The sequence below is a fragment of the Cricetulus griseus genome, chromosome 3 (genome assembly GCF_003668045.3).
Source record: "Cricetulus griseus strain 17A/GY chromosome 3, alternate assembly CriGri-PICRH-1.0, whole genome shotgun sequence".
Lineage (NCBI taxonomy): Eukaryota > Metazoa > Chordata > Mammalia > Rodentia > Cricetidae > Cricetulus > Cricetulus griseus.
Genome location: NC_048596.1, coordinates 187,181,912 through 187,323,466, shown reverse-complemented (window position 1 = coordinate 187,323,466; position 141,555 = coordinate 187,181,912). Strand labels below are relative to the sequence as shown.

The 141,555-nt window shown below is 43.9% G+C and overlaps 3 protein-coding genes and 2 non-coding genes across 7 annotated transcripts; 4 read left to right on the top strand and 1 right to left on the bottom strand.

Moving 5' to 3' along the window:
• Nucleotides 1–23,465: 23,465 nt before the first annotated feature.
• Fcsk (fucose kinase) lies at nucleotides 23,466–43,613 on the top strand. 3 transcript variants are annotated; one of them, XM_027406002.2, is made up of 24 exons: nucleotides 23,466–23,566; nucleotides 26,741–26,852; nucleotides 27,400–27,551; nucleotides 28,750–28,800; nucleotides 30,127–30,252; nucleotides 30,732–30,804; nucleotides 31,334–31,431; nucleotides 31,798–31,878; nucleotides 32,372–32,491; nucleotides 32,664–32,835; nucleotides 33,747–33,859; nucleotides 34,624–34,725; nucleotides 34,841–35,011; nucleotides 35,435–35,499; nucleotides 35,852–36,222; nucleotides 37,207–37,417; nucleotides 37,583–37,749; nucleotides 37,831–38,052; nucleotides 38,543–38,686; nucleotides 38,841–38,960; nucleotides 41,826–42,013; nucleotides 42,104–42,203; nucleotides 42,613–42,836; nucleotides 42,983–43,613. In XM_027406002.2, the coding sequence occupies exons 2-24, from the start codon at nucleotides 26,771–26,773 to the stop codon at nucleotides 43,100–43,102; spliced, it is 3,273 nt and encodes a 1,090-aa protein (XP_027261803.1). In that variant the 5' UTR covers nucleotides 23,466–23,566; nucleotides 26,741–26,770; the 3' UTR covers nucleotides 43,103–43,613. The 3 variants fall into 3 exon arrangements, with proteins under 3 accessions (XP_027261803.1, XP_027261804.1, XP_027261805.1); XM_027406003.2 differs by lacking the exons at nucleotides 23,466–23,566; nucleotides 26,741–26,852 and having other exon boundaries at nucleotides 27,483–27,551; nucleotides 30,057–30,252; nucleotides 42,983–43,125; XM_027406004.2 differs by lacking the exons at nucleotides 23,466–23,566; nucleotides 26,741–26,852; nucleotides 27,400–27,551; nucleotides 30,732–30,804 and having other exon boundaries at nucleotides 28,747–28,800; nucleotides 42,983–43,125.
• A 259-nt stretch (nucleotides 43,614–43,872) lies between these two features.
• Nucleotides 43,873–79,971, bottom strand: Cog4 (component of oligomeric golgi complex 4). The gene is made up of 19 exons (XM_027406010.2): nucleotides 79,783–79,971; nucleotides 77,338–77,420; nucleotides 75,610–75,724; nucleotides 74,759–74,933; nucleotides 72,970–73,163; nucleotides 68,885–68,990; nucleotides 68,229–68,386; nucleotides 66,766–66,824; nucleotides 63,481–63,614; nucleotides 58,160–58,278; nucleotides 57,516–57,682; nucleotides 55,977–56,142; nucleotides 48,874–48,936; nucleotides 46,903–47,019; nucleotides 46,317–46,409; nucleotides 45,463–45,546; nucleotides 45,163–45,264; nucleotides 44,599–44,727; nucleotides 43,873–44,393 (listed from the first exon to the last, which is right to left on the bottom strand). The coding sequence occupies exons 1-19, from the start codon at nucleotides 79,939–79,941 to the stop codon at nucleotides 44,259–44,261; spliced, it is 2,358 nt and encodes a 785-aa protein (XP_027261811.1). The 5' UTR covers nucleotides 79,942–79,971; the 3' UTR covers nucleotides 43,873–44,258.
• A 209-nt stretch (nucleotides 79,972–80,180) lies between these two features.
• Sf3b3 (splicing factor 3b subunit 3) lies at nucleotides 80,181–117,786 on the top strand. Its single transcript, XM_027406001.1, has 26 exons — nucleotides 80,181–80,425; nucleotides 82,813–82,949; nucleotides 84,014–84,340; nucleotides 84,993–85,165; nucleotides 85,885–86,026; nucleotides 88,673–88,785; nucleotides 90,511–90,648; nucleotides 91,598–91,701; nucleotides 93,483–93,648; nucleotides 94,622–94,717; nucleotides 96,930–97,002; nucleotides 103,071–103,222; nucleotides 103,664–103,819; nucleotides 105,562–105,717; nucleotides 106,479–106,622; nucleotides 108,052–108,174; nucleotides 109,066–109,220; nucleotides 109,835–110,009; nucleotides 111,066–111,271; nucleotides 111,368–111,524; nucleotides 112,932–113,057; nucleotides 113,936–114,148; nucleotides 114,809–114,907; nucleotides 116,138–116,281; nucleotides 116,720–116,824; nucleotides 117,202–117,786. Exons 2-26 carry the CDS (start codon nucleotides 82,880–82,882, stop codon nucleotides 117,340–117,342), a joined length of 3,654 nt encoding a protein of 1,217 aa, XP_027261802.1. The 5' UTR covers nucleotides 80,181–80,425; nucleotides 82,813–82,879; the 3' UTR covers nucleotides 117,343–117,786.
• On the top strand, nucleotides 84,603–84,681 carry LOC113834714. The gene has a single exon (XR_003483448.1). It is a non-coding gene; the product is annotated as a small nucleolar RNA SNORD111 (small nucleolar RNA).
• Nucleotides 90,209–90,296, top strand: LOC113834713. The gene has a single exon (XR_003483447.1). It is a non-coding gene; the product is annotated as a small nucleolar RNA SNORD111 (small nucleolar RNA).
• Nucleotides 117,787–141,555: the final 23,769 nt, after the last annotated feature.

The following is a 141,555-nucleotide window of genomic DNA, read 5'->3' as shown; positions in this document are numbered from 1 at the left end:
GAATGGGGTTTGTCCTCATTTAGACTGTATACCCCACCTGCGAAGTGTATTATAGGCGACCTATGGGCTCTCATCCACTAGGGCATCTCCTCACTTCAGACTTCAGTCTCTTAGATGCCCTTAGCTTCCTATTCTCTAGGGTAAAGTGCACACATTTTAAATATTCATCCACATCAGTCTGAGCCAGTTCTTTCTTCAACTTTCAAACCTAGCTTCAAACTATTAGGAAGTTCCTAACTGATGGCACATCTACCCTTCAAACCCCTGTGTGTTGGAATCTCTGTGAACAGCCTGATCAAGCAGACTTCTGGTCCTAACCAGAAGTTTCTGATTCATTAGCTCTGAGCCCCTAGAATCTTCCTGTCTTTCTCTTATTATGTAACCCAAGGTGGCCTTAAATTCACTTTAGTTGGATCCTTCTGCCTTATCCTCCTGTGGGTTGGGATTATAGACATGAGCCACCTCACCCGGCAATGCACTTTGAAAACAATTTATGTGTATGATGCTGCGGTGGTTTGGATAGGAATGGCCCCCATAGATTCATGTGTTTGAATGCTTGATTCACAGGCAGTGGCATTATTAGGAGGTGTGGCCTTGTTGAAGGAAGTGTGTCACTGGGATGGATGCCCACTGTGGCAGTCTTGCCCTACTGCCTGCTAATCAAGATGTAGAACTCTCAGCTCCTTCTCCAGCACCATGTCTGTCTGCATGTTACCATGCTTCCTGCCATTACAAGAATGGATTGGACCTCCAAAATCGTAAGCAAGTCACCCCCAATTAAACGTTTTTCTTTATAAGAGTTGCCATGGACATGGTGTCTCTTCACAGCAATAAAACCCAAACTAAGACAGGTGCTTTGGCCAGGCAGTGGTGGCACACGTCTTTAAGCCCAGCACTCAGGAGGCAAAGGCAGATGGATCTCTGTGATTTCCAGGTAAGCCTGTTCTACAAAACTAGTTCCAACAGCTAGGGCTGTTACACAGAGGGGGTGGGGGAAAGAAACAGGTGCTTCTACATCTATGTGACTAGTGCCAGGAGTGGCATTGGATTCTCTAAAACTGGAGTTACAGACAGTTGTAAGCCTCCATGTAGGTGCTGGGAATCAAACCTCTGAAAAAGCAGCAAGTACTCTTGACCTCTGAGCCACCTCTCCAGCCCCTGGTTGTTCCCTTTGTTTTGTTTTGTTTTGTTTGTTTGTTTAAGATTTATTTATTATGTATACAGTATTCTGCCTGCATGTGTGCCTGTAGACCTGAAGAGGGCACCAGATCTCATTACAGATGGTTGTGAGCCATCATGTGGTTGCTGGGAATTGAGCTCAGGACCCTCTGGAAGAGCAGCCAGTGCTCTTAATTACTGAGCCACCTCTCCAGCCCTGTTTGTTTTTGAGACAGAATTTCTCTGTGTAACAGTCATGGCTGTTCTGGAACTAGCGCTGTAGACCAGGCTGGCCTTGAACTCACAGAGACCTGCCTGACTCTGGTTCCCAAGTGCTAGCATTAAAGGTGTGAGCCACCACCTCACCCAGCTGTTCTGTTTTGTTTCACCATAAGATCATCCATCCTTCAGGGGGCTGGAGAGTTGCCTCAGTGGTTAAGAGCACTTGTAGTTTTTACAAAGGTCCCTTCACTAGTGAAGAGCATTCGCTACTCTTGGAGAGGACAGGATTTGGTTCCTAGCTCCCATATGGCAGCTCACAACTACCTGTAACTCCAGTTCTAAGGAATCGTAGACCCTCATCTGGCTTCCAGGGGTACCAACACCCACATGTGCACATACTTACACATGTCTGCCTTTCTTGGAGGGCTTACCCAAGGGTTTATAATTGTGACTCTTATCCTTTGAGATGTATGAGATATTTAAATCTTCTACAACTCAGAAGAATCTCGAAGATCAAAAATCCACATATTTATAATGCAATCATCAGGAAGGGATAGGCATTCTGTCTCCTAGTCTTTGTGGGAGGTTAAATTCTAACTTCATTAATAGCCAACAGATACAGGAAGCCCAACTTGATTGACTCCTACCCCCCCACACCTCCTTTTAAAGCACCTCCATACAAATCCAAACTGAGTTATTTTCTTCCTAAATGCTTATTCAGGCAGTGGTGGTGCACACCTTTAGCCCCAACACTCAGGAGGCAGAGCCAGGTGGATCTTTGTGAATTCAAGGATCCAGAGCCACACAGAGAAACACTGTCTCGAAAAAAAAAAAAAAAATCTTATTCCAGCAATTTGTTACTGATTGAAATCCACCCTTACTACTTTAACTAGTCCCTGACTTCATTTTTTAAAAAATCTGATAAATATCTACTTTGAGTCCTAGGGGTCAGTCTCTAGCCTCCCCATCCCAGCCTACCCCACTCCATTCACCTAGGAGTGAAGGGTAAGTTCTCACTGTTATTGTTTTGTTTAAAAAGAAGAAAAGAGAAATATTGTTGAGACAGACATAAGATTATAAGTTTATTATAAGGACTGGCAGAATGGGTAGACTAAGAAGAGTAACAGGGTAATGGCTGACCGCCATGGCCGGTCGCCATAGAGAGACAGAGCGGGGAAACAGAGAGAGGGGACAGAGAGCAGGAACAGGGGGAGAGAGAGAGAGAGCGGGAACAGACAGAGAGAGAGAGAGAAAGGTGCAGGGGCCTATCTTTTAAAGGGGTCCTCTGCACCTGCGTGCAGACTTCTTTCCCATGGAACCTTGGGCTGACCAGGGTATTGCCTGAGTGGATTCCACCAGGTAACAGGGGCAGGCCAGCATAATGCCTGAACCTTTCACTCACTTTGTTGTGGGCAAGCAGCCAAGTGACTAACAGAGGCATTGAACCCTGACTAAAATTGACTCAGGAATGTTCTCTGCTTTGTTTACATCTGTGTCTCTGTCACAGGCTATGGGGAGAAAGGGGGGATGGAGGGATGGGAAGGGACTAGTTAATACCTGGACAGCCCAAGTCTCTACCCATAAAATGAGCCACCAAGACCTTTTGCAAAGATTTTCCCCTCTGCATTGCAGTAATTTCAATGGCAACAACTTTCACAGGCAGATGTAAAGTGTCCTCATGCTTTTTCTCACCCATCTCTCAATTAAAAAAAAAAAAAAAAAAAAAAGGATGCTGGGAACGGAACTCGGAGCCTGAGTAATCCTCCCAACCCTTGGTTTTCTGTTAGCAGATTATTCAGGAAGAATCCAGGGCTCTTCCCCTCATAGGACATCTCTCTGTCCCATGGCTCCATCATCACTCTACTTCCCAACTACTGTCAAGAAAATTCTCCCTTAGGTGTCTGATGTCAGTTTGGGGTTTTGTTTGTTTTTTGTTTTTTTTTTTTTAAGGCAGGGTTTCTCTTTGTAGTCCTGGCTATCCTGGAACTCACTCTGAAGACCATGCTGGCCTCGAACTCACAGAGATCTGCCTGCCTCTGCCCCTTAGTGCTGGGATTAAAGGTGTGGGCCACCATGCCCGGCTGGGTTTTTTTCTTAAGAAGGTTATTTCCATTGGTCTCAGCCTAGCTTTATTATTTTATTTTATTTTTGAGACAAGGTCTTCCTATGTAGCTCTGGCTGTCCTGGAACTCCCTCTGTAGAGACTGACTGGGCTGTAATTCACAGAGAGCCACCTACCTCTGCCTCCCCAGTGCTGAAATTAAAGATGAGATCTACTATGCCCCACTAGGCTTCTTTTCATTTAAAGTTTTTTATTAAAATTTTTTTAAATTCCTGTTTTAGTTAGCTTTTTTGTTTTGTTTTGTTTTGGTTTTGGTTTTTTGAGACAGGGTTTCTCTGTGACTTTGGAGGCTGTCCTGGAACTAGCTCTTGTAGACCAGGCTGGCCTTGAACTCACAGAGATCTGCCTGCCTCTGCCTCCCGAGTGCTGGGATTAAAGACATGCGCCACCAACACCCGGCTTAGTTAGCTTTCTATTGCTGTGATAAACACCATGAAAACTATCAACTTGGACAGGAAGTAGCTTAATTCATTTTACAGCTTACAGTCCCTCATGAAGGGAAGTCAGGGCAGGAACTTCAAGGCAGGAGCTGAAGCAGAAGCCCTAGTGAATGCTGCTTACTGGCTTGCTCAGCCTGCTTTCTTACAGATCCCAGGATCTCCCTCCCCCGCCTCCTATCCTTGTACTGCCTATAGGAGGTAAACCCTCTTATATCAATTAACAGTTAAGAAAATAGGGGGGGTGGGGATTTAGCTCAGTGATAGAATGCTTACCTAGCAAACCCAAGGTCCTGTGTTCAGACGTCAGCTCCAGGAAGAAAAGAAAAAACAGTTAAGAAAATGTCCCCACAGACTTGCACAAATACCAAACCAAAGGAAAGGAGGCACTTAACCGAGGTTCCTTCTTCCCAGGTGTGTTAAGTTGACACCTGAAACTAAGCATGACACTTTTCTCTTTTTTTCTTTCAGTATGTGCCTATAAGGCTGAGTGAGATGGTGCATGTCTTTAATCCCAGCACTCAGGAGGCAAAGGCTGGCAGATCTCTGAGTTTGAGTCCAGCCTGGTCAACAAAATAAGTTTCAGGTCAACCAGGACTATATGAGGAGACCCTGCCTCAAAAATAAATGTAGTATTTGTTTTAAATAGTATGTAGTGTGTGTGTGTGTGTGTGTGTGTGTGTGTGTGTGTGTGTGTGTATGGATGGGGGGGTGTGGTCAGAGCAGGTTCTCCGCTTTCACCTTCATGTGGGTTCTGTGGAGTGAATGCAGGTTGCCAGGCTTGCAAGGTAAGCTCACTAGTTTTGTCTGGACTTTATTTTGAGAAAGGCTCTCATGTAACCTAGACTGACCTGAAACTTGTTATGTAGCTGAGGATGACCTTAAACTCCTGATACTCCTGCCTCCACCTCCAAGTACTAGATTACAAATGTGATTGGGGTGGTGGTAGCACACACCTTTAATCTAAGCACTTGGGATGCAGAGGCAAATGTCTAAGTGTGAGGCCAGCCTGTTCAACAGAGCAAGTTCCAGGACAGCCAGAACTACATACACAGAGAAAATTTGTCTTAAAAAACAAAACAAAAAAACCCAAAAAAACAACAACAAAAAAGAGGATAAGCCACTCTCAAAACTACCTGTAACTCCAGCTCCAGAGCACCCAGCCCCCTCTTCTGGATTCCTCAGATACCTGCTCTCACATATGCATATGCCCACCTACCCCAAACATATACACATAATTAAAAACCTTAAAGTGGAAAGTGATCAAAGAAGACACTTAGCATTCACCTTTACACATGCATGTGGTACACACCTGACTTTCCTTTTTTTATTGTGATAAATTACACAACAGAGTTTACCAACATAACCATAGTAGCCATTTTTCAGTGATGGCATGCAGTCTATTTATATTGCATAATTATCACTGCCATCCATCTCTGTAATTCTTATCATAATCTTTTTTTTTTTTTTTTTTTTTTTTTTTTTTTGGTTTTTCGAGACAGGGTCTCTCTGTGGCTTTGGAGACTGTCCTGGAACTAGCTCTTGTAGACCAGGCTAGTCTCGAACTCACAGAGATCCACCTGCCTCTGCCTCCTGAGTGCTGGGACTAAAGGCATATGCCACTATCTCCCGGTTTCTTATCATACTCTTACCAAACCACTAATTCCCACTCTGCCTCCTTCCTAGCCCTGACAACTACCATAATACCTCCTCCCCAGCCCAGTACTGAGGGCCGAACACAGAACCTTGATCTTGATCTCAGCATGTACTCTGCCAACTCAGCTATATCCTCAATACTCTACTTTCTGTTTCTATGAATCAGACAACTTTCCAACACATGTAAATAGGAGGCTTCATCAGAAGAGAACAAATGTATAATTCCCCCACTTCATCAGAATTACGTAGTGTTCTGTTGTTGTTCTTTTTGTGAGTGGCTTATTTTACTCAGTATAATGTCCTCAGGGTTCATCCATACTGAAGCATATGTCAGAATTTCCTTCATTTTTAAGGCTGAATAATATCCAATTGTAGGCATATACCACATTTTCTTTATCCATTCACCAGTGATGAACTGCTTCCATCTCTTGGCTGTTGTAATACTGTTATAAACATACAAACATCTCTTTGAGTCCCTGTTTTCAATTCATTTATTGTTTGGTTAGTTTTTATGTGCATATATGTGTGCTAAGTGTGTGTAGAAGTGGATGCTGAGAATCTTTTGCAATCACTCTCCATCTTATTTTTATTTTTGTTTATTTATTTATTTGTGTGTGTGTGTGTGTGTGTGTGTGTGTGTGTGTGTGTGTGTGTGCTATGTGTGTATATGCCTGTACATGGCATTTGTGTGGAAGTCAGAGGATGACTTATGGGTTGTCTCTTTCTACCATGTAGAGCCTGGGAATCAAACTCGGGTCATCAGGTTGACAGTAATTGCCTTTACCCTGTGAAGGTTTTCCCTCACCCTCTATCCTATTTCTTGAGACAAAGCTTCTTATTCGAACCAGGACTCTGATTCAGCCATACCTTAGCAAGCCTCAGAAATTCTGAAACCTCTCCATCACCACCCTCTGCTGTAACCCTGACCATACCTGGAACACAAGTTTGCAAGTTTTCTTGGCAAGTACTTAATGGCTGGGCCACCTCCCTTCTTGAAATTCATTTTTGAGGCACAGTTTGACTTTTTAACCCAGGAAGGCTTGAATGTAGTGCAATGCCTCTGCTTCATCAGTCACAAAGTTTAAAGCTATAGATGTGAGCCACTGTACCCATTGGCTCACTTTGTCCAAACACCTGCACTGTGTCCAAACTGTGGCCTGTCTGAGTTTGACTACATCTACTCTGCCCTTACCCTGCTATACCTTATCTCACTTGTCAAAAGAGAGAAATAAAAGAAAAAGGGTGGGTATTCTCGATTATGATATTTTGGGGTGCTAACTTCAGCTCGATTCCAGGAGCTCGAATCTCACATTGTCTTTTAGATGGCGGCTGGTTACCACTGGATGGCTTGGCCTCAGTGGAGAATGTCTCCTAGTTTGCATAACAACAGACCTAAGCCCTGGGTGGGCCCACACCTATTCCGAGGGCTTGTATTCATGCCTCAGGACTGGTGAGAGACTGGTGAGGACATGCAGTTTTAGGGTGCCTCTAGGATTAAATGAAATATTTTATATCAACTTTATGCATGATAATAGATGTCTTCTGATATCACCCCCACGGTTGGAAAGCTATTTAAGAGGATGCTTGAAGCCGGGTGGTAGTGGTGCCCTCCTTTAATCCCAGCACTTGGGAGGCAGAGGCAGGTGGATCTCTGTGAGTTTGAGGCCAGCCTGGTCTACATAGTGAGTTCCAGGACAGCCTCCAAAGCTACAGAGAAACCCTGTCTTGAAAAACAAAAAAATAAAAAAAACAAAAAAATAAAGAAAAGAAAAACCAAACAAACAAACAAAAAAAGAGGATGCTTGAAAAAACCGTGGACTCCAGGTTCCAGCATGGACTGAGATCCCTCCTGAGAAGACAAGATGTGTCTGTCTCCTCCTTAACGCCGAGGGGTAGCTAGGAGTTTCCCCATCCACATTCTCCTACTCAGGGATGGACCTGATTACAGCCCCAAAGACACCAGTCTGGAATTGATGGCCTCTGTAGCGTGGGACTGATACAGTCAGAACCCCGGCATATTTTAAGAAATCTTTTGAGACATAACTGAGAGGTACCAAATGATATATATGACTAATACTAAAATAATTGGTCGATTACTCTCTGTGATGGCTATTCTTGGTTGTCAACTTGACTATATCTGGAATGAACTATAATCCAGAAATGGAAGGCACAATTGTGATTCATATCTTGAAGCAAGGAGACTACATGCCTTTAATCCAGATCTTGAGTCTGGGGCACACCTTTAATCTGGGCCACACCTTCTGCTGGAAGCCTACATAAGGACAATGAAAGAAGGAAGTGTTCATTCTTTGTCTGCTTGCCCTCGCCTTCTTGGCACATCCATGCTTTCTTCAAAAGGGAAGAACCAGGGCACTGTCACAATCTGAACCAAGTAAAACCAATTCCAACAGCACAAATAACTCAATATCCAATTATCTGGGATTCACTCATGATGTTCTGAGCTCCTCCAAAGGGCTTGGATCGCTTCTCCAGCTCTGCCCTCTCAGTATACACAACAATTTATCTTCTAGACACTAGCTGGCTCCATACTACTGTTCTTGTGGTCATCCCATGATACTGGCATCTCTGAAATTCTGAGGTCCCTTGCTCCAACTGGGCTGCACCTTCACCAATAGCCTCTCACAGACTCTCTTCATGGTGCCAAGCCTCAACTTCTTTGCATGACCCCTTCAGTCCTGGCCTTCAAGTGCCACTGAGGCGGCACCTTCACCAATGGCCTTTGTTGGTGCTTCACAGTGCCAAGCCACAGCTGTTCTCCATGGCCCCTTCATGCCTTCAAAACCAATACATACCACCTGAGTCACGCTTACACATTACCAAGTCTGGCTGCTAGCACAAAGTACAACCTTGGCTGCCTCTGAACACAGCTTCTCTGTGCTCTCAGCAAGCACTCCCAGAAGATTTCACCTCCGAGACACTAGTTTCTTTTTTTTCTTTTTGGTTTTTTGAGACAGGGTTTCTCTGTGTAGCTTTGGAGCCAATCTTGGCACTCGCTCTGGAGACCAGGCTGGCCTCGAACTCACAGAGATCCACCTGCCTCTGCCTCCCGAGTGCTGGGATTAAAGGCGTGTGCCAGGGCTGGAGAGATGGCTCAGAGGTTAAGAGCACTGACTGCTCTTCCAGAGGTCCTGAGTTCAATTCCCAGCAACCACATGGTGGCTCACAACCATCCATTATGAGATCCGGTGCCCTCTTCTGGTGTGCAGATATACATAGAAGTACAATGTTGTATACATAATAAAAAAAAAAAAAAGAAAGAAAGAAAAGGCGTGCGTCACCAGCGCCCAGCGACACTAGTTTCTTTTAATCAATGGCAATTTCTTAGCTCCAGCTGACCAGCATCAATTGTCCCAGTGATGTAAAGATTTCACTTCAGTAGTTCTGGTATCTTGTTAATCACACCTGATTCTTCGGCCCCTGCTAACCAGAGTCATAGAATCTTAAAATAGTGAAAAGCCATGGCAGAGTCAGTCTTTAAACTTATCTCAGAAACTTCACAAGCCAGGCCTCCATCCCTTGTACTGCTCTCAACACTCTTATCTTCCAAGTTCCCACAGAGCTCTCAACACTCAATGGGCTCTTCTAGCCCCAAGTTCCAAAGTCCTTTCACAATCCTCCCAAAAGCATGGTCAGGTTTGTCACAGCGATCCCCCACTATGCTGCTACCAATTTGTCTTAGGTTTCTATTGCTGCGATGAAACACTATGACCAAAAGGCAAGTTGGGGAGGAAAGGGTTTATTTGGTTTACACTTCAACTTGGCTGTTCACAGGAAGGACAAGAACTCAAATGGGGCAGGAGCTGGTTACTGGCTTGCTTCCCATGGAGTGCTCGGACCACCTACCTCTTTTATAGAACTTAGGACCAAGCAGCCCAGGGATAGCACCACTCACCATGGACTGGGCCCTCCCCCATTGATCACTAAATGAGAAAGTATCTTACAGCTGGATCTCATAGAGGCATTTCCTCAGCTGAGGCTCCTTCCTTTGATGACTCTAGTTTGTGTCAAGTTGGCACACAAAATCTGCCAGTACAACTGACCCTTGAGCCTGTATATCCACACTTGGATGCATTTTACTTTCTGTGACTCCTTTTTTTGTTTGTTTTGTTTTGTTTTTCGAGACAGGGTTTCTCTGTATTGCTTTGGAGGTTGTTCTGGAGCTCGATCTGAAGACCAGACTGGCCTCAAAACTCACAGTGATCTGCCTGCCTCTGCCTCCCGAGTGCTGGGATTAAAGGCTTGCGCCACCAACGGCCAGCTTCTGTGACTCCTCTTTGAGAAGCCTATACTCATATTCTTATTTTCTTCTAAGGGCCTCTCTTTTGTTTAACTCTTGTGCTTAAACCCATATTAAAATTTTATTAATAAAATCTCCACTTCTGCCTCACCATAAACTGGCTACTCCTGAAATTCTTTTTAACATTAATGCCAAGAATCCCTAGTCAACCTGAGTTGTGTTCCTTAAATGCCTAGGGGAACACCTCAGACTGCTGAAGGTGGCAGTATGGAGCTGCATTCCTGTCCTCCAGCTGCAGTGGCACAGGCCTATATATAATCCCAGCCCTAAACCAGTATAGGTTTAAAGAGAAATCTAGCACTAGGGAAATGTCCAGAGAGCTACAAGGATGACCCCAACTAAAAATCTAAGCAATTGCCGGGCGGTGGTGGCACAAGCCTTTATCCGTGCACTTGGAATTCAGAGGCAGGCGGATCTTTGTGAGTTTGAGACCAGCCTGGTCTACAAGAGCTAGTTCCAGGACAGTCTCTAAAGCCACAGAGAAACCCTGTCTCTAAAAACCAACAAAACAAAACAAACAAACAAGCAAAAAGAATCTAAGCAATAGTAGAGAGGCTACCTTATATGTCCTTTCCCTATAATGAGATTGACGACTACCTTTTATGCCTGATGGAAGCAGAAGCAGAGACCCACAGCTGAACCCTGAGCCAAACTCCTGGAATCCAGTTGTAGAGAGGGAGGAGTGATGAGCAAAGGGATCAAGACCAGGCTGAGGAAACCCTCAGAAACAGCTGACCTGAACAAAAGGAAGCTCATGAACCCCAGATTGATAGCTGAGAAACCAGCATAGGACAGAACCAGACCCCCTGAACTCGGGTGTCAGTTAGGAGGCCTGGGCAGTCTATGGGGTCTCTGGTAGTGGATCAGTATTTATCCCTAGTGCATGAATGGGCTTTGGGAGCCCATTTCACATAGAGGGATACTCTCTCAGCCTAGGCGCACGGAGGAAGGCCTAGGCCCTCCCTGCTCCAAATGATATGACAGACTTTGATGATCCCCCATGGAAGGCCTTACCCTCCCTGGGGAGCAGAAAGGGGATGGGATGGGGGGGATTGGTGGGGAGTATGGGAGGATGGGAGGGAGTGGGAACTGGGATTGATATGTAAAATAAGATTGTTTCTAATTTAAATAAAAAATGAAAGCAAAAAATAATAATCCCAGCCCTAGGAAGGCAGATAAAGGTTCCCAGGCTATCCTAATTTATTTACATAGTGAGTACCAGACTAGCCAGGGTTACATAGAAAATACAGAATATCTAAATGTTAATGATACAAAATAAATCTTAAAAAAGTAAATTAAATTGTAATAAAATTAAAATGATAAATGCTTGAGGAACTGGAAATGCTTATTCTGATCGTGTGTGTGTGTGTGTGTGTGTGTGTGTGTGTGTGTGTGTGCACGCGTGCGTGTGTGAGAGCGCACAAGTGCTGGATATTGAACCCAGAGTTTATTTACATGTGCAAACATGAGCTTTACTTCTGGGTTACACTGGCAGGCCCTACACTGATTTGATCATTATATATTATATACATGTGTCAAATCATTTTACTAACATAATAAATATGTACAAATACATGTTGACTTTAAAACTACTCTGAGAAGTGGGGGAATAGTTTCCCTGAAAGCCTGAGGAACCAGAACCCACATAAAAGTTGGTCAAATCCCAGCACCCAGGAGGCAGACACAGGGATCCCAGTGGCTGGGCTTTCTGGATAGATACCTAGACTAGCCAGAATTAGCCAGCTCTAGCTCAGAGAGAGAGAGACTCTGCCTCAAAAAATAAAGTGGACAGCTATTGAAGAAGATACCTGATATCCACTTCAGGCCTCAACACAAATAAGCAGGTCCGCATGCACTTGCACCACTTGCACGCAAACACACACACACACACACACACACACACACACACACACACACGCGCGCGCGCGCGCGCTTATATTGGTTAGTTATACAAAAACTAGTTCTGGGAAGAGGAAACCTCAAACTGAGAAACTGCCTCTATCACATTAGCCTGTGGCATTTTGTGGGTTTTTATTTTATTTTATTTTTATGTTTTTTTTTCCAAGATAGGGTTTCTCTGTGTAACAGTCCTGACTGACCTGGAACTCACTTTGTAGACCAGGTTGGCCTCGAACTTACTGAGATCCAACTGCCTCTGCCTCCCAAGTGCTGGGACTAAAGATGGGCACTACCACCACTTGGCATGGGGTATTTTCTTTTTCTTTCTTTTTGTTGGGGGTGGTGGTTGTTTCCAGACAGGGCTTCTCTGTATAGCTTTGATATCTGTCCTAGAACTTGATGGGTAGACCAGGCTGGCCTGGTACTCACAGAGATCTGCCTGCCTCTGCCTCTCAAGTGCTGGCATTAAAGGCTTGTGCCACCACTGTGTGACGCATTTTCTTGATTGCTAATTCACAGAGGAGGATCCAGCTCATTGCTGGACAGTCTCCTACCTGGGTGAGTGGTTCTGGGTTGTATAAGAACTCTGGCTGAAAAAAAAAAAAAAAAAAAAAAAAAGAACTCTGGCTGAGGCTGGGCATGGTGGTGCATAATGTTAATCCCAGCACTAGGGAGGGAGAGACAGACAGATCTCTGAGAGTTCAAGGTCAGCCTGGTCTACAGAGTGAGTTCCAGGACAGCCAGGACTGTAACACAGAGAAACCCTGTCTTGAAAAACCATGAAAAACAAAACAAAAACAAAAACAAAACAACAAACAAACAAACAAACAAACAAACAAAAAACCCAACCACTCTGACTGATCTGGCTGATTATTGCCCAGAGAGAGCAAGCCAAGAGGAAACAGCAGCATCCCTTCATGGTTTTCTGCTTCCATTCCTACCCTGACTTTCTTCAAAGAGGGATTTTGACCTTAAAATATAAACCAAAGAAATCTTTTCTTCCCCAAGTTGCTTTTGACCAGACTGTTTTATCACCGCCACAGAAAAGCAAATTAGGACAGTACTTCCTTCAAAAAGAATACTGTCTGAGGCCGGGCAGTGGTGGTGTACAACTTTAATCCCTGCATTCGGGAGGCAGAGGCAGGTGGATCTCTGTGAGTTCGAGGCCAGCCTGGTCTACAAGAGCTAGTTCCAGGACAACCCCCGAAAGCCACAGAGAAACCCTGTCTCAAAAAAACCAAAAAAAAAAAAAAAAGAATACTGTCTGAAATCCGGTTTCTTTCCTGTCTCAGGTGTCATGTACTCGTGGCTGGCCTTAAAGTCTTGAATTATTATTGATCCTCCTGCCTCCACCTCCCAAGTGCTGGGATTACAGGTATGCACTACCATACCCATCTTAAGACAGGCTTCTGTTACATAGCCCTGGTTGCCCTAGTACTCATTGTGTAAGGTCAGCTGGCCTTGAACTCACAGTGAGTCACCAGCTTTGGGATTACAAGTTTGTGCCATCAGGCCTAGCTTTCTTTTTATTGTCCTATCAATTATGTCATTGTAGACTTGTTCCACTCTGTACAGATTCAGGTAAACCAATCTGTCTATCTGTCTACATATCCTTTTGCTGTGTGCATAGTGTATGTGATATGTGCACGTGTGTAGGCAAGAATTCGTACAGAGGTAAGAAGTCAATATTAGGATCTTCTTCAATCTCTCTCCTCATTTTATTTACTATTGTGGGGTTTTTGTTTTTGTTTTTTTAGAGACAAGTCTCAGTGCATCCCCAGGCTGGTTCACTATGTAGACCAAATGGGCTTTGAATTAATGATTCATCTGCCTCTGCCTCCCTATTGCTGGGCTACCACACTTGCCCTCCCCCCCCATAGAGTTTCTTTATGTAATAGCATTGGCTGTCCTGGAACTCACTCTGTAGACCAGACTGACCTCTTATTCACAGAGATCCACCTGCCCCTGCCTCCTGAGTGCTGGGATTAAAGGTGTGCACCACCATGCCTGGCTTTTTTTTTTTTTTTTTTTTTTTAGGTAGGGTTTCCCATTTGTCTTAGGTTTCTGTTGCTGCAATGAAACACCATGACTAAAAAGCAAGTTGGGGGAGGAAAGGGTTTATTTCAGCATTGCTATTCATCACTGAAGGAAGTCAGGACAGGAACTCAAACAGAGCAGGATTTCAGGGGGCAGGAGCAGATGCAGAAGTCTTGAGGAGAGCTGTTTACTGGCTTGCTTCCCAAGACCTGCTCAGCTGGTTTTTCCTATAGAGCCCAGGACCACCAGCCCACCCACTATGGGCTGGGCCCTCCCCTATTGATCACTAAATGAGAAAATGCCTTACAGCTGGATCTCTTAGAGGCATTTGCTCAGCTGAGGCTCCTTCCTCTGATGACTCTAGCTTGTGTCAAGTTGACACAAACCCAGCCAGTACACCACTGAATCTGAAAGCAACTCATTGATTTATCTAACCTGGCTGGCCAAGGACCTCCTGTTTCTGCTCTTCAGCACTAGGACCACAGATGTACTGATATGGCTGACAGAGATCCCCCATTCAGGTCCTCCTACCCAACTGTAGAGCACTTTACCAGCTGAGCCTTCCCCCTAGCCCTAGCCCTTTTGGAGTCAGGCTCTCGACAGACAGTGGTGGTGCATGCTTTTGATCCCAGCACTCAGGAGTCTGAGACAAAGTTCAAGGCCAGCCTGGTCTACAGAGGGAGTTCCAGAACGGCCAGGGCTACACAGTGAGACCCTGTCTCAAAAAAAAAAAAAAAAAAACAGGCCAACAAACAAAGAGACAGGATTTCATATAATCCAAACTAGTCCCAAATTCACTGTGTTATTGAGATTGGCTTTGGACTCCTGAGCCTTCTGTCTCTAACCTGAGTGCTGCAATTACAGGCATGTGACATAAACCTATAAGAACTTCCTTTTGTTAATGAAATAGTAAAGAGATTTAGGCTATGCCTTGTTTGGGTTTCCAGGTTAGGGAGGAGGGCAGGTAAGGGCATAGTCAAAAGCCACATGCATTTGGGTTTTCAGCCATCGTTGTCCATTTGTTTTCTTTTTTAAAATTTATTTTCATTTAGGTGCCTGAGTGTTTGCCTGCTTATGTCTGTGTACTGCATGTGTGCCTGATGCCTGTGGAGGTCAGATCCCATGAACCAGAGTTACAGATTGTAGGAAGCCGGTTCCTGCATTATCCATTACTATAATAGGTGCCGGAAGACACCAAGTTGTAAATTACTTCACAGGCGCTGGGTAATCTCCATTCCTTTGATCTCTGCCTATCCCGTGGCTCATTTTTGCCTGAGGAGCTGAAGCCATTCATAGGATAACACGTCCCAGGCGGCTGGCCAGCCTTTATATAGGGATGGTTTTCTTGGTTCAATGTCTCTGCTCTGGGAAGCTTATGCTCTCCTCTCAAGATGCATTAAAGCTTGTCTGCAGAAGGATCCGAGTGTCCCGTGTATGATTTCTTGCTGGCGAGAAATACAGAGCACGCGCGGGACATATGGTGCCGAAACCCGGGAACATATGAACATCTCCAGCACCGCGGAGACCCCTTGGCTACAGGGCGGATTCAGAACTGCAGGATGGTAAATTCGGAGAGGTATGATTTTTCTGGACTTTGGCTTGGGACAATCTTAAAGAAGTCCAGAATTACATATCAGAAACCGAATGTAATGAGAGAAATTCGGAGAGGTATGATTTTTCTGGACTTTGGCTTGGGAATGTTGCTATTTTGGGAGGTTAATATAGAGGCTTACTAGGAACTATTTTGACTTTTCTCACTGTTGTAACAATCTTAAAGAAGTCCAGAATTACATATCAGAAACCGAATGTAATGAGAGAAATTCGGAGAGGTATGATTTTTCTGGACTTTGGCTTGGGAATGTTGCTATTGTGGGAGGTTAATATAGAGGCTTCTATGCTTTTACTAGGAGCTATTTTGACTTTTCTCACTGTTGTAGCAATCTTAAAGAAGTCCAGAATTACATATCAGAAACCGAATGTAGTGAGAGATGGGGCGCGCCTAACAATAAAATATAAGAAAAAAGGACCTCCCGGGATGTCTAGTGACAAGGGAGTGTGTACAGCAACAAATAAGAAAAAAGGACCTCCTGGAATGTCTACTGACAAGGGAGTGTGTAAAGCTTTAAATCTTAATAGCTCTGATAACTCTAAAAGCTCAAGAGATAAAGTTTTAAAAGGAACAGCTCAGCTGGATGAGGGAGAGACAGAGAAGGAGGGAGAAAGAATGGGGAATGGCCGGTCACACCCCGGTAAATTTAGGAGAGATGAGGACTCGGAACCTAGCCTCTGCCCTGCAACGAAACTGGAAGCCTTGGAGCTGAGCAGCTCAGACTCTGAGATTTTAGACTCTAACAAGGAAGCAGAGCTAGAGGAGGAGCTGCCAAAAGTAAAAACAAATATGAGGCCATCGCCTGTTAATTCAGCGGGTGTACTTCTATCAGCACACCCACTATTTGGAACCGACTCCTTCTTACCATCAGAGGAGCGGAGAAAATTGCAGATGGCTTTCCCAGTCTTTGATAGGGGAAAAGGCCATGCCTGCTATTCAACACTTCTTAAAGGCCTGGAATGCCTGGGGCTTTAAAGCCTCATTAACATTGACACTCGGGCCAAGCGTCTCACCTCAAAACCTAAAAAACCAAAAGGAAATGGTAAAATGAAAAGATATCTTAACTGATCTTTGGAGAAGCCCGGATCCTATTCTCATAAGATCCAGGGGAGCGATATTGTGTTTTCTCACAGGATGAAGAGAATCCCCTGTGGATCCCAGAAAGATTCAACCTAAAGAGCCTCTCCAGACCTTCAAAAGTCGGAACTCCACCCTCCCCCCGGGAATTGAGAGCCGCTATTGTTATCCAGATTAACTCCTGCCCTTGGCGGAGAGATTGTCACTGCTTAAGGGGTGGGGGTGTTATTGTTTGATGCAGCCGTTTGCGGATTGCTGTTATTTTTGGCTGGTCTATGAGAAAAGGGGTGGGGGTGTAATTGTTTGATGCAGCCGCTTGCGGATTGCTGTTACTTTTGACTGGCATGTAAGCTCCAGGGCTCAAACCAAGAGATCACCCAAGCGCTTATATTTTGGCTAAGCAATAGGCCGCCGGCCAGACAGCTCTTGCACACCCGGAGCCTAGGTTCATTGCACAGGGTAGAATGTCTGGTCTGGGCAGCCCAAAGAGGGATGCTGAGCATAGGCATCGCACAGAGTTGCCTATTATACAGGCTTCTCTGGGAGGTACGTTGACCTGCATAAGGGTTACCTGCCCTGAAAATTCCCTTTCCCAGAAAAACGGCAGAGGACAGGTCGAGAGTACTTCGGGTCAAGCTAACAGCCTGATGGTGACTCCCGTACACAGTCTTAATGTTTGATTTTGGGAAGGTTCAGCCTCTACCTCTATCCCTTAACATTTGGGTGACCTATTTGCTTATAAAAATATATAAAGCCTTTTCATTAATTAATAAAAAAAGGGGGATATGTAGGAAGCCGGTTCCTGCATTATCCATTACTATAATAGGTGCCGGAAGACACCAAGTTGTAAATTACTTCACAGGCGCTGGGTAATCTCCATTCCTTTGATCTCTGCCTATCCCGTGGCTCATTTTTGCCTGAGGAGCTGAAGCCATTCATAGGATAACACGTCCCAGGCGGCTGGCCAGCCTTTATATAGGGATGGTTTTCTTGGTTCAATGTCTCTGCTCTGGGAAGCTTATGCTCTCCTCTCAAGATGCATTAAAGCTTGTCTGCAGAAGGATCCGAGTGTCCCGTGTATGATTTCTTGCTGGCGAGAAATACAGAGCACGCGCGGGACAACAGATGGTTGTAGCCATCATGTGAGTGCTGGGAATCCAACTCATGTACTTCGCAAGAGCAGCCAGTACTCTTAGCCACTGAGCTGTCTCTACAGCCTGCCCCCAATTCGTTTTCTTTTTTCTTAATTACATTTATTTATGTCTTTCAAGACAGGGTTTCTCTGTGTAGTCCTGGCTGTCCTGGAACTCACTCTGTAGGAACTTACTGTCTTTAAACTCAGAGATCTGCCTCCCTAGTGCTGGGATTAAAGGCCTTGTGCCATCATGCCTGGCTTATTTATTATTCTTAATTAAGAGCATGCACCCCCAAGGTCCCTATGGACATGGAGTTACCCGGGGGGTTCTGAGCCAGCTGTCATGGATGCTGAGAGTCACACTCAGGTCCTCTGGAAAGGCAAGTGCTTTAAGATTTATTAATATGTTCTGCCTGCATATATGTCTGCAGGCCAGAAGAGGGCACCAGATCTCATTACAGATGTTTGTGAGCCACCATGTAGTTGCTGGGAATTGATCTCAGGACCTTTGGAAGAGCAGCCAGGGCTCTGAGCCATCTCTTCAGCCCCCAATTCGTTTTCTTAACACTCTTGAAAGGGATCTCTCAGAATTATTCCGGTCACTGTAGGCATTCTTCGCTGATTTTGTCAATTGTAGTGAAGCTCTTGCTTTCAGCCAGCAGGAAATGTAGACTGTATTGTGTGGGGTGAGACTTCTTGTCTTTTCCACATCCCTGTTCAGGGGGAAACCCTGAAGTCTGGCACAGGCTAGGCAAGGGCTGTGCCACAGAGATAATCCCTAAACCCAAGTGTTTTCTTTCTTTTTAAAAAAGGATTTTATTTTTATTTATATGTATGTGTTGTAGTGGTTTGAATGAGATTGGCCCCCATAGGCTCATATATTTGTATGTTTTGTCCTCAGTTGATGACTGTTTATGAAGAATCCAGGTGGTGTGGCTTTGCTGGAGGAAGTGTCACTGGGAGTGGGCTGTGGGGTTTCAAAAGCTCATGCTAGGGGAGATCTCTCTCTCTCTCTCTCTCTCTCTCTCTCTCTCTCTCTCTTTCTCTGCCTGCCGCTTGAGGAGCACCATGTTTGACTGCAATCTACCTTGCTCCCTGGTATGAACACTAAGACATACGTGTATGTCTGTGTGAGTGTATGCCACAACTGTGTGAGTGTCCAAGAAGGCCAATTGGGTGTGTCGGTCCCCTGGAGCTGGAATTGTTGTGACGAACTGATATGGATCTGGGAATTGAACTCAGGTCCTCTGGAAGAGCAGCAAGTGCTCTTAACTTCTGAGCCATCTCTCCAGCCCTGCTGTTTTTCATATATATGTATTTCATGTATATATATTTAATTTTTAATTATATGTAGATGTATGTGTCTCTGATCATGCGTGTGGGTGGCTGCAAAGTCCAGAAAAGGGCATTGGATCCCCTGGAGCTGAAATTACAGTTCTGAACTGCCAGATGTGGGGGCTGGGAACTGAACTAGGTCCTTAGAAGAACATGAGGTGCTCTGAACTACTAGGTTATTTTTTCAGCCCTTTCTTTTTCCCCCTTTAAGGAAAGATCTTGTAGTAGAGCCCTGGCTGGACTGGAATTCGGGATTCTTAACCCTCCTACCTCAGTCTCTCAAGTCTTGTGATTGCAGCCCCAAGCCACAACCATGCCAAATGAAATCAAGGAATTCTTCCTTTCTTTTTATTTATTATGTACACTGTGTTCTGCCTGCATATATACATGCAGGCCAGAAGAGGGCACCAGATCTCATTACGATGGTTGCTGAGAATTGAACTCAGGACCTGTGAGGCATCTCTCCAGCTCAAATTCTTTCTTTCTTTCTTTCTTTCTTTCTTTCTTTCTTTCTTTCTTTCTTTCTTTCTCCCCCCCCCCCGAGACAGGGTTTCTCTGTATTGTTTTGGAGGCTGCCCTGGAACTCGCTTTGTAGACCAGGCTGTCCTCAACCTCACAGAGATCCTCACAGAGATCTGCTTGCCTCTGCCTCCTGAGTGCTGGGATTAAAGGTGTTCGACACCAACACCTGGCCCAAATTATTTCTTTTTTTCTTGCCTTCCTTTTTTTTTTTTTTGACAGGGTTTTTTCTGTGCAACAGTTCTGGCTTTCCTGGAACTAGCTCTGTAGACCAGGCTGGCCTCGAACTCACAGAGATCCACCTGCCTATGCCTCCCAAGTGCTGGGATTAAAGGCATGCACTACCACCACCCAGCTGCCCTCAACACCACACACAAATTATTTGCTTTTAAGCAGGATCTACTGATTTACTTATATAGACCATACTGGCCTTGAACTTTGGGTGACCCTCCTGCCTCTCTTCTGCCTTCTGAATGCTAAGATTATAGGCCAGCTATGAGCTACCACATCTGTCCAGGGATGGACTTCCACCTAAGGAAACCTTCCTTGAGTAGCTTTGCTTCTTTGGCTGGAAAGTGCTAGAACAAGTCTGGCATCACTGTCCTCAAACCGTGCATGCTTCAGGATCTGAGTGGAGCCCTTTGTTTCTGAGCTCTTTGGGAACACATTCTGTTTTACAGAGCCACTGCCAAAACTGCAGCAGCAGGCATTTCTGCTTCCCACTCCACTGCAGAGCCTGGGATCTGCATTGCTGAAACAGCAGCAAGAAGAGGTAGGTACCTCATCACTTGAGAGAGGTTTCCTGTGTTCATAGAAGAAACAGGCACTGGAGACAGATGAGGGAGACTGGGGTCCAGTGAAGAGAAGGAATGACTTTCGTGGGAGCTGGGAGGAAGATGCTTTTCATTCTTTCACTCAACTGTTTCTAACCACTTAACATCATCCTAGGCACTGTCCTAGAGCCTGAAGATGCAGCAGTGAACAAACCAAAAATCGTGCTTTAATAGAGCAGCAAGAGTGTGGCCACAATAATAATGGCTGTTTTTTGTTTGTTTTCCTTACTGTTTATTATGGAATCAAACCTACCCAACCATCAGAGGCCTTGGGAACTATGGTTAACTCATTTTACAGATGGAGAGAGGCAGACACAGCTGTGTGACTGACCAAGAATACACAGAATTACAGAACAGTCTCTATCTCTAATGAGACTGACCTCATGACCTCTCAGGCTCCTGATGTGGGCTGTCCTTCTGTATATATGTTTCTCTTATTTGTGGATGAATAAAACACTGTTTGGCCAATAGAGGCAGGAAGATAGATGGGACTAGGAGACGAGGAAAATTCTGGGAAAGGTAGGCAGACAGGCACCTCGAGGAGTAACAGATCTGGGCATTCTCTGGTAAGCCAAGACCATGTGGAAATACATAGATTATAGAAATGGGTTAATAATTAAGACAGAGATAGCCAATAAGAAGCCCTGGCTATTGGCCAACAGTTTCATAATTAATATAGCATCTGTGGGTTTATTTGGGGCTAAAGCAGATGTGGGACCAAGCCAGACAAGAAACTCCAGCAACAGGCTCCTTTGTAAAGGACACCAAATTTGGAAAGCAAATTCTTGTAAGAAAAACTCAAATACTCGGGCATTGGTGGCACACACCTTTAATCCCAGCACTTGGGAGGCAGAGGCAGGTGGGTGGATCTCTGTGAGTTTGAGGCTAGCCTGGTCTACAGAGAGAGTGCCAGGATAGGTTCCAAAGCTATACAGAGAAACCTTGTCTCGAAAAACCAAAAACCAAAACCAAACAAACAAACAAAAAATCCCAAACCAACCAACCAACCAACCAACAACAAAAGAAAAACTCAAATACAGATAAAGCTCACCTTGCCCATCCTCACCTATACCTTGTACCTTGCTCTGCCCCAAGACAGGTTTGCTGCAAGTCTTGTTCCTTTACATATTTTAGGGATGTTTAGGACCTCAGGACCACTTGCATGCTAAGCAAGTGCTCTACCACTGAGCTACACCATCAAAACTATAATATATTTCTTTCCACTTTTCTGAGGAGGTTCTCAAATTTGGGATGTAGCATGGTTGCCCTTCAATTCCTGATTCTGCCTCCACCTCCCATAAAGCAGTATTTAAAAATATTTCTAATAGCTGGGTGGTGGTAGCGCACATCTTTAATGAAGTACTTGGGAGGCAGAGGCAGGTAGATCTCTGAATTCAAGGCCAGCCTGGTGTAGACAGCGAGTTCCAGGACAGCCAGGCCTACACAGAAAAATCCTGTCTTGAGAGACCAAAACCAACAACAACAAAAAATGTGTGTGTGTGTGTGTGTGTGTGTGTGTGTGTGTGTGTGTGTGTGTTTTCTGTTTTGAAGAGACATCATGACCATGGCAACTCTTATAAAGGAAAGCATTTAATTGGGGGTTTGCTTACAGTTTCAGGGGCTTAGTCCATTATCATGATGGGGGGGGGGAGCACGGTGACACACAGGCCCAAAGCTGAGAGCTTTACATCCTGATCCCCAGGCAGAGAGAGGGACACTGGGCCTGGCATGGGCTATTGAAACCTCAAAGCTCATCCCCAGGGACACACTTCCACCAACAAGGCTACACTTCTTCATCCTTCTACTCCTCTCAAACAATTCCACTCCCTGGTGACTAAGCATTCTAATATATGAACCTATAGGGGCCATTTTCTTTCAAGTCAACACATTCCACTCCCTGGCCCCCATAGACTTGTAGCCATATCATAGTGCAAAATGCATTCAATCCAACTTCAAAAGTTCCCATAATCTTTTCTAGTCTTAACACTGTTTAAAGTCCAAAGTCTTTTCTGAGACTCCAGGAAATCTTTTAGCTGTGATCCCCTTGCAAAATCTAAATCAAAGAACAGATTTCATACTTCCAGCATACACGGTATCTACATCACCATTCTGAAAGGGAGTTAAGGGAGAATAGTGAGGAAATACTGGACCAAAGCAAGACTGAAAGTTGTTTTGGCCTGGTCAAAGGACAACATTGTTGAGTTGGTTGTTTTCCCACTTTTACCTGGGTTATATAGCTGAGGATGACCTTGACTTATAGGCCTGTGCCACCCCATCCTGCCTAACAAAATGTCTTGAAGGTAGTTCACTATTGTGCATATTTATCAGCCATATTCTAGTTAAAACCTGCAAAGGACATAGAACACTAGACAGGGGCACTCGGGTTATTTTCCAGTTTTCTGCAGTGACAAACAATGCTGCCATCCACAAATTTTGCAAAGCTTTGATGGTCCTCTTTCCATTGCAGAGTTGCCAGTCCACCTTTAGCTGCATAGGTTCCCTCAACAACAACAATGGTGAACCCCCTACTTCCACACAGCTCTGGAGAATAATAGTGGTTGTGGGTTTCTGCCAGGACAAAGAGACAAAAATTTTTTAAAGAAAAGAAAAAGGGAAAGAAAAAAAAGAGAAGAGTATGGTGTAAATGCACATAGTCCCAGCACTCTGGAGACTGAAGCAAGAGTTTTACTTAGGGCTAGCCTGGGAGACCCTATCTGGAAAAAAAAAAAAAAAAAAAAAAAAAAAAAAAAAAAAAAAAAAAGGCTGAAGAGATGGAGCAGCAGATGGCTGCTCCTCAATGATCTTTAACTTCAGTTTCTGGGGATCCAATGCCGCCTTCTGACATCCTCTTCTGGCATGCATGTGGTGCAGGCAAAACACTCATGTACATACAATGATGATAATGAAGGTAATGATAAAAATAAAAAAAAAATTAAAAGTGTTTTTTAAAAGTCAAAATAACACCTTTAGCTGGTATCCCGAGTTCCCAAAATGGGCCTGTGTCTTTAAGACTCCCTGTCCTCTCTGGGGGTTGTAGTTCTAGAAGTTGGTGGTGCATTCCTTCTAAGTTTAAGAACTCTCTCCCTTCAAAAAGGTGGGGCTGAGAGCAGGCACCCGCGACTCCAAAGGAACTCCATTTCCCAGGGTGCACTGCGCTAAGCGCGCAGCCGTGTTAAAGAGCCGGCTCTGCGAGCGACAGGCCGACGCAGGTATGTGGGTCCGTGGGGGTCTTCAGTTCTGCTCCGGTTTGGGGCACCTTCCCGCGGGTCTTCGGTATCTCTACTGTCGCTCCCAGCGATAGCTAGCTGCAGGGGACCTCTGCAGTACAGCTTTCTCTTGATCTAGGATTTTTAGAGGGAGCCCCGCGTCTTGCGGACACACAGCACACAGAGGGGTATTCCCTTGAGCCGGTGGAGCTCCGGGTGTGCCAGCACTGCCCTAATTTTTATTTGAGTCTTTTCCCTGACTCAGTTTACCCCACTAGGTACACATTTCATGAACGTGGTGGTGTTTACAGCCTGGTTTTACTCCCAGCCAACTTCTTTCTATCTCTTGTTCTTCAGAAAGCTGCAGATTGGAGTTTTTCAGGGCCCGTTACACACACACACACACACACACACACACACACACACACACACACACACACGCACACTTTTTAAAAAGTTTTTTTTTTGTTGTTGTTCGTTTGTTTGTTTTGTTTTGTTTTTTGACACAGGGTTTCTCTCTTTGGAGCCTGTCCTGGAACTCGCACTGTAGACCAGGATGGCCTCGAACTCACAGAGACCTGCCTGCCTCTGTCTCCCAAGGGCTGGAATTCAAGGCAAGCACCACCACTGCCCGGCACTTTTTGTTTGCTTTTTTTTTTTTTTTCGAGACAGGGTTTCTCTGTGTAGCTTTGGAGCCTGGCCTCGAACTCACAGAGATCCTCCTGCCTCTGCCTCCCGAATACTGGGATTAAAGGCTTGTGCTACTTTTAAAGTTTTTTTTTTTTTTTTTTTTAAGATTTTGTTTATTATGTGTGCAACATTCTGCTTCCATGTATATCTGCACACCAGAAGAGGGCACCATATCTCATAACGGATGGTTGTGAGCCTCCATGTAGTTGCTGGGAATTGAACTCAGGACCTCTGGAAGAGTAGCCGGTGCTCTTAACCTCTGAGCCATCTCTCCAGCCCTTAAAGTTTTTTTTTTAAATGCTTAAATATTCAGAGAGACAGAGAGAGAGGGGGGGAGGGGAGGAGGGAGGGGAGGGGGGAGGAGGGAGGGGAGGGAGGAGAGGTAGAGATAGAGAGAGGAGATTTAACTTTTTAAGTTTTTTAAATGTTGAAATGTTCACAGTCCTTGCCTATTCCATAAGCTGAGCACAATAAACCCAGTATTAGGAAGTGGAGGCAGGAGGATGAAAGTTTGAGGCCAGCTAGGCTTACAAAGTGAGAGCGCATCTCAAAACTATGTCCGTGTGTGTGTGTGTGTGTGTGTGTGTGTGTGTGTGTGTGTGTGTGTGTGTGTGTATTTTATTGTCTTTGGATATATGCACTATCCTATAATTTTGTTGAGGATTCCTAGCACTAGAAAACAAAACCAAAAATCCAAACAAGCAAACAAAAAACTTTCCTAGGTGAGTTGGCACAAGCCTTTACAGTACACAGGAGATGGAGGCAGGAGGATCAGAAGTTTGAGGTGAATTAGAGACCAGTGCAGGATTCACAAGACCCTGTTTTAACTCAAAAAAAAAAAAAAAAAAAAAAAAAAAGAAAAAAGAAAAAAAGAAAAGAAAAAAGAAAAAGCCCAATCCAAGTATTCCAACTTGGATTGGGCAAATGAAGTTCTGTTAAAAATGGGCAAAGTGTTGGAATAATTAACTTTCTGTATTCTAAGATCACTGTGCAAATGCCACATGTGACACGGAACTGTAACTGAGAGGACAAACACTGTGACACACCCAGCTGCTTGTTCTAACTCTACCTGACCTTAGGCAGCCTGCTTACTCTTTAAACCCAGGTTCTTTATCCACACACTGTGATAAGATCAACTGTTGGGGCTGGTGTGTGGCTCCTATGAGCTTACGCTATAATGCCTTTGGCATGTTGCCTAAGAACACTGCCTAAGTATTACTTGGGGTATTAAATACTCTTTTGGCTGATCTGGCCAGGAATACTCTTCAGCCTTGCTTGATTTCTTAAGGTTTTCCCTGATTTTTTTACCCCGTTAGTATTCAGGGTTGCCTTTCTATTGCTGTGATAAAACTCTACCAAAAGCAACCTGGAGAGAAAAGGGAAGGTGTATTTGTCTTACACTTCCAGGTGACAGTCCATCACTTAGGGAGGTCAGGGCGGGAACTCCAGGCAGGTATTTGCAGCAGGAAGGCAGGCTGCTTGCTCAGCTGGTTCTTTATATGACCCAGTCCACCTGCCTCGGGATAGGGCCTTCCACATTAGTTATCAGTCAGAGCAGTTTCTCAAAGACATACCCACAGGCAGTGTGAATGAGGCAGTTCAATTGTGGTTCTTTCTTCCCAGCTGACTCTGTTCTATCAATAAAAAAACCAACCGGGACTGGGACCTTTGACCCAGAGACTATTTCAGAGCCTTCATTCCCTCCTAAACAGGGTCAAGTTAAAACTCTATTACTTCCTTTGTCACCCTGGAAAGATCTGTCATTCACTCAGCCGCTTTCAGATGCCACATACTGTTTTGGGGAGGGGGACATTTAAAATCATACCTTTTATTTTACAAATGCAGTGAACAAAGTTATGTATAAGGAGGGGCTGGAGAGATGCTCATTGGTTAACAACATTTGCTACTCCCCCCTTCAGGGGGGTCTCTGTGTAGTTCTGGTTGTCCTGGAACTCGCTCTGTAGACCAGGCTGACCTTGAACTCAGAGATCCACCTGCCTCTGCCTCCTGAGTCCCGAGATTAAAGGAGTGAGCCACCACTTGCTACTCTCGAAGAGGACCTAAGTTTGATTCCCAGCACTACATGATGGCTCACAACCATCTGCAACTCCAGTCCCAGGGTAACTGATACCCTCTTCTGACCTCTGAAGGCACCAGACACTCATGTCATACAATATGTACATGCAGGCAAAACACTCATACACATAAAATAATAAAATTAAAAATTAAAAAGAATCTTACGCTTTTAGTCCCAACACTCGGGAGGCAGAGGCAGGTGGATCTCTGTGAGTTGGAGGCCAGCCTGGTCTCCAGAGCGAGTGCCAGGATAGGCTCCAAAGCTACACAGAGAAACCCTGTCTCAGAAACAAAACAAAACAAAACAACAACAACAAAAAACTATTATTGTGTTAAAATTCATAAAACTGTATACTGGAAAAAGTTAATTTTAATGTCTGACTTTTAAAAATATTCATATATATCATCCAGGAAGCTCCTCACCCCTCCATTTTAGCCAGAATGGATCACCCAAGAGGGGTTGATTGGACAGTGATCATCCTGACATGCCAGTACAAGGACAGTGTCCAGGTTTTTCAGAGAGGTAGGTGACATGCCCTTCCACCTTTACCTTAAATTGGAACTCTCCAACCCTCTCACTTACCAGACTTCTGCTGCACTGGGAGCCTTGTAGACCTGGGTTGAAACAGACTTCTCCCTAGTCTTGTAACTTGATACACATGTCACTTCATTGGCCTTTAGGTTTTTTTTTTTGTTTTGTTTTGGGACTGTTTTTTAAAAATTTATTTATTTTATATTCATTGGTGCTTTTGCCTGCATGTATATGTGAGGGTGCCAGATCTTAGAGTTACAAACAGTTGTTAGCTGTCATGTGTGTGCTGGGAATTGAACCTAGGTCCTCTGGGTGAGTAGCAAGTGCTCCTAACTGCTGAGCCATCTCTCCAGCCCCAGCCTTTAGTTTTTCTTATTTGTAAAATGAGTGTAACAGTACTTACCTCCCAAGAGTCTGGGAAGGATCTAGTTATCTACTGTATGAAAAGCTAAGTCAATGTAATCGAACGACTATTAACAGGCTTGCTGGGTCAGGTGGGGGGTGACTGTGTGTGTCCCAGCATGTATTTTGATCACAGAACTGGAGGTACGGCAGAAGCGGGAGCAGATTCCTGCTGGGACACTGTTACTGGCTGTGGAGGACCCCCAGACTCGAGTAGGCAGTGGAGGAGCCACCCTCAATGCGCTGCTGGTGGCTGCTGAACACCTGAGTGCTCGTGCAGGCTTCACGGTGAGTGTTTCTGAGCTGCTGCCCCTCTGGCCCATGTCCCTGTTGAATTCAGTAGTTTCCATGAGCTTCTAGTTTGTTCAGGATTTGGCGTGTGTAAGTTGGACAAACTCATCTCTGCAATGCCATCCAGGTAAGGGCAAAAGGCAGAGCCAGTCTATGGAGTATTTTTAGAGAGGAGCCAGAAACCAGTCATGGTAACACTCAGAAGGCTGAGGAAGAGGATTGCCACAAGCTTAAGGCCAACCTGGACCACATAGTAAAATAAAAACTTGTCTCAAGAAGTTTGGAGCCAGTATCTCAGTATTCAGTAGGATGCTTTCCAGCTTGCTTTTCTTGGAAAAGTTCAAAGATCGTGCTGGGTGTGATCGCACATGCCTGTTATCTCTCCACACTTTGGTAGCAGAGGCAGTGAATCTCTGTGGGTTGAAGGCCAGGGTAGTCCACAGTGAGTTTCTGCCAGCTGGGGCTACATAGTGAGACTTTGTCTCCAAAACAAAATGAAAGCATTCATAGATCTTGCCACTTTATACTCTTGTCCCCTTAAGGCACCTGTTCAGTGGAACTGATGTGTGTGTGGCCTCCCTTTGAGAAGAATGTGTGTCAGTGTTTCTCACAGGCTCTGTCCCCTGGCTATTTTACTCAGTCACCTTGCTTGCGTAGCACAAAGGTGTGGAGGACGGTGGTCCTAGTCATAGGCATTCCCCAGCCATGGAGGCGGAATTGGCAAGGGGATGGGAGTACTGTAGTTGCTATTGGAGTTGATACCTCCCAAGGCATTCATCTGGTCTCAAATTGCTGCCTGTTGTCTCTCCTTCAAATAAGTCTAGGAAGTGTTCCCAAGTGGATGGCTGCCTGTCAGGCTGTTCCTTGCCTAACTGTGCTTATCGGTTTTGTTTGTTTGTTTGTTTGTTTGTTTTTTAATTTATATATTTATTGAGACAGTGTCTCTCTGTGTAGCCCTGGCTGTCCTGGAACTCACCATGTAGAACAGGCTGGCCTTGAACTCACAGAAATTTTCCTGTCTTTGTCCCTTGAGTGCCAGGCGTGAACCACCATGCTCCACATGCTCATTGGTCTTGATCTTGCCTTTTTTTTCTTTTGATACCTGTGTTGGAAACCCTCCTTGGACAGGAGGGTATCATCCTTAGATGCCATTTGCCCAAGGCCTATGTCAACAGGGCTCTCCTGCTCTTGACAGGTGGTCACATCTGATGTCCTGCACTCAGCCTGGATCCTCATCTTGCACATGGTAAGTGAAAACAGAGTATGGGCTGTGCAGAGGGTCGGAATCTTGGTTCTAGCAATGGGATGGTTCTAGGAATTTAGGAGTATTCTACCGTTGTGTGTATGCAAGCTGTTCATTGTGTAAATCCCTGGAAACTGGGAGTTAGTTAGGTCTGTATTTTAGATGAAGGTTCATCTGGAGATGGAGAGAAGGCTCAGTGGGTAAGAATATTTACTGTGTAACTATGAAGACCTGAGTTCAAATCCCCAACACCCACGTAAAAGCTGGGCATGGCTTTGTGTTCTCATAATCCCAGGATTTGATGCCCTCTTTTGGCCTCTGCAGGCACCTGCATGTACATGATGCACATACAGACAAGCAGGCACGCACATATATGCATTTAAAAAAATTAAAAAATAAAGGCAGAGCCTCAGGTACCCTTGCCTTGCTTCAGACTTGCTGTGAAGCTGAGAACAGACTTAACTTCTGATTCTCCACATCTCAAGCACAGGCTGTGTCACCCTGTGCAGTTTATATGATGTCAGGGTTTACACCTAGGACTTCATGTGTGTTAGGCAAGCATACCACTGACCGAGTCACTTCTCTGGTTTACTGAGCTTATGCTTCTTTGTTTGTTTTTGAGGTAGGGTTTTACTGTATAGCCCTGAATGGCCTGGAGCTCACTCTATAGACCAGGCTGGCCTCAGAGATCCACCTGCCTTTGCTCCTCAAGTGCTGGGATCGATGGCATGTGCTACCATGCCTGACCAGCTTACGTTTGTTAAAAAACAAAATTTAGAGAAAGGATGAGTGATAGGCTGTTTGAGTTGGCTTGGGGTAAAGGCACCTTCTGCCAAACCAAGACCCATGTAGTAGAAGCAGAGACCAGACTCCTTTTGTTCTTTTTTGTTTTGTTTTGTATTTCAAGACAGGGTTTCTCTGTGGCTTTGGAGGCTGTCCTGGAACTCTTGTAGACCAGGCTGGTCTCAAACTCACAGAGATTTGCCTGCCTCTGCCTCCCGAGTGCTGGGATTAAAGGTGTGCACCACCAACGCCCGGCTCCTTTTGTTCTTTGACCTCCATTGTATTACTGAAAATCTGGTAGGATATATCTCACAATGAGGGCAGTACTTAGTGTTCCTCAGGATGTTTTTTCCTTTTGCATGTATACATTTTCTAATTTTGCACATTAATCATGTTAATTATAAAAATTAAAAGAAGAACCATTAATATAACACTTTTTTAAATACCTCTCCTTAATGCCCACCACCCTTGTACAGTGTTCCGGCTGTGGTGCCCAGCTTCTCTGCATCAAGGACTGGCTCTTATGAGGTTCTGCTTGCCCCATAGGGCCGAGACTTCCCTTTCGATGACTGTGGCAGGGCCTTCACTTGCCTCCCTGTGGAGAATCCGCAGGCCCCTGTCGAGGCCTTGGTATGCAACCTGGACTGCCTGTTGGACATCATGACCCACCGGGTAAGGCCAGATAGCTGACAAGGGTGGCCCATCCCAGATAGAGCCAGTTTGCACATTCTGAGGGTCTGTGTGTCTCAAATGGGAAAGGAACCCCAGAAAAAATGGTCTGCAGTGAGCACAGCTAGAACTTCAAGCAGTTAGTTTTAGGGCCAGGTGTGGTGATGCACGCCTTTGATCTCAGCACTCAGGAGCAGAGTCAAGTGGAGCTCTTAAGTTCCAGTCCAGCCAGGCCTACATAGTGAGACCCTGTCCCCCCAAAACAAACAGGAAGTACAGCTTGGGGTTGAGAGGGAAGGGGGTCAACATTGATGTCATGGCTCTTGAGAGGTCCTGATACTTCAGCAGAGACTCCTCTGAGATTAACTGGCTGGGAGAGCATACAGAAAAGCCAACACAGGGATGAAAGAGTAGAGGAAGGGTTGGGCCCGGCATCTAGCTAAGTTTTCTCTTTTCTCTCTCTTCCCCCTGGTCCCCTGCAGCTGGGTCCAGGTTCCCCACCAGGTGTGTGGGTCTGCAGCACCGACATGCTTCTGTCTGTTCCTCCAAACCCCGGTGAGCCTGGGATGGCCTAGGACCACTTTCCCTCTCCACACCTACGGCTGGCTCTACCTCTCTAGCCCACTCTGTTTCAGCAGCCTATTTATAAAGAAAGCATAGGCCAGACCAAGAGGCTAGCATTGCTCTGTTGAGCCTCAGTCTGCCCATCTGTAGACTTAGTAGCTGGTTGTGGTGCCTCATGTCTATAATTCTAGCTACTCAGGAGGAGGAGGAGGGGAGGCAGGAAGATTGCAGCAAGTTCAATCTATAATGAGTTCTCAAACAACTTAATCACACCCCCACCAGAAAAAAAACAAAAACAAAAAAACACCCAAATAGGAATGGCCAAAATTGCCCCACTCCTTTGGCCCACGATTCTTTGTGGTAGAACTTTAGCGGGGGAGGGGCTGTAATTTTCCCAGAGTCCACTTGGCCTTGGAAACTATATTTCCCTTTTAGAGCTGTCCAGATGCCCCATCTCTGAGCCCTTGCTTCCTCATGGTTGGGCTCCTTACCTTGCCTCCCTGATTGTGCCACCCCATAGGGATCAATTGGGATGGCTTCCGGGGAACCAGAGTGATCGCCTTCCCTGGGAGCCTGACCTACGCTCTCAACCATGGTGTCTACCTCACTGACTCACAGGTATTACTCCTGGGTATAGCTGAGCTGCCCTGGGGCAGGGGTATGTTTCCAGACCCAGAACCTGTTGTCCTTGGTATTCCATGTGGCCTCGAGCCTGAGGAGTTTTCCTGTGTGGTACAGCTCTGGTGCTCACTCGCCTCTGCATACCAGGCTGTGTTCAGGTACTGAGAGAGTGTGACAGCCATTAAAGCCGGCCCTCAGCCTTCTACAGGTAGAAGTCTGTGACTCTTGTGGCCCCACAAATACATTGGTACCTGCCAGATTAGTGTCTTGTCACATGGGGCCATCTACTGACACTCGCAGCTGTACCCTCTTTCTGGTCCTCCCTTGCTCCTGTCCCTAATTCTGTTCTTCCTCTCCCCACAGGGCTTTGTTTTGGACATTTACTACCAGGGCACTAAGGCAGAGCTACAACGTTGTGTCGGGCCTGACGGGCTGGTACCGCTGGTATGGTTGCTGGGCTTGAGATGAGGGATCTTGGGGACTTTTTGGAATGGGGGGGCAGTTTCCCTTTCTTTCTGGGGAAAAGCCCCACTCTTTTTATATGATTCCGGGCTAAGCTAGAACCAGAAGCTAACGAGACATTCAGGTGAGCAGATGGAGCCAGAGTCCATGGAGCAGGCAGACTTGGAAGTTCAGGGTCTCATCCTGTGCCAGAAAGCAACCCAATTTGAGTGTGTTAGGGAATGTGGTTGAAAGAGATGCAGAAGCAGCCCAGGATGGGTGGTGTGGGTGGGAGGGTTGGGAAAGGTGCGGAACTGACTTTGGCAGGAGGCCTGAAGGTTGAGGGGGTTCTGTCAGGTGCTTTGGTAGAAGCTGCCCATCTGGGGACTGGGTGGTCCAAAAAGTCCATACCTGTGGCTCATCACATGTGCCTCCTCAACTCATGCCTGAGCTTGGCTTCAGGATCCCCCCACTCGAGCCTTGTGTATCCCTCCAGGTCTCCGGGGTTGTCTTCTTTTCTGTGGAGACTGCTGAGCACCTCCTGGCTACCCACGTGAGCCCACCTCTGGATGCCTGCACCTACATGGGCTTGGACTCTGGAGCCCAGCCTGTGCAGGTGACTGAAGAAAGGCAACTGGGGTCACCTGGCTGGGGGTGAGATGCCGTGTGCCAGCCCTTTCCCCTTTGTGGGTCAGCATCTCTGCAGTTGGGACTGTCCCAGCCCAGGCTTGGGATTGCAGGACCCTGCTGCTGCCCTGCCAACAGCTGTGCTTCTCACCCTCACCCAGCTGTCTCTGTTTTTCGACATCCTGCTCTGCATGGCTCGGAATGTGAACAGGGAGAACTTCCTAGCTGGACGGCCCCCAGAAATGGGGCAAGGTGACGCAGACGTAGCAGCTTACCTTAAGGGAGCCCGAGCCCAGCTGTGGAGGGAGCTTCGAGATCAGCCCCTCACTATGGGTGGGTATTGCTTTTTTTGTATGTATTTGGTTTTGTTTTTTGAGACAGGGTTTCTCTGTGTAGCTCCAGCTGTCCTGGAACTCCCTCTGGAGACCAGGCTGGCCTTGAACTCACAGAGACCAACCTGCCTCTGCCTCCCGAGTGCATATGCCATCATGCCCACTGGGTGAGTATTTCTTACTGGCTCTCTGGGGTAGAGAGAAAACTGCTTCCTGCGCTGTGGATAAGGCAGGCCAGCTAGTGGATTGGACAGATATGCTTTCCATTTTCTGTCTTCCTCTTGTCTCTTGCTTTGGCTCCTTTCTCTGTGTGTCCACCTGCTGTCTATGGGCCACAGACACATACATTCTGAACCTCAGTTTTATCATTGGCCCAAGTGGCTAACCCCCATACTTGCTTTTCTAGTGTCTGGTGAGGATGTCTGCTGGCAGCCACCTGACCTTGCATTGGAGCTGTGGCAGGCACAGGGTTGGAGCCAGTGCTTTAAAAAAAAAAGGATTTATTGCCAGGTGTTGGTGGCACACGCCTTTAATCCCAGCACTTGGGAGGTAGAGGCAGGAGGATCTCTGTGAGTTTGAGACCAGCCTGGTCTCCAGAGTGAGTGCCAGGATAGGCTCCAAAGCTACACAGAGAAACTCTGTCTCGAGAAAAAAAAAAAAAGGATTTATTTTTTAGTTTAAAAAGTTGTATGTATGTTTGTGTGTCTGCCTGTTGGTATGTACATGTGGGTGCTGGTACCCTCAGAGGGCAGAAGAGGGCATTGGATCCCCTGGAGCTGGAGTTACAGGTGGTTGTGAGCTTCTTGATATGGGTGCTGGGAATCAAACTCCAGTCCTCTGTAAGAACAGTATTTGCTCTTAACCACAGAGCCATCTCTCAAACCCTTGGGGTCCACACTTTTGTCTTTACAGTGTATGTCCCTGATGGTGGCTACAGCTATATGACTGCTGATGCCAGTGAGTTCCTGCATAGCCTCACAATGCCTGGGGTCGCTGTAGCCCAGATCGTCCACTCCCAGGTGGAGGTGAGAACAGCCTGCTGGGTACTTGAGGTCAGGTGACATGTGAGCTTCAGAAAAAGACCCTGTGCTTACAACAGTTTACCTATAAATTAAGGTGCTGTCTCTATTTTAATTAATTATTAACTATCTTTTTTATTTTTATTTTTTTGGAGACATTGTCTCTTGTAGCCCAGGCTGACCTCAAACTTGGTATGTCTCCAAGGATGAGCTTGAACTTTTTTTTTCCCCCCTCAGAGACAGGGTTTCTCTATGTAGCCCTGGTTGTCCTGGAACTCACCCTGGAGACCAGGTTGGCCTTGAACTCACAGAGATCTGCCTGCCTCCGCCTCTGCCTCTTGAGTGCTGGAATTAAAGGCGTGCGCCACCACACTTAGATATCCCAGAGGCACTGGAGGCTCAGAGACACTAAGCACTTGTCCAAGGCCACAGAGCCAGGGAACTACATCAGAAGTTAGGGAAGGCCTTTCTGCGGGGTCTCTGTGGAGACAGACACATGTGGGTCTGGGTCACTGCCATGATGCTGGGGGACAGGACAGATGGAGTTCAGAGGTTGCTCTTGGGATAGGAGTAGCTGGAAAGATGGAATGGGAAACAAACACTCTTTGGCTTAGGCCAGACTGGGTCTAGCAGGGATCTGGCTGGTTGAAGTTCCCAGAATGCAGTGGGTCTTTATACTTCCCACCCAGAGATTTGTTTCCAAGGGAGAATTAAGGTAGCCCTTGGTCCTTGGCCTTCAGCTTCCCTGATTTTCTTCCCTGGCTTCACAGGAGCCACAGCTGCTAGAGGCTTCATGCTCTGTGGTCAGCTGCCTGCTGGAGGGCCCTGTATACCTGGGACCTCGGAGTGTCCTACAGCACTGCCACCTGAGGGTGAGGCCTGACAGCATGGGCAGGGGGAAACAGATGGGGTGCCATTGCTCAGCATTTGTTTGGATGTCCCATGTACCTGCTTCCCACCTCAAGATGCCTGCCCCCTTCCTCTCAGGGCCCCATTCATATTGGCGCTGGCTGCTTTGTGAGTGGCCTGGATACTGCCCACTCCGAGGCACTGCATGGCCTGGAGCTCCGTGACCTCATCCTGCAAGGACACCATGTGCGGCTGCATGGCTCCCTGAGCCGAGCATTTACTCTTGTTGGCCGCCTGGACAGCTGGGAAGTAGGCATCTACCGCATGTTCCTCTGCCTCCATCTTCAGACTTTGGGGAGCCCCCAGGGTCTGGCTCTATCCTGTCACAGGGATCTCTGAGCACTGGGGCTGGGGGTGTCACCAGATGTCTCAATAGACCTTAGAGAATTTTATCCCCTTTTTAAAGGCTGGTGATTGAGGTTTAAAGAAGGTAGCTTGCCTTGGATCCCATGGCCAGTAATAGCCCCCATCAGGAGTAGAACTCAGGATTCTGCTCTAAATCCTATGTATTTGGGCAGAAGTTTTAAAGTGGTCTAAAAGAACCTGTTCCTGTGTGTGTGTGTCTCTCTTCCAGTCCCCTTTGGAGCATCTGTTCCCCAGCCTCTGGCCTGGTGTCCCCTATTCCCTTTCAAAGGCCCCTGCATTCCTGATTGCTTCTTCCTCTTCCCCCAGAGACAGGGGGCAGGCATGTATCTCAACATGTCCTGGAATGAGTTCTTCAAGAAGACAGGCATTCGGTGAGTAAGCTGGATGCTCCAGCAGGCCTCTGTGGGCCTGGGCGGCCAAGTCCCTGAGCAGCCCTGTCCAGTCCTCTTACTGCCCTGCCTGGCCTGTCTGGAACAGCTGGAGTCTCTAGTACTCCCCCTGTGCAGCTCTAATTCCCTGGTTGTGCTATATTTTGACTCTGGGATTTTTATTTAGTATCTTAAGCAAGATAACAAGACAGATGGCCTCCCTCTCCTCGTAATACTCCTCCATGGGAGGCAGTAGTGTATGTCCCATCCCCATGAGTTGACAGACAGGCCAGGGCTTGGGAAGGAGGCAGGAACCTTAGTTTCCTTCCCACTAATGCACCTCTCTGCACCCCAGAGACTGGGACCTGTGGGACCCAGACACGCCCCCCTCAGATCGATGCCTTCTCAGTGCCCGCCTTTTCCCTGTGCTCCACCCCATGAGGGCCCTGGGGCCTCAGGACGTGCTGTGGATGCTGTACCCCCAGGAGGACAGAGGTGAGGCCCTGCGGGCCTGGCGAGCCTCTTGGCGCCTGTCCTGGGAGCAGCTACAGCCTTGCCTGGACCGGGCTGCCACACTGGCTTCCCGTCGGGATCTGTTCTTCTGCCAGGCCTTGCAGAAGGCACGGCATGTGCTAGAGGCCCGGCAGGACCTCTGCCTGCTCCCACTGATCCGGGCTGCTGTTGGTGAAGGTTGTTCTGGACCCCTGCTGGCCACACTGGACAAGGGTGAGTGTGCTATGGAGTCAAACTATGGTCTCTTGTCCTGCCTGCCCTCTGAGCCGCCAATTGAAAGTAGTAGGGGGCCTTGCAATTCTAAAATAGAAGAAGCACCCAAGTTTAGTTTTTAGAAAGCTTCATCCTTGTTATTAAGGCTTTTAGTGGGAGTTTGAGGCCCGGTTGCTAAGCCTCTGGGTCCTTATGGCATCTACAGGCCTGTGTGTTCTGTACTGAGTGCCAGAACGGGGGTGCAGAGCTCCAGCAGGGACCCGGCATATGGCAGCTCTCCCCCACTGTAGATGGACCATATGGCCTGGTGGCTAAGATTCTTAGCCTTATAGAAAGTGTCTTATTAGTGGCCCTGAGAAGTTTGGAGCCTTGTCCTTGTTTAAGTCTCTCATAGCCACATAGCTAGTTGAGACTAAGACTTGAACCCACATGGTTTGACCCCTGAACTCTTTTAAAATTATATATTTAAGCCAGGTGGTGGTGGCACATGCCTTTAATCCCAGCAGTTGGAGGCAGAGGCAGGTGGATCTGAGTTTCAGGCCAGCCTGGTGTACAGAGTGAGTTCTAGGATAGCCAGGGCTACACATAAAGAAACCCTGTCTTGAAAGAAACAAACATTTTTTTTTAATCTATTTTTTTCTTGTGTGTGTGTACATATGTGTGCATGTACTGTTAGAGGACAACTTGTTCTCTACTTTCAACATATGGGTGCCAGGGGTTGAATTCATGTCAGGTTTGGCAGCAAGTGCATTTCCCATGCCTCCTCACCGACCCCAGCCTGAACTCTTAACTCTGATGTCTTAGATAGCCATGGAGGATACATTTGGGCTGGAGCTAGCAGAGTAAAACCTTTGCTAGGTAGAGTAGGATGCATTCAAGTGCAGGTGCACAATTTGACAAAAGCTGGTAGGAATGAGGAATCTGGGCTATTGGGGGACTATTGAGACTGGGGGCTCAGCAGCCTTCTAACTCCTGGTCCTTCAGTTGCAGCTGGGGCAGAAGATCCTGGTGTGGCAGCCCGGGCTCTGGCTTGTGTGGCAGATGTACTGGGTTGCATGGCAGAGGGCCGAGGAGGCTTACGCAGTGGGCCGGCTGCCAACCCTGAGTGGATCCAGCCTTTCTCATACTTGGAGTGTGGAGACCTGGTGAGGGGTGTGGAGGCGCTTGCCCAGGAAAGAGAAAAGTGGCTGAGCAGGTAGGTGTTGATCACCCATTGAGTAAAGGATCACCAGGAACCCATTGAGAAGCCATCCAGGGAAGGATCTCCTGATGGTGGGAACTCAGAGAGAGGGTGTTCAGATTGACCAAGACTACCCCCAGCTTGGGGCACCATGCCGACTGGCTGTCTTCCATCTGTCAGGCCTGCCTTGCTGGTTCGAGCTGCCCGCCATTATGAGGGTGCTGAGCAGATCCTGATCCGCCAGGCTGTGATGACATCCCAGCACTTTGTGTCCACCCAGCCAGTGGAGCTGACAGCACTTGGGCAGTGGGTGGTGACTGAGTGCCCAGCCCGTGTGGATTTCTCTGGTAAGTCCTTTGGGTGAGGTATGGGTAACTTCCTCAGAGCCAGGCTGGCAGGCTCTGTGACCACCTTTTGAACTGCTATAGGTGGCTGGAGTGACACACCACCCATTGCCTATGAGCTTGGTGGAGCAGTGTTGGGCCTGGCTGTGCGGGTGGATGGCTGCCGGCCCATTGGGGCCAAGGCACGTCGCATCCGGGAGCCTGAGCTGCGGCTGGCAGTGGGGCCTCGACAGGATGAGATGACCATGAAGATGGTGTGTCGGAGCCTGGATGACCTGCAAGATTACTGCCAGCCTCACGCCCCAGGTCAGGACAACTAGGGCATTGTTAAATAGGGATGGCAGCCACAGCCAGTTGGGATGAGGGCAGAACTTAGAGATCCATCCACAGAGAACCCCAGACTATTGAGGATCTAACCTTAGGGCTAGCCAGTATGTTTGAGGAGCCCTGGAAGACTAGAAAGGGCTGGCGGTCACCCTTCTTAGGTACAAACTAGAACAGGATAAAGTGACACATTTGCTAGTGTTAGAGAGCCTTGATGTTCTTCTATGGTTTAAGGATGGGGGCCTGCACTCGGGAGGCAGAGGCAGGCGAATCTCTGTGAGTTCAAGACCAGCCTGGTCTACAAGAGCTAGTTCTAGGACAGTCTCCAAAGCCACAGAGAAACCCTGTCTTGAAAAACAAACAAAACAAAACAAAACAGGCCTACATTGTCCTACCAGAGGAGCTCCATCTTTGGAGGTAAGCTAAGTGGTGGCCTAGGAGTCCAATTCCTTCCTTTGTGTTCATTCATCAGGGGCCTTGCTGAAGGCAGCCTTTATCTGTTCGGGTATTGTGCACATCCACTCAGAGATCCCTCTGTGTGAACAGCTGTTACACTCCTTTAATGGTGGCTTTGAGTTGCACACCTGGTCAGAGCTGCCCCATGGCTCCGGGCTTGGTAAGTAAATCCTGGGCCCCTGCTGTCTACCTGTTTTGTCTCAGCTCCTCAGTCTTGCTTATGATCCTGGTCCCTAGTCTCTGTACAGCAGAAAGAGTGGGTGGGACTGGGCAGAAGTGGTTCATGACTCATGATGTCCTCCTCTGTTTTGCAGGCACCAGCAGCATCCTAGCAGGGGCTGCCCTGGCTGCCTTGCAGCGGGCTGCAGGCCGGGCAGTAGGCACAGAGGCCTTGATCCATGCAGTGCTGCATCTGGAACAGGTGCTCACCACAGGTACAAAGAGGTCTAGGGAGGTGGAGAACTCTGACATTTTCCATAGACTCTGTACAGCGGGTTCCCTAGGCTTACCAGTAGCATGTAACGGTTACACTTTAAAATGGTTATAGTTTCCTTATCACTTTGATTTCTGATGCTTTTCAACTTGAAATGTTTTATCTCAAAGGAGCTAATGTGCCATGAATGCCTCCTTGAGGGCCAAAAACTATTGCTCCTTTCGATTTTTGTGTCTGAGCATTTGGCTGCATACATGTAAGTGTGCCTTGTCTGGGGTCCAAGGAGTGCAGAAGAGGGTGCTGGAGTCCTTGGAGCTGGAGCTGACAAATGGTAACGAGCCACCACATGGGTGACGAGAATTGAACCCGGGTGCTCTTAAAGTGCTGAGCCAGCTCTCCAGGCCCACTTGCGCCTTCCTTTTGTTATTGGGCACCTGGGGTGCCTGACGGTCTTCATGACTTCCCCACTGCAGGCCCCCCTTCAGAATCTGGGCCAGATCTGGGTTTGTAAGATGGACCTTCAGTCTTCTTCCTGGCAACCTGACACTCTCTTGGCTCCCTATATGTAGAAGAGTGAGGGTCCAGCTAAGATTCTGCTCTAAGATGTCCTTGATACCAGACTTCTCCTCCTGGCCATCATGGCACTTGGAAGCTGAGCATAATATAAAGCAGCCATACATTTGCCTGGTTCACCCAGGGGTCTCATCTCTGGTGTAACTGGAAGGAAACTGCCTTAAAGATGTATGGGGTCTCCTCCAACTCCTCTGTAGCTCTACCTTTTTGTTGTTGCTGTTTTTTTGTTTTTGTTTTGTTTTTGTTTTTTTTGGAACAGGGTTTCTCTATAGCTTTGGAGGCTGTCCTGGAACTCGCTCTGTAGACCAGGCTGGCCTCAAACTCACAGAGATCCGCCTGCCTCTGCCTCCCGAGTGCTGGGATTAAAGGCACGAGCTGCCACCGCCCAGCTGTAGCCCTACTTTTGTACTCACTTCCCACAATAGCAGTCTTTAGCAAAAGATCTGGGAGTTTTCAGATTCCTTTTGAGGTGTGCCATTCAAGTTCTTCATTTGGCCAACTGACATTTATCGATAATCTACTCTCTTGGGCCCTGGGGATAAAATGAGCAAAAACATGAGAAAGCCATGGGATGGAAGGGACCTAGACACTCATCAGTAGCCACTGGAATGTGTCATTTGCAGCTGCACCAAGTGCTCTGAGGAAGGGTATAGTATATTCTTGACATTTCTAGCTCTCTTATATGGTGGCTGTAAAATTTTAGATACTTCTTGTCATCTGCATTCTGTACTTTACATTCTTAAATACTGAGGGATGGAGTTTGGAGATAGTTCAGTGGAAAAGTGCTCGTTGTGCATACATGAGGACCTGACCTTAGCTCCCCAGTACCAGTGTGAAAATATTGGTGTGAAAGCATGTGCTTATGCCCTGTCCTGGGAGGAGGGCACCAGGGAATCCCCAGGCTCATTGGCCAGCCAGTTGGTGAGCTCCAGGTGGTGGAGGGGCTAGAGAGTTCCTAGCTCAAGAGCTACCTGTAAATCCACCTCCAAGGGATCTGACACCCTCTTCTGACCTCTTGGGGCACTGCATTCATGTACACACACACACACACACACACACACACACACACACACACACACACACACACACACACACACGGAGTGTTGACCTCTGACCACATGGGCACATGACCCACTCGTATATTTATGCACACACATATTGAGCATAGCAAGGACCAAAGCCACAAAGCAGCTTGTTTTGTCAGATTATCTATCTACCTATTTATTTGTTATTTGAAATACTAGAGCTCATGAATGCTAAGGGCCTTGAGCTTTTTGTGTTGAGACAGGGTTTTTTCTGTGTGGCCCAGGCTGGGCTCAAACTCACAGAGATCCTCCTGCCTTTGCCTCCCGAGTGATGGGATTGAGGGCGTGTACCACCACTGCCCAACGAGCTTCTTTCTTTAAAAAAACAAAAACAGCCGGGTGGTGGTGGCGCACGCCTTTAATCCTAGCACTCAGGAGGCAGAAGCAGGTGGATCTCTGTGAGTTCGAGACCAGCCTGGTCTACAAGAGCTAGATCCAGGTCAGTCTCCAAAGCCACAGAGAAACCCTGTCTCGAAAAACCAACCAACCAGCCAAACAAACAAACAAAAACAAAAAACCTTTTCTACGTTTCTTATTTATGTGTATGTCTGTACATGTCAGTGCATTACATGCAGACATATCTGTAGAGGCCAGAAGAGGGTGTTGGATTACCCCTGGGACTTAATGTTGGCCACCATGTGGGCACTGGGAATTCAACCTGGGTCCTCTGGAAAAGTTGCCAGTGCTTTTAACAGTGGAACTGTATCTGTAGCCCTCTTCTTTTAAAAAAAAGGACATTTTATTTTATTTTATGTGGGTATATGTACTTGTGGGTGCCTACAGGAACCATAAGGTACCTAATACCCTTGTGTTATTGCTACAGGTGGTTGTGAGCTGTCAGATATGGGTGCTGGAAACCAAATTCTGCTCCTCAGTGCTGAGCCATCTTTTTGCCCCCATGAACTTATCTTTAACACTCTTAGAAGACAGATTGCTGGGGCACTGGCAGATTACATGGAAGCGCTATCTTTCTACATGCCTAATGCCTATTCTAATTACATGATAGATTTGCAAGAAAACTGGGGTCTTGACTGCAGCCCCTTTTCCTTTCTGGGATTGGGCTGCTATCATGGCTTAGTAGTCTCAGTTGGAGTGGGAACAAGCTGTCTTTCCATTCTGGTCCCAGATAGAGGGTCAGGGCCATGAAACTAGGCTGGGTGAGGTTGGGCCACAGAGGCTCCAACAGTGACAGAACTTTGGGCTCATAGGAGGTGGCTGGCAGGACCAAGTGAGTGGCCTAATGCCTGGCATCAAGGTGGGGCGCTCCCGGGCTCACCTGCCCCTAAAGGTGGAGGTGGAGGAAATCACTGTGCCTGAGGGCTTTGTCCAGAAGATCAATGATCATCTGCTTCTGGTATACACTGGCAAGACCCGACTGGCTCGGAACCTGCTGCAGGTGAGCTCAGCCCCTAAATAAGGAAGGCACCTTCTTAGCTGGGCTCGGCTGGACCCAATTCTCACTGCACCTTCCATGCCCCACCTGCAGGATGTTTTGAGGAACTGGTATGCTCGGTTGCCTGCTGTGGTGCAGAATGCCCGCAGACTGGTGCGACAGACTGAGAAATGTGCTGAAGCTTTTCGCCAAGGTGAGGTATTTATCCATCCAGAGCTAAGTCTTGTCTCAGGCCTGACGCAATTCCACACATTAGGCCTTTGGAGCCCCCGTTTTCTCCTTGTGGGAGCCTTATCAGCATAAAATTTCACTATTGGGAAAGGTCCTCTGACCCCATTTACCTGGAAACAGGAGGGAGAGGCTCAGCCTTGCCTGAGTTGTAGGGAAGTGGGAGCTGCACAGAGCCCAAGGGTAAGGCTATAGAACACTTACTGGGCTGGGCACCATGCTAATTGCTTTGTGCATATTAGGCCTCAACCCTGTGCAGGTGGCCCTAATACTGGCGAAGAAGTGCCTGCCTTTTGACCCTCCTTTCCTTCTGCAAAAGAGTATTAACTGAGTTTCTTGGCTCAGGCAAACCATCCCCTCTCTTCCAACCCCAGGAAACTTGCCTCTGTTAGGCCAGTACCTGACCTCATATTGGGAACAGAAGAAGCTTATGGCCCCAGGCTGTGAGCCACTGGCTGTGCGGCGAATGATGGATATCCTGGCTCCTCACGTGTATGGCCAAAGCCTGGCAGGGGCAGGTGGTGGGGGCTTTCTCTATCTGTTGACAAAGGAACCACGGCAGAAAGAGGCTCTAGAAGCTGTGCTGGCCAAAGCTGAGGTATGTGTTGCTGTCAGGGTTGGAAGTTGGTTGGCATGAAATACCCCACTGTGGCCAATCATGGTCCTCCTGGCCCTGTACCAGTCCAGCCTCCAAAAGGCCTGGGAGTTGTTTAAAGCCCTTTTAACTCCTTCTGTCCTATCCAGGGCCTCGGCAACTACAGTGTGCACCTGGTGGAAGTGGACACTCAGGGTCTGAGCTTGCAGCTGCTAGGAAGCGACATGTATCTTTGTGGGGCTGGGCCCTCTGAAGCAGGCAACACTTAGAGCTACAGCTGCATTTCCCTTCAGTGGAGCTCAGTCTGCTATTCATCACCTACCTCTTCAAGGCTGCTAATAAGGAAGCAAGACTTGAGAAGAAGAGGCAGTGTCTATGAATTGGACTGTACTTCATGACTGGCCATGGCTAAGACTTGGTCTCTACTCCATCTGGACTAAGGAAAATCTTAATGATAGTGTCCCATGTGGACTTTACAAATTCCATGGCCCAGTATAGGCCTACTAGGGCCTTGGAAGGGATGACAATCAGACCAACCCCAATGATACACTTTTAGACATTCCATTCCCATGTTCAACTTTGGTCCTCAGCCCTCTATTGGGGAATGGGTGGTGGTGGTGGAGGTGTATATCCAGGTCTGTGGCAGTGAACCAGTACAGTGTACAGGAAGTTTTTGATAACCTAAGCCTTTTCCAGCAATATTCCAGACAGTGCCATAGGAATCTAGCAACGGGTTCTCAACACTGGCATTCTTGGAATAAATTCTAATTTTCAAGGTTATCCTCAGAAAGCTCTTGCTTGGCAATAATTCCCACTTCTGGCACTGTAGGAAGCTGCTCCTGAGTTGATCCAGCTCCTGGTGCTGACAGCCTAAGAGAGGGCTGAAGTCCAAGACTGGATGAAGGCTCTTGATGTCATGTGACTGGATATGGAAAGCCGAGGTCTCATGCATTTGACTTCAGGTTTTAGGGCTACTAATGGAATGGTCTTGTCCAAGCAGCCAGCCCTTCTAGACCCAACACAATGGCACATCTCCAAGCAGCGTCTATTCTGATGTTTATTTATTTGTGAACATTACAGCCTTGTCTTTAGGTCCCCAGGTGCCTTCAGGTCACTGTGTCTGCTGCAGTGTGAGGGTGAGAGAATGACCACTCATGGGAAGGTACTAGATTATATGTTGCCTTTTGGTCTCCCACTCTCTCAGTTGGGAAAGGCTGTGCTAAAGCACCTCTCTCATTGCCTCCAGCCTCAATTGCTACTGGGCAGAACTTGGGAGTAGGTCCAGTTCTTGCTCTCCGGTCGATACACAGTGGTATAATCTGGGCCCCCGGCTTACCCAAGCCAGATAGCTTTGCATAGCTCTTGGCTGCAGCTACTTAGAAAACAAGTCCTGAAGTGTGGTGGGCAAATGGCACCACATGGCAGCTACAGGCGCAGCCTCTTGATGTCCTCACTACGGAAGTCTATGCGCAGAGCCAGCACCTGTCGCACTTCAGCGGGGGTGAGACGCCATGTCAAAGGGCCAGAGTTTGCACCCCAGTAATCTAATATCTCAGTCACCTGTGGGGACAAATAAACTAGTCAGCAGGGGTAAGTCTACTCTGAGGGATGCTCCTATGCTTTACAAAGACAAGGCAGGGACACATAGGAAGGTGCCTTGTAGAACTGCATTGCTAGCAAGTGACAGAACAGCAGGGTTCCAAACTTGGCTATGGACTCTTTCCAGTAACTTTTCCAGGCTAGGTTGAGGGAGGGAGTCACATACCCGCTCCAGATTGAGGATTGTAGCCATTTGGGAGAGCCGGGCAAACTTGTCTCGGATGGTCCAGGTTGTCACCGTGGTAAGGTATGCAATGAGTGACCTTAGTTCCTTGTCAAACTGCAGACCACCTAGCTACCGGAGAATGAACACAAACCTTGTCTATTTAAAGCCTGGCCCTATGAGGAAACAGAACTAGAATCTAGTGGTCCTCAGAACTAGGAGGCAAAGGCTGAGGAGACAGCTCAGCAGGTAGAGGTGCTTGCCACCAACCATGATGGTCTGAGTTTGATTCCTAGAGCCCACATGGAGGACCTACAAGCTGTCCACATGCACACTGTGGCACACACTCCCCACCCAATAAACAATGGAGAAAGAGACAGAGAATTAAAAAAACAAAAAAACAAAAAACAGAACAGAGCTAGGAGGCAAGACCACTACAGGGCCTGTGGCCCAAGTCTGTTCTAGTATCTCAGAAGCTAGACAGAACTGGGCCTACATAAACAGCAGAGCGTGCTGGTGGTGGAGAGGATATAAACTCGGGATGGGCCCATGTTCCTTTGAACTTACCCTGTTGAAGGTAGACTTCAGAACCACTTTTTCCAATTCAACAGCAACAAGGCTGGTCATGAGGCCAGTCAAGCTGTCATAGATGACTGGGGACAGGCTGGCCTGCACAAAAGATTGTATCAGTGGAGTCCATTCAGCCCCTCTGCCTTTACACTGGAGTCTTCCAATGAGACAGTTACATGAAGAGGCAGTGTCCCCATAGGCTGTGACTCAGTAGGGCCTTTTGAGTTTACAGCAAGAGTGGTAGGCCACAGGATGCCAGTGAGGGCAGAAGGGGCAATTCTGCCAACTCGCACTTACCTTGAACTCTGCCATCTGCTGTTCCAGGTTGACGATGAACTGCTGTACCCAAGGGTCATTGGCCTCATAGTCATTGAATTCTTCCTATGGTCAGAAGCAAGTGGGGGCTGCAAAGGGCCTCTTTCTACAAAGTACTACTAAACCTCACCCCGCCCCTTGCCCTTTTAAATAATGATATAATAAGTTCTTTCTCCCTGTAGCTTCTGACTTTAAAACCAGCCTGAATGTGCATGGTATTATTTTACATCTGTAACCTCAGAGGCCGAGGCAGGATTGTTCTAAGTTTGATGTCAGCTTTGATTACACAGTGAGATAAGACTCTTGCCCGATAAAACAAAAATAAATAAAAACATTCCCTATCCAAAAACCAAAACCCAAACAAACAAATCCTCTAATCCAAACCAGAAAAACAGCTTGAGTCCTAGGCTGGTCAGCAATGCTCCTATACCCAGCTAACAGCTCTGGGCTGTGGCAGTGGTCCATATACCAGGGCAAGGCTAGACCAGGAGAATAAAGCTCTTAGATGGCTGGGTGTGGTGGCAGAGCACTTGTGGGGCAGAGGCAGGCAGAACTCTGTGGGTTTAAGACTAGTCAGGCTATATAGTGAGACTGTCTCAAAAATTAAAAAACGGCTCCTAGGTCTATGATAGGTGGGGCAAAATGTGCCTGTGTATAAGATGAGTCATGAGAAGACAAGATCCCTTCACATGTCTCTCTCAGCCATTCTGAAGGCAAGAACAAACTGCCCTGGGAGGAATCTATCTTGGATGGAGATGGAGGTGGGCTGACAGCACTTAAGGTCTATTCTATTCAGATGATTCACTGCCTTTGATGACTGCTGTGGTCAGGCTGACCTCCTCGATGTTGTGGGAGACTGAGAGAAAAGTGTTGATCCAAGGTTGCACTTGCGGCTTGACTGCTGAACTGTTGAGCTCCGTCAAACCTTCCTGTACCAAGACAGGACAGAGACACATCAGAAACATGTTCCACCTTATCTTCCACCCCTCTCTTGATTTCCTGCAGCTGAGCATGGCAGTCATGACAGTAAAAGTCAGGAACCTGTCCCTTTCCAGATCTGTGGCGATTCAGGTCCAGAGGTGAGTGAGGTCGTGAGATTGTCTTAGTAAATCTCAAAAGGTGATTTCATAATTGCCTGGTGTTAGACAGTGCCTGTGGCTAAGTATCATTGAACCATGTGATTCAACCCCTTTGAGCATCTTTCTGAGGGCGCTTGTCAGTTTGGAGCCACCAAGCAGAAATTATAAAGGACAAGACACTGGTTTGTTCATGTGAAATATGCTAAAAAATGAAGTGGGGCCTTTAGTCTCAAGGGATTTGCACGCCTTCAGTGGCTGGAATGCTTCATCCTTGCCCTCCAACCCTGTTGCTCTGCCCACAGTGGAGCCCCTGCAGTCTTCTCAGAGCATCATGTGGTCTTACCTGCAAGAGATCTCGAAATTTGTTGGACACAGCAGCTAAGTCAGAAAGGCAACTGTCAAACTTGGCCTGGGCCTGTTCCCCTCCAATGCCCTGATTAAACAGCTTGGTGCAGTCACTCTAGGGGAAAATATAGGTTTAGAAACTGACTGTGTCTCTGCCATCAGACTGTGAGCAGGGGTAAAGAGGGTCAACATTCAAGTAGCCATTTTTCCTTTACTAGACTTCTCCAAGGAGATTCTCTCCTGAGGGTTTTATACTTTGTCTTCAACCCCTGCCCCCAAATATGAGAGTACCAGTGTTGGGAAGAGAATAAGAAACAGAAATTTGTTGTTTTGTTTTTGGAGACAGGGTTTTCTCTGTGTAGCCCCTGGCTGTTCTGGAACTATCTCTTGTAGACCAGACTGTCCTTGAACTCATAGAGATCCACCTACCTCTGCCTCCCAAGTGCTGGGATTAAAGGTGGGTGCTACCACCAACCAGCAAGTAATATTGTGTGTGTGTGTGTGTGTGTGTGTGTGTGTGTGTGTGTGTGTGTGTGTGTGTGTGTGTGTGTTAAAGGAGGGCAAGAACTTTATTTTGGTTTTTCAAGACAGAATTTCCTCTATATAGCCCTGGTTGTCTTGTAGACAAGGCTGGCCTCAATCTCAGATCTACCTGCCTTTGTCTTGGCCATGTCTCACTGTTTTCTCAGAGGCTCCCTCAAAAACCATATTAGCCATGAAGCCTCCTACCTACCCCAAGGTCACAACAGTTTCCACAGGTAGCCCCTTGCCTCTACTGAAAAGCATCCTCTAGCTAGTGTCCGCCTTGGAGGCAGGACCCTAGCTTTCCTTCTTTCCAGGAACTCACTTTAATACTTCACGATACTGCTCCACACTGTCTTGTTTTTTTGAGACTGTTAATACATACTTCATTATCTCTGTTTTATAACTGAGACTTCAGAAACTTAAAACAGAACTTGCCTAAAGCCACACAACTGGTTAGATTCGGACATCCTAGTATCTGTCTTCAAGGCCCAAGAAATGTCTACTATGCTCTGCAGTTCTTCTTCTTCTTCTTCTTCTTCTTCTTCTTCTTCTTCTTCTTCTTCTTCTTCTTCTTCTTCTTCTTCTTCTTCTTCTTCTTCTTTTTTTTTAAATGACAGCAGGGACTGGAGCAATGGCTCAGTGATTAAGAGCACTTCTTGCTCTTCCAGAGGACCTGGGTTCAGTTCCAGCATCCATGTTGGGCAGCTCACAACTGCCTGTAAATTTAGCTCCAGGGGATATGATGCCTCTGGCCTATGAGAGCATCTGCACTCATGTGCACATACCCTTTTAACTCCACATACACAGAATTAAAAGTAACAAATCTTTAGAAAAAGCAACTGGCTTTATTCAGGATTTGATAAACCTTACTTAATTTTATTTATAGAAGACTATATCATAAGTTTAAAAAAATTATGTGTATATATGTGTTTCTAGGTGAATATAAGGTGTGTGTGTGTGTGTGTGTGTGTGTGTGTGTGTGTGTGTGTATGGGGGCCCATGGAGGCCAGAAGAATGTGCTGGATGCCTAGGAGATGGAGTTACAGGGAATTGTGAGCTGCTTGATATGGGTGCTGGGAACCAAACTTGGGTCCTCTGTAAGAGCACTAAGTGTTCTTAACTGCTTAGGCAGCTCTCCAGCCACTAAAACATTTTTTTTAAATACTTTTATGAAGCATACTCAATTGTAATTCATGACAGCATTCAATAAACCATCAGCAGGGCAGGACTGAAATCTGTACCTCATTGTATAGGACAGAGAACTGTGGCTCAGAATGAAAGGACTTGGCCATAGTTCCCTTGCTAAACTGCCAATCACCACTGAGCTCCTACAAATGTGGCTGTGTCAGACAATGCTCAGTCACCTCAGGACAGGTGTTCAGTGCCCTTTCTCGAACAAGAGTGGCTCTATCTACTAAAAACTAATGAACAATTTCCCTTGTACCTCCAGAGTCTTCTTCAGAGTTGAGATATTTTCACTGCAGACTTCCACATTATTCAGAGTCACCTGGAAGATGATGAAGAAGAAATGTTATTTCCTGATAACTGGGCTTGCAGCCCATTCCAACAACATCCAAAATGGCTGATAGCTACGTTTCATGTGGCTCAGAGAAGTACTAGCTTGAGTTTAGACCCAGCTATGGAAAGGCAGCCCCAGTGTTATTAGGCAGGATGTTCAGACCTTGGTGTGTATGTGGACAGAATGGTGAGCTGGGCTCATGCTTTTTCCTGTTTCCAATACCAAAGGTACAAAACTGTAATGACTGCAGAAGTAACACACCAAGAACAATTCAGGCAAACAGGTATGTGGCAAGTGCTGGGCTCAAAGATGGCAGGCCTTGGTAAAGATTGGAAACATACACAGAGCACTTGTGATAGGCCAGGCACTGTTCTAGATATTGAGGAAAAAACTGGAGCAAAACAGACAAAATACACTCCCTTACAACAGGCAGTATCCTCAGTGATAGAATGTGTACTTAGCAAGGGCAAAACTCTAGACTGAATTCCTAACACCCAGCCTGGTCCAGCCACCTAACCCTGATATGTATGATATAAAGTCAGGTAGTGATAAACACTATGATCAAAAACAAAACAGGGATGGAGACAGAAATTCAAAGAGGAAAATCCTCAACACTAGAGTCAGGATTAGAATCCATGAATCCCTAGCATTGTCTAAGGGCTCCTTGTTTAACGATTCATGTGTCCCTGAGAGTAGTTGTAGAAAGAGCAACCATAAAACGCAGTTTGGGGACTGAGCTTACAGCTCAGCAGTTAAGAATGCTCACTGTACAATCATGAGGGCTGGAGTTTATATGCCAGCACCCACAAATGCCTAGAACTACAGCTTCAAGAGCTCCAAAATCCTCTTTTGGACTCTGAATGACAAGGCATGCACACTCTCCTTTCCCACGTGCATCTAATCTCTCATAGATACACATATACACACACAGATAAATAAATACTTTTAAAAAAGCAGTAAAGGTGATTTGGGTCAGTTGGTAGAATGTTTACAGAACAGGCATAAAGCCCTGGGTTTGATTCCTAGGACTGCATAAAACCACCTATAACTCCAGTACTCAGGAGGCGAAGGCAGAAAGATCAGAAATTCTAAGTCACCCTTGGCTACATACATAGTGAGTAGAGGCTGACCTGGGATATATGAAACCCTGGCTTTAAAAAAAAAGGCAGTATGGGAACAAAAGTGATAAGGTACAAATATGACCATCTAGAGGAAAACATCTTAGGTTTGAGGTACTCAAGGCTTCATGATGGAGATAATGGTTGAGCTGAATTGACAAAGCTAGAATGCGCTAATGAATGCTCTATGAATGGTCTATTCATTCTAACTGATGAGTACATTCCACCACTTTGTCAGTCTCTCTTATCTCCATCCTATTCCTTTTCTTCCCACGTCTGGTACTGAGAATCAAACACAGAGTAAGTACTCTGTCACTAAGGTATATCCCAGTCTCCTCTTCCCCCCTTGAGTCAGTCTCATGTAGTCCAGGCTGGCCTCAAACTCGCTCCAGAGTAAGGATTACACCCTGCCTCTAGTCCCCAAGTACTAGAATTCTACAATTCTATGCCTGGCAGGAATTTTTTTTTTAAACATGTATGAATATTTTGCTTGCACATATGGTACAGAGGCCAGAAAAGGGCAGGCATTCAAACCCCTGGAACTGGAGTTACAGATGGTTGTGAGCCACCATCCATGCTGGTGCTGGGAATAAGAAACTTTTTCCACAAGAACAGCAAGTGCAGGGCCTGGAGAGATGGCATAGTGGTTAAGAGAGCATTTGTTACTCTTGTAGAGGACCCAGGTTTGGTGCTTAGAATCCACATGGTAGCTCACAACCATCCATACCTCCTGTTATGGGAGATATGACATCCTTTTCTGACCTATGTAGAAACCAGGCATGCACAGTGTACACACACACACACACACACACACACACACACACACACACACACACACACACGAAGGCAAAACACTCATACATATAAAATAAATAAATCTAAAGTTAAAAACAAAATACTCGGGGCTGGAGAGATGGTTCAGGGGTTAAGAGCACTGACTGTTCTTCCAGAGGTTCTGAGTTCAATTCCCAGCAACCACATGGTGGCTCACAACCATCTGTAACGTGATCTGGTGCCCTCTTCTGGCACGCACTGTATACATGATAAATAAATAAAAATAAAATCTTAAAAAAAAAATACAGTGCAGTTTAAAAAACAAACAAACAAACAAAATACTCAGCAAATGCTCTTAACTGATATGTGTGCCACCATGTGCAGCTTCTGGCAGGATGGTTAAGAGCAGGTGAATGACATAAAAGCACAGCGATGGTCTGGGAATACTGGTATAGAGGCTACCGGTGGTAGGATTAAAGTATTTAGGGGAATTTCACTGCCTCTGGCTGGTTAGTGGGTGGCATAGCCTATGAGGACAGGACAGGAAGGAGCCATGATTGAGGAACTTAAGGATTTTAGGGTAAAAGGAGAATCCTAGATCCAGAGGGGTTTGGACTGGGAAGTCTGCTGTCTGAGCGCTCCCCTTGTTGGCATCATGCAGTCAATACTGAAGAATCACACTGCTGCTTAAGCCACTCCAAGTGGGGTTGGGTAAAGGAACTGAGGCCATAACACAGGCCTGCTAACATTGACTATTTCCAGAGAAATAACTGTACTGTTATGATAGCTTAAAGATAAAGGTTACAACCAAAGTGTTTCCCAGGCATTGAAAGGCACCAAGAATAAATGTCATAAGAGAAAATGGATTTGGGTTCAAATGGTATTGACTTTTAGAGTTTCCCTTGCACTAACAATCTTTGTAAACATGGATTCACTGGGTTATCCCCTACTCATGGCAAACAGGATGTCAGTAGAGATGGGGAATTCATTTTGACAGCCAAATGAATCAGTGTCATACAAATAGGCTTTGTGGGGCTGGAGAAATGGTTCGGCCATCAGCAGCTAGGTTCACAATCAAAATGTCAAAATAGGCTTTGTGGTGGGAAAAATGACATTTTAAATGTTTGGAAAGGGAAAACTAGAAATCTGTCACCAAGCATTTAGCACTTCTTTTTGCCTTATCATGTGGGTCTTCTAAAAGTGAAACTATCTAACTGGCAAGTTCTCACAAGCAATGAATGAGAGCAAAGGCACTCACTGGTCAGCCTTGGGAATATGAGAAGTCAAGTGGTGGAAAAAGGTAGATGGGTTAGGTTTACGAGGTCTGAAACAACAAACCAACTAGACTTGTGGCCTGTGGCAGTAATCCAGTGGCTCAAAGGCTGGGGAAGAAGGTATACATTTAAGGCCTGTCTGGACTACAGAGCAACTAGGCAAGCCTGAGTAGGTTGGTGAGACTATGGCTCAAAACAAGCACTGGGAGATACATCTTAGTGTCCAGTGTGCTTTTCCAGGCATATGTGAACACTTAGGTTCAATTTCCAGCACTGTGAAAACAAAAACAAACAAACAAAAACCAAGTAAAACAAGCCAGGCAGTGGTGGCGCACGCCTTTAATGCCAGCATTCGGGAGGCAGAGGCAGGCAGAGCTTTGTGAGTTTGAGGCCAGCCTGGTCTACAAAGCACATTGCAGGAAACCCTGTCTCAGGGGGGAAAAAAAATAAAAAACAAACCCCCAAGTAAAACAAACAGATACCTACTCAAAGACATGTATTTCTGGTGTGGTAGGTCCCAAGAAGCCAGTGAATGCTTCTGAGCCCAGAAATGAAAAATATGAATAAAAGTTCTGTAAAAAAATAGAAATAGAATGCAAGCAAGACAAAAAAAATGTAAGTTTATCATAATATAATGGTGTTTACTGGGCATTTTTGGCCAAGTTCTCAAAAGGTAACACATTTCATAAGTAAACATTACTTAGAGCTCCCTTTTTAGCTAAAATATTATTATCTCTGTGTGTGTGTGTGTGTGTGTGTGTGTGTGTGTGTGTGTGTGTGTGTGTGTGATGTGTGTATGGTGCATGTGACGTGGCTCAAGTGTGGCAGTCAGAGGACAACTGTGGAAGATTCTCTTTCCACCTTTACATGGGTCCCAAGGATCCTTGTTTGTTTGTTTGAGATAGGGTTTCACTATGTACCTATGGCTGGCCTGGAATCTCTATGTAGACCAAGCTGGCTTTAAGGTGTAAGAGCAAGGTAAACTGGAGAGGATGGAGTTAACTCCATCCTCAGAAAAAGCTACTTTGAGAAATTCTCTGTGTGGCACAAGGCTGATTAGGCTCCAGTCCAGGAACCATAAACAGTTCCAAGGAGCACCCAAATTGTGCCCACCCTGGACAAAGTGACCCCATCCGGGTGTTCAGACAATGACTAATTTTGGCAAATAATATCTCGTCACAACTGTTCTTGTGGGCAACCATTAGTAACAATTTTGAAATTTTCCTAGCCCCTTGGGCTGGAGAGATGGCTCAGAGGTTAAGAGCACTGGCTACTCTTCCAGAGGTCCTGAGTTCAATTCCCAGCAACCACATGATGGCTCACAACCATCCATAATGAGATCTGGTGCCCTCTTCTGGCCTTCAGGGACACATGCAGACAAGAACTCTGTATACATAATAAATAAATCTAAAAAAAAAAAAAAAAAAAAAAAGAAAAAGAAAAAAGAAATTCCCCTAGCCCCAACATCAATGAATCCAAAGGTTACCTACTCTTACCCAATCTTGAATAGCCAAGACACATACCACCCTGCTTGCAGTTTTTTCCTTTATTCCCTCTTGCAATTGAGGCCAGACACCCCTTTTCCTGCAGTTGCTGTGCCAGTTTGCTGGACAGGGTCCCTCCTGAGGGTTGTAACTTAATATTAAACCTTGTGCGTTTGCATCAGTGAGTTGGCTCCTTGGTGGTCTTTTTTGGGGGTCTCATGAACCTGGCATAACAAAGGTTACAATGCTCAAGTATTAAAGGTTGGCACTATTATGCCTGGCCTTTTTTTTTTTGGGGGGGGGTTTCCAGACAGGGTTTCTCTGTGGCTTTGGAGGCTGTCCTGGAACTAGCTCTTGTAGACCAGGCTGGTCTCCAACTCAGAGATCCTCCTGCCTCTACTTCCTGAGTTCTGGGATTAAAGGCGTGTGCCATCAATGCTGGGCTTTTTTTTTAAGACACAGTTTCAGTCAGGCATGGTAGCATGCCTTTAGACCCAGCACAGAGGCAAACAGATCTCTGTGAGTTTGAGGCCAGCCTATTCTACAGAGTTCCAGGACAGCTAGGGCTACAGAGAGAAATCCTGTCTTGAAAAACTAAAAACAACAACAACAAAAAGCAAGACCACAGTCTCACGTATACCAGGCTGACTTTGAACTTTGTAAATAACTAGGGCTTCAACTCATTCTCCTGTTTCCATCTCCCAAGTGCTGGGATTACAAATGTACAATACCAAGTCTAGGTTGGTCCTCTTTTTGGACAACAGTCACGACATCCCAGATAGATGGAACTCATAAAAGGGAAAATACTTTTTCTATTTGTTTTTTTTTTTTTTTTGCGATAAGATAACCGTGGCTGGCCTGAAACTATGCAGACTAGGCTAGCCTCAAACCCACAGAAATCTGTTTGCCTCTACTTCTGCCTCCTGGGTATGGATGGGGATTAAAGGTGTGAACTACTACAGCTGTCTCAAATTAAAAAATTCCATGTCAGAAAGAGGACAGGGCAGCTAAAATAACTATGTAGGATCTGTCTGGTAACTAATTAGTGTGATTTACCTGTACAGGGTAAGGCAGCAAGTTTTAGATAAGGTATCTGAATCTGATAGAAGCCAAGCAGTAAGAACTGCATTGCATGGACACATTGTTTTACATCCAATCCATCTGTGGACTGTTGACTGAAACCTCAGCTTTGGATGTTTCCTTCAGTCTCCAGGCCTTAGGCACCAAATTCAAGTCTAGTGATGTGGATAATAGAACACAAAGGCCCTATAACAGTGCTATTCCCACTCATGTCAAGTTAGCATGTGTCAGAGAGACCTGATTATGAACTCCATTCCCTTTTGTGTTCTTTGGTATGTTACAAACTGGCTGCTACCCTGTACAAATCCTTTTATCCTCTCAGGCTCTCTTTCCCTGTTATCATACAATGGGAGGATTCACCACTTCATTACATCTCTTGTTTGTGTGGCTCCTTGAAATAGTCTGGATAGTAGTCCAGGATAACCCTGAATTTAGGATCCCCTTTCTCAGCTTCCTAAGTGCTGAGCTTACAGGCATGTTCCAAAGAGGAAGTTACTAGAAAAACAGTCTTGAGAGGCATAAAGGTTTGGTATCCACTTAGATTGTGGGCCTTGCCTCAGAAAAGCAGTATAGCAGCCTAGCATAGATGGTAGAATTGGTTTTGTGGTGGATGCATACACTGTCGAGCCCCTCACAGCTTGGCAGAGAAGTCTTGGAAGGAACACTGAGGAGAAGTGAGGAACCTAGGCTTTTGGCAAAAAAAGAAAACAAAAAACAAACAAACAAAAAGTAGATATTATGTCTCAGGTTGCTCAAAGCAGCTTCCTGGGTAAGAAGTGGTTTCAGAACCTAGAGTTGTTTTTCTTCTTCTTCTTCTTCTCCTTTTTTTTTTTTTTTTTTTCTGAGACAGGGTTTCTCTGTGTAGCTTTGGAGTCTATCCTGGCACTCGCTTTGGAGACCAGGTTGGCCTCCAACTCACAGAGATCCGCCTGCCTCTGCCTCCCAAGTGCTGGGATTAAAGGCGTCAAGTGCTGGGATTAAAGGCGTGCACCACCAACGCCCTGCTAGAGTTGTTTTTCTTTTCTATTAAGTTTTAAAAAGAAAGTCATCACCCCAAGGGTTTTTATAATTTGGCTAAGAGGTTGTAGTATAACCTTTCAAGGGAGCCAGGAATGTGGCTCGGTTGGTAGAGAGCACCATACCTGGCACTCCACAGGTAGAAGCAGGAAGACTAAGTCAAAGGTCATCCTTTATTACATAGCAAGTTCGAGATCAGCCTTGGCCATAAGACCTATTTCGAAACCATAATAACCCTTAAAAATAGAACTGACCCAGCTGCCAGCCTGACGGCCACCTACCAGGAAGGACATCTTGGCTTCGTCAGTGCTTTCGATGCCTTTTGTGTCAAACTTGCCCTGCTGGAGGCTGCTGTGCATGATGTTGACAGCACTTGTCACCCCGCGCTGGATGTCTTGTAAGGTGGTGGCTGGGAAACCCATCCGCAGCTTATTACACAGAACATCTCTGGGGGGCAGAATGTCACATGCAGAGTTACAGTGTTCAACCCGGCCTACAGGACGGCAACAGCAGAGCACCCACTACTCTGACTCTACAATACCAGCTGCTCTTTTGGGGTGGACTCCACTCTTCTCCAGCAACCACACTGTCTATGATGGTTCTGACAGTGTCACTGTGGTTTGGCTAATGTTCACTTCTTCATCAGGCTCTTAGTTATTACCACTGAGCTTCATCAAAGAGGAGACAGTAGAGCTCAGTGAAAAGCATGTAGGAGCTGAAGAAACACTCTTGAGTCAAGTCAATACCAGATTTTCTGTTCTACTTCTTAGGCATGTGACTCATGACAAAGAATACAATCTCTCTAAGCAAGTTCCCATATCAGTTTTTAAAAAATATGATTTACTTTGTGTGAGGGGGACACATGCTACAGACATTTGTGGAGGTGAGGGAACCACTTGCAGGAGTTGGTTTCCCTTCTACTATGTAGACTCTGGAGAGTAAACTCAGGTCATCAGGCTTAGCATCAACTATCTTTGTTTGCTGAGCCATCTCATCTGACCTATATCATGTTTTTTAAATAATTAAATATTGGGGGAGGGGCATGAAGTGGGCATGGTGAAGCATGTCTTTAATATCAGCTCTCAGGAGGCAGAGGCACGTGGATCTCTGATGAGTTCAAGGCCAGCCCAGTCTACAGAGTTAAGTTCTAGTACAGCCTGAAAAACCAAAAACATTAGGGGGCGGGAGCTGTTTGGTATAGTACCTGGCTTATAGAAAGGGAAACTAAGTATTTATAACTATTGTTTTTATCTAAACCACATGCTTTTCTTTTGGGTCTGAGGGTAATGACACTTTCAACATACTTTAGTGAATTAAGTTAGGCATTTAAGGCTGATGGACAGTTGCTCCAAGCTAAGAATGTTATATTAGGAAAAGGAGCTTTTTTGGTTTTTCCAGTTCTGGCTATCTTGGAACTCGTCCTGTAGAACAGGCTAGCCTCAATCTCAGAGATCCGCCTGCCTCTGCCTCCCAAGTTCTGGGATTAAAGGCTTGTGAGATGTGCCATCATGCCCAACTTATTTTATCTTGTATAGAACTGAATTTGACCCATAATGAAAAAAAGAAAAGAAACAGATGATACTGAGGAATTAAATACATCTAGAACTTTTTTGGTTTGTTTTTTTGTTTTTTCTGAGACAGGGTTTCTCTGTGGCTTTGGAGGCTTCCTGGAACTAGCTCTTGAAGACCAGGCCAGTCTCGAACTCACAGAGATCCACCTGCCTCTGCCTCCTGAGTTCTGGGATTAAAGGCGTGAACCACCACTGCCCGGCACAACTAGAACTTTTATGCCTCAAAAGCAGAAAGGAAGTCAACAATACCTGAAGTCAGCTTCCAGCTCTCTGGTGGCAAGATTGATCATGGCACAGAGACAATCGATGCTAGAGCTGGACAGAGCTCGCCCAATGCACTTTTTAACAATGTAGAAGACATCATCTACCATGCTGGATGTCAACTGGCCCTTCTCATAGGTATCCAGAGCCACAGCCTAACAAAAGGCAAAATCCTCAATGAGTATCCCAGTTCTGCACGTTCTAGATAGTTCTGTTTATACTAGTCCAGTCTCTGCACCCTTTTCTACACCCTGACAAAACAACAAGAAACCATCTCACCTCCTAATGGTCATCACATTAGAAAACTTAGTACTTGGGGCCTTTGCCTTGGTGATATCCATTACCTGGGATGTCAGACATAAAGATTCTACCCCATATACTTGCAGGGGGCAGGGAACAAGCAGGGTGCATGGGAGTTGAACTCTTCTTTTGTAATCTCTGGGAAAGACCCAGAGTAATGTGAAGAGCATGACAATTCCAGAGATGTCCTCTTACACAGCAGTACTACCCAGTCTGCACTGAAAATTACTCTCAAAGCAGGACCAAGAAATATGGCAGGTCTCAGCCATTTCATTCAGCCTGGCTTCTTGGACAGGGAATGGGTTTGCAAGAGATGCATCCTAATGTCCTACCTTATTGACAGTCTCCCTCATGAAGTACTCCTCCATGGTAATATAGTAGCCAATTAGCTCCTGCATGGTACAGCTCAATAGGCAGTTATTGAGGAGTTTGTCCAGGCACTTCTGGTGCTCTAGGGGACAGCCAAGAAAGGAATATTCACTTTTTCCCCCAAGGGAAACAGCAATGTTTTTCATTTTTCAAGTTCCCTTCTAGTTTTTGATCCAAACAGATTTGTATTTTCTATAATTAAAATCACAGTGTAAACCAGGCTCAGGCCTTTGATCTCAGCACTCGGGAGGTAGAGGCAGACGGATCTCTGTGAGTTCGAGTCCAGCCTGGTCTCGACAGGACAGCCAAGACTACACAGGAAAACCCTGTCTGAAAAACAAAACAAAACAACAACAAAAAACATCATACTGTAGACAATACTTTTTTACATATTTATTTTTCTTTATCTTAATTATTTTTTAAAGACATGTGATTATTTACGGGTATGTGTCTGTGTGTTTATGCGCAGGCAAATGTCTGCAGAAGCCAGAAGGTGGCATCCCCTGGAGCTGGAGCTCCATGCAGTTGTAAGTGGCTCAACTTGAGCCTCAGGAATCAAACTCTGGACTTCTGCAAGAGCAGCAAGCACTCTTACACTCTCAACAATCTCTCCAGCCCCTCAGTTATTATTATTTTTTTTCTTGGTATACTAGGATGTAACCCAGGGCCTCACACATGCTAGATGAATACTCTACCACTATGTTAAATCCCTAGTCCCAGCTTCCTTGTGATTCTCCTGCCTCAGCCTCCTCCCATGTCCTGGAATTAAAGACCACTATACCCAGCATCCCTGGACATTTTGTCAGATAATTTACAGTGTCTTGGTACATCTTGAGCTGGTTTGTCTTGAATTTACTGACCTCTATCTGCCTCTGCCTCCTGAGTATTAGGATTAGGTGTGTGGCGTTATGTATAGCCTTAACTCCATTTTTAGACACTTGGGCTTTTTCCTTTTTTTTTTTTTCCTTTTTGTTTTTTAGGACAGGGTTTTTCTGTAGCCTTGGCTATCCTGGAACTTGCCTTGTAGACCAGGCTGGCCTTGAACTCAGAGATCTGCCTGCCTCTGCCTCCTGAGTACTGGGACCCAAGGTGTGTGCCACTACCTTGGCTAACAAGTGGGCTATTTTTAAATTTTTCTTTCACAACTGGAAATCATAATAATTGAAGATAATAGTGAACATTTTTAAAAAAAAATAGATTTACTTTTATGTGTATGGGTGTTTTGCCTGCATGTAGATGTACTGTATGCATGCCTGGTACTCATGGAGACCAGAAAAGGGCACCTTTCCCTGGTACTAGAGTTACAGATGATTGTGAGCATTCAAATGGGTATTGAGAACAGAACTCAGGTCCCTTGTAAGAGTTCCAGAGCTCTTAAGCGGTGACCCACTTCTCCCATAGTGAACAATTTTGTACAAATAATTTAATCTTTTCTCTAAGACTACACAGAAGTCAAAAGATGCATGTTTCCAGGGCAAAGACCAAAATATATTAGATATAAAGCATATTATTCTCTACATCAGCACTGTCTAGCTGTTCAGCAAGCATATCTATGATGGTGGAAATTTTAAAGTATTTTTTAAATTTTTATTGTGCTTGTTGTGTGTGAATAATGAGTGAGAGTATGGGCCATGCACACCATAGTGGAGGCCAGGGGACAACTTTTAGGGAGACACCTCTTTCTTCCACAGGTTGTAGGAATTGAACTCAGGTTATGACACTTGCAAAGAAAGCACTTTCACAGTCTAGCCACCTTGCCAGCCCAGGACATGTTTTATAACTATGCTGTCCAATATGGTAGTCAAAAGCTATGACATGGCTGGGGAAAGGACTCAGTGGGTAAAGAGCTTGCTGTACAAGCACAGACTATTCAGATATCCAGTAGCCATATTAAAAAGTCAGAGGAAGGCATCAAGCATGATGGCACATACATCCAATTCCAGCACTCAGGAAGCAAAAGCAGGAAGTTCTCTGTAAATTCCAGGCCCACTTGGTCTACACAGTGAGTTCCAGGCCAGCCAGGGTTTCAGAGTGAGACCTGTCTCAAACCAAAACCAAAACCAAGCCAGGTGAGTTGGGCAGCCTACTTGTAAACCCATGCTGGGAGACAGAAAGAGGGAATCCTGAGAACAAACTGGCTAGCCAAAGTAGGGCTCAGCAAGAGACACTACTTAAATATGTAAGGTGGAGAACAACTGAAGATACTCGATGTGAACTTTGGGCCTTCACACACATGTGAACATACATGCATGTGTACCCACCACGTGCATCCATAGACATGTGGATATATATACACATATGAAAAAAAAAGGGGCAAGGCAGGTCACCCGACCCTCATACCCCTTTAATGAAGTCTTGCTATATAACCCTGGATAGTACCTGTGGTGGTACTTGTCTCAGTCAAGTGTTTGAGGGCTGGCAATCCAAAGATTTCTCTGAGGCTCTAATGTGTGGAGAAAGAACATAGCTCCTTCTCTAAAACCAACAATATGCTTGGCCTGCAGCCAGGACCTTGGGAGATATTCCCTGAGGCCCTGAACAAACCAGGTTTCAAACAAACCAGGAATATGCTTGGCAGAGCTGATAATGGCCTGGGGCCTGGGCCTTGGGGGAGCTGTGGCTTTGGATCCTGAGAACTCAACTCTCCCCATTTTATGGTGCTATAGCTGTCAGTTTCAAGACTACTGTGTACTTGGTCTGTAATGTCCTTGAGATAATCCTGTGTTCTGTTAGTGTAACAGTTTGACTAGCTTCCCACTGACTTTGTTCCATTGTATGTTAGTTTCTGCTGACTTCTTCCCATTTCTCCATTGGAAACAGTACACAAGATGTACTCTTTTTTTTTTTTTTTCTTTCCAGACAGGGTTTCTCTGTATTGTTTTGGAGCCTGTCCTGGAACTCACTTTGTAGACCAGGCTGGCCTTGAACTCACAGAGATCTGCCTGCCTCTGTCTCCTGAGTGCTGGGATTAAAGGCATGAGCCACCACAGCCCTGCCTGACACTGTAGTTCTTAATAAGCTTGTTTGGCATAAGAATATTATATGTAAGATCTCCCACCTTTCTATCTTCTTTATCTCCAGTCCCCTGGATCTTATCTCTCAGGACCCTGTTACTAAAGAATGACTTGCTGCTCCAGGTCAGACAAATACTAGCATTACCATAGTGTGCCACCATCCCTAGCATTATGGGCACTCTTGAAACTTCAAATGTGGCTAAAGACTGAATTTTAAATTTTAAATTTAATTTGAATTTTAAAGTTTTAACTTATTTTTCAAGACAGAGTTTCCCTGTGTAGCTTTGGCTCTCTTGTAACTCTTTGTAGGCCAAGCTGGCTTCAAACTCAGAGAGCCACCTGCCTCTGCCCCCAAGTGTTGGGTGGGATTAAAGGTATGTTCTACCATGTCTGACTTAACTTTAATTAAATTTTAATTAAATTTAATTTCAGAGGCTAGAGAGATGGCTCAGCAGTTAAGAGACTGCTCTTCCAGAGGTCCTGAGTTCAATTCCCAGCAACTACATAGTGGCTTACAACCACTTGCAATGGGATCTGATTTCTTCTTCATATACATAAAATACATGAATAAATAAATGTTTACAAAAGATTAGGTAAGTTTTAATACTCACTCACATGCATGTATACTATGCTATACAAAATAGGTCTGAACCTATTGTGGTTGTTATTGACACTGATAAGTACCTAACTCCAAATAAATACATAATTCCCTTTAATGGATTAAGTAAATCCCCTGCCATGTTTTATTGACATAAGTCACAAAGGATGTCAGATACTACATGAGCCTCTGGGTCCTCAGTAGGGAATCCTGCAGATACCCAACAGGCACTCAACAGCCATCCTCTCCCCACCACCTCCCAGGCAGGGGGGTCTCCACTATGATGATCAGGTTTCACTGTGGGCTCATGCAACTCTGCTACCTCAGCATTCTGAGTAGCTGGGACTATATAGGTATAATATAACTATATCTGCCATGCACATATATATGCCTGTAGTAAAATCTACTGGGAAGTTGGGGTGAGATGATTTCTTGAGATCAGCCTGGGTAACATATTGAGATATACTTCAAAACAACAAAATAAAAAAAAGAAAATCAGCCAGTTAGTAGTGGTGTACACCTTTAATTCCAGCACAGTGGAAGCAGAAGCAGATGCAGGCAGATCTTTGTAAGTTCAAGGCTAGCCCAGTCTAGAGATGTAGTTTTATGATAGTCATGGCTACATAAAGAAACCCTGTCTCAAAAATAAAAAACCAACAACGCCCCCTGCCCCAAAAAACCCCGAAAAGTTTATACATAATAAAAATAATAAAATTGGACTGTGGACCACCTTTTTTTTTTTTAATTTTTATTTATTGGGCCAGAAATGTTCTTTAAAAATTTTTGCTTTTACTGTTTTACTTCATGTGTATGTGTTTTGCCTACATGTGTGTCTGTGCACCATGTGCTCAATCCCCTGAAAATGAAGTTAGAGGCAACTGTGAGCTTCCATTTGGGTGCTGGGAACTGAACCCCAGTCCTTTACAAGAACAGCCAGTGCTCTTAACCACTGGGTCTTCTTTCCAGCACTTGTTATTTTATTTTTTTCAATGCCATCTTTCTCTTCAAAAATTGTGAGTGGTAGAACTGGAAGACCTTTTCTATATTCTACATATATTCCCATACCTCTTTTGAGATAGGGCCTCTGCCTCCAGATTACTGCGATTAAAGGTGTGCCACCATGCCCATCTTATTTTTTCTTTTTTGAGGAAGGTTTCTGCTACATAACTCAGTGCTGGAACTAGAGGTGTATACTTCCATGTCCTGTTTTTACTACATACTTAAGTTTTCTGAGGTGTAACTTCTTGTCCACAGAATTCACCATTGTATGTGTACGCTCCAATGATCTTTAGCAACTTACTAAAATTGTGCAACAGTGGCTATGATCCAGTTTCAGGACATATGTCATTTCTAAAAGTTCACTAGTGTAAACAGCTCTTTTGTACTATTTCAGACTTTAACATGCACACATTTTCTAAGTGTAACTAGAGCTGGCATGGAGAAAAGTGTAAGTAATGGACATCAGTTTTTCTTGCCTTTATATGGAGTGTTTAGAACCCTGAAAAATCCCAGTCCTATTCTAAAATGTGGCACCCTGAACATTTCTACTAAAGGCCATTTTGTCCAGAGACTCAGTGGTTTCCTTATTAAGAGCTCTGTGACTTGGCGATGACAAGACAGTTGCAACAGCTTTATGTCAGTCCTCCAAACCAATACGAAAAATAGGTTTTACCTTGCTTTACATCTTCTGAAGCCATGGAGTCCCCGACCTCAAAATCTGCACTGATCCTCTTCCTGAGGAAGCGTAAGTACAGCTCACTTCTAGCATTCATCAGGGTGACCTCAGTCAGGACAGGGTCCAGCTCCCTGAGACAAAGAACACAGGGAGTTAAGAATACTCTGTTTCTGTAAATAGAAGGGCTACAAGGTAAACACAGATTACCCAGGTACTTAAGGGTAGTTCTGCCTGATGGCTGCACTGCCTTGTTTGTTATAGAGATAGCTATCAACCACATTATCTTTTTTTTTTTTTTTTTTTAAGCACAGTCTCTCTATATAGCCCTGGCTGTCCTGGAACTCACAGAGATCTGCCTGCTTATGCCTCCTGAGTGCTGGGATTAAAGGTGTGTGCCACTACACCCAGCTTCAACCATATTTTTCACTTGCCAGTATCTGAATTGTTTACCTCCAATATGAAAATTACCTATGCTCATGTGAAAGAAAATATTCTTCCCCAATCTTCAATTGAACCAAGAAATTTTAGGGCACACCATTAAACTGTGTCCCATATCTACTCATCTCTCTCAGTGAACAAACAAAACAATCCTGAGAAAACAAAATTTGAGGACTTGAACTTCCTGAATTCACTGGCCATAAGAGTGCTTGCTGCACAAAATGAGGACCTGAGTTGGAACTCCTGGCACCCATGTTTTTTTTTAAAAAAGATACAGTTGTGTAGCTTGGTCCTCTTGTGGGACTTCTAACAGTGGGAACAGACTGTCTCCAACACTTTTACTGGCTTTTGGGACTCTATTCCTCATACTGGGTCACCTTGCCCAGCCTTACTTAATACATGAAGAGGTGCTTAGTCTCACTGCAATTTGATATGCCATATTTTGTTAAATCTCATGGGAGACCTGCCCTTTCTTAAACAGAAACAGAAGAGTATTGGATTGGGGGGGCAGAGGGAGGGTGGGGGAAGAGACTGAGAGGAAACTGTAAAAAAATAAACTTATTTTAAAAAAGGAAGGAAGGAAGGAAGGAAGAAAGAGAGAGAAAGAAAGAAAGAAAGAATGAAAGAAAGAAAGATAGAAAGAAAGAAAGAAAGAAAGAAAGAAAGAAAGAAAGAAAGAAAGGAAAAAGCCAGGCCAACCAGCCTACCTGAAACAGTAAGTTTCAAGTCCAGTGATAGACTTGGTCTTAAGTGAATGAGGTAGAGAGTAGAAGAGGAGGAGAATGACAGAATAGGCTACCCAAAGTCTCCTCTGGCCTGGGGACCCACACATATAAACAAACACACACTGTGCACGTGAGTGCATGTACCTGTACACACACACACACACACACACACACACACACACACACACACACACACACACAAAGCTATATTAGTCAAGACTATGCATTACTAGTGTAAAGATACATGTATAAATTCAATAGAATTGAAGAGTCCAGGCAGTCAACTGACTTTTTTTTTCTAAAGAAAGGGTCTCTTTATGTAGTCCTGGCTAGCCTAGAGACCTTACTCCATAAACCCCACTGGTCTCAAACTCACAAAGATCCTCCTGCTTCTCTCTGCCTCATGAGTGATTTTTATTGAGACTATTAAGATGACTGAATGGAGGAATGAATGACTCCTTCAATGAATTGTGCTACAACCACTGGTATCCACATGAACAAGAAGATGAACCTGATCTCACATTATATGTACAAACTCCCTCCATACACTGAAAAGAACTGGCCAAAACATAAATCTAGTCATACAGTTTCCACAGCTCTCTGGTACTGATACATGACCTGGGACTAACTCTACAATGACCCCCCAATATTCATCTTATTTCAAGTTCTTTCTAATATTTTGCACATACTTCCCTTATGCTATCTGGGACATTCTTCCTTACACTCCAACTCACTCTTCTGGTCTCAGGCCTATGGCCATTTCCTCAGGAAGAATTCTTGAAACTTGCCCACATTTGGTTATATCTCATTACATGCTTGCTTGTACCTTATACTTCATATACCCCATCATGTATTCTAGAACTAAACTACTTGGATTAGATTTCTGGCTCTGCCATTTTCTAGCTTTATTATCTTGGCCAAGTCATTTAGCATTTCTAGATTTTAGTTTATTCATCTGAAATAGTTATAAATTAAATCAGTGATTTACTACTGATTTGGCTTCCCCCAGAGGACTACAGTGGATAGAGACAGGGAGGCTTCCATCTATCTCATAGTTTACAGGACAGTTCCGGAAAAACAAAACAAAAAACCAAGCCAGGTGTTGATGGTGCACGCCTTTAATCCCAGTACTTGGGAGGAAGAGACATGCAGGGATCTCCATGAGTTTGAGGCCAGCCTGGTCTACAGAATAAGTGCCAAGACAAGCTCCAAAGCTATACAGAGAAGCCCTGTCTCGAAAAACCACAAAAAACAAAACAAAACCCCCCAAAACTATCTAGCCAAAATGCCAGTAGTGTAGAGGTTAACATATCTTGAAGTAAGTGGTTTAATATTTGTTAAGTGCTTATAGCAATGCCTAGCATACAATGGACATTATATATGTGTTAGCTATCATTATTCTGCTGGTTAGATTGTTTTGTTTGTTTGTTTGTTTCTTTTTTTTTGAGACAGGGTTTCTCTGTGTAGCTTTGGAGCCTATCTTGGCACTCGCTCTGGAGACCAGGCTGGCCTCGAACTCACAGAGATCCGCCTGCCTCTGCCTCCCGAGTGCTGGGATTAAAGGCGTGTGCCACCAACGCACGACTTACTTTGCTTTTCTAATCTTCAGCTTGAACCCCAATATCAGTCTCTGGGTCTTTTATTTATCATGTTACACATCATGCTTATTTTTATGTGGTGCTGGGCTTTGTGCATACTAGGTAAGCACCCTTACCAACTGAGATATTCTCAGCCAGTGATCTATTATTCTTTATTAACTATATGTGCTATATAGACATCTTTGTATGGTATATTCTATTAGGAGAAATTGCTAGAGTTGGAAATTGGTGGCTTATGTCTGTAATCTCAGCACTTGGAAGAGTGAGGCAGGTGAATCTGGTTGTTCTTCCAGAGGACCCAAGTTCAAGTCCCAGCACCTCCCTGGTCTACAGAGCAAGTTCCAGGACAGGTTCCAAAGCAATACAGAGAACCCTGTCTTGAAAAACAAAACAAAACCCCCAAACAACAACAAAAAATCGCAAAAAACAAAAAATTAAAAATAAAACCCCGTTTTAACAAAGTAGTCTCTAAACTGGATGTAAATAGTGATCAAAAGTCTTACAGGCTGAAGGATTATTACCTTGGTTCAATTTTTTCTGTTGCAGAATTTCTTATCAAGTTACTCTGGACAAGCCGGAACTGCAAAACACCACAGAAATCAGAGCAGTATTCTTGCTACCCACTGGCCATTCTAGCCTATAAGGCTAAGCTTCAAGTTGCTAATTAATTAGGCTTACTTTTCTTTTAGATTAGAGGATGACTTTCTAGCCAAAGACTGTTTTTTGGTTTAAGTACTGTTGCTCATTTCTGTTTACACTTATCCTTCCATCCATCCATTGAGACAGGGTTTCTCTGTGTAGCCCTGGCTGTTCTGAAACGCAATTTGTAGACCACATCGGCCTTGAACTCAGAGATCCACCTGACTGCCTCCCATGTACTAGGATTAAAGGTGAATCACTACCAACTGGCTACTTATTTATTATTTATTTATTTTTATTTTGTATACTGTATGCACTGCCTGTGGAGGCCAAAGGAGGCTTCAAATTCTCTAGAACTGGAGCCACAGATGGTTGTTAGCCAACATGGGAGTGTGGAATCAAACTCAGGTCCTTTAGAAGAATAGCAAATGCTCTTAACCACTAAGCCATCTTTCTGACCCTTGTTATTACAATAGGAATGCTAGGGGCTGGTGAGATGGTTTAGTGGTTAAAAACACTTGCTGTTCTTGTAGAGGATTGGGATCTGGTTCCCAGAAGCCATGTGGTGGCTAACAACCATCTGCAACTTCAGTTCCAGGGATCTGGTACATTTTTCTGGCCTCCATGAGCGTTAGACATGCACACGTTGCATATACCTACATACAGTCAAAACATTAAAAAAAAATAAAAACAGTAAGTCCTTTTTGTTTGTTTGTTTGTTTGTTTTTTTCGAGACAGGGTTTCTCTGTGGCTTTGGAGGCTGTCCTGGAACCAACTCTTGTAGACCAGGCTGGTCTCGAACTCACAGAGATCCACCTGCCTCTAGTTTCCCGAGTAGTGGGATCAAAGGCATGAGCCACCACCGCCTGGAAAAAAGCAGTGTCTTAAAAAAACAAACAAACAAACAAAAAAACAGTGCTAAATGACATTCTCTTAGTCTGGGGTTTTGCTTATAGATATGAGCCAATCTACCTGGCCTTTTGGTTTTTTGCAACAGTGACTTAGCATATAACCCAGGCTAGCCTGAATCTCCTCATGTAGTCCAGACTGGCCTCAAAATAATGGTGATCTAGCTGTTTCAGCCTCCCAACTGCTAGATTTACAGTCATGTACCACCAAGCCCAGCTGGCAATTCCTATTTCTATGTGCTACTTTTATTTCCTGTGCTTACAGATATAGAAAATAGTTCTGAAAAAGGGAGCCATTGCTGGGCATTGGTGGGCAGGCAGTGCTCTTAACTGCTGAGCCATCTCTAGGCACTTTTTATTTTCATTTCTTCTAGTTTACTCTACTGAGAGCCCTGACTAAAGCTGCTTTCAAACTGCAGGTAGTTTCTTCTGCTCACCTGCTGGTGGTAGTCCCTCTGCTTGATGAACTTGTTCACCACCTGCTCCACCTGTCTGTCACATTCTACTTGAAGATATTTGATCAGGGTATAGAGTCTCCCAGGTCCATAATAAGTCTCCACTATGGGTTGGTGGGTTTCCACAATTCGGGCAATCCCTAGAAGTAAGAGTTGAATTCCACATGTATTTTTCATAAAATAAATTCCTTTCCCCATCAAAGATTAACTTAGGTCTAACTCAATCCCTCTCAGCTATTTCACTATTTGAAATGGACAATCCTAGTTGTTGCCTGATGTTGCTAAGAAACTTTATTAAATATAAACAGTGGTTGATATACTAACAGGCACTTGAGAAGTCATAGTAAGGCTGTTTTCTCTAGAGGAATCTTTAGAATAGATCACTTGTAGTAATTTATTTTAGGTTAAATTTATTATTTTAGAGTTTGGGTCTTGAGGGCTAGGGAGATTAAAAATTCTGAAGAGACTCCAATTGGCTAATCTGATACTAATCTGAAAACTGTTTATCCACTAAATCAACACACAGAAAACTACAGAATTGAACCAAACATGCCTGAGTAGAGGGAAAGACAAGGTAAGGATGCAGACGTCAGAAGAAAAGTATGTTTGGTCTCCCTAGAGCAGAGAAAGAGGCTCACCTTCAAACAGGAGAGTGAGAGTATCTGCAAAAATGACTGCAGCTCTCCGATCACTCATATCTGACCCCAGCACCAAGAGCAGGTTCTCCTCAGCCTTACTGGCCACCTGAAAGCAGAAAAACCCACATATTTCTCAGACCAAAGGCTTCCTGTCAGCTTTTCTTCTACCATGTTTCCTTGGTGGTTGGAGGTTGGAGGATGCATTGAGGAACCTCTTTGTGGGTACTAAGTAGGTCAAGGAACCTGAGAATCTGATTACCTTTAGTTAATTTTTTTTTGAGACAGGGTTTCTCTGTTTAGCTTTGGAGCCTGTCTTGGCACTAGCTCTGCAGATCAGGCTGGCTTCAAACTCACAGAGATCTGCCTGCCTTTGCCTCCTGATTAAAGTTGTGCACCACCATCGCCCGACTAATTAATAAATCAATTGAAGGCAGGGTCTCACTATGTAACCCTGGCTGGTGGCCTGGAACTTTGCCTATTCAGTCCTGAGACTAAAGCTATGTGCAATCATGCCCAGCATGATAGCTCTTCTATTCAGAGGAATAAATAATCTTTAAAAATATGGACTATTATTAGCGAAAAAGAGAAAGTACTCCTAATTTCAATAATTATCTTAAAGTATAATTTGATATATTTACAGTGCTTTGCTGAGGGGGCTGGAGAGATGGCTCAGTGGATGAGAGCACTGGCTGTTATTTCAGAAGACCTCCATTCTATCCCCAGCACCTACAAAGTAGCTCATAATCACCTGTAACTCTGGTTACAGGCACCAGGCATGCAAGTGGTACAGATAGATACACATGCAGGCAAAAGCTTCATACACATAAAATACAAATTAAAAAAACTAATACACTTTAAAATTAAAAATGTACCATAGGACATTTTATTTATTAAGTCAGGGTCCCTCAGACGGGCGCTGGTGGCGCATGCCTTTAATCCCAACACTCGGGAGGCAGAGGCAGGCGGATCTCTGTGAGTTCGAGGCCAGCCTGGTTTCCAGAGTGAGTGCCAGGATAGGCTCCAAAGCTACACAGAGAAACCCTGTCTTGAAAAAACCAAAAAAAAAAAAAAAAAAAAAAAAAGAAAAAAAAGAAAAAAACGATAGGGTTCCTCTATATAGTCCAAACCGGCTTAGAAATGACTGTATAAATGAGGCTGGCTTTAAACCAGTGATGTTCCTGCCTCAGTTGCCAAGTGTAACATCACAAACACGCTATACCATGATGCCTAGCAATTGTACTTAATTAAATGTTTTATTCTCTCTCTCTCTCTCTCTCTCTCTCTCTCTCTCTCTCTCTCTCTCTCTCTCTGTGTGTGTGTGTGTGTGTGTGTGTATGTATGTATGTATGTATGTATGTATGTATGTATGTATGCCTCAATGCATGTCTGGAGGCCAGAAGATAACTTACTGGAATTTTTTTTTTTCTTTTTCCACCATGTAAGTCCCAGAGATTGAACTCAGGTTTTTAGGCTTGACAGCAAATGACTCTACTCACTGAGTCATGTTGCTTAATTTTTGTTGTTTGTTTGTTTGCTTGAGATGGGGGGGTCTCTTTGTGTTACTGGATATCCTGGTACTCAGTATGTAGACCAGGCTGGCCCAGAACTCCCAGAGATCTGCTTGCCTCAGGCTCCTGAGTATTTGGATTAAGGGCAAGTGTTACTATGCCTAGCCTTCTTGCTTAATTTTTAGAATTAGTTAAGTACTCATTTAAATGTTTAAAAAGAACAATGGTCCTTTCTCTTACCTACATCTCAAGATCCAAGTTCCTTCCAAAATATTCTATATTTATAGTAAGTATGTATCTTTACTGCCACTCCCCTCAACTGAAGTAAGAATAATAGCTTACTATTTTATACCCTATTTATTTAACAAACCACAAATGTGATAGAGCAATGGCTCTCAACTTGTGGGCTGCAACCACTTTGGCAAACCTCTATCTCCAAAAATATTTATATTACAATTGATAACAGTAGCAAAATTATAGCTAAGAAGTAGTAATTAAATAATTTTATAGTTGGAGGTCAGCACATTAGGAAGATTGAGAACCACTGCTATAAAGTAAAATAAACTAGTATACATGCAATGGTCTCATTTTTTTCCTCTGCCTCCCCACTCTCTCCCTTCCTCTTCTTTCTTTTCACAGAATCTCTATATAACTCTGGCTGTTATGGAACTCAATATGTAGACCAGGCTGGTCTCAAACTCACAAAGCTCTACCTGTCTCTGCCTCCCAAGTACTGAGATTACAGGAGTGAGTCACCATGCCCAGCCTGGTATTGTTTTTATTTTCTTTTTTTGTTGGTGTGCCTCTTTAATCCCTGTACTTAGGGAGCAGAGGCAGGCTGACCTCTATTAGTTGAAGGCCAACCTGGTCTGCATAGTGAGATCTAGGACAGCTAGGGCTTGGTGTTGTTTTCCTTAATGGCAGCGTAGTGCTTCATTATAGAGAATTCTTGGATATAGGAAGGATGCATTGAGAGATGGTTAAAAAGACCCAACAACTCTAAACATTTGTTGATTCTGATTCTGTTTCTGAGAATTAACTTTTTTTTTTTTTTAAGATAAAATCTCATGATCTATTATGTAGCAGAGTATAATCCTGAGTTCATGACCTTCAAGCCTCCCTCTCCCAAGTGCTGGGATTACAAGCATGTACCGTACCATCACAATCAACTGAAAATTGTTTAATTTTTTTTTTTTTTAAGTCTTTGTGTGTGTGAGCTCAGGTAGATCCATGCCACAATGTTTGTGGAGGTGAGAAAACAACTTTGTAGTGCCAGTTTTTCTCTTTCCACCTTTATGTGGCTTCTGGGGATCAAATTCAGGATGCTAGGCTTGCACTCGAGTACCTTTGTCAACTAAGCCATCCTACTTGTCCCTTCAACTGTTCTTAAAAGAAACCAGCCCCTGGTTTTTTGAACATCAATATACATCAGCAGATGTCTAGCCTATGCCTGGAGAACAACAGGTAATAAAAAATAAATGTGCCCGGGGCTGGAGAGATGGCTCAGAGGTTAAGAGCACTGACTGCTCTTCCAGAGGTCCTGAGTTCAATTCCCAGCAACCACATGGTGGCTCACAACCATCTGTAATGAGATCTGGTGCCCTCTTCTGGTGTGCAGATATACATGGAAGAAGAATGTTGTATACATAAGAAATAAATAAAATCTTTAAAAAAAAGCAGGTCTGCATTGATATCTCAAGGCCAGCCTGGTCTACCCAGCATATTCCCAGCCAATCAGAACCACAAAGTACAACCCTGCCTCGAAGAACAAAATTGGACTTGTCAGCCTGGCCTGTTGTTGACAAACCCAGGTGGAGAATCTCAAGCTTAAGGCTTTTGTGAGTTAGAGTGAGGCTAGTGAGGGCTGGAGACATAGACATAGCTTAGTGATAGCGTGATTGCTTAGTATGCATGAAGTCCTAGGTTCTTCTCTAGTACTATGTATGAAGAATTAAACAAACAACAGTGTCTTACTCTGTAGGCAAAGAACTATACTATCATCCTACTAAATAATTACTGCTGGTGATAGCTATTCTTGGTTGTGAACTTGACTACATCTAGAATGAATTACAATCCAGAAATGAAGGTCACACCTGTGAGAGCTTTTGTGATTGGTCTGACATGGGTGAATCCACTTCTAGTCTGGACCTTTGAGGTTGGAACACACAGGCCTTTAACTCAGTCTTGATGCCCAAAGACACTCGCCTTTGATCCAAACCTTAACCTTGAGGCTGGAAGATCCACCTTTAACCTGGGCTATACCTTCTGCTGGAAATATATATAAAAAGGAATCTTTTGCTCTTTGCCTGCTTATCCTCTCCTTGATAATACATCCATTCCTTCACTGGCACTGGAGCCTACTTTTTTTTGGATTCTAGCATATACAGAAGACCAGTTGAGACATCCAGCTTTGTGGAATTGAGCAACTATTAGATACTTAGACTTTCTGTTTATAGCCAGCCACTATTGGATTAGTTGGATTTCACCCATTCCAATAAATCCCCTTTATATATAGAGACAGACTCATTCAATAAGTTCTGTGACTCTAGAGAACCCTGACTAATATAATGCCCATACCTGTTTACAAAGGTATTCCGAGAACTTGCTTAGCCCATCCTCATGTAAACCTAGCAGTGGGAATATCTTGAAGAATCGCTCCACCTGAGGCAAATCACCTTCTTTGGTAGCCAGAGCAAACTTCTCCGCTACTATGGATTTAAGACGCTGCTCAGCTTCCTGCAGCAATTTCAGGTTGGCATCAATAATGCTTCCTGCTCAATGGAGAGAAAATGAAGATCAATGCAGGTCCATGCCATTTTGTGTACCACTATTCAAATATGTCTAAATAATGACTGTATACAAGATACTAGACTAGCAACGTGGATGACTGAAAGATGAATCGGCCATGATTATACTGCCATGAAAATTACAATCAAGTAAAAGATAAAATCTGTGTCCTAAAAAAAAAAAATCTATGTCCTAAAATTCATAATACAATTGAAGTTATGATAAAAGTCATAAGAAAGGTGCCTAAAAGTTACATTTCTGGGTCAAAGAATTAAAAGGTCATGTATCATCTCTTAAACCTTTGATATCTGAATATGAGGGACACACATTCCAGGAAAAAAGGACTGTAATAAGCAAAGAGACAGAAGCAGAAGTATGAAGAGTATTTGCAAAATACTGGAAGTCGTCTATGTCCTAGCCTAAAGAAGAGCTCACGAGTCACTTGAACATAGAATATAGGACGAATGACTATTCTACAGAGATGGAATGACTAAATCACAGAAAGTCCACAATACTACATGAAGAATTTTTTCCAGTTCATGTATGTGTAGGGCAGAAGACAAACTTGGGTGTTATCCTGAAGAATACAGTCCATTTCTTTTGAGGGAGAGTCTCTTCACTGGCCTGGAGTTCACCATCTATACTACACTAGATAGCCAGTGGGCTACAGAGCCTGTCTCTGCTTCCCAGCACAAGACGGCAGGTGTGTGTCACCATGCCAGGCATTTTACATAGGTTCTGGGGATCAAACTTAAGTCTTCATACCCGTGAGGCAAGCACTTTACCAACTACACTATTTTTTATAGTCCAAGAATTTAATTCTACAAGTAAGTAATATGGTTAAGCATAAATAATCTGCTTGCCAGAGACTCAGAAGATACAAGATCAGTTTCCTTTTCCATTGTCTCAGTTAGGGTTTCCATTGCTATGGTAAAACACCATGATCAAAACAACTTGGGTTGGGAGTAGTGGTTCTTTGGTTTATAGCTAACAGTCTGTCAATGGGTAAGCCAAGACAGGAACTCAGGGCAGGAACTGAAGCAGAGGCCATGAAGAAATGCTGTGTACTGCTTGGTCTCATGGACCACTGACCCAGATGTGGCACCACCTAGAGTGGGCTGGGCCCTTTTACAACAATCACTAATCAAGCAAATGCTCCACAGACTCACCTATAGACAATCTAATGTAGGCATTTTCTCCATTGAGGTTCTTCTCAGGTAACTCTAGCTTATGTCAAGTTGGCAAAGACAGCAACTAGGATATCTATCAAAGGGGATAATATCTGTTCCAAGATGGTACAGAATTTACAGTATACTGCCAGATACAGAAATGTCCTAATAGTGCATATCTTTCTAAATTTTGTCTTGTTTTTGTTTGTTTTGTCTTTAGAGGTATGGGTCTCCCTTTTTAGCCCAGGTTGGCCTAGAACTCATGGGATCCCCTACCTCGGCCTCCCAAGTGCTGCACTATAGACTTGAGCCACCATACCCGGCAACACACACTTTTCTTGATTGAGTTTGTTTAGTTGAGAACACAGATGCTTATTACCAAACCATAATCAATAGTCAAAAATGCTGACCTTCTTTGCCTTGTCGGCTGAGCTCAATGACTGATTTGTCCAAGCACAAGTAACGATGAATGTGGGCTGCAGCCTGCTCATAATCTTCATTCCTCAAAGCAGTCTGAACTCCATCCATGCAAAACTTCAGGTCCAAGATGTCATCAGCTCTCTGAATGGCCTGATAGAGCCGGTTCTGCAAAAATTCTTTGTGCTTAAAGACAATGTCCTATTGCTTCAAAACACTCTTCAAAACATAGAGAGATTGAGGAGCAGAATCTAGTTAACTGTCAGCCCTTTTCAGTTGGCAAAACAAAACAAAACAAAACAAAAACCTACCATAACCACTTATAAAACTGTTATGATGATAATCAAGACACTAACAGATGTCATGATTTAATTAATGTGGTTAATTCATTTTAATAGAAGGATGGATGAGAACAGCCCATATTTATTTCGTTAACTTTGTAACTGAATCAAGATGTAATATCAGAAATATAACATTGCTGTGCTGGAATCTAATCTAGGGCTTCAGTGCATGCTAGGCAAGTACTCTACCAAACTCCATCCCCACTGACTTTAGATATTACATTATTTGATTTTCAGATGTTAAACCACCTTCGCATTCCTAGGACAAATCCTACTGGTCTTCGAATATAATCCTTTTTATGTTGTTGGATTTGCTTTTAATGCTTATTGAGGATTTTTATTTTTATATGCATAAGAGCTAATGGTCTAGAGTTTTCATGTGGTATCTTGTCTGGTTCTGGTATTTTCTATTGCAGTTTTACCGAATACTTCTTTTCTAGTCTCTAATGTAACTTCTTCCCTCTCTTTTATGATCCCAAACATCAAAAATTCAGTGGGATTACCTTGGCCAGGTCAAGCTGACGGACTTTGCTGGACACATTCTCAGCTAGGTTGCAGGTAAAAGTGATCATTCCAGCCAGTTGCTCTGCATCTCCCTCAATCAACTGCAGATTGGGACTAGAGACAGACATTGTCAAGGCACACTTATCCTCAGAGGCAGAGGGAATAAGTGTTTGTTTGTTTCCCCCTAGATGGAGACTGTCTTCTAGTCTCACTTTTTTTCCTATTTCACAACTCTCTCTCTCTCTCTCTCTCTCTCTCTCTCTCTCTCTCTCTCTCTCTCTCTCTCTCTCATACACAGAGAGAGAGAGAGAGAGAGAGAGAGAGAGAGAGAGAGTGAGTAAGACAGACAGACAGACACTGGGGATTGATCTCGTGCAGGCTAGGAAAATGCTCTATCATTGAGCCAAGTCCCCAACCTTTTCTCTGTTTGCTTTGATGATGAGGTCTAATGTAGACTCGAATGGCTTTAAACTCACTGTATAAGCAGAAGAGAGCCTTGAACTCCTGATCCTCCTGTTTTTACCTTCTAAGTGTTAGGATTACAGGTGTTTAATACCACACCCAGGGTCCCTTGTCCCCCTCTACCCCTTTTTGAGGCAGTGTTTTAAGCTAGCCTCAAACTGAGATCCTCCTGCTTTAGCTTCCTGAATGCTTAGATTATAGGCACACACTAAATGTTCAGCAAATATACAAAAGTGATAAAAGCAGTAGTTCTTTTTTTTTGGGAGGGGGCGCTTTGAGATAGGGTTTCTCTGTGTAGCCCTGGCTATCCTGGAACTCACTCTGTAGACCAGGCTGGACTTGAACTCTGCCTCCCCAGGGCTGGGACTAAAGGTGTAAACCACCACTACCAGGCTAAAAACAGTAGTTCTTAAACTTGAACTGCAAATCAGAATCACTTGGGAGATTTACTAAAATACATATTTCTGTGCCCCAACAACAGAGTCTGTAATTCAGGAAGTTTAGAATAAGGGTTTCAGAATTTGTATCCCCCCCTTTCTTTTTGAAGACAGGGTTTCTCTGTGTAGCCCTGCCTGTCCTGCACTCATTCTATAGCCCAGGCTGGCATTGAACTCAAAGATCTACTTGCCTCTATCTACCAAGTGCTGGGACGAAAAGCAGGTGCCACCACTGCCTGACCAAAATTTGCATTTCTAATAAGATTCCTTGTGGATCAAGGAGATTATTTGTGTTTTGCTTTTTGAGTGGGTTTTTCATAGCTTATATTAGTCTCTTAAGCTTACTATGTAGCTGAAGTTGGCCTTGAACCCCACATTCACCTGCCCCTAACTCCTAAGTACTAGGAGTAAAATCACCATGCCTGATTGTAGTCTAAAACTAAAGACTTTTTTGTCGCAACCCCCCCATCTCATGTGGCTCAAGAGGACTTGAACTTCTGATAATTCTACCTCCACCTCCAAGAGTTGCTTACAGATCGGAGCCATCATTCAGAGTTTCAAGAATTTCTGATAATTACCAAAGTGTGGATCACTTTGAATATTGTTCCTTTCCACTTCAAAAACTGTCAATTCATAAAACAAAGTTATGAAAAAGAACCCTTTTTTTCCTATCTGGAGACAGGGTCAAGCCCAGGCTGGCCTTGAACATGTGGCAAGCTTCTCCCACCTTACCCTCCTAAAAGCATGGACTATTATTTGGCCAGGAAAACTAATTTTATCCAGTGCTCCCCACTGGAATGTACAACTTTTGTTGTGATGCATACTCACCCCATCCTGTGGAGAGTGACCATCTTACTTTCAATGGTGTTTTGCTGTTCCAAAAGAGCATCCAGCTCTTTCTCTACCACTTTCTGAAACATGAACAAACATCTTATCTCAGAATGGGTATAAGGAATTTTCTTTTTCTTTTCTTTTTGGAGAGAGGGTTTCTTTGTGTAGCACTGACCATCCTGAAACTCCATCTGTAGACCAGGATAGTCTCAAGAGATCTGCCTGCCTCTACCTTTTGAAGGCTGGGATTAAAGAAATTCCATGCCTGACTAGGAATTTCCTTTTTAAATTACTAGGGATTAAATTTATGACCTGGTACATGCCAGGCAAGTGTTCAAATACTAAACTTTATCCCTAACCCTAGATAGAAGGAACTTTAGGAGTTATCTAATTTAGCTGGGTGTAATGGCACACATCTTTAATGCCAGCACCGGGGAGAAGAGGCAGTTGGATCTCTGTGAATTTGAAGTCAGCCTTGTATACATATGGAGTTCCCAAATAGCCAATACTACATAGAGAAACCCTGTCTCAAAACAACAACAAACAAACCCAAAACAAAGTTATCTAATTCAACCTAGCTAAAAGGTGAATCCCATTTCAAATTTTCTTCCTCCCACTATAATCCCTTTGGACATCAACACTGCTTTGGTTTGTTGTATTGGACTAAAAAATTGGCTATGTAATCTTTCTCATGTTTGTTTTAATATAGAGTTTCATGTGACTCAGGGTGGTTTCTCATTTGTTCTGAAACACAGGATGACCTTGAACTCCTATTCTTCTTTACTTCTCGAGTGCTAGAATTATAGGCATATACCAATTACACATAGTTTATTTCAAGTATACCTTATTCCATTTAGCAGATGAATTATACAATGGTAACAGCTAAATATTTATTCAATACTGTTTGTATAGTGTTTCACACAAATAGGCTCTAAAATTTAGTGGCTAATCCAGATGTGTGATGATGCATCTTTGTTATCCCAGCACTCAGGAGACAAGCAGGAGTTAAGGCCAGTTTTAGCCACTTAGTCAATTTGAGGCCTGTATGAGCTACATGAGACCCTATCTCAAAATCAAAACAAAGATTAGTCTCTCATCAAGTCTGATGACTGGAATTTGATCCTCACGGTCCACATGGTAGAAAGGAGAGCTCAATTCTGAAAATTGTCCTCTGACTTCCACACCTGTGCTATGACACACTTGCTTTCCCACACACATAAATTTTAAAAAGAAACAAAACAAAATATATTAGCTAGACAAATGAAATTTCCACAGAGGCCATAATATTAAAAAAAGAGTCCTTTCTTTCCATGTATTTAGTATACAGAGGGGATAATTACAAGTCAACATTATTACATGTATAAGATCTCAAAATTTTCCCCAATGTATTACTTGACTCAATGAACATAAAGTTAGGAACGTTAAGTCAAGCCGTTGAACTTTAAAACAAACACTTCTTGCTGAGAAATTACGAGAAACTGCTAGAGTTGATGCAAGGCAATATTTGAAAATATTCAAAGGTAGTAATGATTTACATAGTGACTTGCAGGCCAGGTAGGGCTATATATAGTTAGATCCTGTCTAAAAGAAAAAAGTTCATTGGGAAAAATAGCTGCCAGACTTTTACATCTAACTAGCAAGGAATCCAACCACACTGGACAATAAACTGACAGCATCAGTATGCCATGGAACAGGAAAGGTATAAAGGGATAACATACTATCAACTAAAAGGAATCAGAATTCTGTCCACACCCGCTACTGGAAAATACATCAAAGGTACAAGAGATGAAATGACTTGTCTGTGCCTGAGGACAGCTGTCCCTTAGTCTTTAAAATTAAACTCCTAGCAGGGAGTTTTCAAACTGTTAAGAGTTGTGAGCTCGCCTATAGTCCCAGTAGCTTGGGACTATAGAAGAAGGAAGGTAGCAAATTTGAAGACAGTCTGGGCAACAACGAGGCCATCTCAAGATAAAAAAATGTCCAAATGCATACAAAGCTTTGCATTTAACTGAAGTGCTAAAATTGCACACATAATGTTTCGCTACAAAATAGTCTTAAAACTTCAAGCCAATTTGCAATAACTTCTCCCTTAAATGAGTCGAGAAAAAAACTTTCATAGCTTTTCACTTCTCAAGCCAAAGCAATTCTTATTCTGGAAATCAACACAATTTGATACCCACACACGCTGTATGCATGTATAATAAATAACACACCCCACCTCCAGTTTTACTGGTCAGGGAAATCAGTACTGGTGTAGACCGAGAAAGAAGGCAGTCCAGATAAGCAGCCAAATAAGCTTGAAAGACTAGAACTGACAGGTGTACCCAAATGCCCAACTACACTAAAGCGTCTTTGGGAGGTAAGTCCCTGGTAAAGGGACTGACGCCTCTGGAGTCCTGTGCCGCTGAATTCCTTCAGGAAAAAGGAAGATCAGCTCCCCACCTCCTCGCCGCAGAGGCGTTCGTACACAGCCTCCAGCTCCTGCAGCTCTGTCAGAGAGCGAATGAGCTCGGTGGAGATTTCGGAGCAGTGGCCTCCTCGCAAACCCTCCGGTGGCGGAGGCGCTCCTGACAACTTCTGAGGGGATCCCAGATCCGCCATCTTGGTTCCTATCAGGCGCTTCCGGGCTCGCGAGGTCCCCTCCGCGTTGGCGTGGCGACCTTTGGGCTGTCCACAGAAATGCCCGATCAATTAATTAGAAGTCTAGTTTTAAAATTAATTTTCTATACTACAGCAAATTTACTGTAATATTTAAATAACTTAAAAGACCGCAGAAGCGAGAGTAAGGAATTTTAAAATTACATCTTCCTATCAGGCGGAGGCTGGATACCTTTTTCCGTCGCGCGCCACCCGAAGGCCCCGTCTTGAGGGCTAATGGCGGACGCCGGCGGGTTGGCTTTGGAGGTGGCTTAGGCCTTGAAGGAATTCAGCATCCATCGGATACCGACGCCATCCTTCTTCCAGCCGGGTAAAGAAGTGGCCTCGCAGCTCGTCTGTCGCGGAAGAAGTGGAGAGCGGTTACACAAGAGAGCTGCTCGACCCTTTGGCGGGAGTCGCAGAGGCAGTTTTAGGCCGGAGAGATTTGGTAGGCGTGAGGAGATAAGGAAAATGCTTGCGGTGCGCAAATGGCTTCCTGGACTCTTCCCCTCGCTTCTCTTCGCAGAGTGGGAACGAGTTCTTGAAACTAAGGCTTGCAAGTCTGACGTGCTGGCGCACTCGTATATTCCCAGCACGCGGGGAGGTTGAGGCAGTATTCTCTAGAGTGGGAGGCTGCAGGTGACAGGGAGGGAATAAATTCTTAAACGCGAAGTTATAAGAAGTGTAAATAACGAAAACAGTCTTTGGATCCGAGAATCCGGTTTGAATTTTGTTTTGTCTTCTGAACATGTTTTCTCTGGTAAAAAAAAATGCTAATAGTATCTGCCTGAAGAGTGTTGGAGATGTGAAAGAGATGATCTTGGAACTGAAGAAATGACGGGCTTCTTAGATTAGGGCAGGGGCGGGGAGAGAAGCGTTCCAAGTTTTGGTGATTAAGGTTTCCTGATATTTAGTATTGTAGTACTAATGTGATATTCCTCCAGGATGCATCCCTTCAGTATGGTAGGGAATCCGTTTGTTTTAGTGTTTAACCATCTGATATGAAGTGTAACCCAGCTCGTGCACAAGGCCAGGGCTTTATTCCCATAGTCACAAACACAAAATTTTCAAATATAGAGCCTTATGAGATGCAAGTGGAAACTAAACCAAGATAACAAAGACCAACGTTTTATCTAAGCAAATGTCACTTTGGTGCAACTGGAACTCATGCATGCCAGTCTTGCAAATTGTTAGTTATGTCCTCTAAAAGTCAGTTTGGAAGTACCAAAATTTAACGACTTTAAATGTTAAATCCCTCAAAATGCCAGTTCAACTTCTGGGAATAAATCTTGGAGGTATACTCATTAACCTGTATATTCAGTGTCAGCAGTTTGGCTAATTGAATTTATAATATAGGTATTGAATAAGATTCTCTGTAGCAAAAGGCTCTTTGTTGGTGTCTCAAATTAATTCATAAAGAAGTTGCAATGTATTGAGGATAGCTAGTATCCATCCTTTGGTTAACGAGAAGACAAAGTATGGCATAAGTATGTGTTCTTGAATATTTATACACATATGTAAGCATATAGAAAGATTCCCAAAGAGGATTGGGTCGATGGGAAATGGATCTGAAGCTTTTACTGTGCAGTTGAGGTTTTGTTTTGTTTTGTTTTTTTGAGACAGGGTTTCTCTGTGTAGCTTTGGAGCCTATCCTGGCACTCGCTCTGGAGAACAGGCTGGCCTTGAACACACAGAGATCCTGCCTCCCTAGTGCTGGGATTAAAGGTGTGAGCCAAAACACCTGGCAAGCTTAAGTTTCTTTGAGCATTGTTTGTTTTGTTTTTATATTATATCCTGGTACTGAGTATATAGCTTAGGTTGGCCACTGAATTTGTAGTAATCATACTTCTGCCTCTCTAGTGCTAGGATTGCAGAAGAGAGCCATAATGCCTGGCTTGGGGGCGGGGCTTTTTCCTAAAATGGGTATTGCTGGATGCAGTGTTTGCTCATCATTTTAATCTCGGGAGGCAGAGGCAGGTGGATCTCTGAGTTCAAGGCCAGTCTGATCTACAGAGAGACGCCAGGATAGGCTCCAAAGCTACACAGAGAAATCAGTGTCTCAAACCAAACAAAAAAGAACCACATGAGACCTTGTTTCAAAGAAAAAAGTAAATCTTTAAGACAGATTGTTGCTGTATTGACCATTCTGAAATTCACTGTGTAGCTCTGAAGGCTCAGAATGCAGGTTCATGCCAATATGTATGTAGGCTTTCATAGAATTCATGTCAGATGTGGAATACTAGAGTGGTGCCTAGCATATAAATGATACTATATTTTTTTTTTTCCTTTTAGAATGCAACCCAGGGCCTCATACACACTAAGCAAGGATTCTAGTAATAAGCTACATCCTCTGCCTGGAAAGGCACTCTTTTTGGTTCTTGAGACAGGGTTTCTCTGTGTAATAGCTTTGGCTGTCCAGGAACTCAATCTGTACACCATGATGGCTTCTAACTCACAGAGATCCTCCTGCCTCTGCTCCCGGAGTGCTGTAACTAAAAGTGTGCCCCACCAGCACTTTGCTTGAAAAGGCACTCTTAATAAGTGTGGTGTTCTGCAGTAGGCCTTACTCTACTGGTCCTGTCTTCAAACATAAGTTCCCATACAGAATTTCTTTTAAGAACAGTAATTTTGCCGGGCGTTGCCGGGCGTTGGTGGGGCACGCCTTTAATCCCAGCACTCAGGAGGCAGAGGCAGGTGGATGTCTGTGAGTTCGAGCCAGCCTGGTCTCCAGAGTGAGTGCCAGGATAGGCTCCAAAGCTACACAGAGAAACCCTGTCTCGAACCCCCCCCCCCAAAAAAAAAAGAACAGTAATTTTTATGTTTTTGTATTTGTAGCCTGCTTTGACTTGATGTTATTGGTATAGCCAAGACTCATACTGTGTGTCTCAGTTTGCTTGTCACCATGTTTCTGTACAACTTGACCTTACAACGGGCCACTGGCATCAGCTTTGCCATCCATGGCAACTTCTCTGGTAAGTTCTTTAGGTATTAATTTTGTAAATTGAAATGTATTTATGTATGTTAATTATACATATAGTGCTTATCTTTTGTTGCAGAAATGTTTTCCATTTACAAAAAATAGGTGTTTTAAATTATGTCACTCGATTTCAGATGCATTTCTTTCTATATTATGATTCTAAGTATAGGTGCATATTTCTTCCCAAGTTGTGTATTGTTGTGAGACATAAGCTGCACAAGTCATGGCCTTTTTTTTTTCTCCAAAGACAGTCTCACTTTAGTCCAAGATGGCCTCACTTGGTAGTCCTCCTGCCTTAGCCTCCCAGAGCTGGGATAATGGGTCTTAATCTGGAGTTTGATATCAGATTTGCTAAAAAGGATATCTTAACTGAGTGTGATAGTTTATGCCGCCTATAGCCCTAATACTCAGGAGACTGAGATACTATGAGCATGAGTTGAAGGTCAGCCTGAAGTACATAGTGAGTTTGAGGCTATAGAGGCCATAAGATATAGAGGTTCTGTGTAGCCTTTACTGTTCTGCAACTATCTCTGCAAACCAGACTGGCCATGAATTCACAGAGATCTGCCTGCCTCTGTCTCTGCTTCCTGAGTGCTGAGGTTAGAGGCGTGTGCCACTACTACCCAGCTAAGATACATAGTCTTAAAAAAGAAATAGAACTGGCAAGATAGCTTATCCAGTGAAAGCACTTGTTCAAGCCTGACAACTAAGAGTTAGCATCATAGATAAAGTGCTCGCCATGTGAGCATAAGTATCTGAATCCCTGCAGGATCATTATCAGTTAACAGGTACTTCCCAATTGTGAATGTTGGTAACCAATTTTAGGAAAATAAGGTTGTTTTGTTTTTTACTTATGTAACCTTTTATAAAAAGCTTTTTTGATAATTATTTTGGTTAGGTCAATTCTGGGGAAAGGACCTTTTCAAGTAGAATAAATTAACTCAAAACAGATTCTCGTAACTAATTTAATTCCGTTTGTCTTCACTGTCCTTTTTATCCAACCTGGTTATTTTGGGACTCATTCTGGGTGTTAATGATTTTTATTTTTTGGTGACTTAGGAACCAAACAACAAGAAATTGTTGTTTCTCGTGGGAAGATCTTGGAGTTACTTCGTCCAGACCCTAACACTGGCAAAGTACATACACTCCTCACTGTGGAAGTATTTGGTGTTATCCGGTCACTTATGGCCTTTAGGCTAACAGGTGGCACCAAAGACTACATTGTAGTTGGTAGTGACTCCGGCCGAATTGTTATCTTGGAATATCAGCCATCTAAGAATATGTTTGAGAAAATTCACCAAGAAACTTTTGGCAAAAGTGGATGTCGTCGTATTGTTCCTGGACAGTTCTTAGCTGTGGATCCCAAAGGGAGAGCTGTTATGATTAGTGAGTGACTTATTTTATTTGCTCTTGAGTGCTGCTCTGATTTTTCCATGTGTTCAAATATCATGCTGTGATCTTTGCAGTGTTCCAGTCTATTACTTAATGTGCTAACATTTGGTTGGTTTACTTTTGTTGAAGGTTTCCTTTTAAAATAGTAAGAAAGTCATAAAGTAACTACTTTTTATCTACTTGGAAAAAATTAATTTATCTGCAGCACAGGCTACAGTGAAGTGATCTTAGTATTAGTCAGTGTGGTTGCTTTCTTCAGCCTGAAGTGATGATTCGCATTCATGTCTCTTCTCTGATGAACTCTTGAAGGAGATTCTGTGTGTCTGATCAGGCCTCTCTAGAGGGCAACAAACCACTAGGCTTAATTCAAGGGTAGCTAACAAACACATTAGTTATTGTTATGTTTCTCAGTGTCCTTAAGTCCAGGGCACCTTAAAAATTTTTGGAGAATTAGGGGAGTGTTAAGATTTTTTATTACAAAAGAGGGGTTATAATGATTTTGTTGCCTGCTAACAATAGAGGGCTATATACTACTTGTACAGTTAGTGGTGACTGTTAGTGATCTTATTTTAAAAGAATAAGCATTGTGTATATCTAAGTCTTCATCATGTGGAAATCTGGTGTGTTTCATCTCTTTCCATTATAGGTGCAATTGAGAAGCAAAAACTGGTATATATCTTGAACAGAGATGCTGCAGCCCGACTTACCATTTCATCTCCTCTGGAAGCCCACAAAGCAAACACTCTAGTATATCATGTGGTTGGAGTAGATGTAGGATTTGAAAATCCTATGTTTGCTTGTCTGGAAATGGATTATGAGGTACTGAAGATTATTTCCTAAAATAATTTCCTTCATTTTTTTTTTTTTAAAGATTTTGTTTATTATGTCTTCTGCCTGCATGCCAGCAGAGGGCACCAGATCTCATTATAGATGGTTAGGAGCCATCATGTGGTAGCTGGGAATTGAACTCAGGACCTCTGGAAGAACAGTCAGTGCTCTTAACTGTTGAGCCATCTCTCCAGCCCCATCATTGTGTGGGTGTAGATTTTTTAATTTTTTTTTTTTTTTTTTTTTTTTTTTTTTTTTTTGTTTTTTGAGACAGGGTTTCTCTGTGTAGCTTTGGAGCCTATCCTGGCACTCACTCTGGAGACCAGGCTGGCCTCGAACTCACAGAGATCCGCCTGCCTCTGCCTCCCGAGTGTTGGGATTAAAGGCATGCGCCACCAACACCCGCCCAGCAATTTTTATTAATTCATCTTTTTATATTCCAATCCCAGTTCCCCCCTCCCTCCTCTCCTCTCCCCCCACTTCCTGCTAGATATCTTCTCCTCTGAGAGGTGGATATAGATCTTAAGTCAGTCTTTTATTATTTACATTTTTTTCTCTTAAATCATGCTAGCAGGTCTTTTTCACATTATAGATGCTTTTCTGAAAACTATTTGGAATCTGAACTTTTACTTCCTTGTATAAATGCAAGGTCCTGATATCCTTTCTAAGTCTAAAACTTCCTGATTTGTCTTTGTGGCACTGTCCCACAGGAAGCAGACAATGATCCAACCGGGGAAGCAGCAGCTAACACCCAGCAGACACTCACTTTCTATGAATTAGACCTTGGTTTAAATCATGTGGTTCGAAAATACAGTGAACCCTTGGAGGAACATGGCAACTTCCTTATTACAGGTACTTTTCTCCAGTGCTGCTTTGTGCCCCCCCCTTTTAAAGTTACTTTATATGGGTGTTTTGCTTTTATGAATGTCTGTAGATGCCAGAAGAAGACATTGGATCTCTATGACCTAGAGTTAGATGGTTGTGAGTCATCATGAGGGTGCTGGGATTGAACTCCCAGTCTCTGGAAGATCATCCAGTGTTCTTAACAACTGAGCCTTCTCTCCAGCCTCTTTTGTATCTTTTGCTTGCTCCATGTTACGGCCAAACTCAATAGGTTTGACTACATAGGATTTGGGTCTTAATTCCCTGTAACAAACCTTAGCCTTGTATGTTTCTGTTCTATTGTTTTAGGCAAGTTCTCATTCTCTAGTCCTGGTTGGTTGGTTGGTTGGTTGGTTGGTTGGTTGGTTGGTGGTTGGTTGGTTGGTTGGTTAGTTAGTTAGTTAGTTAGTTAGTGCACGCTAACCTTGAACTCATGGCAGTTCTTGCCTTAGTCCCCTAGTGTTGGAATTACAGATGTTGGCTATCATACCAAGCTTCTGTTTTTCTTGAGACTAAACTTCAAGATGGTAAAGGGATTTAAAAAAAAAAAAAAGTCTGTGTGCCACATGTCTTTAATTCCACCAGATCTCTGAAGTAGAGGAACCTTGTCTGTAAAAACAAACAAAAGGTGCTGTTGAATAAGTCTTATGGTCTGGAATGTGAAGACAAGTCAATTATGAATTTGAAAATATTACTATTATTGATTGATGAGCCAGCTGGCATTGGTGCACACCTTTAATCCCAGTGCTCAGGAGGCAGAGGCAGGCTGATGTCCTTGAGTTTGAGGTCAGCCTGGTCTACAAGAGCTAGTTCTAGAACAGATAGGACTAGAGAGACAAACCTTGTCTTGGGAGAGAAGGGGTTGGGGAGAGAGATAGATATTGAGATTGATGGCCCCCAAGATGGCTTAACAGGTCAAGGTGCTTGTCACCAAGGCTGAAGATCTGGATTTGATTCTTAGAACTACAACCTCTTTGGAAGGAGAGAACCTACTCCTGTGATTGGCCACTGATCTTCACATGAACACCATTGTACATGTTCGCACATCAAAGTTTGTTTTTAATGTTTATTTTTGTGTGAATATATCTGTAAAATAATACCACTTGCATGTGGGTGTTCAAGCAGGACATAAGAGAATGTCAGATCTGGAGCTGCAGTCATGGGCAGTTAATGAGCCATCTGACCTGAGTATTAGGAACTGAACTTGGGTCCCCTGAAGAGCGACAAAGCTCTGAACCACTGAGCCATCCTCAACTACCACCCCTGTTTATATTTTACTTTTTTTTTTTTTTTTAAGAAAAAATTTCGCCAGGTGTGGTGACATACTTAGTCTCAGCGTTTGAGAGGCAGAGGCAGTTGAATCTTACTGTGTTTGAGGCCAGCCATAGGTGTGAATAACGAGATGCCTACTCAAAAGGAAAAAGAACCCAAAATATATTTATTCAGAGACTAGTGAAAAAAGCTATTTATTTAAAAGAACAAATTATCCGGGTAGGGGTGTTGCTCTCCTTTAATACCAGCACTCAGGAGGCAAAGGCAGGCAGATCTCTGAGTTCAAGATCAGCCTGGTCCACAAAGTGAGTTCCAGGACAGGCTCCAAAACCACACATAGAAACCCTCTCTCAAAATACCAGAGAGAGGGAGGAATAAAACTATATGAGACTATATAGTTTTATGTGCATATCAGAACTGAGGAAGGGGCCTGGAGATGTGGCTCAGCAGCTAAGAGCACTGACAGCAAGATATCATCCTCCCCATCTCCTCCCTCAAGTACTAAGATTACAGGGTATGCTTTCATTTAATAGCTTTTTGTTGTTGTTTTTCTTTTCTTTTTTCAAAGATTTATTTATTATGTATACAGTATTCTGACTACATGTATGCCTGCATTCCAGAAGAGGGCACCAGATCTCATTATAGATGGTTGTGAGCCACCATGTGGTTGCTGGGAATTGAACTCAGGACCTCTGGAAGAGCAGCCAGTGCTCTTAACCTCTGAGTCATCTCTCCAGCCCCTGTTGTTTTTTGAGAGAGGGTTCTCTGTATTGCTTTGGAGCCTGTCCTAGAACTCACTTTGTAGACCAGGCTGGCTTCGAACTCAGATATGCGACTGCCTCTGCTTCCCAAGTGCTGGGATTAAATGTGTGTACCACCACTGCCCAGCTCATTTACAGTTTTTAAATGATTCTCCTGCTTATGTGTTAAGCACTTTGCCAACTGAGACCCTATTTTTGTCCTTTTAAACTGTTTCATATACTTGAGGCTGATTTCAAATCTTTCAGTGTAGATAAATCTTGAACTCTTGATTTTCCATCCTTGAAAGTACTAGGATTACCGTTCCTGGCTTCATTTTAATTTTTAGAGACAGGATCTCATACAGCTGAGACTAGCCCTAAACTTGCTATGTAACAAGGTGACTTGGCTATTGATCCTTTTACCTTCTCTACCTTCCAAGTACTTTTCATTTAAAGTGGACATCAGGGAAAAGATACTTGGTTTGCTTGTCTTTTAGCTTCTGGCATACAACCTTATTAAGTGAGAAGAAGAGCAGTTGAAAATAAAAGCAGCTCAGAGTAGCTAAGTTACTGTTAAGCTTTTTTTATTTTTTTCCTCTCACAGTTCCTGGAGGGTCAGATGGTCCAAGTGGAGTGCTGATCTGTTCTGAAAATTATATCACCTATAAGAACTTTGGTGACCAGCCAGATATCCGATGTCCAATTCCCAGGAGACGGGTAAGGTCTTTGCCATAGAGGAAATTCAATTGTTGTTTAGTGAATGAATTACATATTTATGATTACAGGATAGTTGCTTTTTTCCAAGACAGGGTTTCTCTGTGTAGCCCTGACTGACCTAGAACTAGCCCTATAGACCAGGCTGGCCTCGAAGTCACAGGGATCTACCTACCTCTGCCTCCTGAGTGCTGGGATTAAAGTTGTACCCTACCACCACCTGGTCTGTCTCTCTTTGTGCATGTATGCTAAGGTACATGTATGGAGGTCAGACAGAGGACAAACTTCAAGAGTCTGTTTTATCCTTCCATTGTGTGGTTCTCAAATTAAACACAGGTTATAAGGCTTAGCAAGCATTGCTATCTACTGAGCCATCTCACTGGCCCTAGTGTAGTCTCTTAAATTTGTCTGTTGCCAAGTTTTAGTGAAGTAAATGCTCTTTTTCTAAAACCGGTATTTTTAAAAGGGGAAATTGCAGTTTTGTTTATTATTTTCTAACCAGGAATAGGCTCAAAATTTTCAGTTTAGTTCAGGATAAACTTGTCTTTCTGTAATCCTTGTGTCCTTCCAAGTGACAGGATTACAGACATGTGCTACCTTGCCTACTTTATTCAGCTCTTAGACCCAAGGCTTTGTGCATGCTAAGGGAGCACTCTGCCTATTGAGCAAATTATCACTAAAGCAGTACCTACCTATTAATTGTGAGGTTATAGAATACGATGGTGGTCTTTGAGATTTGTAGATATTCTTTGCTCTGCAGTCTTCATCCTGTGGATACATTACTGATCTTATTTTGAATCACTTCTTACATTGTTTTACTTTAGCTTTGAATTATTTATTTTTAATATTGGCTCTGGGAAAAATATTGCTGGGTTAAATCTTATAGGATTTAGTTAGTTGGTCTGGGTAGAAGTCCATCAGTTTCCTAAAAACCTAAGTAGAAATTGAATCTTGGTAAAAACAGTGAAATCAGACTGTTGATCAGACATTTACTGAGCATCTGACTGCTGGCAAATTGTATTCATCTTGGGGCAGTAGAGAGCTACAGAACTTCATATTTTACCTGCAGAAATATTTTATAAAATGTTAACATTAAAAACTCAAAGCACTGGGACTGGAGAGATGGCTCAGAGGTTAGAAGCACTGACTGTTCTTGCAGAAGACCTAGGTTCAATTCCCAGCACACACATGGCACCTCACACCTGTCCGTAACTCCAGTTCCAGGGGATCTGACAACCTCACAGACATTACATACAGCCAAAACACCAAAGCACATATCCAAAAATAAATTTAAAAAAACCCAAAAACTTAAATAACAGTCACCTCTAAGGGGTAGAGTGGGGACTTGGTGCTACACCGGTTGGTTAGTAATGGATTGTCATGGTAGTTTGAATGAATGTGGTTGTTGTTCTTAAATTTTTATTCACAGCCTGAAATGATGACTTTAATTTCATGTCTCTTCTCTGACATTTTTCTCTGGAGATGATTTTTGCTTTACTGATCTGATCAGGCTGTAGAATGGAATATTAGCTGTTTCTTTGTTCCTGGGTGTTTAGTATGTATTTCTAGCAGACAAGTTTTAGTTATTTTGTTCAGTTGGCAGCTACTGTGGTTATTATTTGTATGTTAGACCTTGATGGTCTGTATAGTTCCTATTGTTAAAGTACTTAATTCTAGAATAAAAAGTACCTATTTCTAAGATGTTGATTATATATTTGGCCTTACTAGAATGACCTGGATGACCCTGAAAGAGGAATGATTTTTGTTTGCTCTGCCACCCATAAGACCAAGTCCATGTTCTTCTTTTTGGCTCAAACGGAGCAGGGAGATATCTTTAAGATCACTTTAGAGACAGATGAAGATATGGTAAGTAGACCATGGATGGAGGGGGGAAATATGTATCTGTTGTAGTCTATTTTTAATTTGAATATAATTTAAAACTCTTGTCTAAAGTACTTGGCTATATATACATGTAAGATTTACAAAGCTGCTTTGCAACCATCATAACTTTTCCCTGCATTAAGATAGGGAGTAAGTACACCTGATACTTGACAAGTCAAAAAGAGGGCTTTTGCCTTGTCTTCTTGTTTTGTTCTATTTGACTGTGGTCTCATGGAGGCCTGCTTTTTTTTTTTTTTTTTTTTTTTTTTTTTTTTTTTTTTTTTTTTTTTTTAGAGGAAATGGAGTGGGAGTGAATCTGGGGAGAGGAGGGGAGATTGTGGGGGGCTGGGAGAAGTGGAGGGAGGGAGGGGAACCTCACTGGGATGTATGGTTATGAGACAAAAACATACTTTTAATTAAAAGAAAGAAAGAAAAAAGAAATTTAGATACCTTAGAAAATGATTACTTTTACTTTTGGGTTTGAATGTGAAAATGGGTTTTCCTATTCTGGCTAATGAGTATCTGGTCTTGTAAAGCCATAACAATAATTGATGTGAATAGGAGAAAGCTCTTCATGTCTCGGTAGTTGATAAAATGCATGGTATTTTATTGACGTGATCCTTAACAATGGACATTTAGTTACCTAGGTACTGTTTAGTTGGGAATTGCTAAGATTTGTAAAGGTTAGGTAGTCATTTTCAATTTTTCTGTGTCATACAGACTCAGTCTAAATTAACTTTGGCATTGAAACAGAAAGAGCAGTAGACCCAGCAGTCTGAGTTATCATTTGTTCCCTTTTCGTTTAGATACTGAGCATGGTGGGGTTTTGTTTGTTTGCTTGTTTTTGTTTTTTTACTTAGTTCTGCTTGTGGTGCATAACAGCAGGCTTCTGTGGCCAAGCTGCACTTGCCTTTACACTAATCTTTTTCTCCAGGTAACTGAAATCCGCCTGAAGTACTTTGATACTGTACCTGTTGCTGCTGCAATGTGTGTGCTTAAAACAGGCTTCCTTTTTGTGGCATCAGAATTTGGAAATCAGTGAGTAATCCTTTTATTGTCCCAGTTTACCTTGGTTACCATAAATAGTAAAAGTTGGCAGAAGGGAGGTGTGGTTGGTGTGGTTTCAGAGCTAGGGAGGTTTTCACAAAGTAGTAAAGGTTTTTCAGAACAAGTAATTGCTTTCATTTTCTCTTTGTTTACATTTTCCCCAGCCCTTCTTTTCTATTGCATATTCTCTCTCTTATTTAATAAGTGTTTTTTTTAAAGTTATTTAAAATTTTATGTGTATGTCTGCTGAGTATGTATATACACCACATGCATATAGAAACCTGAAGAGGGCATCTGGAACTGGAGTTACAGATGATTGTGAGCCATCAAAATATGGCTGCTGGGGAGGCTGGAGAGATGGCTCAGAGGTTAAGAGCACTGGCTGCTCTTCCAGAGGCCAATTCCCAGCAACCACATGATGGCTCTCAACCATCTATAATGAGATCTGGTGCTCTATTCTGGTATGCAGGCAGAACACTGTATACATAATAAATAAATCTTAAAAAAAAAAAAAAAAGATATGGATGCTGGGAACCGAACTCAGGTTCTCTGTAAGAGCAGCAAATGCTCTTAAACTACTACCTTCCCAAGGCTTCCCTCCAGTCCCATTTTTCTGTTCTTTTTTTGTGTGTGTGCTTTATTTCATGGCTTCAGTCACTGCCTCTGAATGTCTGCAAAAATACCTTTAGCTGAGTGTATGGTGGTACATACCTGGATTCCAGCACTTGGAAGGCCAAGGCAGGAGAATCTCAAGTTTGAGGTCAGCTTGGGCTACATAGTGAGATGATTGTCTCTAGAAAACTAAAAACCAGAGAGATTCCTACAAGAACTTCTTGTGCAGACCTAAACTTGAAGGTCATTAGTACCTACACTGCCTGCCCACATCACCAGTGTGCCATGATCAGGATTTTTTTGTTATTGACTAAAAGAGCCACTTCTAGTAATTTGTAAGTTCTTAATTTATTTTTCCTCTACTACTTTTAGTCAAATGCAGAGTTCTCTTTTTACTTCTTTTTGTGGTTTCAATCTAAATTTAACTCGATTGGGTTTCCTGCAAAATCCAGTCTTCATAGAGTTGTCTCCATGCCACCTCAACAAATTAGAACAATCCTTATTGACATATTTCCTGTATCTCTGTATTAACAGTATTTGGTGAATTTTCACTGCCAAATGGAAGAAATCTCAACTGTAATTGCTATTTAAAACCAATATCCACAACTTCAAATGACATAAATGACAAGGTCTTGCCAGTAGCTGCTAATATGTATGCAGAACACTTACTAATTTAAGCTCAGTTTTCTCATAATTAAAATACAGATACTTTCTAGGAGATTGTACTATTTCTGCCTTGTCTCCAGTAGAAGCATGTGTGAGTATATAGGCCAGACCTTACTGTCAGGTATTTTCCTCAAGGCTCTTTACCTTATTTTCTGAAACAAGGTCTTGGGTTGAACCGGAAGTACACTGATCCATGCTTGTCTCCCGAACTCTGAGATTATAAATGGGTATTACTGCATCCTGATTTTTACATGGGTGTTGGGCATGTGTACTTAGGTCCCCATGCTTGGATGTTAAGCACTCCTCCAACTGAGCTATCCCTAGTCCATACTCTTTCTTCAACATGCCATTTGCCTAAGTACCTTTTTTCATCCCCGTTGAAGTTTTTACAGCTAACTTTGAATCACATCCCATTTCTTAGTATACTGAAATCTGACTATGCTTAATCGTTTATGCATAACCTGTGTCAAAGAAAGTTCTTTGCTTTTTCCCAGCTACTTATATCAAATTGCCCATCTTGGAGATGATGATGAAGAACCTGAATTTTCATCTGCCATGCCACTAGAAGAAGGAGACACATTTTTTTTTCAGCCAAGACCACTCAAAAACCTTGTGCTTGTGGATGAACTAGACAGCCTCTCTCCCATTCTGTTTTGCCAGGTATGACTTTATTCAATCACCTCTACACTGTGCCATCTTGTTATTAAATTGAAATGTGATCATTTAAAGTTTTCCTCAGGTTGAATTGTAGTCTTAACAAACAACTTGTCTGTGGAATCACTGCTGTGAAAAACTGGTAGTTAAAGGAGTTCAGGGCCTAAACCTATCAGTCTATGAGGGGTGTTTGTTTTGAGACTCTGTGTAGCTCAAGTCTAGTTGTGAACACACTATTCTACTGCCTCAGCCTCCTGAGTGCTGGGAGTACAGGGTTAAGCTGCCCTGCCTGACTAATTGTGTAAGATTGAAGTTCAAGACTGTCCTTGGTGCAATTACATATGAGTTGGCTAGCCATATCAAAAGCATATGTGTAGATATATAACTATTAATGGGTCTAATAAATTTTTGAAATAGTACTTAAGGTAATTGGAACACCTGTAAACTTATGTTAAAATTGTTTTTATGAGTGACAAAGTTATAATCAATGTAATTTGACTCTTTTAAGTGGAAGAAAACACTAATTTCAGATGCAGGTTATAACAAAACTTCATTTCACTAAATGTCAAAGTTCCTTTTTGACTTCTGAACAAATTACATAAGTGTTTGGTTTTTCTTGTTTTTTTTTTTTTGTTGTTGTTGTTGTTGGTGGTGTTTTGTTTTCGTTTTTTTTTGTTTTGTTTTGTTTTTCATGACAGGGTTTCTCTGCATTCCTTGCTGTCTTGGAACTCACTGTGTCAACCAGGCTCAGGCTGCTGGCTTCTTCCTGCCTCGGCCTTGTGAGTGCTGGGATTAAGTGTGCCACCGCCACCCAACAGTGTTTTGTGGGGTTTCGTTGTTTGTTTAATGTGGAACACTAGGGCCTTTTCTCTTATCCCAGTCAGTAGCCATTATATAACTTTAAACCAGAGAATAGTTTGTCCTTTCATAGTTGTATTTGAAAGCTTAGTACAATAGACATTTTCCCCTTGTTGTGCAGATAGCTGATCTGGCCAATGAAGATACTCCACAGCTGTATGTCGCCTGTGGTAGAGGACCCCGGTCATCGCTGAGAGTCTTAAGGCATGGACTTGAGGTAAGATGGGAATTTCTTGGTTCTCTTTATGATGTGAAAGGAAGGTCTGCACAGAACATTGTACAGGCTAACTTTGAGGAGGTCAAAGATAAACTACTGTTTTTATGAACAAATATGTACTTTCTCTTGTCCCTGAAGTTTATGGAGTTCAGATTACTTTTCCCTTACTAGTTCATTCCCTATGACATCTTAGCGGAAGTAAATAATATTTTCCATGACCATTTGAAGTTAGAGTTTGTGGTTGGCAAAGGTAGGTATTAAGATGACTGTCATCCTTTTTCTTTCCTTTTTTAAGATTTATTATGTATGCAGTGTTCTATCTACACATTTGCCTGCAGGCCAGAAGAGGGCATCAGATCTCATTATAGATTATTTTGAGCCACCATGTGGGTCCTGGAAATTGAACTCAGGACCTCTGGAAGAGCAGTTAATGTTTTTTTGGGGCGGGGGGCAGGTGGAGGCAGGGTTTCTCTGTGGCTTTGGGGGCTGTCCTGGAACTAGCTCTTGTAGACCAGGCTGGTCTCGAACTCACTGAGATCCACCTGCCTCTGCCTCCTGAGTGCTGGAATTAAAGGTGTGTGCCACCAACACCCGGCTTCAGTTAATGCTCTTAAACTATGAGCCATCTCTCCAGCTCCCCTGTTGTCTGTTTCTCATCAAATTTTGTTGAAATATTGCCAAGATGACCTTCGTTTTAAATATGGCTTTAGTAAATAGCAACTTTAAACTTTTGTTCTGTAAAATTCACTTAATGATGGCATTTGCCCTAATACATTGTTGTTTGGGTGAAACAGCTTAAGATATGACCTTAAAACTATAAAAGTGGAGGTGCATGTCCGTAACTTGAGCCACAGTAGTCAAAAGTAGAAAGATTTTTGAATTCAAGGCTAGTTTCATTATTTCACTAAGTTTTGAGTGGCCTTGATCAAATTTAGAACCAGTAGGCCTACCTGCTTGACTTTCCTTTTTCTTCTCTTCCTGTTATCCCCACCACCACACCCCACCACCACCACCACCCCTTTTGTTTTGTTTTGAGACAGGGTTTCTCTGTGTAGCCCTCCTGTCCTGGAACTTGTTCTGTGGACCTGGCTGGCATCAAACTCACAGAAATCCACCTGCCTTGCCTCCTGAACACTGGGATTAAAGGTGTGCGCCACTACCTGGCTTTCTTTTTGTTGTGTTTAAAGAAAAGGTCTCATTGTACCTAGGGCTGGCCCAGACAGAGCAGTCCCACTGTCCAAATCTGCATACCAGGAGCTGAAGTTCTCAATTACTTACTGCTCATTGGCTCCTAGTGTAGTGTAAGATAAAGGATTCCAGAGTTGCTTTTTAGTGCCTTGCCCTCTGTCCTTACAACTTTATAAGCAGAGCTTTTGTTGTATTTTGGAAATAGTTAAAAATAGTTATTGCTTTGTTCCTTCTTGTATACCTGTCTTACTTTTGACTATAGTCTTAATATGAAAAAAACCAAAAAAACCAAATTTTCTATTAGTTGAGTAGGATACTTGACACATAAGTTTTACTAATGAAGTTCTTATGTCTTAATGTTCTTGGAAACTGAAAAGGGTAGTGCCTTGTTCTTTCTATAAGTACAGTGTATGAAGCACTCTGTCTCTGAGTCATTTAATAATATTTAATAAACTTAGAATGGGTTTTTCAAAAAAATTCCAAAGGTAATAAATAATCTTTGAAGAGATATTATTTTTATCTTGTGAAAGTTAGAGAAAGCAATAAAATACTGATTTAGGTTGTTTCATTTGTTTCCAATGGTGCTTGTCTTTTGTTGTTGTTCTTGAGACAGAGTTTCTCTGTAGCTTTGGAGCCTGTCCTGGACCTTGCTCAGTAGACCAGGCTGGCCTTGAACTCACACAAATCCACCTCCCAAGTTCTGGGATTAAAGGTGTGTACCACCACTGCCTGATTTTTTTTTTCTTTTTTTTTTTTTAAGGATATAGGCATGGCATATTCAAAGGAAGCATATAGTTTGGTTGTAAACCTGTACCCTTCTGTATGTTCCATGCCTTTTTGCTGTCAAGGGATTGCCTGTGCCGTCAGTCTTTGGATTTTACATTCTTTTTTCACTAAGTGTTCCAGTTCTTTTAGTGCACTGTACAGGGTGAGGCCTTTGCCTTGGGATAGTGTCACCTAGCATAATATTAAGTAGTAGAGTTTCATGCTCACTGGATCTGTGGCTTGCCTGCTCTCCTTTTAGGTGTCAGAAATGGCTGTTTCTGAGCTCCCTGGTAACCCCAATGCTGTCTGGACAGTGCGTCGGCACATTGAAGGTAAGTGTCCCTTTCCTGGTAGTCAAGATGGGTCTTGGGAACCATTGCCATGGGAAATTTAGAAACTGCATTCATAATATGTCTGTATCGCTTCATTTAGTACCCCAGAAACTTCTGGCAAGACACACCTTTTTTTGAGGCTTCTTCTGATCAGGGTACCTTCATTTACTGCTGCTCTTTCTGAAAGTGGATAGAGAGGGTATAGAGTGGCTGTTTATGTTTTAGTTGTAGCATAAACATTTCAGAATTATCCAGCTGTCTTATGATTTTTGGATTTATAAAGCTCTGGTTTCACCTGTGTAAGAGGTATGCTCTAAGGGAAAATTGTTGTTTTCTCATTGTATTTGAACTATGTTTCCATTTGTGCTGAAATCACAGTGAAAGTCAAGATTATAAAACCTATTATTTGATCAGTTCTGCTCATGCTTAAGAATGTATAGATTGATTGAGTGGAATCAATTTGAGAGTAGAAAAAGGGTTGTGAAGGAGATGGAATCTGAGTTCTTGAGTTAAAAATGGTCACCTCACCTTAAAACTGAAAGTCTTGTTTGTAGTTTGCATGGCACTCCAACAACAGGAATGTCTTGTGACATTGAATTTCAGTCCCATAAAAACTCTTGTCATGTTTCCTGTGGTTCACTTTGGAGCAGAAGGTTATTGTTCTGAGACCTCATTTTCATCTTTTCTCTCAGGAATGTGGAACTAGTAAGTGAGATCTGGCCAGCAAACAAAGCTTTGGCTAGAAAACAGCTGCAATTCTGCCTGAGGTTTAGATATTCTAGTTGAATGTAACAAGCTGAAGGGAGCTGGGAAATGTGTAGGAGGGGTATTTATTAGAACACTGCATTTTTTTGTGTGTGTATGTGTGTGTGGATTTTGTTCTCATAGTTGGAATCAAATGAGTTGAAAGGGGAGTGGCAACAGGAAATTGGTGGGCTTGTTTTAGCTCAGAAGGTGATTGGATATTTAGTTTGAAGAGATTTCTTCATTGAATCTAATTTTTACATAGAGAATCTAGTTATTGTTTGGTCTTAATTTGGCGGACTTTGATAATAAGGTTCTAGTAAATCTTACCTAGATTAGTTATAAACTAGAAAGATGCTTTGAGAGATCCAATGTTTTTATTTAAAGGTAGATTTCACTATATACTCAGGCTAGCCTAGAACTTGGTGTGTCCCTAGTGGCTTTGTATTCACAGACCTTTCTTCCCTGAGTATAGTGATGACAGGCATGTGTTACCATGCCCACCTTCTGATTTTTTTAGACAGTTTTTGAAATTTTTAGAGCAAATTTAGGTTTGCAGAAGTTACTCCTCATTTTTATGAAGGTAGAAAATCTCAAGTATTGACTCTAAAGCCAGTACATCTAAATAATAGCAGAAAATTGTGTCCTGAGTCCTAATTCAATGCTCATTTTGACTAACTCTGGTGGGAGTCTATAGTATTGGTTTCTTGTGTGCTTTCATCCTGTAGTCATCTTTTCAGAGTAATTAACATAGAATTTCTGCCTAAGAGCACTTGTCATATAAGAGATTGGAGTAGTTCAGTGGTAAAGCACTTGACAAGCATGCAAAGAGCTCTGGGTCCAGATCCTATATTATACAACTACCAAAAAATAAAAAAGACAGGTATCCAACTCCTGTATGCTCTGAATGGTACAGGTGTTGGCAGGAGGGATTATAGGACAGAAAAGAGGCTTATTTGAAAGTAAAGGAGGGTATTATAGAGAGACAGCTGTTTGCCAATGTAAGTGATAGGCATGTAGATTCAAGTGATAGGCATGTAGTTTCTAGTGTGATGGAACTGGTAGTTGAAACTGGTTCTTTTCTGGTAAATATCAAAACATAGGTAGCAACTATTTCCTGACTAGTTTTACTTTTTACTGTACTTGGAGGCAGTTACCCACAAAAACATGTTAGGATTTCTGGTCATTTTCTTTCCAGATACCCCACGTTACTATTGAGTGAGCATTCCTCTATCCACACGTGTTTCCGTCTTCAGGCAAATACTAACCTTGGCTGGTACTTGGTGATGCATACTACCAATACCAAGCCTTTTTTTCTCTTCCACAGGTGGCTGGTGAAGGTGCTGATTATCACAGGTGTGTACCTACTGCTAGGGTCTACTGTGGGATCTTATAGGGAAAGGGATGACCTGCACAGAATACTGAGGCTGCCCTAATGGTGTCTCTGCAGGTGGATGTCAGTGTGTGTCATAGTGACAGTCACCCATCTGCTTACTTATCAGCTAGTCTAAGGCAGAAAGTCTCTCCTTTTCCCCAGAGTCTGGACAATAGAACTAGTTGGCTTTTATTAAACTGAAAGAATATGTATCTGGCAAACCACAGCTTCATTCTCTTTTGGAATTATCCATAATTATCCATTCCAGATGTATTGACTGAAAGTTTAGGACCTCAAGAAGTATATATTAAACTGAGGTGCTGGCGTTGGTGGCGCAGGCCTTTAATCCCAGCACTCAGGAGGCAGAGGCAGGCAGATCTCTGTGAGTTCCAGGCCAGCCTGGTCTACAGAGCGAGTTCCAGGACAGCCAGACTGTTACTCAGAGAAACCCTGTCTTGAAGTGCAAAAAAATAAAATGAGAATGAAATAGAGGAAGTAGTCATCTACTTGTGGCTTATGTTATCTTTTGGAAAGAGCTATTTGTAGAATAGTTGATCATAAGGCAAGAAAAGTAAAGCATTCCCTCTCTGGGCTGCTTCTGTAGTGCTCAAAAGGGGGGTGGGGGGGAGAGAGAGAAATATGCTGAATTTGGGCCTAAAGAGCTTTTTTCTTACCTAAGAGATTCTTCACTGAAACAGAAAGTAATATTTTTTGTAAGACTTACAACCTCTAGAAAAAGACATTGTGAATATTTATAATTCTTATATTGTACCTGAAGCTTGAATTTTGTTCTGAATGTCAACTTTTACCTTGTAATCTCCCTAAGAGTAATTAATCTGTTCCAGGATATCTTTGCTAAGAATGGAAGTGGTAGACGTTTTAGTATTTTCTGTTGCAGGAAATCTGTGATTAAAGGAACTATTAAAGCTTTAGGCATGGTGCTCTCACTTGTTGAATCATTTAGTCAAAATGTGACCCCCTGTTTAAGTTAATCAAGCATTTCCTTTATATCTGAGTAGTCTAGACTTGTGTGTAAAGGGAAGGTGTAGACCGTTGGCACCCCTTCTCAACCCCATTCTCTTAAGATGTAAGTTAAAAATTGACTTCTCTTCCAAAAAGACCCCCTTTCCCTCTCACTTAAGGGAAGATCCTAGAAAGTGTGGCCATTTAAAACTTATGGGTTGGCTTTAAGTTAGTCTTATACAGCTTTCAAGGTACCAAGTTTTAATAAATGGAAACATGGGATATTATGCTGTGTTCTTATAAAAATAAGCGGTTTCTTATAACAGGTCAGAACTGAAATAAAGTTTTTCTTTTTTTTTAAGATTTTATTTATTTATTATGTATATAGTCTTCTGCCTGCGGCCAGCAGAGGGCACCAGATCTCATTCAAGGTGTTTGTGAGCCACCATGTGGTTGCTGGGAATTGAACTCAGAACCTCTGGAAGAGCAGTCAGTGCTCTTAACCTCTGAGCCATCTCTCCAGCCCCTAAAATAAAGTTTTAAGTTTGATGTCATGTCGAGATTAATTTGGGTCTTTCTGCAAACTATTAGAAATCCATTTAGGAACAACTTTATTCTAATTTGCTTTTAAAAATACTATTTACTTCTTATGGTATATGTATGTGTGGGCACATGTACCGCAGCATGCTTATGGAGTGCAGAGGACAACTTTGTGGAGTCAGTTCTCTCCATCCATCTTTATGTGGCTCCTGTGGGTGGAAATTGGGTCCCCAGGCCTGTGCAGCAAGCACCTTTACCCTCCCTCTGAGCCATCTCACCAGGCCTTAAGTCATTTTATGATAGCAAACAGTGCTTTGTATTGTAAAACCATTGTATATGAAGTCTCCAAAGCATTTGACACATGCTAACAGTTACAGCAGCACAATTACACAACAGCACCTAGTATCTGGTCCAGTACTACTTAAGATTTGTAAGTTGTATTGTGTACTTTGTAAGTTATCGCTGCTGGTCTATCCATCAGAACTTGCCTGTTGGGAAAGGTCTTTGGTTCTTGCTTCCCAGCCACTCTTGTTGCATACATGTATTACTAACTGGAAGTTTTGTCAAACAGCACTTAACCCTTATTGTGTGAAGCAGTTTCATAACATTATTTCTGTTATAAAATACTGATTACAGCTCACCGAACTGTATGTCCTGCTAATGAGTACCACTATGTAGGTTACACTGATAACATGTCTTTACTTCACTCCTATAAAGAATGCTGATTCTAATAATTCTAATAATAAGTAATTTTAGAGTAATACAAACCAAAAATGGTCCTTGGTGTGGGTGGAGTAAGGTTAGTCCTGTGGCATTGAACTCTGATAAGGCTTAGGGCAAACAGAGCTCTATAGTTGCTGATCTAATTTAGTGCGTTACTCTGTTATTCTGTCCTTTGTTTAGCTGATTTCTGAGTTGGGATAAAAGGTGACAAAAAAGTAGGTATAACAATATAGATATAGTGGGAGGAAATCTTATTGAAAACAATAAGTGTGCCTTTATTCATTATGTATCTGTGTTGTGGATGTAGGCAACTTAAAAGTTGTTTTATTCCGTAGAGTGAAGGTATGGGAAATAGATGGCCTTTGACAATGGGATTGTGCAGGGGAAACTATTAAAGTTGCCTTTATATAGAACCTTGAGAAACTCATTAGTGTTTGTTTATTCAGCTATATTATGAAAAGCAAATTCTAATCAGATTGCTCTTAACCACTGTGTTGTTAACATTTTTAAACAGTGAAAAACCAGAGAGGTCGAGGACTTGAAAATATCAACATTCTCCCTTCCCCCATTTCCTGGTTAACTGGTACTCTTCTCTCATTCCCAGTGGGAATAGAATTCCTAGTTACTAAAGATTATATTCTTAGGTTAGCTTTCTTTGGAAGAATTTAGGGTTGAGGGTCTTTTTGGGTTTTCGTGTTTTTGTTTGTTTTTGAGACAAGAGTTTTACTACATAGTCTTGTCTCCCTTGAACTCAGATCTACATGCCTCTGTCTCTTCTAAGTGCTCAGAGGGGTATTCCACCATACCTGACTGGTCTAGAGGTAGAAACTTCTCTTAAAATATTTGTAAAATGCTGGGCATTGGTAGCGCATGCCTTTAATCCCAGCACTGGGGGGAGGCGGGGGCAGAGGCAAGTGGATCTCTGTGAGTTCAAGGCCAACCTGGTCTACAGAGCGAGTTCCAGGACAGCTCAAACAATACAGAGAGACCCTGTCTTGGGGGAAAAAAAATTGTAAGATGGCCTGGTGGTGGTGGCGGCACATGCCTTTAATTCCAGCACTTGGGAGGCAGAGGCTGGAGGATGTCTGTGCTTTCGAGGCCTGTATGGTCTATTAAGGAAGTTCCAGGACAGCCGCCAAAGCTACAGAGAAACCCTGTGGTGGGGTGGGGAACAAACACAAAAATATTCGTTAAATGGGTTGTAATTAAGCAGGATTGGCTCAGTTGCCCAATGTGCAGGAAACTCTGGGTTCCATCCCTTGCACTTTATTTATTAGCTGGGTATGGTGGTACATAACTGTCATTCCAGTACTCGGGAGTGAAGTTCAAGGTTATCTTTGGTTATATAGTGAGTTTGAGTCCAACCTGGGCTACATGATAACTTATCAGTCAGTCAACAATTGGCACAGATTTGCTCTAGTTTTTATGCGCACACACACACATAGTTAAATTTCCTTATACTATATATTTTTGTATTGTCCCCTCTGTTTCCTAGTTCATAGAGATATGAGAGGATGACATTTGTACTCAGTATTTTTGGACATTTATTTGTAGGTTGCTAGGACCCTCAGTCATCTTTTGGACCATCCTGTGTGTGCATGTGTGTAGTGACTGCACGTAGGAGTGTGTGGAAAGTTTCTGAAATTCTTATTTTCTCAGTTGTCTTTCTAATGCTAGTAAATTTGAGTTCTTTCCTAACCATTCCTTTCTTTTCTTTTTCCAGATGAGTTTGATGCCTATATCATTGTGTCTTTCGTGAATGCCACGCTTGTGCTATCTATCGGAGAAACTGTGGAAGAAGTGACTGACTCTGGGTTCCTGGGTACCACTCCAACCTTGTCCTGCTCCTTATTAGGAGATGATGCATTGGTTCAGGTGAGCTGAGTGTGCTGTCTTTCCTTGCCCATCATGTTGTTATGTTGTGGTGTGATTGTGTTCATGTCTCCATTTTCACTTTCCAGAAAACCTCAGAAGGGGTACATATGTTTTATCAACATAAAAAAGTGCACTCAGACTTAAGTCCTTTAAGATCTTTACTAACTAAGCAATTTGGAGAATTTGAAACCTAACATTTCCTCTCAGTTTGCCATTTCTGTTAAAAAAAATTACTGCTGTAATTTAACAAGTGGGCTTTGGACTTCTTTGAACTGATGTGGCTAAGCATGAAATTTAAAAACATTTCTTTAAAAATTGATTTGTCTGGGCTCTACTAACTCTAGCTAATACCTCAATTGTATGATTCCAGGTTTGCCAGGTATGAAGATCATTCTGAATGATAATAAAATAGCTAGTTAGATTTTATTTTTTGGCTTCTAGGTGTATCCAGATGGCATTCGACACATACGAGCAGATAAGAGAGTCAATGAGTGGAAGACTCCTGGCAAGAAAACAATTGTGAAGTGTGCAGTGAACCAGCGACAAGTGGTGATCGCCCTGACTGGAGGAGAACTTGTCTATTTTGAGATGGATCCTGTATGTTATCTGTTTTGTTGTTGTTGGCCGTGTATTATCTTTCATTATAGTTCTTGGGGTAGAATTCTGAAGCATTGGTAATATTGTTATCAGTGTATGTATCTTGTACATGTATTCACAAGAAAAAGAATTGGGAATGAATGTGTTCATAAGGCAGTCTGGCCCTTTTTAAAAGATTTATTATTATGTTTATGTAATTGTGCCTGAATGGATTTATGTACACCATGTATACAGAAGACAGAGTATTCAGTCTCCTCCTGGAACTTGAGTTACAAGCCATCATGTGGATGTTGGGAACCGAACTGGGTTTTGCCAAGAGCAGGGCAGTAAACACAACCCTCATTTTATTATTAATTGTTTTGTGTTGTGACATTTCTCTGTGTAGTCCTGGATGTCCTGGAACTCGCTCTATTGACCAGGCTGGCCTTGAATTCAGAGATCTGCCCACTTCTGCCTACTGAACACTAGGAATAAAGTGCATGCCACCACTGTCTGGCTCACCTCTATTATCTTTAACAAATATTTACCAAAGACTTATTTTCTCCTGTTTTCCGGTTTTTGCTTTTTTTTTTTTTTTAATTAACTTTTTACGTGAGTGCCCTATCTGCATTTATAACTATGTCAAAAGAGTGCATCAGAGCCCACTATACATAGTTGTGAGCAACCATGTGGGTGCTGGGAATAGAACTCAGGACCTCAGTAAGAGCAGCCAATGTCCTTAATTGATGAACTATCTCTCCAGCCCCCAGTAGTTGTTTCTTGTTTGTTTTGGGGTGTTTTGTTTTGTTTTGTTTTGTCCCCAGCCACCCCTCCTCCCCCAGGGTTTCCTCTGTGTAGCAGCCCTGGTTGTCCTGGAACTCACTCTGTAGACCAGGTTGGCCTCTAACTCACAAAGATCCACCTGCCTCTGGCACCTGAGTGCATGTGCTACCACTGCCTGCCTTGTTTTTGTTGTTTTGTTTTGCTGGTTTGGTTTGCTTTGCTTTGCTTTGCTTTGCTTTTTGAGACAGGGTTTCTCTGTGTAGCCATCTTATCTGAAAATGACCCCAAAACTTACCTTACTCTTCAAAACCTAGTGAGAGTTAAGATTTGTCCTTTACCGTGATTCATTTTGCTGGGGCGGGGCGTCTTTGAGGTGGTCTCATGTAAACTAAATTGACCTTGAACCCCTGACTCTGCTTCCTGTTTCTGTCTCCATGTGCTGGGATTATAGTCTTGTATTATCACAGCTGGCTTTGTTTAGGGTTCTCACAAAGTTTATATATTCCTGTTTCCTGATCTAGGTTAGTTGTGCCACATCCTGCTTTTAGTCAAAGATCTCTTGATTTTCTTTCCTTCTGAGGCATTAACATGTTTGACATTAACCTGTGAAGTTGATTATGGGACCTGAAATGGTGAAATTCTTGGCCCTTGACTATTACAAGAGGAGTGAAATGTGGACAGGTGCTAGTATTGTAGCTCAGCTGTTAGATCACCAGCACTGCACAAACTGGATGTGATAGGACCCTTTGTAATCACAGAACTCAGTGGAGGCAGCAGGGCCTAAGGTTCAAGTTCATCCTTGGCTATACAGCTAGTATAAGCTACATGAAACCCTGTTTCAAAAGCAAAAAGAGGGACACGGGGCAAAAAAAAAAAAAAAAAAAAAAAAAAAAGCCTTAATAACCCATCTTCCTTTCCTAGGCCCAGAGTTTTAGGATCAATTATAGCACATAGACCTATTTTGTTTTCTTTCCTTATAGTCAGGACAGTTGAATGAATACACAGAGCGGAAAGAGATGTCAGCAGATGTGGTGTGCATGAGTCTGGCCAACGTGCCGCCAGGAGAACAGCGATCTCGATTCCTGGCTGTGGGGCTGGTGGACAACACTGTCAGAATCATCTCCCTTGACCCATCAGTGAGTGGTACCCTCTGGTTTGTGGGTGGGGCCTAAGTAGCCAGATCCCGAAATTCGTACCTATTGTCTTTCCCTCCTCCCTCTTTATTTTTTGTGTTTCTAGAGGCTCAACAATCAGATCTCTCAGGTACACAGTTTGGCAAGCTCTAAACTGCTGCTGCTTTTGGTTATCATAGCATACCTCAGGAGTCTTTGCTGTAGTTTAAGGATGTTAATTTGAGACTATTAAATATTTCTTTGGCATAAGACTTGAATTACTTTTGGAGTGCATTTTCTATTATATCTATATTATTGGTGTTTTGCTTTGTATGTCTGTATTTGTACTAGAATCCACATAGTGGCTGAAAACTATCCCCTGAAATGGATAATTTTGAGCCACTATGTGGATCCTGGGAGTGCAGGTTCTCTGGGAGAGCAACAAGTTCTTTTAACTACTGGAGGCATCTTTCCAGCCTTGGCCTTTGTAGTTTAAAACCCCAAAATTGTTAAAAACAGGAATTTTACTTGTTCTATGGCCTCACATTATTGTCAGGGTGATACTCTTTGCTTATTTTGACCATTATCCACTTTAACAAAAATAAAAAAGAGTTCCCAAAGCTTGTTCTGAGATTTAGAGTTAATGACCCTTTACTACCTCAGCTTACTTTTAGGGTTTTCTTTGCCCTCAAGAAAGATCTTACTTCAATCCTAACAATCTGTGAGTATGGTATTTTCCAAAATTGATTATATCTTATGGCTCTTTGTTTTTCTTCCTTCCACAGGACTGTTTACAGCCTCTGAGTATGCAGGCTCTCCCAGCCCAGCCTGAGTCTCTATGTATTGTGGAAATGGGTGGGACTGAGAAACAAGATGAGCTGGGTGAGAGAGGCTCTATTGGCTTCCTATACCTGAACATTGGACTACAGGTAAGAAGCCCAGGGGCTCATGTTGGTGTCAGGCCTTCTGTAGAAACTACCTATTTATTCCTTTATCCAGTACAGGTGTTTTTTCATTGCCCATGATTCTAGATAGTCATTTTATGAAAGTTGTTTTATAGTGCTGCCATAGATTAATTTTCTTAGCACTTAGAACATACTAGGCAGGCCTGGAAATAGTATGCACAAGGAATCTTCATAGCTGGTAAAAATGCTTTATGATTGATGCTTTGGAGATTCCCACAGTATTCCTGCCTTTTGAAATAGACCACATTAGCTCTAGTGAAGCCCCGGATATTCCTGTAGTCAAGCCAACTGAGCTTGTCGTTGCAGAAAAGCAGGAACCTACCATAAGATAGCAATGTTACTTCTACAGTGTTTGCTTTAAGGAACTAGTAATGTCATACCCACCAAGTTTGGTAACAGTTTCTGAATATTTGATACTTTGTACATGTTATAACTTCCTGAAAAAAATATGGTCAGTTCAGACCATAATTTTAATTTATTAGGGCTGGCGGTGGTGGCGCATGCCTTTAATCCCAGTATGGGGGTGGGGGTGGGGCACATGCAGGTGGAGCTCTGAGTTCAAGACCAGCCTGGTCTACAGCCAGGACTGTTACACAGAGAAGCCCTGTTTTCAAAAAAAAAAAAAACGAAAAGAGAAGTAGATGACATTCATTCATAACTGTTTTGAGTAAGGGAAAGAGTAGTTAAAAGTGCTACTGTTCACTCTGGTTGCATCCCATTAGGAAGCTTGTGAAGTCTGGAAATATTTGTAATCCAGTCTCTGTAAGACAAAATGAGGTTTAGTCCTTTGTTATAAACATAGTTTATACAGGAAAAGGATAATGGCTCTCTTCCCCATCCCCTTCTTTAGTCACTAATTTTACAGATAAGGAGTTAGGGCCATAACAGTCATCCTTTAGCTGATAGAGATTCCCCTTGAAGTTAGTCTATTTGACTCCACTATATTGCTGCCTTCTTGCACTGGTGGATTCTGTTTGCATCATAAACATTCTTGCTTCATCCTTGAATCTGTCATCCCTAAAAACCTTGTTCCTTTTTGTGGAAATGATACTTAGAGATACCATAGTCAGTAAATATTGATTTTTAGCTGTGGGTCTGTTTTTAAATTATGAAAATAATTTAACAAACACAAATTTTGATATACAGGATGCATATACATGTATGTATAGTGAGAAGTAGTTTTTACTTAGATGCTTAGTAACTGAGAGAATGAATGAACTGTTGATTATTGGGGTGTTATATGATTTGTGTTATATTTTTACCAATAAGGTAGTTATACTTTTACCAATAAGTTACATCCTTCAATTGTCTGTTAAAGTAGCCAAGGAAAAATCTCATAATTGAAAAGTTTCCATCATAAGTAGGCTTTACCTGTTCATATCTTTTTGATTAGAATGGTGTGCTGCTGAGAACTGTTCTAGACCCTGTCACTGGGGACCTGTCTGACACTCGAACTAGGTATCTGGGGTCCCGTCCTGTGAAACTCTTCCGAGTCCGGATGCAAGGCCAGGAGGCTGTAAGTAATAAAAAGACATTTGGATATTGGTGCCAATAAACTTTTTGACTAATTCATTTGTAGATGTTTTGATATTATCTCTGTCTTGATTGGGAAATCCTGGGTTCTTTGGGGGGTTTCAGACGATTTCTTTGTGTAGTCCTGGCTGTCCTGGAACTAGATCTTATAGACCAGGATGGCCTTGAACTCACAGAGATCTGCCTGCCTCTGCTTCCCCACTGTTGGAACTAAAGGCATACATCGCCACTGCCTGACTTAATCTAGAGTTTTCTAAGGGGTATTCCATGACATGGCACTGTGACTTTATGAGGCTATTGGAGGTTTCAGTATTGAACCTTTGAGTCTTTTCTTTAGTCTGGGCTATCAGGGATGGGAAAAACTGGACTCCTTCCATTCAAGGCAGGATTATAGTCAAATTGTGACTCTCCTGCCTAATAAGAAAGAGCCTTGTCTTTGTAGTTACCCTATTTAATTCTACAACTGTCCAGCCTTGTAATAGAATCTCTCTCTCTCTCTCTCTCTCTTTTGGTTTTTTCGTGACAAGGTTTCTCTGTATAGCTTTGGAACCTATCCTGGCCCTCGCTCTGGAGACCAGGCTGGCCTCAAACTCACAGAGATCCACCTGCCTCTGCCTCCCGAGTGCTGGGATTAAAGGCATGCACCACCAACATCCAGCCTAAAATCTCTCATTTATACTCCAGAGAATTATGATTGATATAGTTTGATGTTTTTGATTTTTCTATACAATAAGCCTTGTGCTCTCTCTTCTTTGGGCTCCCTTTGCTGGCTTTGTAGGTTTCTAAAATTAGAGTCTGCTGTTGGGGTTATATGTTTGGTCAATATACAATGTTTGAGCTTTTCCCACTCTGATTAGGGCTCTTTCCTCTCCAGGTTTTGGCCATGTCCAGTCGCTCGTGGTTAAGCTACTCTTACCAATCCCGTTTCCATCTCACCCCTCTATCTTATGAGACTCTGGAGTTTGCATCTGGCTTCGCCTCTGAACAGTGTCCTGAAGGCATTGTTGCCATCTCCACCAACACCTTGAGGTGAGAAAACATGTTTGGAGCCCAGCAGGAAGCCTTTCTGCCAAGCATTCTGCCTGTGGTTCTGCCAGAGTTGGAGTTTATACAATGATGGCTGACAGCTGCCTCTTTTCCAGGAAAGGGTGTTGCACTTGAAACAGGATTTCAGAACCTGTGAGCCAAGTTTCAATGCTTGGCATTTAGCTTCTGTTTAGACTTTTTGGAGCCAAGTTTTAAAACTTATTACACTATAGTCTTTCTGTTTCCTGGTGAAATGGTCGTGTTACTGGATTGGTTTTAGAGCAAGTGTTAAATCTCTTAACAGAATTAAATCTTAATTAATTAATTTGTTGGATTTTCCAGACAGGGTTTCTCTGTGTAGCCTCAGCTGTTATGGAACTAGTTCTGTAGACAAGCTGGCCGCAAACTCAGAGATCAGCCTACCTTTGCCAAGTGTATTTTGGTATTTTCTTTTTTCTTCGTTGTCATGAAGTCTTTTAAGCACAGAGCTTTTATCTCATGCTGTCTAATGTCATTGTTAGAGCCTCAACAGTTGTTTGCTGTGGCTGGTCATGGTTCATCTCATCAGTTCTTAGGCTGGGTGGTAACTTATTTAACTCCCTTGTCTATTCCTATAGGATTTTGGCATTGGAGAAACTTGGTGCTGTCTTCAATCAAGTAGCCTTTCCATTGCAGTACACACCCAGGAAATTTGTCATTCACCCTGAGAGTAACAATCTTATCATCATTGAGACAGACCACAATGCCTACACTGAGGCTACAAAAGCTCAGAGAAAGCAGCAGATGGCAGAGGTAATTACTCTGTCCTCCAAAGGTGCAGTTTTAAAAAAGCCTGCCTATGAAATGGTTTAGGAAAGTTGAAATTTTAAACATCTCTAATTGTCTTGCGCACACACGCACACCCTCCCTCCCTTCCTCCCTCCCTCCCTGTCTGGAGATAGGGTCTCAGACCATAACTCTGGCTCACTTGGAACTCTGGGTGATCCTTCTCCCCAACTTCTCAAGTGCTGGCATTATTTGTGCACTAGCAAACACATCTGCAATATTTGTTGTTTATTTTTTAATTATTTTGTGTGCATTGGTTTGAGGGTGTCAGATTCTCTGGAACTGAGTTACAGACAGATGTGATCTGACATGTGGGTGCAGGGAATTCCTAGGGCTACAAAATAAGAGATAAAGTTTTGGGGGACCCTAAAGCGAAAACCATAAACCAGGACCTTTAAGGGAAGTTTTTTACTATTTTATTTGCTTTTGGGAACTTTCTGTGACCGAGGACAAATATGCTATCCTGGGTTACTCAGAATTTAGCTCCCAGTGTGGAACTGCTCTCTAGCTCTTAAGCCTCCAGAAGATGCTGTGTTATATGATGCCTGAATTTGAGCACAGATGTCGTTATTTCCTCTACAGCACCACCTCGTCTAGAAACTATTAAATAACCAGCTGTGTGGAAACCATATCCAGTTGGAAAGAGAGGAGATAACTGGTTTGGCTAGGGAAAGCAGGAAGGCATTTCTGAGTTTTCAGAAATGCAGATAATTTGCCACAGTTAATGTTCTTTTTGGCATTTTCTGCTCAGATGTAACTACTGGTATTTGATTTTCCCATTTAATGATCTCCTTATTTGTGCATTTTTCCTTGACTTTTTTAATTGTGTGTTTGAGTGGTTGAATGCAGACATGAATATGGTGTTCTGCACCTTTTGTAGAAGCTGAGGATCTAACTCAGATTGTAGGCCAACAGTGCCTCTGCTGGTGGAGTTGAACCTCTGTTTGGGGGATCCTGGTCTTAGGTGATAGACTTTTTTTTACTGCTTTTCCTTTTTTACCTCTTCTTGCTTTCTGGATTTAGGAAATGGTGGAAGCAGCAGGAGAGGATGAGCGGGAGTTGGCTGCAGAAATGGCAGCAGCATTCCTTAATGAAAACCTCCCTGAATCTATTTTTGGAGCTCCAAAGGCTGGCAATGGTCAGTGGGCCTCTGTGATTCGGGTGATGAACCCTATCCAGGGGAATACACTAGATCTTGTCCAACTGGAACAAAATGAGGCAGCCTTTAGGTAAGGATATGAGGTCAGTCTAAGGTTTGGTAGTGTGATCAAGGGTTCTTGGGATTTTGACTAATACATGGCTTTTCCTTCTTTGTCTATTTGTAGTGTGGCAGTGTGTAGGTTCTCGAACACTGGTGAAGACTGGTATGTGCTGGTGGGTGTGGCCAAGGACTTGATATTGAGCCCTCGATCTGTGGCAGGGGGCTTTGTCTATACATACAAGCTTGTGAACAATGGGGAAAAGTTGGAGTTTTTACACAAGGTAAGAACTAGTTTTTTTGTTTTGTGTTGCTTTTTGGACAGCCTAAAACTACCTATGTAGACCAGGCTGGCCTCAAACTCAAGGAGATCCACCTGCCTCTGCTTTCCAAATGCTAGAATTAAAAGTGTGTGCCACCACGGCCTGACCAATAAATACCTTTTGGTTCTCTTGGACCTTATAACTTACTGGATTCTCCTATTTTATGCTAAATTTCTGGGTCAGGTCTTCAGTTTGTAGGGATTTTTGTTTGTTTAATTCTAGTTTTTTTATTTATTCTATGTACAGTGTTCTGCCTGCATGTACACCTGCAGGACAGAAGAGGACACCAGATCTCATTATAGATGGTTGTGAACCACCATGTGGTTGCTGGGAATTGAACTCGGGTCATCTGGAAGAGCAGCCATTAACCTCTGAGCCATCTCTCCATCCCCTGTTGTTGTTTTGAGACAGTCTCGCTATGTAGACTTAACCTCAAAAAGATCTTCCTACCTCTGCCTTCTGAGTGCTGGGATTATACCACCATGCCAGGCTGGGGTGCAGAGTTGGGGATTTTGGACAGGAGCTTGTTGGCTCTAATTCATTTTGGGGTAGCATGTGCAACATCCTAGGACCTTCATACTTGAGTGATGTTCTGTGCCTGGCACAGAAAGCCTGGATTCTCAGCACCCACTATGGTGAGAGAGACACAGTAAATTGGCCCCCTTGTTTACTGTGTTACTAAGCAGTGCATCGATTCATGTCCAAAATTTATCAATCAGCTAAAGAATTAACAGGTTCCGGGAAGTTACTCTTTAATAGAACAGTTTCAGTTTGGGAGAACAATTCTGTACATGATGCTGGTGATTGCTGTGCAGTGTGAATACATTTAATGCCACTAAAGTATATACTCTGAAATGTAAATTTTTTATTATTTATATTTTTATTGGAATCTAAGTATTAGTTTATGTTCTATCCTCTATACTCATAGTACCTAAATCTGACTGCTTCATCTAGGATATATAAACTATTACACTCCTTTATGTTAAACAACTCAGCCTTAAAACTAAGATGTTATTTTTCAATAGAATTCTTTTCTTATCCCTCCACAAACCTCAGTTGCTTCTTTGATGTTAGTTCATGGCGTTATAAACTAGTGCAGGCCTCTGAGCAGCGCTCAGCAGGCAGGCGGTGGGAACGCCTCCTCCCTTTTGGCTTTTCTTGTTGGGTGGAATGTCTTGTATGGGACTGTTTGATGGGGACTGACTGCTGCATGTGCAGTTGATTTGTATGGTGAGCAAAGCATATGTTACTTTCTGTCCGTCTTCTTGATTAATGCTTACAGAAATAGTTCTGTGTCAAGGTTGAACAAGTGTGTCGTTAGCTGCATGTTCTTTCTGAAAGCTGCATGATATTCTCTTCCTTTCCTAGACTCCAGTGGAAGAGGTCCCTGCTGCCATTGCCCCATTCCAGGGGAGGGTATTGATTGGTGTGGGGAAGCTATTACGAGTCTATGATCTGGGAAAAAAGAAGTTACTTCGAAAATGTGAGAATAAGGTAAATACACTGTTGTGGGGCAGGATGATGTCACCAGTTCTTAAAATCCTTTTTTTTTTTTTTTTTGGTTTTTCCGATGGCTTTGGAGGCTGTCCTGGAACTAGCTCTTGTAGACCAGGCTGGTCTCGAACTCACAGAGATCCGCCTGCCTCTACCTCCCAAGTGCTGGGATTAAAGGCATGCACCACCAACGCCCGGCATAAAATCATTATTTTATTAGGAGTGTCTTGAAAAAAGGGCAGTATATGATCTCATATCTTGGCTCCTCCAAACAAGCTTCCTATCCTATATTATAAGGAGAATTAAACATTGTTTTGACTATTCAAAAAAAAAATAGCTTCTGCTGGGTGTTGTAACAAATTACTGTTATCCAAGCAATAAAGAAGCTGAGTCACTAAGAACAGAAGTTCAGGACTACCCTGGGCTACATGGAGACCCTATGTTAGAAAGCCAAACAAGGCATGGCAAAATGGATCAGCAAGTTAAAGCACTTGCCACTAAGTTTGACGAGGTGTGTTAGATTCCTGGGACCAACACAGTGGGAAGAGTGAGCTGATTTCTCAGAGTCATCCTCTGACCTCCACGTGTGCATACTCATGTGCACATACACAATTAAAAACAGTTTAAAGCCAAACAAGGACTGGGGGTTGTATATCACACTTGCCCAGAATGCATATGGCCCTGTGCTTAAAACCCAGGACCCCATTCCCACCATTACCCCACAAATAGCTTCACCTTCTGGATACCTACCATAAATTTTTATTTGACTGATGTATGCAGACTGTATATTGTAGTCTGGGAAAGCTGGACTTTTCAGTTCAGGGTTATAAGTTTTAAGTTCAAGCATTATACAAATTGTCATCTTTACTTTTTCCTAGCATATTGCCAATTACATATCTGGGATCCAGACTATTGGGCACAGGGTTATTGTGTCTGATGTCCAAGAAAGTTTCATCTGGGTTCGATACAAGCGTAACGAGAACCAGCTGATTATCTTTGCTGATGACACCTACCCCAGATGGGTCACTACCGCCAGCCTTCTTGACTATGACACTGTGGCTGGGGCAGACAAGTTTGGCAACATTTGTGTGGTGAGTTGGTATTGGTTCTTTGGATGACCTTGACATGAGGGAAAGCTGGCTCAGTTTGTGGTGTGGTTAAACAAAGGAGCAAAGGTTATATTCTCTAATACAGAAAGTTAAGTGTAAATGTAAAATTCAGTCCTATTCAGTTCCTATCTTAAGAAAATCTTTATGTTCAAGCTGTCCTACTTCTCTGGAAAACCCTCAGGCTCTGGTTCACCTTTATTCTCTCCTCAGAATATGTTTCAATAATGATGAATTCAACAAGGTGCAGTGGTACACACCTTTGACCCAAAGAGCAAGAAACAGAGATAGGTAGCTCCCTATGGTTTTGAGGCCAGCTAAGGCCCACATAATGAGACCCTGTCTCATAAATAAATGAAGATGAGTTTAGTTTGAGCTACATTGTTTTTTTTACCTTTTGCCAAACTCTTGATTTGTGGTTTTCAGACAGCTTGATTTCTCACATTTTGTGGTCTGTTTTTGCTCTTAGCAGTGTTGAGCCCTTGTTTGTTGCTTGTTCTTGTGTCTTCTCACTTCTTAAACAGCAGAAGACAGGCACAGGCCTCTGTCTAGGTTGCTTGCTAAAACCCAGGGTAAACATAATGTTTAGTGAGCCAGGTAAGCTTGCATAGGACCCAGTCTTAAGATTGTATCACTTCTTTGTAGGTGAGGCTTCCACCTAACACCAACGATGAGGTTGATGAAGATCCCACTGGAAACAAAGCCCTGTGGGACCGGGGCTTGCTCAATGGAGCGTCACAGAAGGTAAGGTTGCAGAAGGGCCTCAATAGAAAAGCACACCCGAGGGCTGGAGAGATGGCTCAGAGGTTAAGAGCACTGGCTGCTCTTCCAGAGGTCCCGAGTTCAATTCCCAGCAACCTCATGGTGGCTCACAACCATCTGTTATGAGATCTGGTGCCCTCTTCTGGTGTGCAGATATAATGGGAGCAGAATGTTGTATACATAATAAATAAATACATAAATAAAATCTTTAAAAAAAAAAAGAAAAGAAAAGCACACCTGATACCTTTTCTGTGTTACTTTACCTATAATGCATGGATGCTTCAATTTTCATAAGGTGATTATATTACCCATCCCATCTTTATAAACAAAACCTTCTATTTAAAATATACTTGTAAAAAATTATTTATTTTGGTTTTTCAAGACAGGGTGTCTCTATGGCTTTGGAGGCTTGCTTTTATTATTTTTAATTGTATGTGTGTATTGTAGGTATGTGGGCATGATGAGTGCAGGTGGCTGTGGAAGCCAGAGGAGTCAGATCCCCTTGGAACTAGAGTTATAGGCATTTGTGGGCCACCTGATGTGGTTGCTGGGAATTGAACTGCAGTCCTCTGGGAGTGCAGTGCATACTCTTAGCCATTGAGCCATTTCTTTAGCTTTAGTATCATGTACGTCTTTAATGACATCTTGATTATTTACCTTAAAAAAAAAAAAGTTCTGTTTATACTAGCACCTGGGTTACTAAGGCAGGATTGTGAATTCTGGGTCATTGAGGGCCTGTCTATAAAAAAAGAAAAAAGGGAGATGTTTACACCTGAAATAGTGGTAGTTTTAATGATTTTTCTGATTTTTTTTTTTTTTAAAGAATCCCACTGTTTAGTTACCCAGAAATGTACTGTATAACCCAGGCCTTAGCCACCTGAATGTTGAGATTACAGGCATGTACTACCATGCTTGTCCAAAAAGGGTTTTGGGTAGTAATTGATTATTTGAAATGATTTGAGCACAAAGCTTTAAGTGATGAACAATTTAAAAGAATCTTTAGAGTTCCTTGAGTTTTTGATTTTAAAGGCTGGTAAAGGTGTTGTGGTATGGCTCGGTAGATGGAGTGCTTGCCTGACATTCATGCATGAGGCCCAGGGTTCCATCCCTAGCACTACAAGGCAGGAAGTGTGTGACATGCCTGGAGACTCTTAAGAATACAGAACAAAATCGGGGGACAAACCAAGTTACCAAACTGTTTGTAATTTGCAGGCAGAGGTCATCATGAACTACCATGTTGGTGAGACGGTACTGTCATTGCAGAAGACCACACTGATCCCTGGAGGCTCAGAATCGCTTGTTTACACCACTTTATCTGGAGGAATTGGCATCCTTGTCCCTTTCACATCTCATGAGGTTGAGTCCCCACATTGTCCTTACTTGTTTCTCCCTCAGATTGGTGTTGAATCTGCCTGTAAGGCTTTACTTACAATTAGTAGTGCTCTGAAAATTGTGTAAGGTAACAGTTAAAGTGCCTAGAAAACAGAATCTTAAGTTCTTTGAGGAAGGTCCTTGATGCCATGATGGTAGGTATAGGGTTCTATTCTGAGATCAATGTCCCATGGGACATGTTTGCTTGGCAAGAATCAATGGCTTGGAATTGGACATGGTAGCACATAATCCCAACACTCAGTATGCTACTGTCAAGAGGATTTCAAGTTGAACTGACTGGGTTGTGTAGTAAGGACCTGGCTCTTGAAAGCTCAATGACTTGTCTGTACTTTGTTTTGGAAAGCATAGTCCCGCAGTTGAAATCAGTTCTTTCTCAGAGATAGATTCTGTTTCTTCCATTAGGACCATGACTTCTTCCAGCATGTTGAAATGCACCTGCGGTCTGAGCATCCTCCTCTTTGTGGGCGGGACCACCTCAGCTTTCGTTCTTATTATTTCCCTGTTAAGGTAAGTCCTAAACCCATTCACTGGCCTTTTCTGTTGGCCTCTATTTCTTAAAAATCAGATAGTTATAGCACTGTGTGGTATAGCACTTGAAAGGCTGAGGCAGGAGTATCATACGTTTGGACTAATCTGCCATGTTTAAGTAGGTAGCTCTCAGCTCTTAGTAGAGAACTATGGAGGAATGGATTGATGAAGGGCGTGTGGTTGGTGACACTCCTTCCTGGAAGGCAGACAGACCCTCAGTAGCCAGAGACAAAGCTGCACCAGGTTTTGCCAGTCTGAAAGATGGCTACTCGGAAAGTACTTGAGTATTTTCATAGTATGTGCCTTTTTCTTTGGACATCTTAACTTTGTCCTCCTCCGACTCTTCCATGTCTTAGAATGTGATTGATGGAGACCTTTGTGAGCAGTTCAACTCCATGGAACCCAATAAGCAGAAGAATGTTTCTGAAGAGCTGGACCGAACTCCTCCTGAAGTGTCCAAGAAGCTTGAGGATATTCGGACCCGTTATGCTTTCTGAGCCCACCTTTATCTGGGGGCTTGCCAGAGAGTCCCTCTTTTGTTCCCATTACTACCGTCTGGCTTCTGCCACATGGCAGGAGAAAGGTGATGTGGTAATTAAGACTGCAATGATAAAGCCGATAGCTCTGCACCCTCAACTCTTCCTTTGGAACGACTGGTTCTCCCTAGAGTTGGCACTGAGGTCTGCTCCTCGAATGTAATGTGTGGCCCTGTGCTTCAGTGTGGAACACAGTATTCCCTGTTCCCAAAGCTGTCCCTACATTCTGGCTCTTGTCTACTTTTGTATACACTTAAATTCATTGTTTTCCTGTAAATACAGTTTTATACAATGTTACTTTGTGAGATGGAGGGAGGCAAGCTAAGGTGCAGCCAGGCTGGTTGCATTATGGGTAGTTTTTACCCTCTGAACCCTCCTTGATATATAAAACTAGTTTTTAAGGTGGCCAGCATCAATGTGTCTTTTCTGGGGATGAAAATTCAGGAGAAAAGTTTAAACCCAAGTTGGAGCAATAACTAAGTATTGCTTCTCGGCACCTATTTTGACATCTTGCTAATGATGATTTCCTAAGCCTATCTTGGTTCTTTGCTATGGAGATAAAAGGAGCTCACCAACCAAGTGAACATAACCCTTTTTCCTCTTGGATATTGAAAAGGGGTGCTGTCCTTTCACTCAGATCTTTGCTACTCTAAGGTCTTAAAATATTTAATTTGGCATGCACCATTCCTAGATGAGTCTGATTTCACAGTGCTTAGCTTAAGTGGCTCCTGAAATTTTGAGTCTGGTGCTTAGGAGCCACTTAGCACAGATGTACTCACATACTAACCTGCCCCTGGGGATAGTCATGTGGGCCCTACATAAGAGACACATGGATGACCTGGAAGAGAACGTATCTGCAATGCACATTGGCCTTGTGAGGTGGGTATATAAGGAAGGCCTGCATACTGCCATCCTTTGGCCAGAAGTGGCCTAGTTTCAGAAATGCTGAAGTCATAATCAACTTCCCAACCAGCTATATGGAAAGCCCTAATCTCTAAAGCAGCTCTTCAGTACATTGAACCTGGAGATACCCAGACTCTCTGCTGGTAAAAGTTGAATTTCTCCACTCAGCAACCTAAATTTACTAAACTTCTTGCATTTCTCATCTGGTAAGAGCCATGACTGGGAGTGATTGCACATATATTTTCTAAGATAGGGACCCTAGTGCCAGCTGGCTCAGAACTCAAGCAACTCAAGCTGGCTTGCTTCTGCTCTTCAAGTGCTGGAATTGCAGGCATGATCCGGTTCCTAGCTTTGTAGTATATAGTAGATTACTGATAACCATCCTGGGTTAGGCATTAGAAACCTCAGTTTTGCAGGACCATAGTGGTGCAAAATCCCCACAGTTGGGGAGGCAGAGGCAGATCTCTGAGTTCCAGGACAGCCAGGGCTACACAAAAACCCTGTCTCAAAAAACAAAACAAGACAACTTTTTAACAAGTTTGTAGAAAATGAGTGAATCTGAATTGTTTAAGGGTACCACCATGGTTCAGTAGATAACTACTAAGTAGGTAAATAGGGAACTACCTAAATAAGCCTTCTTAGACCTGGCAGAGGCTGTTGGAAACTGAGCAAAGGCGGGGTTGTGTAGATTTACTCCTACTCTCTGTAAATCCCCTGCTACTTGGATCTAAGAGCTGCTCAGCTGCCTCAGCTTTCCCTGACCTCACAGGGCGGGGGGTTTGCAGATGCTGCTTCCTTTGGAAGATCTCTTGCCAAGAATAGCATTCCTGTGGGGAAGGGGTTCAAGTTGGACTGTGCCTGGAATGTTGCTGTTTTTGGTTTGTGTAAATGTAATGCTTGCAGGACAGCTGCTAGAGCAGGGAATGTACTTTGGGTTCCCTGCCTCACAGGGAGAGGGCCAGTGTCCAGGATGCTGGGTTCTCAGGCTCCCAGCCTTTCTTGAGGGCCGAAAGTGCTGAGGTGTTTCTTTTTTTTTTTTTTTTTTTTTTTCCTTCTCATCTACCCAGCTTAAGGATCTCTTAGTTCCTTAACTCTGTTTTCTGTTTTGTTTTGGGTTTTTTTCTTCTTTTTTTGAGACAGGGTTTCTCTGTATTGTTTTGGAGGCTGTCCTGGAATTCGCTCTGTAGACCAGGCTGGCCTCGAACTCACAAAGATCCGCCTGCCTCTGCCTCCCAAGTGCTGGGATTAAAGGCATGTGCCACCAATGCCCCGCTAATTCTGTTTTCTCTTAAAAGTAGAAATGGCATGTTTGCATGAGTCATCCACTTTTTCATTTACATATGAAATACTGTACATCTGTATATTTTTAAGTTATGCATGTTTAAAATTAATCTCTTGGAAGCTTGTCCAAAAAATAGTGTTGGAGAGCAGCTAGCTAGTGTGGGGCACATGGTATAGACTGAACACTTAAGCTTGGCTGTTGTTTTTTATTTGGGGACTGTAGTTCTAGTGAACTGAAAGCAACAGTATTAACTGATTGTCAGTTTGAGCTAACACAAGCCAGAGCTGTTCCATGAAAAGCCAACATTGGAAATGATGGCCACTCAAAGAGTAATGAGCACCAGTTGTGTCCTGGGTCTGTTCTATCCCGAGGTTGGAGGAGAGTGCTGATAACCTGATATCAAGTCTCCCTCTGAGGACAGTGGGCTGAGTGATGAAGCATGTGACATGGAGTCTCAGAAGAACTTAAGGACCATGTCTGGTTTCCTTGGGCACAGCTTAGGAAAAATCAGGAAGTCCTGCATCTAAAAGCTGAGGCAGGACAGGCAGCCAGCCAATAAGAAACCTGTCCTGACTTACCCATTCAGACATAACGACTTTTCTGTATAGACTCCTGTGTCTACTCAAGCACCTCACTAGCTTTGATTGATTGGTGCTTGTTCAAAACGACACAGCAAACACTAGTTGAATTTGGAAGTTACAGTTTTAGAAGAGGCAGATAAACACTTACTTTGAGGTTGCTGAAGGGCTGTCTTCAGTTCAGCTCCATAGTACAGTCAGAATCCAGAGGTAGCCAGCCTCTGTTTCTGGCCCCTGCGTGGATCTCATATTGGCAAACCACAGACTCACCCAGCAGACCTAGGCCCTTCTATGAGCAAAAATGTTAGAGGTTTTATTTGTTGGGTTTTGTTTTTACAATTTATTTATTTTGTAGACAGAGACATGTGCACAATATGTGTAGGTGTGTACATTCAGGGGACAACTGGTAGGAGCCAATTCTCTACCAAGTGGGACCTTTGGATCAAATCTGGTAGAGGATTGTCAGGCTTGACAGCAGGTGCCTTTACTGGCTGAACCATTTTATCAGTCCAAGAGTTGCTTTTGATAATGTCTGGGAAGAATTTCTTAGGTTCCTTTTGAAAGTCCATAGTAATGTGTGTATCTGGACATGGGAATAAAGACAAGTACTGTATTTGCTGTAAGCTTCAGGGACTGGTACTGTCAGAGAGACACATGGGACTCTTGCCCTTAAGGAGCTGATGCTGGAACTAGAGAAATGCAGCTTTACCCACGAAGCCTTGAGAAATACCTGCTAGAGGCCATGTGGCAAAGAAATCCATGGAAAAGCATTGGACAATGGAATCCACTAACTTGAATGTGGCTGAGGTAATAGGAGTACTGACTTCCTGAGGGTGGTCCTGGCTCTGGAGGACTTGATGCCACCTCCGTCCTGAACTAGCAGCCTAGAAATGGGGCACTCAGAGGACACACCAGGCCATGTCCTCGTCTCTACCCTTGGGCCTTGACAGAGCTTTTGTGCAGGGCCTGCATGGTGTGGTCAGAGTAGCTACTATGAGGGGGTGTGGAGGTGGTGAATTAGCTGGGCACATTCCAGTGTGGGCATATTGTCCTGCTGCAAGTTCAGGGAATCCAGTTCTCAATCTAATTAAGAAAGCATTTCTTGAACAACACCACTCATTAGCATTTAGAATAGGACAAACCCTTGTGACAAGGCCAGCATTCCCAGACTAAGCTTTGTGGAGTCAGATGTTAATTGAGTGGCTCTTACTGAAAGATTCTGTGTTCAGGTTGATAACTATACTTCCCAACACACTACCACCACCACCACCACCATTGTGATGCCTAGTGGTGGAGGAACTGAAGGATCCTTCGGGGGTGGGAGTAACCACCCCCAACTATTCCAAATACAGTCATAAAATTAGGAAAGTGTGGCACACACCTATAATCAAGCACTCCAAAGTAAAGCTCTAGACCAGCTTGAGTTACATAGCAGGCTTGAAGCTAGCTAGCCTGGGCTACATAGAGATCCTATTTTTAAAAAGAAAAAAGTTTGCTATAAAAACTTAGCAAAGAAAGAGGTGCTGTCCCTGCTGCACAGAGCCACTCAGCCTAGTCACCATTACCAGGTGTGGCTCAGAGACTCCAGAGGATTCCATAGGACTGGCTCAGGCTCTGTGGTTAGACCCAGTAACCAGCTGTGGATTCATGAACACCATCGTGAGCTCAGGTCCCTGTCTATGGATAGATAGCTTGACTGGGTCCTCAGCAGTTGAGGCCCCAACAAACTCGCCTAGCCACCCTCAGCTGTATTACAGCTTTATGAGAGAATCTTCAGAATCCAGGGACTCTGAAGACTGCCCAGAATTGTTCCTAAAAACCAGTCCAATATACATAGAAAATAGGGTTTGGATTCTAAAGACACCCCCAGCTCACCCTCAAGGCTGTCCCCTCGCCTCTGCTGTGTTTGAGGCTCCCTCCTACTCCACACTCAAAGACAGGCCCCGCCCCACCCAACCCTTGCTGGCTCCTGTTCTAGAATCAAGTCTGAGCTGCTGTAGCTTGTGTTCCCCACCCTCTGACGGAAAGACTGGATTGTAGGCTGAGGGGCCATCACAGCCTCTCCCATATGACATTAACTGCCACAGCTCCAAGGCACCTGCTCAGGGCCCTGAGCAGCTTAAAGCTTCCAGCAATCAGAAGCCCACATCCCAGCAGGTGAGCAGATAAATAGCACTCTGGGCTTGCTTTCACATGGCTGCTCTCTCGCAGTCCCTGACAATGCCTTTCCCGCACCAATTTAACTGTGGCTTCACTCTCCTTCAAGCCAGAGGGACACAAAGGGTGCTGGCCAAGTTCTGAAATAGTGTGAGCTATCTGCTGTGGGGTTTCAGTTTTCAACCTTTGCTTTAACAGCCATGCTGGAGAAAAACAGCCATATAACTATTAGGTTAACCTTCCTGTGTCCCCTTCTGGGTTTTGTCAATGGACAAACCCACATTCTGCATTGGTTTTGGCTTCCTGGGAATTGCAGATTGCCTTAGGTCTGTACACCTTAATGTGCTATGCGTATGAATTACTACTTGTATGAACCTCCTAGTTAAAAATTAATTGAGGCTACCTGGCATGGTAGCACACACCTGTAATCCCAGCATGTGGGAGGTGGAGGTGGGAGGATTAGTCATCCTTGATTACTTAGCAAGTTCAAGACCAGCCTCAAAAAAAAAAAAAAAAAAAAAAAAATCTTTAAAAGAAAGGGAAACTTGAGAGCTCAGGCAGTAAAATGCTTGCAAAGCCTTGAAGACCTGGGTTCTTTCCCTAGAACCTGTGTGAAGAAACACTGGGCATGGTGGCATGTTTGTAATCCCAGTGCTGGGAGGTCGGGACAGGTGGACCCTTGGGGCTTGCTGGCTGGGCAGTCTAGCCTGCTTTGCTAGTTCCAGATCAGTGAGAGACCCTGTCTCAAAGAAAGGTGGGCAATGACTAAGGAATGACGAAAGTGGTTCTCTGGCCTCCACATTGCAACACACATAGAAAAATGGCATAGGTGAGCCAGTGTTTCCAAGATTATAATACATTTGCTCACTTAAAAAAAAAATTAGAATCTTACTGTGTAGCCCTGGCTGCCAAGAACTCACTATATAGACCAGGCTAGCTTCAAACCCTGCCTGTGCCTGCCTCTATGCCTGACATCACCATCATTTTAAAGATCTATGTGCTATTTGTCACAGTAACAAAACATCTTGAAGTGCTTTTGTTCCCTGTGAAGTTCAGTTGTTTCTGGATGTTTTTGCAACTAGTAACGCAACTCCCATAGAAGACTGTGGAAATAACTCCTCTTGGCATTTTTAGCATCACTTTTCTTTTTCCCCTCTCCCCAGAGCCTGTTCTCCACCCAGAATGAATACTTGGGGCAAAGGGCAAGGACATTTTTGTGATACTGCTCACGTTGTACATGGGTTAGCTCCCTCGCAGGAATTACAGGACATAGTTACTCATTTCTGGCCCCTTGATGCTATGATGGTGTGAGTGGGGACTTTTGCTCTCAGGGGATTTTTCAGGGATAAATTGGGAGCAATGTTGCATAGCGTTTACTAGCTTGGTTTGTAAGCACATGGCTGGCTGGTCTTGGATTCTTACCTGATAATGTTGTACCTTGATTTGAATGAAAATGGAGGTTAGAAAGTTTCTTGGGGGTATTGGGAGACAGAGACATTATGCATGGCACATCTAGCATATCTCATTCTCCAGAAACATCAAAAGGGCTGTTCCAGCCTGGGACTGTTCCTGGGCCATTACCAAGCTGAACAGGATGAGAAGGTCTGGGAAGGGCTGAGTAAAGGCTTAGTGGCTGACAGAGGACTTTTTTTTTTTTTTTTTTTTTTTTTTTTTTTTTTTTTTGAACTCTTGTATGTCCTGATGTCAAAAAATTGGTTGTCAGGGTCAAGCCTCCTTTGAATGACCCCAGGCTCTGACCTCCCTCCACTTTGGATCAGGAATGTCATCCTTCACTTCTGTATCAGTTACTTTTCTATTGCTGTGGTAAAATACTATGACCAAAGCAATTTTTTGCTTGTTTGTTTTTAGTTTTTTTGGTTTTGGTTTTTCAAGACAGGGTTTCCCTGTGTAGCTTTGGATCCTGTCCTGGAACTCACTCTGTAGACCAGGCTGGCCTTGAGCCTATCTATCTCTGCCTCCCCAGTGCTGAGATTAAAGGCATGTGCCACCAATGCCTGGATCCCAAAGCAATTTATAAGTGAATTTAACCGGGCTTATGTTTCCGGGATATTATTGGAATGTATAATGGTGGGAAAGGGATGGTGGCAGGCGGCTTGAGCAGCAGCTGAGAGCTCACATTTAGATCCATGAGCAGGAGGCAGAGAACTCACTAACTAGAAACTTCAGAGCCCACCCCTAGTGACAGACTTCCTCCACTTAGACCATACCTCCTAATCTTTCCTAATATTCCACCAACTGAGGATCAAGTATTCGAATGCCCAAGACTTAGGGTGGATAGACACCTCATTCAAAACACTGCACCATCTAAGCCACCTCCACAACATAGTCCTAAGAAATCTCTGAGCAGTGAGAAATCCCAGGCCGTCTGTAGGTGCCTCTTCAGCTGCTATGGTGCGTTGCAGGGTATACATGTGGTGCAGTATAGTGAACCTTGGATGGATCCCACTGCAGTTTGCACCTCTTGCTACATCTGGGAGGCCATGGGCCATCACTACACGTACTCAGGCACCTTATCTGTGACCTAGAAATGAGCACCTGTGCACAGTTAGCATGAGCCAACACAAGTAAACATCTGCTAGTTAGCCTATCATCATCAAAGCTTTGGGGCAGGTACCAGAATAAACGACAGAGACAGGTAGAAAATGGCATTAATTTCTCAGTCAACAAATTTATGAAGGTAGTTGGTCACAGTATTGGGAACCCGAGGTAGGTAGGGGCTTTTCTGTTTTTGAAATACGCATGTAGCTTGTATGTAGAAAGTGGGGACAAGTGATCCTGTCCTCTGGGTCTTTAGGAACACTGTATGCTAAAGAATGTATAGCAACTGATTAGGCAGAGACCAGGAGGTTGGAACTGGGGCAGTGAGGGCTAACAGAGCAAGTTTGGGTTAGGATGACAAGTTCTGGTGGGCTTCCAAGCTGGGCAAGGGAAGGGGGGCAGGGGAAAACGGGAAATGGGTCAGTGGGAGCCACGCTGAAGAATGCAAAGTGAGAATTGCAACTTGACCTCACTGAGATCCTGTGCTGACAGCTTCTGGGTGTAGGATGGTATCGGGGCCTGGAATGCATCTAGCCTTCTACCATACCTCAGGGGCTTTGGCGACACCCTAAATAAAGAGCTGTGGAGAGTGGGAGCCTGAGCAAAGGTCTGACACAAGGAGGCCTGGCTCGAGACGGTCCTGGGACTCTGGAGATCTGGTTCTGGGACTCTGGAGATCTGGTTCTCACCCCTTACAGGAGCACATGGATCTCTTTAGATGACAGCTTGGGACAAGGTTTCTTCAAGAAGTATTTAGAAGGTATCTGGAAGCCATGGATGCTGCACTCTCTATTCTAAACCCCTGCCCCTGAGACTGCACTATCCTGGGGCTCCCGACTCTGCTTTGGGAGAAGGAGACATCATGTCTGAAAGTGCAGTCTGTTCCCTGAATCTGGGAGACTCTGGAACAATCCCAAGGGAATTCTGTGCTGTGTCACGCATGCTTGTGTGTGAGAACCATGTCCCTCAACTATGGGACATCTCTTGAGACCTGAGCTATACTTGTCCTGGGAACCCGCCTCTTAAGCTTCTCAGAGGTCTCCATGCTCTAGTGGCAGGGTGGTCTGGAAGGGGAACCAGTCAGCCTGCCCCTGGGACCCTCTCCAGGATGGGGGATGGGCCTGGGTTGGGACATAGCTTTAATTAGGAAGGTTCTGGTCATGAGCTTGGAAAGTCAGACAGATGAAGACTTCCCGGCAGCTGCAGTGGAAGATCATTCCCCATGGTAAAGCTTTCTGGGTATCAACCCATGAGCTTTCACAGTACAAGGCCATACAAGATTACACAACCAGGACCTAGCCTCATGTCTGGCCTGGTCTCTCACGCATCCTCTCAATCATCCCCTCCCTCCAGCACATCAGCTCTTCTTCCTCTTCAGCAGCCAGCATGTTCCTCCTTCCTTGTCTTTCAATTTCCCTGTGTCCTTGGTGTCTCTTTGCAGACAGGTTTTCACCGTCTCATTTCTCCATTTACAGTTCAGTAGTGGTGTTGAGTGTACACATACTGTTAGGCAACTGATCTTGCAAAACAGAATCTCTACCCACTAAACCACTCCCCAGCCCCTCTCCCCAGCTCCTGGTGACAACCTTTCTACTTTCTCTCTCTGATTTTGACCACTCCTTTACCTGGAGTCCAAGTCTCTTGTGAACAGTGCATTTCACTTGGCAAAATGTCCTCAAGGTTTCTTCATGCTGTAGAGTGTGGCATGGTTCTCTTCCTTCTTCAAACCGAGTGACATTCCATTGTATATATACATACATGTGCATATATATATATATACATGTGTGTGTGTTTGTGTGTGTGTATCTATGCACAGTTTTTGCTTATCTATTCATCTGTCCATAGACTCTGTAATTGCTTCTATCTTTGGCTATAGTGAACAAATAAAGCCACTATGGATATGGTGACTTGAACTTGCCTTCCAGCCTTTGCTTTTAGCTCTTTTGCTGAACCTTATGCTACTTCTATTTTCAGTTTTTTTTAAAACCATACACTGCTCAAGGGCCCCATGTCTCCACATACTTATCGAAGTTTATTTTCTGGCAGTCATTGTTGATGATAGCCATCCTAAAATGGATGTGTTGGTGTCTCAGGGAAGCCTCTATTTATGTTTCCATAATGACTAATGATCTTTTCATATTCATGCTGTCTATTTGTGTGTGATCTTCAGCAAACTATGCAAATCCTTTGCCATGTTCTAATTAAGTTGTTATTGGGAAGAATTCTTTATAAGTTCTAGGTATTAACCCCTTATCAGCGAGATTCATACATATCATACGTATTTTCTTCACTCTGTAAACTGCCTTTCACTCTGCTGATTGTATCCTGCATGCACAAACTTTTACACCCAGACACACACACACAAACACACATACACACACACACACACACACACTACATCTTCTTTTTTCAATTTTTAATTTTTTGTTTGTTTGTTTGTTTTGAGACAGGGTTTCTCTGTGTAGTCTTGACAGTCCTGGAACTCCCTCTGTAGATCAGGTTGGCCTCAAACTCACAGAGCTCTCTGCCTCTGCCTCCCAAGTGGGGGGATTAAAGGCGTGTTACACCATCACCACCACCAGGCTTCATTCTTTAATTTAAACATTATTCTTATTTCTTTATTCATGTCTCTTGGTTGACACAAGTTAATTCCATGTCAGTTGATGCAATTTTGATGTAATTTCACTTGGCTGTTTCTGCTTTGGCTACTGCATTATCTATCTATCTATCTATCTATCTATCTATCTATCTATCTATCTATCTATCTATTTTCATGTGTAAGGGTGGTGTTTACCCGCATGTAAGACTGTGCACCACATGTGTGCAATGCCCACAGAGGCCAAAAGAGGGCATCTGATCCTCTGGGACTAAAGTTATAGACTGTGAGCTAACATGTGAATGCTGGGAATCAAACCCAGGTCTTCTGGAAGAATAACCAGTGCTCTTAGCCACTGAGCCATCACTCCAGCCCCTGCTGCCTGCAATTTTTGGTATCCTATCCAAGAAATAACCATCAAGTCCAAAGTCACAAAACCTTTTGTTTTCTCCAAGGAGTTTTTTAGTTTTCAGTCTTTTATTTCTTAAGCCTCTTATCAGCTTTAGTGCTTTTTATTATATATGATTATAAGAAATACCAATCCAGGGCTGGCAAGATGGTTCAGAGGCCAAAGGTGCTGGTCTCCAGGCCTGATGATCTGAGTTCAGCCCCCAGGAATCACATGTTAGAAGGGGAAAGCAGACTCCTGCAAGTTGCCCCCTCTCTCTCTCTCTCTCTCTCTCTCTCTCTCTCTCTCCTCTCTCTCCCTCTCTCTCTCTCTCACACACACACACACACACACACACACACACACACACACACACACACACACACACACACGCTGGTGAACACATGTATATACACATACCCAAGCACACACTAAAATAAATGTGATCATTTTTAAAATGCTAATTTAGAAATACACAAGAATTTCTAGGCTGGCCTCTGAATTCACCTCTCTCCTGCCACAGGCTCTCCTGGGTTCTAGGAGTTCAGGCCAGTGCAACTTTCCTGACAGGGCCCTACTACTTCCTCACCTCTTATACTATAGCTGCACATGAATTGTCACCAGGGAATTAAAATGTGGGTTCTCATGCTGAAGGCCTGAGATGGAGCCCAACACGCTGGATGTTTCTCTCAGACTCTCAGGTGATGCTTGCTAATGCTGCAATTAGGCAGCCATGCTTGGAGTAGTGAGAGTTTGCCGGTGTCAGCACCCAGGGTCACTTGTTCACACCTCTCCTTATGGTTTGTTTCTTTCTCCACCTGACGGTGTGTTATGGAAATGCCTGTAAATGTAGAACTGCCATCCTTTCAGATGGATGAGTTTAGATTACTCCAATCCACTATGCTCTAAACAGCACAGTGGCACATATCTATGTTTCTGGCTTTATTTCCCTAAAATAATTATTATTTCATCTTTATGAAGCTGACTGGAACTTGGATACCAAAAGTGTTTGTCTTCAAAGGAGTCACCTAGAAGAGTGATCCCTTAATCTCAAGCTTCTGCCAGTCTCCTAGCAGTGTAGGGGTAGGCCAGGGCGGCATGGGAGAAGGCGGCTATGCTGGGCAGGGTTTGGTGGCTGTGCTCAGTCAGTGCTCATGGCTCCTTGCAAAGCTCCAGAAAGTCTCCTCCACATTACAGATGAAGAAATGAGGCTGAGATGGCTCCAAGCTGCCCATGGTCATGCAGGTGAGAGGTGAGAAGAAGGCAGGGATGTGCCTGGTGGGCCTCTAGCTGCCTCATGGCTCCTGCTGCCCCAGCAACCCCACTAGATTCTAGAATCTGCATGACAGACATGCCCCCTTACCAAATGGTAATCCAGGATTCACCTGACAGTTTCTGGCCCATCAGGTGATTAAGCTAACCCTGAGGCCCAGCTCCTGGAACCTGCACAAGATGCAGGCTTGGGCTCAAGTGTTAGTTTTAGGGTTGCCTTCTGGGGCCTGGAGTTAGTCTTGAAATTCATGGGAGCAGTTCCTCTGTCGTCTGGCAGGCCCTGAATGGAGCTTGGACTTTGGTAGAGCCTCACAATGACACTGACCAGCTGGGCAGTGAGATTGGGACAGAAAACTGGACAGCTGTAGACAGCCTTGGGCTGGAATCCTAGTCTTTTCTCCTGCTGTCTGCAACACATGTAACAGGGAGCTATACAATGGAATGAAAGCAGCATACCCCCAGACTACCTTACGGCTCTTAAGATGGCTGTCAGAGAGAGAGAGAGAGAGAGAGAGAGAGAGAGAGAGAGAGCAGCAGCAGACAGGCAGGCAGACAGACAGAGACAGACAGAGAGTGGTGGGGGAACAATATGGAGAGATTGGAAGCGGTTGTGCACTGTTGTTAGTACAAGGGAACACTGGCCATTCCTCAAACAAAGGAAGAATTACCATATCCAGTAATTCCACATCTGGATATGTACTGAAAAGAATTAAAATCAGGGTCTCCAAGAGGTATTTATGCAACCATGTTCATAGTGTGTTCACATTTCTATTAGCCAAGAAGTAGAAAGCAGGCTACCATACACAGAGGAATGGATAAGTCAAATGGGACATATCTGTACAGAGAAATACTATTCAGGCTTAAAAAGGAAGAAAACGGGCTAGGCAGTGGTGGCATATGCCTTTAATCCCAACACTCGGGAGGCAGAGGCAGGCAGAACTCTGTAAGCTCAAGGCCAGCCTGGTCTACAAGAGCTTGTTCCAGGACAGGCTCCAAAGCCACAGAGAAACCCTGCCTCGAAAAACCCAAAACACAAACCAACAAAAAAACTGCAGTCGCATGCTCCAACATGGCTGAGCTTTAAGGACATTACACTAAGTGAAATAAGCCAAATACAAAAGGATAAAAACTGTATGATCCTACTTCCACAAGGTTAGGGAACCATAAAGTAGAATGCTAATGTCAGGAACAGAGAGGATGAAAGAATGGAGACAGAGTTTCAGTTTTGCAAACTTAAGAAAGTTCTGGAGAAAGGTGGAGATGGGGATTGCACAACAGTGTGAATGCTCAATGCCACTGAACTGTGCACTGAATATGATGGAAGTGAGAAGCTGCTGATTGCCTTGAATGCTGGGCTTCCTGCTTCTGCCTGCCAAGCGCTGGGGTCGTCTGGGCCACCGTGCCCAGTTTACACAGTGCTGAGGGTGACCCCAGGGCTTTGTGCTTGCCAGCAAGCTCTCTACTGACTGAGCATCATTTCCAGCTCTCAGCTTTTTGCTTGCTTTTTTGTTTGTGTGTATGTGTGTGTGTGTGTGTTGAAACAGGGTTTCTCTGTGTAACATCCCAGGTCATCCTGAAACTCGATTTGTAGTCCAGGTTGGCCTCAGACTCACAGAATTCCACCCGCCTCTGTCTCTTGAGTGCTGGAATTAAAGTCCTGTGCTACCACTGCCTGGCTTAGATTTTTTTGTTTGTTTGTTTGTTTGCTTGTTTGTTTGGTTGGTTTGGTTTGATTTTTTGACACAGGGTTTCTCTGTGTAGCCTTGGCTGTCCTGGAACTCACTTTGTTTTTGTTTTGTTTTATTTTTTAACCACCATTTTGTAAAAACTTCTCCCACGGTTTCTGTGGGTATTGAGTGGAGCAATACACATGCATTGTGCTAGGTCTTTGGAAAGCAGGCTTCCTGCAGCTACCAGCAGCATTGCAGACCTGGGCACTGAAGAGTTGCTCAGTCTTCAGCAGCTGCTCAGAGCTGGATGTGAGAGATGGTTTTAGGAGAGGCTTCCTGGAGGAATGACTGGGGCCAGGCTCAGGGGATTCCTAGTGTTTATGAATGGGTTGATTTCACATATTGGAAAGTCCCTGGCAAGAAAGCTGGCTTTCACTGAGGGGCAGTTAGCAGGGTGGAGAACAAATCTGTCTGTGTGTGGAGCAGGCTGCCTCATGACTGGTTATTATTATTATTATTATTATTCCCTGTTATTGGAAGCAAGTCGGAAGAGGCTGGTGAGTTGCAGAGGAAATTCTCAGAGAGCATGAGGACAAAGCCAGGGTGTCCCTGAGAGTTTGTGCCTTTCTGATGTGATCAGTCCAAGCAAGGTTATATAACAAGTGTGTGCACTGTGGGACCCAGGTCTGGGGGAGTTGAAGACAAACCTTGACCACAGCCTTATGCACAATGACAGCTGTAACATCTGCTGCTTTCACACTTGGCCATGCCCAGCACTGATACAAACAGGCCCATTCTTAAATCCTTTCTTCAACCTTACGACCACAGGGGCTATTACCACCTGAGATGCAGGCCTGAGGTTAAGCTGCTGCCTGAGGTAGCCAGCAGCTGGTATGTGGGATTTGAACTTACACACTATGGCTAGAGCTCCTGAAACTAGACCGAAGACTTCTTGTCCCCGCTCCCAAGATGGCTGGCTGCTCCTGCCCCTGGCGTCTTCTGCAGACGCTCTGCTAGGTGTTGAGCCAGCTGCCACAGTTCACCTTCATCCCTGACAAGAAAGTCAGCACTGGCTGGCTTCACACCATTAGGGAATGCTGACTCCCCTGGGAGCTAGGCTCACCCTGCTTGGTGTTAAAGGATCTGAGGGCAACAATGACCTTGACCAGGAGCCACCTTCTTCAGTTAAATGGCAACCTCCTAGAGACAGGATGTAGCTCAACTGGTAGCAAGCTTGCCTGGCATGTATGAAACCTTGGGTTTGATCTTCGGCACTACAGAAACTGGCATAATGGTGCATGCCTGTAATTCCAGCACACTGGAAGGGGAGGCAGATTGATCTTGGTTCAAGATCTTGGCTATGTGGTGAGTTTGAGGCTAGGCTGGGCTACAAGAGACTCTGTATTAAAAGAAAAAAATGAGCGTGGACCCTTCTGAATAACGTTTTTCCAAGGCTCAAAGTCTGGCCAGTAGTGTTGAGTTCAGTTCATTTTGATAACTATGTATTTGGAACTCAGCTTTCTAGATGTCAAGAGCAGAAATTGCCTAGCACCATTTCATCATCTTCTGGGCAATGCTATCTTAGTGGCGGTGACTCAGTGGCCTCCTGACTCAGCTCTCAGGCAGGGTAACTATGATGTCCACAGCTGCAGTGGAGGAGGTCCTGGCAGGGACAGTGGTTTATCTAGAACGCTGCTGTTAGCTGGGAGTGCTGTCTCAGGGGACCTTCTCTGTGCTTCTGTGCCAGGCAAGGAGCAAGGCCTCTGACAGACGCTAATTCAGGACTCGGGGAGCCCATCAGGTGAAGTGGGGCTCTTAGTACTGCAGAGAGGAAACGGTTGCCTGCTAACGGAGTGCCCCTCACTGGCTGTGGCATTACACACAGGCAGGCCTTCCCTTCTGTTCTTCCTGTGACCTCCTTACTGGCCTGGGCGGGACTTTGGGAGGTTTACTTTATTATGGATGGAGAAGCTGCTTAGGGGCTTCCCCAAGGTCACACAGTGGAGAAGGTGGTAACCCTCCCTCTTCAAGCTCTTTTCCTCCCCCTGCACTGGGTGGTGTGCTCTATAGGCCTCCCTGGAGGGGCTGTCCCAGGTGCCAGTAACTGATGAGGCATAGGCTGCAGACCAGCTGGACCAGCTGAGGCTGGACCCTAGCCAGGTGCTTTCCGTATTTCCCTAAGGACAGGAAAGTGGCTTCATGGGCTGCTTCTCTGGCGAAGCTGCCGCTTGGTCTTGCTCATTGCCGCTCCCCTCTTGAAGGGTGAGAAAAAGGCACTCCTTTCTCTGTCCATGGAAATGGTATAGGCACATCATTGCTTACTGTCACAACAGTGTCAGGGTTCTGAACTCCTGACCTAGCCTGTGAGGCATGGCTGTCAGGAGGAAGAGGGGATGAGAGGAGGAGGAGTGAGGAAGAGGAGGCTGAACCAGGTGTTGAGGTACATGAGGACTTGGGCCCTGCCTGTCTGCCTGTAAAACCCATGAAATTTCCAGAAAAAAATAATGTTTAAAATAGTTTTTTTTCCTAAAGATTTATTTGTTGTATACAGTGTTCTGTCTGCATGTATGCCTGCGGGCCAGAAGAGGGCACCAGATCTCATTACAGATGGTTTTGAGCCACCATGTGGTTGCTGGGAATTGAACTCAGGACCCCTGGAAAAGCAGCCACTGCTCTTAACCTCTGAGCCATCTCTCCAGCCCCTTAAAATAGTTTTTAAAGCTTTCTTTAGAAACTAATTAGTGGTGGGATGAGCTCAGTGGTGGAACACTTGCCTAATGTGTATAAGGCCCTGGGTGCAATCTTCAGCACCAAAAATTCAAAATAAAATAAAATAAAATAAATCATGGGCATGGTGACACTTACCGGTAATCCCAGCTCTTGGGGGATAGAGACAGACGATCAGGAGTTCAAGGTCATCCTTGGCTACCAGTAAGATGGGAGGTTAGCCAAAGCTATGTGTTCTATCCTGACTCAAAAAAAAAAAAAAAACCCAATATTTATGTGTGTATATACATAAATACATGCACAGTTTTATATAATTGAGCAGATTTGAAGTGGATTTGCTTTCCTCTAGGACTAGAGGCTTAGAGACCCTGGGCTACATTGAGGTTGGGGTCAGATGGGGGCACACGGGGAGCCTTCCCTGATATACTCAAGCTAAACACACAGAATCTGTGTTCAGACTGAACCTGTGGGATGCCCAGGTCCCCTCGCCAGCACCAGATCATGGTACACTTTCCCTCCCTCCCTCCCTCCCTCCCTCCCTCCCTCTCTTTTCTTCAGCTGCATCTGATGTCTGGGTTGGGGGAATGTGACCTTTTCCTCTGGCCCCAGACTCTCCAGGCACTGTGGAGTTGTCAGCTGGAGTTCTGCGATTGCATATACTTAAGTTTAATGGTTCCCCACTTGCTGTGTAAGTTCAGTTCCACAGATCTGACGCTCTTCTGACCTCCACAGGCACCAGGCGCATACATGGTGCACAGACACATGAAGGCAAAACACCTGTATGCACAAAACAAACAAAAAAACCCTAAAAACAAAAAATGAAATGATTTTTTAAAAAGAATATTATCGAATTATAGCTGGGTGCAGTGACCCATGCCCCTAACACCAGAACTCAGGAGACAGAGGCAGGAGAATATTGAGATGGAAGCCAGGCTGAGTTACACAGCGAGTTCCAGGCCAGCTTGGACTACATGGTAAGGCCCTGTCTCAAAACAACTACAAAGAATAACATGATTGCATTGTAGTGATACCACAGGAAAGTCCAGGCACTTATGACAGCTCACTCCCGTTAATTTGGAACATGAACGACAACACACAAAAGCAATAAAAAACAAGAGAGTGAGCCAATGAAAACAACTCTCCCAGGCTGCTTGTCAAAACATAAATTACTCTGATCTCTTCAGATGGATGTTGCATTAGTTCTCAGACATTTAAATGCACCCAGTGTACTTCCAGATCCCTGGCCCAGGAATTCTGCTCCCTGACAGGAGCCAGGTCTACACAAAGCTGTCTGTGCACACAGTCACTGAACTTAGTTTAAGATTTGGATTGCAAAGGGGGCTGGTGAGGTGGCCAAGTAGGCAGAGGTGATTGCTGCCAAGCCTGAAGACCTGATCTATTGAACCCACATGGTGGAGGGAGAGAACCTACTCCCTTAAGTTGTCTTCTGACCTCTATATACATGCCACAGCAACCATGTGCACGCACATGTGTGTATGCAAACACAAATAAATAAATGAATACATCTAATAAAAATTAAATGCCCCCCCAAAAGAAAGAAAAGATTACAAACTGGGCAGCAATGTTGCATGCCTTTAATCCCAGCACTTGGGAGGCAGAGGCAGGCAGATCTCTATGAGTTTGAGGACAGCCTGGCCTACAGATCGAGTTCCAGGACAGCCAGTGATACACAGAGAAACCCTGTCTCGGGAAAAAAAAAAAAAAAAAAAAAAAAAAAAAAAAGATTACAAAAGGCTAACGGTAACAGGAGGCAGACTCTCTCTATATACAGTGATGTATTCAGCAGCTGGTAGGAAAGGGAGGCAGGATCATAGATGCCCAGATAGACTGACTGATCGAGGTACAGATTAGCATTCTGTTAATTTCCACAGCAGACGTTTTTCCCTCTCTCTTCTAGTTTTGGAAATGAAAAGCCTGGAAGTCGGGTATCAGCAGGCTGCCACTTCTGAGGGCTCCAAAGGAGGCTTCTTCCTGGCCAGTGCTTGGCAATCTGGGCTTGGTGCCTATCACTCTGAATGATCTATTAGCAGATGGCCTTTTATCTGTGTGCATCTCTCCTCTAGTGAGGACACCAGTCACGGAGTTTGATTACATCCTAATCTGGCCGCATCTCAATTAATGGCATCTATAAGATGATTTTTATTATTGTCCTTGTTGTTTTAGAGACTGTATCATTCTGTAGTTCAGCTGACCTGGAACTCATTAATGCAGCCCGGTCTGGCCTCAAATTCGTAGCCATTCTCCTGCTTCAGTCTCCAGATCATTGGGATTACAGTCATGGAGGTCAGCTCTGCAGAGACTGCTTCCAAATCAGGTCCCCTGCTGAGGTTCCAGGTGGATATGTCAGGGTGCCTGCCATTTACCTCATCACATCATCAGTGTGCTCCCGCTTGGAGGCAGGGAGGCGCCGGGGTGCTCTGGTGTGGTAGCAGGAGGTTCAGTGGACATACACAGAGAAGAAGAAGGCACACAAATGCTAGGAGAACTGTGAAAAAGAATGGTGATTTCATGCTGTGCTCCCCACTGCCCTCTTTGGGACTGAGGTTTGGTACATGCAGGTCATCAGCTGTGAGAAGACAGGAGGCTGGGAAGGGGAAAACGGCCGGTACAATCCATTTGCTCACTACCTCAGCCTCTGCTGAGGGGTGATGGGACCTGCAGACCACTGACCCCAGTGACAAGTGTTCTGGAAGTTCTGGAACAACCCTCCTCCCCAGGCTGGCTTCCACATTAGGAAAATCAGATACCCCTCAGGAAGAACCGAACCTCTTTTGATTTTTCTTTTTTCTGTCTTCTCATAGATTCTCACTGGTGGTCTGTGAAAGGAAGGAGGTGAATGACCATTTCTTGGCTTTGTTATTGTTTTGTTTTGAGACAGGATCTCATGGAGCCCAAGCTGGTCTCTTACTGGCTATTTGAGATGATCTTCACCCGTTGATCCTCTTGCCTCTACCTCTGCAGTGTTGGGATTAGAGGCATGCGCCACCATGGCTGGTGTGTGCAGTGCTGGGGATGGAACCCACAGCTTCATACATGCTAGGCAAGCATTCTACTAACTGGTTTTTCTCTATTTGTGAGCACCCCCCCCCCCCGTCTCTACCTCCTCCCTGTCTGTACCTGTTCAGACTGGTAGAACCACCTCTCTCCCCCTTGGCTTCTTGCTCACCATAACTTGGCATTCCCACCAGTGCCAGCTGCTGGGTTCAGTTTCCCATCTTTGTGTGCCAACCCCCTGGGCACACGAGAGACGCTCTGCTCAGAGATGCACATCGAGTAGTAGGCTTTCTTGATGCTGCTCAGAGTGGACTTCATGACCTGTTTGAAAAGTGTCTGCTGCCAGATGGACGTGGGCTACCGTGGGAGCTAGAGTGAGGAGAGGCAAGAGCGAGGAGGCTGGGACTGCTTCCCATCCAGGCCACCTGGTCTGGGGATCAGGGACCACAACTGCCTTCCCTCAAAGCTGCCAATGCAGATACAGGAGAGATACTATTCCTTCCCAGGAGGCTCATCAGCATTCATTGCACAACAAGGAAAGTTCTGAGTTAGGGGCCTGGAGTCTGGGGAGGCTCTTGTTCCAGCAGGATCTGGAGATGTGAACCTGAAGGGGTGGGTGATCAATTCTGTGATTTTGCAAATGTAACCAAGCCAACCCAGCCCAGAGCTGGAATGAGGGGGCCAGGCCTGGGGATGGGCAAGGGCGTGGTACCCCCAGCAGCATCCATGGAAGAGTGAGACATGAACCCAAAGTCAACAAGAGTGAGGCCAGACCCACCCGTGCTTGCTGGAGGCCAGAGGGACATCCCAACAACAAGAAACAAAGCTGCTCTGTTCACCAAGAATTCCATTTCTCCATTGTTCCCCTCCAGGAACATTCCTGAAGTGATGAAAAAGTGACCGTCTCAAGCCAAGGCCCTGGCATCCGATCTGCTGTGCCTGGTGGACTGGAAAGAAATGAGGAGGAGGAGGAGGAGGAGGCACCAGGGAGAGAAGGAGAAAGGGAAAGAGAAGGAGGAAGTGGTAGGGAGAGGAAGGGGGTGCCAGGCAAGGGGCAGCAGTTGAGCAGCTCCTAGCCTGGCCAAGATGAAGTACAGGGTGAGTGCGTAGGACCCTTTGGGCAGATTAACAGAGGACAACAGGGGCTAGCAGGCAGGAATTGGCAGCCTTGTGTGGCTCAAGGGCTGATATGAGTGTGTGTGAAAGCACTTGTGTGTTGTGTGTGCAGTGTGTGTATGTTTATTTGTGTGTTCAAGAGTGTGTGCCAGTGGATACCTGTGGTGGTGGTGGGGGCAAGCATGTCCTTATAGGTATACAGATGAGTGTGATTTCTTTGCTGGTGGGGAGGGGAGGGTGTTCCTGTACCCAGTGCTGCAGCTGGGCTGACTCCCAGCAGTCCCGGCTGCATGGAAAGCTGTCTGTCCCTGTGGGAACGAGAGCCTTTTGGGGCCTCTTTGAAAACAGAGATACTCCACCCTGGGAGGGAAGGCTAAGAAGTTTCTCCTCTCAAGCGCAAGATCTTGGTTCAACACCTAGCACTCCCCCTATATTCAAGGGTCTATTTATAGGTGAGTCCTTTTGCATTTTAAAATAACTTTTTACATATATTTATTTATTGTGCGAATGTGTGCACTTGCATGTGGACCATGCAAGTGTGTGTGTGTGTGTGTGTGTGTGTGTGTAGATCAGAGGACAACTTGCAGGACTCAATTCTTTCCTTCTGTCATGTGGGTCCTGGGGATTGAGTTTAGGTCATTAGACTTAGCAACAAGCTCCTTTACCTCTTGGGACATCTTGACTGTCTCCTTTTGAATTTCTCTCTCTCTCTCTCTCTCTCTCTCTCTCTCTCTCTCTCTCTCTCTCTTCCTTTCTGTTGTCTTGAGACAAAATGACTTACGTAGTTCAGGCTGGCCTCAAATCAATTGTGTAGTTAAAGCAGGTTTTTAGTGCCTGATCCTCCTGGCTCCATCTCCCAAGTACTTGGATTACAGGCATGCACCACTGTATCTAACGTTCTTAAAAACTTTTGCAATAGTATGAAATATACGTAACATAAAATTTACCACTTTGACCATGTTAAGTGAACAATTCAGTCACATGAACACACGAAGGATGTGTAACCATCATTGCTGTCTATTTTCAGCTCTGAACAAAAACTCCACCCATTAAATAGCTCTCCACTCCCCACCCACTCCGTCCCTCAGTCCTGGAGAAATCTTTATTCTACCTCTTTCTTCTAAGTACTTCAGTTCATATGCAGTGAACACAACAAAGGGACTGACTCTGTCCTCTAGTCTCCAAGGGCACTCTGGTGCACATATACACACTTGGGCAAAACACCCATACATACAAAATAAAAATAAAGTCCAGGAAAATCAAACTCCAAAATATAGAACTAAAGTGGCCATGAAATAAGCTGCAGAAACTGGAATGTCATGTTCCATTTTGAATATGTGCTTTATAATCAAGATGAGGAGAAGGGAGGGAGAAGAGGGGATGGTGGAGATGGGATAAAAAGGTAAGGGACATGTCATCATTGACACACTGTCTTCAGGCTTCTGTCATCCTCCACCCCATCTTTAAACTGTAACTAACCTACTTTCTGTTGTTATAGACAAGTTTGGATTTTTCTAATTTAGAATTTATATTTTGTAGAGGGTGTTTCTTCTTCTGAGGGGTCTGGTTTCTATCAATGCATATGATTTATCTGAGATTCTTTTATGCTACTATACATATTAATAATTGACAAAGTAGTATTCTGTTATGTGGATACATCATTTTTTTACCTATTTATCTCCTGATGGGCAGTGCAATTGTTTCTAGTCTTTGTTGCTAGAATATTGAATTTAACAGATTTTTATCTGTTTTATTTTATGTGCATCAGTGTTTTGCCTGCATGTATGTCTGTGCACCATGAGTGTGTACTGTCTGCAGAGGTCAGAAGAGGGTATTTGGTCCTCTGGAACTGGGGTTACAAATTGTGAACTACCAGGTGGGTTCTGGGAACCGAACCCAGGTCTTCTGCAAGAGCAACATGTACTCTTAACTGCTGGGCTGACTCTCTGGCCTCTTGGGTTGTGGGGGTTGGGAATGCATGTCACAGTGGAGGACAAAGGGCCACTCTGAAAGTTTGGTTTTCTCCTTCCACTAAGTGGATCTTAGGGGAAAACTCAGGTCGGCAGGTTTGGAGGCAGGTGTCCTTACACACTGAGCCTTCTCACTGACCCTGGTGTGTTCTTTTTAAAAAAGACAAGGTCTGCTGTGCGTTGGTGGCGCACGCCTTTAATCCCAGCACTCGGGAGGCAGAGACAGCCGGATCTCTGTGATTTCGAGGCCAGCCTGGTCTCCAGAGTGAGTGCCAGGATAGGCTCCAAAGCTACACACAGAAACCCTGTCTCGAAAAACAAACAAACAAACAAACAAACAAACAAAAAGACAAGGTCTAATGTAACTCAGGCTGGTCTCAAAGACACTATGTAGCTAAGGGCAACACTGAGCCCATCCACCTGCCTCCACGCCCCAGGTGCTGGGATTACAAGCATATGCCACTCTGCCTAGCTTAAACTACCTTTATTTTATATTTTTGTGTGGTGCTTTTGTGTACTATAGTCTTGATGAGCATATTGATTAGTGGTTTTATACATTCCTTAGGGCTTCCTACATAAAGAATAAGATTGTCTAGAAAACAGGACAGGTGTCTTTTGCCTTTACAGTGTTTGTGCCCTTGGCTTTTTATTGGTTCATTGTATGTTTTATTTTATTGTAGTGGCTAGACCCTATGGACAATGCTGAGCAGAAGCATCAAGCACAGACACCCATGTCTTGTCCCAGGTGTAGGGGAAAAGTACCTTTTGCTGTCACACATGGAGGAAGCTCCCTCACAGGCATAGCTGGCTGAGAATTTTAACCCAGGAAGGGTTGTGTCAAAGATATTTTCTGTCTCTACTGAAACGACAATGTAGTTTTCCTTTTTTCAGTTCATGAACATGACTGATTTTTTTTTTTTTTTTCCCGAGACAGGGTTTCTCTGTGGCTTTGGAGGCTGTCCTGGAACTCGCTCTGTAGACCAGGCTGGTATCGAACTCACAGAGATCCGCCTGCCTCTGCCTCCTGAGTGCTGGGATTAAAGGAGTGTGCCACCACTGCCCGGCTGAACATGACTGATTTTTAAACTGCTAAAGTAATGCTTCATTCCTAGGATGCCACACGGTTAGGAGACTGGGCTTTGGGAACCTGGAGCCTCCAGCTGGATCTGGTTCCTCATCAAGACCAGGCTTAGGGTGGGAGACAGCTCAGTCAATAAAGTGCTCACTGTGCCATTGTGAAGACGTTAGGTAGATCCTCAGAACCCATTTTTTAAAGCCAGGAATGGGGGTGCACACGTGTACATGTGTCATCCAAGCGCTGGGGCAGGGGGTTGGGGCAGAGACAGGCAGACCCCCGGTGCTCACTGGCCAGCCTAACCTGATTAGCAAGCTCAAGACCAGTGAGAGACCTTGTCTCAAAATAAGATGGGTGAGCCAGGTGGGGTGATTAAAGGGTTCCTTTAACCCTAGGACTTGGGAGGCAAAAGCAGTCAGACCTCTGTGCTTTTGAGGCCAGCCTGATCTAGGTGGATGGTGTTCCTGAGGCCCTGGCTTCTGGCTTCCACATGCACATGCCTGCACATGGGTGACCTCCTCACAAAGAATAAACATACACAGTCACAGGAAGACACACAAACACAGACACACAGGCGCATGAACATGTACACTCATGCACACACATGGACAGGGAAGGCTTGGGCGCTAGGGGGTATTTCTTCTGCTCTGGTTTCAGTTTGTAGGGTGACTCAGCCTGGTGACTCCAAGGTGGTGCTCCCTTCCAGGCTGGTACAAGCCCTGTGGCTTTCTCAGGGACTCAGGGTGGAAGAGAGGCTTAGGAACTTTGACAGGAACCCTAGACAGTATGAGGGGGCAACTGTGCCTCCAAAATGAGCATCCTTCTTATGGACACCACCACCATGTTAAGGGGTGGCAGCTAAGAGG

Excerpts from the sequence above, each read along its gene's own strand:
- Fcsk (XM_027406002.2), top strand. The coding sequence starts at position 26,771 with ATGGATCACCCAAGAGGGGTTGATTGGACAGTGATCATCCTGACATGC. Across the intron at positions 28,801-30,126 it reads GGATCCTCATCTTGCACATG|GGCCGAGACTTCCCTTTCGA; the intron begins GTAAGTGAAAAC and ends CTTGCCCCATAG. Across the intron at positions 32,836-33,746 it reads AGATCAGCCCCTCACTATGG|TGTATGTCCCTGATGGTGGC; the intron begins GTGGGTATTGCT and ends TTGTCTTTACAG.
- Cog4 (XM_027406010.2), bottom strand. The coding sequence starts at position 79,941 with ATGGCGGATCTGGGATCCCCTCAGAAGTTGTCAGGAGCGCCTCCGCCA. Across the intron at positions 56,143-57,515 it reads GAGCTGGAAGCTGACTTCAG|AGATGTTCTGTGTAATAAGC; the intron begins GTATTGTTGACT and ends TCTGCCCCCCAG. Across the intron at positions 44,394-44,598 it reads CAATCCTCAATCTGGAGCGG|GTGACTGAGATATTAGATTA; the intron begins GTATGTGACTCC and ends TTGTCCCCACAG.
- Sf3b3 (XM_027406001.1), top strand. The coding sequence starts at position 82,880 with ATGTTTCTGTACAACTTGACCTTACAACGGGCCACTGGCATCAGCTTT. Across the intron at positions 84,341-84,992 it reads AGGGAGAGCTGTTATGATTA|GTGCAATTGAGAAGCAAAAA; the intron begins GTGAGTGACTTA and ends TTTCCATTATAG. Across the intron at positions 108,175-109,065 it reads GGATGCAAGGCCAGGAGGCT|GTTTTGGCCATGTCCAGTCG; the intron begins GTAAGTAATAAA and ends TTTCCTCTCCAG.